The sequence below is a fragment of the Sapajus apella genome, unplaced genomic scaffold (genome assembly GCF_009761245.1).
Source record: "Sapajus apella isolate SASKATOON/1434 unplaced genomic scaffold, GSC_monkey_1.0 scaffold105, whole genome shotgun sequence".
NCBI lineage: Eukaryota > Metazoa > Chordata > Mammalia > Primates > Cebidae > Sapajus > Sapajus apella.
The window spans coordinates 5590811-5734989 of record NW_022437045.1 but is presented as its reverse complement, the minus strand read 5'-3'; the positions used below and the strand labels follow the sequence as shown (position 1 = coordinate 5734989).

The following is a 144179-nucleotide window of genomic DNA, read 5'->3' as shown; positions in this document are numbered from 1 at the left end:
AAGCATGTGTTTTGTTTATTAAAATAGATAATAAACATGTTACAATTTATTTGGTTTAAGGAGTCATGAGAACATGAGAACAGTGAATCATGGTATTGTATTACACAGCCTTCATCTTTCATCATTTTTTTAAAAAGACTAGATTAGAAAAAGATTTTAAAAGTGCACATGTTTCAGAGTAACTTTTTATAGGCTTGTTTATACATTTAATTTTTCCTAGGAAAAATCCGATAGAGAACTGGTTTTTAGGCCAGGCGTGGTGGCTCACGCCTGTAATCCCAGCACCTTGGAAGGCTAAGGCAGGTGGATCACTCTGTTCATTAGCTATTTTTGGTCTTAATCTTACACACACACACGCATGCACGCATGCACGCGTGCGCGCGCACGCGCGCGCACGAGTCTTGCTCTTTCACCCAGGCTAGAGTGCAGTCTTGGCTTACTACAACCTCTGCCCTCGGGTTCAAGTACTCCTGCCTCAGCCTCCCTAGTGGCTGGGATTACAGGCACCTGCCACCATGCCCGGCTAATTTTTTAAAAAATGTTTTTAGTAGAGATGGAGTTTCTTTATGTTGGCCAGGCTAGTCTTGAACTCCTGACCTCAGGTAATCCACCCTTCTTGGCCTCCCAAAGTGCTGGGATTACAGGCATGATGCACCACGCCTTGCCTTTATATTATTTTACATCACAGTTTGTTTTTGCTGATAGGTAGGTATTGGAACTTCTGATCTAAAAGCAAAATGGGAGGCCAAGGTGGGTGGATCATCTGAGGTCAGGAGTTTGAGAACAACCTGGCCAACGTGGTAAAACCCTGTCTCTAACTAAAAATACAAAAATTAGCCTGGCATGCTGGTGGGCACCTGTAATCTAAGCTGCTCCGGAGGCTGAGGCAAGAGAATCACTTAAACCCAGGAGGTGGAGGTTGCAGTGAGCAGAGAGTGTGCCATTGTACTCCAGCCTGGGCGACCAGAGTGAAACTCTGACTCAAAAAAAAAAAAAAATCTGAAAAACCCCACATATTTTTAGATTATTATGTTGCAATAAATACAGATTGCTTAATTTATCTGGGGTGGGGCCTGGGTATCAGTTTTTCTTTTGGCAGCTCAGGGAGTGATGATGTCCACTGGTTCAGCAAACAGTTTGCTGAACTAGGATATAGGAAAAAAATGCAGCTTTAAGTTCCAGAAACTAGAATGTTACACAGTCACAGATGTAGAACTCTTCCCAGAGCCATTTCTGTGGCAGATAAAGAACTATCTATACAATGGAGCTAGCACGGAAGTAGTTCTTAAATGTCTAATTTTTCAGGTTCTTGTACAGGGATTCCTATCCTAGGTCAGTGGAACTCCAAACTGACCAACTTTTATAGCAGACATGTTTATGTTGATGTACCATTTTATACAGAAACATGCTTTGATAGTCTGCCAGTCTAAATTAAGATTCAAAGTTTTAGCCATATGTGAAATTTAAACATATTCAGTAAATATACTTCAGATATTGAAAGATGAAAGTACAGAGGAAATACTAGGTTTAAAAAAATTTTTAATAAAATGTAATATACATATAGAAAAATGCACATATGTGTTCAAGAACATACTTGTGTACCCAGTGCTTAGATCAAGAGGCAGAACCCAACTGGGCATTGTGGCTCACGCCTGTAATCCCAGCACTTTGGGAAGCCGAGGCAGGCGGATCACCTGAGTTTGGGAAGTCCAGACCAGCCTGACCAATGTGGAGAATCCCTGTCTCTACTAAAAATACAAAATTAGCCATGCATGGCGGCACATGCCTATAATCCCAGCTACTCAGGAGGCTGAGGCAGGAGAATCGCTTGAACCTGGGAGGCGGAGGTTAGAGTGAGCCAAGATCGAGCCACTGCCCTCCAGCCTGGGCAACAAGAGTGAAACTCCGTCTCAAAACAAAACAAAACAAAAACAAAAACAGAGACAGAACCTTACGGTGCCTGGAAGTCTACTTTGAGTTCCCTTCAAGTCGCTGCCGCCATCATTACCTTTCAAGGATAATTGTTATCCTGACCTGTATTATGTGTTAGTTTTGCCTGTTTTTCAACTTTACTGAAATGAAATGATACAGTACATAGTTTTGTTTCTGGCTTCTTTTACTCATTTTTATGTTTGTGAGACTCATCCATATGTTACAATATAATTATAGATCATTCATTCTCATTGCTTTATAATATTGTGTTATGTGAACATATAACAATCTGTTTACTTCATTGTACTGGATATTTGAGTAGTTTTCAGTTTGGAGTTATTACGAAGAATGCTGCTATAAACATTCTAACACTTTTTTGGTAAACATATGTGTGAATACATCTGTTGGGTATATCCCTAGAAGTGAATCACTGGGTCATAGTATGTGTACATACACAGCTTTAGTAGATTCTAAAATAGCAAACATTCTAAAATGAGAATTTATATATAGCTAATGTACGTTTACTCTCTTAAATGCATGAAATAAGGCTCATTCTTAATATGAGGTGTGACTTTAAACTAATGAATGATTTGTTAGTAAGACATCAGAACATGTGTTATTAGAACTTTTTGTAAAGGGCCAGGTAGTAAATCTTTTAGGCGTGGAGGCCATGTAGTCTCCATTGAAGCTGCTGAACTCTGTGATTGCAGTGTGAAAGCAGCCTTAAATAATATGTATGAACAAGCATGGCTGTGTTCTAAAGAAACTTTATTTAATGGACCGAAATTTGAATTTCATGTGTCACAAAATACTACTTTTCTTTCACTTTGTTTTCAGCCATTCAAAAATATAAAAACCATTCTTGGCATGTGAGTCAGACAAAACAGGTGGTGGCCGGATTGGGTCTGTGCATCCGAATGATTTTTATCCTTTTAAGTCACCTTGAGAGACTGATTGATTTCAACAGTGCTACCATTGCTAAAAACATCTTTGAATTATATGGAACTTCTTTCAGAGCCAGTTTACATGCTTCAGAAAGAAAATTAGTCTTACTGTTTTTTTAGTTACTTGTTTTTGATAAAAAAAGTTTTTATTCAATTTGATCACACATCTCATTCTACTAAAATCACTCCGAGTGACTTTTGGCTGTTTCCAAAAACAAATTGACTAAAAGATAAAGACATGTGATCACTGACAGGAGGTTTAATGATGTGCCACAGGTTCTGAAGAAAATTCCAAAAGAGGAATTCCAAAAGTGCTCTGAGCAATGGCAGTGCCCTTGGAATAAGGGTGTAGCTTCCTGAGGTTACTGACTGGCCGGAAGGAGGCAGCTATCATTCGGATGTTTAAATACTGGTATGTTATTTAAAAAAAAAAAAAAAAAAAATCAAATCAGTCCCATTACATCAGTCTTACATTTTTTTGCCCTAACATGAATGGCCCATGGAAAAAGTAGCTAATTTAGAAGACCCAATACTCTGAATGTCTTTTATATTCAATTCTGTAAAGGTTATTATATTAGTATTTATATTTTCTTAGTTATGATTTTCTTGGACCAATATAATATGATTTAATCTCTTATTGGAAAACATGAAAGTGTAGCCATGGCCCATATATCACCTTTGGTTAAAGTTGCCCCAAAATACCTAAATATTAGTGATCAAAAATTATTCTTTTAAAACTTACAATAGTATTAAGTCTGATTTATCTAAGTACTCATATTTCTAGCATACTCTGTGTTTGATTCTGTCAATGATTGCTGCATTGTATACATATATTGTGTTTATATTCATGAATTTGTTACCAGAACTTTGCCACATTACTAGAACTTGAAAAAAAATGCTGAACTAAAGCAGTTGTCTTGAAATTTATCTTTCTCCTCCTTTTGTCTGGAATCCCTGCTGGGTAAATAATTATGAACATAGTCACTATCATTATTTAATATTTGCAGAAAAACAGTTGATTTCGGGGGAACTTTTGACAATTAAAATGAGTTTGAGAGATTTTTGTGTAATTGATTATTTAGTATTAATCAAGTTTTTCTAGTCAATTAGATAAATGTTACGTCTCGTTTCTATTAGCACTAATTGTTGAGACTGTACGGTGCTATTTTCTTTCAAGAACTGCAGGTATCTAGATGTGCATACTAAAATGTTTCACTTTTGTTTTTCTCCTACTTTAGTCCACCAATCAATTACTTTGATGTATTTAAAGAATCAAAAGAGCAAAATTTCTATGAGTCTCAGGAATCTATCATTGCTCTATGTACTCACCTGCAACAATTGATAACAACTATTGAAGACCTAGATGAAAATCAGCTGAAAGATGAGTTTTTTAAACTTCTGCAGGTAAATGTGATCATTAATCTTCTGAGTGTATTTTATTTAAACAGAAAACAAACTGCTTTACAGTTAACAACAAAACATATAAATATTTCTCATTCCTATAATTGATCATTTTTTATCTAATATAATGGTGTTAAGAGATGAAAATCCATTTAATTTCTAGAAATGGGTTTGAAATCTTTTCTGCTCTGACTGGCCATGATCTTAGTTACAAAGAAGTTAGCTGACTTCCTAGCTTCTTTCATACTTAAGAGAATACTTCACAGTAATTTGCTCAGCTTTCGTCATGCTTGAAAGAATATTTGATAGTAATTTGGTCTCCCAGCTGGCTTGGCTTTGTGTTGGCTCTGTGGCTAATTTGTCTTTGGACCTGAGGCCTGTCACTTAATTTCTCTGGGCCTCAGTTTCCTCCTCTGTTAAATGCGGAGGATAATGTATACTTTGTGATCTGATGTGAGAATTCCACTAGATTCTTGCATGAGAAATGCTGAGCACAGAGACTGGGCTATAGCCTGCTGTTATCATCAGTGGATGATCATACTCGGGTAGTCAGTTGGCCCATTAATACAGTTTCATTACGTTTCTTCGTTTATCTTAGTATTGTTTCGTTTTTAATTCATGCAAACATCCTGAAACTTATAACACATTATTAGAATTAGAACTATTAGGAAACATGTGGTACATAGCAATATCCTTAGCTCTCATATTTTCCAGAAAAAGGAAGACTTTTAAAAAGAAATGTTCGAAAGTGCTATGAAGAGAAATAAAGCAGGAAAAGGGCATCGGGAATGTTGGGGAGGGGGATCAGGGCTGCCAGGGAAGGGGCTGTGGAGGATGAGGCCACAGACCTGAAGTGGGGAAGGAGTAGGTCAGGTGCATGTCTGGGCAGTACGTAGGGAGGTGAGAAAAATCGCAGGGAACCCTGTAGTTGCTGAGAGAGAGGAGGGTGGAAGGCACACAGAGTGGCTTGTGTTAAATAAATTTTTACTAAAATCGAAATAAGCCATCAGAGGGTTTTGAGCAGAGAGGTAATGCTATTTAACTATTTCAAGGAATGTTTCTGAGAATAGACTGCCAGGGGTGAGGGTGGAAATGGGGAAAATGTGTGAAAATAACTTGGGGAGGTAGGTTGGGGCCAAGTTAGTAGCATAAGAGGTAGCGACATCCCCAGAGCCTGAGTGTTCTTTGAACATAGAAGCTACAGAACTTGCTAACAGATTCTAGGTGGCAACAATGTCCTGTTGAGACTTCAAGGGCAAGCAAAGTCACAAAAAAGGCGTATTTTTGGTTCAGAAGAAAAATTGTCAGAATTTTTTTTTTTTTGAGACAGAGCCTTGCTCTGTCGCCCAGGCTGGAGTACAATGGCGTGATCTCAACTCACTGCAGCCTCTATCTCCTGGGTTCAAGCGATTCCCCTGCCTCAGCCTTCTCTTGGTGTCCACAGTGAGCCACAGGTTAACGTCTCAAGGGAAGCTTGAAGACATTCTAGTTTGCAGAGAATGTTGATCTGTTTTCAAAAGTCAGAGCACCCTCCCACTGTCCACGCGCACGTTTCTGGGGATACTGTGTCAGATGCCATTCTGGGTGCTGGGCATGTAGTGGTAAACCAGACTAAACAAAACGGGCTGATCCTCCCTGTCAAGACTTGTAATCTTGAGGGAATATAGACAATCACATAGGTGCACAAAGAACTGTCATTAAACTGGAAGACGGAGTGAAGGGAAAGTGCAGGAGGCTAGCACAGAACCTGCTCTCGGTCGCTGAAGGCCATTATGGCCACCACTGTATGTATTTCTTCAGCAAACTCTAGAAAAGGGTGACCTGGGACACGTTAGTTATTATTTAAGCCTTATTATTTTTTTAAATTTATTCATTTATCTCTTTTAAAAATAATACTATTCAGCGAGGCATGGTGGCTCACGCCTGTAATCCCAGCACTTTGGAAGGCTGAGGCAGGCAGATCACTTGAGGTCAGGAGTTTGAGACTAGCCTGTCCAACATGACAAAACCCTCTCTACTAAAAATACAAAAATTAGCTGGTCGTGGTGGCATATGCTTGTAACCCCGGCTACTCAGGAGGCTGAGGCAGGAGGAGAATTGCTTGAACCTGGATGGCAGAGGTTGCTGTGAGCCAAGATCATGCCACCGCACTCCAGCCTGTGTGACAGAGGGAGACTGTATCTCCAAAAAAAACCCCCAAAAACCAAAAACCTGTTGGTTGGAACATGCATTCTCCTTATTTTAAATCACACATGAGGGCGTGACAAGGTGGCTCATGCTTATAATCTCAGCATTTTGGGAGGCCACAGCAGGAGGATTGCTTGAAGCCAGGAGATGGAAATCAGCTTGCTCAACACAATGAGACTCCATCTTTATTTCAAAAAAAAAAAAAAATCACAAATGAGAGTAGAGTCTGTTTTGGCTAGTGTATATTGAGTATTTCTATATGCAAGGTATTTGGTACATTATTTACATGCATTATATCAATTCTAATAATTCTGTGAGGTAAGTAGTAGTATCTCATTTTTCAGTTGCAGGTCTTGAGCCTTAGAGATCTTAAGTAATTTGTCAATGATCACAAATTGAAGATGCTGGGTTTGAACCTAGATCTGTCTGACTCCAGAGCCTGCAGTCTTAAACGTTTAATTTTATGGCTTAAAAAAATAGGCCTACAGCTGGGCGTAGTGGTTCACGCCTATAATCCCAGCACTTTGGGACGCCAAGGCGGGTAGATCACAAGTTCAGGAGTTTAGGACCAGTCTGTCCAAGAAGGTGAAACCCCATCTCTATTAAAAATACAAAAATTAGCTGGGCCTGGTGGTAGCCACCTGTAATCCCAGCTACTCAGGAGGCTGAGGCAGAGAATTGCTTGAACCCGGCAGGCAGAGGTTGCAGTGAGCCGAGGTCACACCACTGTACTCCAGGCTCGGCAACAGAGCGAGACTTGTCTAAAAAAAAAAAAAAAAAAAAAAAAATGCCTGCATACTATTTTCTGCAAAATATAATTGAGTATTACTTCAGTTTAAAGCTGAATAAGACAATTGATTACAATGGGTGTTTAGTTAACATGACCTTGTTTAAAGAGTAGCATCTTTAGATATTACCTTATACAGTTTTTAAAATTTTACAAATGAGAGAACTAAATCTCAGAGAGAGATCATGTCCTAAGGTTACGCAGTTGGCAGAAGAAACTGGACAGTTCTGTAGGGACCAGGAGGAAAAAATAAACTTTTATTTTTTCTCTTGACTCTGGATTATGTGGTCAGCTTTGAGCCTCTCTTCACAGCATCTGATGATGTTCTAATATCTGCAAGCTGCAAAAACTTTTATTCTCAATAAACAATGTGAGTGTTAAAATAATTAAAACCCGTTTTTTTAAGCTCATTACATACTGATGGCTTAAAAATTTTAGTTTTATCTTGTCAGTCAGCATCATGTGAAACAAAGTCTATGCATTGTTAGAGAAAGTATAGATTTGATGGGCATTTAAAGAGTTTTGTAGATATTTATTATTTTTTTTAACAACACACCCCTCACAGATAATAGAGTTTTGTTAGCTTTTCAGAAGAAGGGTGAATATTTTGTACTTTTTCTTTTTCAGATTTCGCTGTGGGGAAATAAGTGTGATTTGTCTCTCTCAGGTGGAGAAAGTCGTTCTCAGAAGACTGATGTAGTCAATTCATTGGAAAACCTAAAACCTTTCATTTTAGTGAATGATGTGGAACATCTTTGGTCATTGCTTAGGAACTGCAAGAAAACAAGAGAAAAAGCTTCTGTTATTAGTGTGTATATTGTTCTCGATAATTCTGGGTTTGAGCTTGTTACAGATTTAATATTAGCCAACTTCTTGTTGTCCTCTAAACTGGCTACTGAGGTTCATTTTTATGGAAAAATGATTCCATGGTTTGTTTCTGATACTACTATACATGATTTTAATTGGTTAATTGAACAGGTAAAACATGCTAATCATAAATGGATGTCCAAGTGTGGGGCTGACTGGGAAGACTATATTAAAATGGGTAAATGGGTTTACCACGATCATATATTTTGGACTCTGCCTCATGAGTACTGTGCAATGCCTCAGGTTGCTCCCGACTTATATGCTGAACTACAGAAGGCACATTTAATTTTATTCAAGGGCGATTTGAATTACAGGAAGTTGACAGGTGACAGAAAATGGGAGTTTTCTGTTCCATTTCATCAGGCTCTGAATGGCTTCCATCCTGCACCCCTCTGTGCCATAAGAACGTTAAAAGCTGAAACTCAGGTTGGTCTGCAGCCTGGGCAAGGGGAGCAGCTTATGGCCTCTGAGCCCAGCTGGTGGACCACTGGGAAATACGGAATATTTCAGTACGATGGTCCCCTTTGACTTGATTTAGGAGCTCTCCGTTGTGTAGAAAGATCTGCCAAATACGCAATCTCAGTTGTGTATTTGTCAGATCTTTTCATCCCCAGAAAAGGAGCGTGTGAATTCAGTCGCTTGGCAGCTCTGATGTGCTCTGGGAAGCTTAGCTTCTTGGTGCCCATCTACATACACTGGATGATTTTTGTTTTGCACATTTTGCCCCACCACACTGTTTTGGGGGTAGATGGGTTAAGCTAGTTACAGATATTTACATTTATATTGGAATTTTAGCAACTTTTTTTTTTTTTTGGTTAAATGCATAATTTCAAGTGCTTTTAATTAACTTATTTTTAATTGGCTAGAAAGCAAAAAATAAGTGAGTTGTGCTTTTAGTTAGTTAACCCTCTTCTTTTCTTAAATAATACACTACATGCTATTTAATATTCCAGGAAGCATGGCATTTTATTTTGACTTTGGGCTCGTGAAACAATGGCTCTGTGAAAATACACATCTTAATGACTTTGTAAAGAGAGGCATTTCTTACAACTGTGATGTTTGCGCACATAAAAGTTACCTCATAAGTTTATTCTAACTTTTATTCTTGAATTTTATTTCATTTCAATAGCTTGTTTCATTTGCACGCCTTTGTATTTTGATTGACCTGTAGAATGAATGTTAGAAAACTCAAAATTGAATGCAGTGAAACAAACAGTATTTGAAGAAATACAGTATCTTTTATATTCTATTTATGATATCCATAATCAAATCAGATTATTTTACCACGTAAGTGTTTGAAATAGACAGATTTTTAGTTTGCAGTTTTAGGAAAATGCTTTAGATAGAAAAGGTTCTTTTCTTATGCATTGAATTTAGAGTATATACCAACAATGAATGAATTTATTTTTTATATTCTCGCACATTTTATTGGTCATTGTCACAGATATTAAATACTAAAAATTTCACGTCAGTTTGTTTTGAAACTGAAATTGGGAATAAATCTGGAAATGTTTTGTTGCACTAAAATAATAAAATGAATTATATTGAAAATCTCATTGGTTTTATTTTCCAGTGGTGAAAAGTCAAGAAAGAAAGATTAAAAAAGAGATTTATATAATAAGAAACTTATAATGTGTATTATAGATGTTACCAAAAGCAGTTATTAAATATTATCATTTATAAATGAGGTTATTAGTCTGTGCTCTTTCTAAGTATTAAAAATTTTTTTTGCAAAACGTTTATATAAAGCTGTACATTTATATACATGTGTGTTTATCCACATGTGTGCCTGATTTATTTATTTAGTTATTTATTTATTTAGAGACAGAATCTCGCTTTGTCGCCCATGCTGGAGTGCAGTGGTGTGATCTTGGCTCACTGCAACCTCCACCTCTCGGGTTCAAGTGATTCTTCTGCCTCAGCCTCCCAAGTATCTGGGACTACAGGCAAGTGCCACCATGCCCAGCTAATTGTTTTTGCATTTTTACTAGAGACGGGGCTTCACTGTATTGGCCAGGCTGGTCTCGGAGTCCTGAACTTGTGATCTGCCTACCTCGGCCTCCCAAAGTGCTGGGATTATAGGCATGAGCCACTGCGCCCGCCCTCATGTGCCTGTTTTAGAGTATGTTTGTAAAATGCTTCCGTATTAGAATTATGTATAGGCATTTGATAATTTAGAACACAGTTGTATATTTAGGTTGACTTCATAGCCACCGTGTGAGCTCCAGCACTGGAAGTAGCTCGGTACCTCCCTTCTCCCATGAGAAAGAGCAAGGAAGCAAACTAGTGCAAGAAAGGTGGCACTGAGGAAGAGGAAGTCAGGTCAGGGTGGAATTTTTTTTAGTGCTTAGCAGGAGGAAGGGCCTACCAGTGTTTTTACCAGTTGATTTTAAAATTTTAAAGTTTAGTGTTGTTCTGAAGACACAGTCTTGCCCTATTTTCCAGGCTGGAGTGCAGTGGCATGATCATAGCTTACTGCAGTCTTGACCTCCCAGGCTTAGGTGATCTTCTCACCTCAGCCTCAGTAGCTGGAAATATAGGTGTGTACCACCATGCCCAGCTAATTTTTTTTTATTTTTTGTAGAGATGAGGTATCAGTATGTTGCCCAGGGCTGGTCTCAAACTCTTGGCTTCAGCTTTCCAGAGTGTTAGGATTATAGGCAAGGCCACTGTGCCCAGCCTCACCTGTTGAGTTTTTAAAACAGTTTTATTGAGATATAAATATAATTCATCCATTTAAAGGCTACAGTATTTTAGTACATTCACAGGGTTGTTTTTGTCACCACTGAAACAAACTAGTATCCATTAATAGTCATTCCCCATTCCTTTATCCTTAGCACTTGGCAACCACTAATCTTTCTGTATATAAATTTAAATATTCTGGGCATTACATATAAATAGAATCAAAATAGGTGGTCTTTTGTGACTAGCTTATTTTCAAGTTTCGTCAGTTGTATGTGTCAATCCCAACTCTATGTAGGACTCAAGTGCTTCATCTTTTTTGATGGCTGAATACTTTGTTGTTGTTGTTGTTGTTATGAGATGGGATTTTGCCATGTTGCCCAGCCTGCTCTCCAACTCCTGGGCTCAAGGAATCCACTCCGCCTCCCAAAGTGCTGTGATTACAGTTGTGATCTGCACCTGGCCCAAATACTATTCCATTGTATGGACATACCACATTTTATTCATTTGTCAATCGATGGGCATTTGGGTTGTTTTCGTTTTTTGACTATTATGAATAATGCTGCTATGAACATTCATGTGCAAGATTTGTATATGTTTTCATTTCTTTTGGGTATATACCTAGGAGTTAAAGTGCTTAGCAGGAGAAAGCACTTCACATTCGATCACATGGTAACTGTGTAATGTTTTGAGTGTCTGTCATATACTTTCCCCAAAGTGTCTGCACCATTTCACATTCCTTCCAACAATGCATGAGGGCTTCAGTTCCTCCATATTTTTGTCAGCACTTGTTTTTTTATGTTTTGAGATAGACTCTTGCTCTGTTGCCCAGGCTGGAATGCAGTAGTGTGATCTAGGCTCACTGCAACCTTGCCTCCTGTGTTCAAGTGATTCTCTTGCCTCAATTTTCCAAGTAACTGGGATTACAGGAATGCATCACCATGCCCAGCTAATTTTTGTATTTTTTTTTTTTTAAGTAGAGATGGGGTTTCACCATGTTGGTCAGGCTGGTCTTGAACTCCTGACCTCAAGTGATCCACCCACCTCGGCCTCTCAAAGTGCACTGGGATTACAGGCGTGAGCCACTGCGCCTGGTGTGTTATTACCTGTTTTTTATTAGAGCTGAACTGTTGCATGCAAAATAGGAATCTCATGCTTTTGACTGGCTTTTCCCTACTGAATAATGATGTTGAGCATATTTTCATGTGCTTATTGGCCATTTGTGTACCTTCTTTAGAAAGATGTCTTCAATTCCTTTGCCCATTTAAACATTATCTTCTTATTCAGTTACAAGATTTAAAAAATATATTCTGGATACAGATCTCTTACTGGACATACAACTTACAAATATTTTCTCCAATTCTATGGAGAAAATATTTTTCTTATCACTATCAGTTTGCAGCACAGAAGTTTTAAATTTGGATAAATACTTTTATTGCAAAAGATTGGTTTTGGAGCTGCTTAAAATCCTCTTAAGGGTCTCTACAGTGAGGGACTGAGAAACCAAATGGACAGGGCTCTGCCAACCTTTCAGCCCCCCTCAACACTCCCCCATATTGCTTCCAATACACTTGTTTCCACCTGAACAAACATTACCTACACGTTCGGCATGGTTGCAGAGGAGCACAGCGGGAAAGCTGAGGTTTTGGGGTGTGGTTGGGTTTTCCACTGAAGATTGAGCAGCCTTGGAAAACTTTCCCAAAACAGCATCTTCAATTGTTTCTAAACTGCTACCACACCTACATATGAAGTCAGTGCAGCTTATAAATTTAATGCAATACATTTTGATCAAGACATAGTATTGTAGGTATATTAGGATGAAAATGTAGATGAAGGGCACGTAAATAATTATGCAGAGGATGGTTTTTATTAAACAGCAAATGGACAAGATTTGTTGGCATGATTCAGCTTTTCTTACTAATTCGAGGCAGTGTTTGTGTTTGATAAAATGCAGTCATGTTTTTGAACATTTATAAAGCCAGAATCAGAGTTGCTTATTCTCAAGGTCATGCTTCTATAAAAGAAAAATGCACCAGCCACAAAAAGCAACACAGTTTAAACCTGTATTTGCATTAAAAAAAAAAACAAAAAAAACCCAGAGTGGATTGATAACACAGGTCAAAGTTCTTATTAAAATTTCCACTGCCACTCATTTTTGTAACACAGCCCTCTCTGCCCAAATGCCAAGCCTCGTCCGCCACAAAACGTATTTTTTCCTCTTTTTCTCTCTACCCTCTTTTATTTTTGCTAGATCGGGAGTGGAGAAGACTTTGAACACTTCTATGCAGTCATGTCATTACCTAGATAAAGTGCTCATGCAGTGTCTGACATTCATGGTAAGCATTAAGCGATATCTTGAAATTGCAGCAAATGAATATGGCAGAGGGAAAAAAACTCAGAAAAACAACAGTGTAATATCTCCAAATACCCCTGTTAGGATTTGATGTATATATTTCTAAGTTTTTCTTTATGTATAGACTTTTTTTACATTTCTAAGATAAAAAAGCAGAATCATACCATATGTGTTTTTGGATATTCTTTTGTTTTGAGACAGGGTCTTGCTCTGTCGCCCAGGCTGGGGTGCAGTGGTGCACTCAACAGCAGCCTCAACCTCTTAGGGTCAAATGATCTTCCCACCTCAGCCTCCTAAGCAGCTGAGACTATAGGCGTGCACCACCACGCCTGGCTAATTTTATCTTTTATTTATTTATTTTTTGACACGGAGTCTTGCTTTGTTGCCCAGGCTGGAGTGCAGTCGCACAATCTTGGCTCACTGCAACCTCCGCCTTCCGGGTTCAAGCGATTCTCCTGCCTCAGCCTCCCGAGTAGTTGGGACCACAGGCGTGCACCACCACGCCCAGCTAATTTTTGTATTTTTTAGTAGAGACGGAGTTTCACCATGTTGGCCAGGATGGTCTTTATCTCTTGACCTCGTGATCTGCCCGCCTCGGCCTCCCAAAGTGCTGGGATTACAGGCATGAGCCCACCGCGCCCGGCCAAGGCCCCTCCTCTTAATACCACCCTATTGGCCACCAGTTTCAGCACATGAATTTCAGAGGGGATAGATTCAAATCATAGCACCAGTCTCCAATGAACCATGTGACCTGAGTCACAATCTTACGATTTTGCTGGAAAAAGAAAAGTTAATTCTGGTCAATTGGAATTACATTCAATCCCAAACACAGGTTAACCGGGGGAAACTGCAGACTTGCTGAAAGGTACTAACATTCTGGCATCCCCTAGTGGCCACCTGAATATTCCGTAAAACCTGAACTTTTCTTTTTTGCTTTTCTTTGGGGTGGCACATTTTCTGCTTTCAGTTTATTTACTATTACTTCACCCAATTTTTAAACATTTTAGAAAATAAAAGGGAACATCAGAGTTCATACAGAAGACACCTCTAGCTTGTCGATTTTCACTCGTCTTATATTTCTTGTGTCTTCTGTGTATTTGTCCTGCACACAATTGAACACAGTAGTTGTTCAATGAATGATTGATTGATAGGTAATGCATTACAATGTTTGAAATATTTTCTTGTTTTGTTTTTTCTTTTGAGATGGAATCTTGCTCTGTTGCCCAGGCAGGAGTGTAATGGTGCCATTTTGGCTCACTGCAACCTTCGCCTCCCAGGTTCAAGTGATATTCCTGCCTCAGCCCCCCAGCAGCTGGGATTACAGGCACATGCCACCACACCTGGCAAATTTTTGTGTGTGTGTATTTTTAGTAGAGACAGGGTTTCACCATGTTGGTGAGGCTGGTCTCAAACCCCTGACCTTAAGTGATCCTCCCACCTTGGCCTCCCAAAGTGCTGGGATTACAGGCATGAGACACTACGCCTGGCCTTGAAATATTTTTGTTTTCTTTTCCTTTCTTTTTTTGAGATGGAGTCCTGCTCTGTCACCAGGCTGGAGTGCAGTGGTGGGATCTCGGCTCATTGCAACCTTCACCTCCTATGTTCAAGCCATTCCCCTGTCTCAGCCTCCCTAATAGCTGGAACTATAGGCATGTGCCACCACGCCTAGCTAATTTTTTTTGTATTTTAGTAGAGATGGGGTTTCACCATGTTGGCCAGGATGGTCTCAATCTCCAGACCTAATGATTCACCCACCTTGGCCTCCCAAAATGCTGGGATTACAGGCGTGAACCACTGTGCCGGCCCATTTATTTATTTTTTTTGAAGCAAAGAGGAGATGCATTATAGTGTACTTTTTCCTCCCATCTCGAATCACACTTAATGCTAAGCCTTTCCTGTCCAGCTCCGTGCCTTCAAAAGATCTTTAAAAGAAACAGAAGATTTCACATGTGTAAGGATAATTTAATCATCCTTAACCTTATTATTAGGAGTTTTTTGTACAATTGAAAAGGATGTTTCAGGCCACCAAGCAGCTGGCAGCCAGCGGGTAAGATTTTCAAGAGAAATTCTTTTTATGAACAGATGGAAATGATTTGACCAGGACACACTGGCTCGCTCTTCTAACTAAATGGATGATAGAAAAGCTGTGTTTTGCTCTCAACTTGAAATCCAAAATTCTACTTGTATAAATTAATCTAATTCCTGCCTGATCTTTGATAACATTACTGATAAACTAAAATTAAAGGAGGTACAACTTTACATTAATCTGTAAAAGCATGTATTAATTTTCTATTTTTATTTTTTTTTTGTTATCATTTTTCAAATGGAATGTGATTTGAACCACTGAAACCCAAATAACTGTGGTCTTGGAGAAGACTCATCAGCTACTTCCATTATTGAGATGGGTTCAAAGAGTCAGTAACTCGGACAAGGGTCCTTTCAGTCCCAGCTCTGTTACTAAATAAGTATGTCATTGGAAGATAGGTCACAAACTCTGGCTAGCTTTTCATTCATTTTGCTACTTAATGTCCTTATATATAAGCAGAAACTCACTTTTAGCTCTGTGTGTGACTTTAAGATCTAACTGCTTATGCTTTTTTGCTGTGTATCAAGCAATCCTATTTGATCTTGCACAAAAGATGGCTCTTTATCTTTGTAGAAAATTCGACTTTCTTCTTCCTGCTTGGCTTATGTCATTGTTTTCTTCATGGAAAACTCTTTTTCTCTCTGCCAATCTGTTTAACTCATTGAAGTATTGGCTAAGTCCCATCTTGACTTCCATCCATAAGATGATGACTGCCACCTCCGCACTGAGCAGGTTGGTGGTGTCTCTTATACAATGACATACTTTTGCAAGCTTACTCCTTTTATGAAAAGTTTAAAATGGTTTCTATAAGACAAATCATGAAGGTATAATTAAATGCATTAGTAATGAAGAACCAGAGGCCAGAACGTCTTGTCAGGTGAAAGAATCCATTGGCGGGGTGCAGTGGCTCATGCCTGTAACCCCAACACTTTGGGAGGCCGAGGCAGGTGGACCACCCGAGGTCAGGAGTTTGAGACCAGCCTGACTAACATGGTGAAACCCCGTCTCTATTAAAAATACAAAAATTAGCTGGGCATGGAGGTGGATGTCTGTAATGCCAGCTACTCAGGAGAATAACCTGCATCTGGGAGGCAGAGGATGCAGTGAGCCAAGATTGTGCCATTGCACTCCAGCCTGGGCAATGGAGTGACTCTGTCTCAAAAAAATAAATAATAATAATCCATTGATGCAATTTCACATTGTAAACTGTTGACACTATATATAGAAATTCTTCATGGAATGGAGGAATATTTTGTAACATGGAGGGGTTTAGCCTAGCAGCAGGACTCCAAGGGTAGAAATTGAAGCCAGCATTGTTGAATGACTATACAAAAGTCTTTTTCTTTGCCTTTTGCTGGTACAGACACCATCTTGTCTGAGCATCCTTTGACATGTTGGTACCACTCCCGCTTCCTAATGATTGCTTTGTGGGTGGATGCAGTTCTAGCCAAGGCAAGCTCACTGGAAGCTTCTGGGAAACACTATATATATATATATATATATGTGTGTGTGTGTGTGTGAGTGTGTGTGTGTGTATATATTTTTTTTTTTTGAGATGGAGTTTTGCTCTTATTGTCCAGGCTGGAGTTCAATGGCGCCATCTCAGCTCACTGCAACCTCTGCCTTCCAGGTTCAAGTGATTCTCCTGCCTCAGCCTCCTCAATTACAGGGAAGCACCACCATGCCCCACTAATTTTGTGTTTTTAGTAGAGACAGGGTTTCTCCATGTTGGTCAAACTCCCGACCTCAGGTGATCCACCTGCCTGGGCCTCCCAAAGTGCTGGGATTACAGGTGTGAGCCACTGCACCCAGCTGAAACATCATCTTGCTCTTACCAAAAAGCTTATGAAAAGAGGTATCCCTCTTCTTCCTCTGGAGGTTTTCTTTCTTTTCTTTTTTTTAAAACAGTGTAAAGAAGGCTTTTTTTTTTTTAATTGTGTATATGTAACATTAGCCAAATTATTTAAAGTCAGTAAATTTTTATTGGAGGAATTCCACGTTGTCATTTCTTCCACTGTCCATCAAGGTCACTTTGGATTCTCTAAAGAGCTGGAGTGAAAAGATTTATCTTGCAATGCTCTATTTACTGCATTTTACACATGAAATAACATGATGCAGAGAGAATAAAACACTTGCCAGTGGTAACAAATGGCAGAACCTGTATTTGAACAAGGTCAAGGGGTCCCAGCCTATCATTTTACCCACCACCTACATCGCCTCCCATAAAAATAGTATTCTATCACATGTTTTGCAAAGTATGTCATACTTTATCAAAGAATTAATACATTATGCAAACCACAAGAGCACTATGACATATATGTTATTACACTTACTTGATCCGTGAGGCAATAGAGCTTCAATAAGTTCCACACAGGTAGTAAGTGGCTGACTTGGCCCTTGAACCCAATGACTTGCAAGTCTTCTGCCTTTTCTGTGGTCCCAGAAATTACTATTTAAGGACAAATAGTAAGATCTCCCAGAGATCAGAAATGCAACTCTGGAAACACACTTTGTCCTATTGGTCACTCGTTTTCAACCTGTCCTTTTCTGAGCACCCGGGGTTCCACGGAGGTTCTTGGGAGATGCTGGGTGGCATGAGCAATGGAGGTCATGGAGAGGCATGTTAGTGGGACTCTAAAGCCTCACCCTTTGTTACCAAGGTCAACAGAGGGATCTCCAAATTGATTTGTTCCAAATACCGGGGTTCTTAAAAAGACTCCAATTGAACAAAGATTCATTGGCTTTAAAAGGAGAAAGGGCTAGGCTGGGCACAGTGGCTAATGCCAGCACTTTGGGAGGCCAAGGTGGGAAGATTGCTTAGGGCCAGAAGTTTGAGACTAGCCTGGGCAACATAGTGAGATCCTGTCTCTACAAAAAATTAAAAAGTCAGCTGGGTGAGGTGGCTCATGCCTGTAATCCCAGCACTTTGAGAGGCCAAGGTGGGAGGATTTTGTTTTTTCCTTTTTACAGATCTTATCGTTCCTTGTTAATCTGAACATCCTTGAAGACAGAGTTCAGTACCTTTTACTGTCTTTTTAACTCACCGTATACTCTGATCAGTGCTCTGTATTCAGCAGGCTGATTTATCAGATGATATAGAAGCAGTTGATGCTCTTAAATCAGCATTTTGTATCTAGTGATAACCCTTTTAGGAGCTATCTCAAGGGACGTCTGTGTCTGGGAAGGCTGAGGTGTGCATTTTTTAAAAAACCATTAGCTGATTGCTCAGCTTTCTGTGTCTTGCTTCCTTCTCTTTCTCTTTTCTAAGAGGAAGTTTTACAGACCAAATAAATTTATGGCCAGTAATGCAAGTTTATAAATAGGGTATTTTAACTGAGGTTAAATCTGTGAAATCAGCAGAAGATAAAGCCTCTTTCCAAAAATTAGACTAATTTAGGACGATGATGTTTCTGAGGGGGGAAGATGAGAATCACTATATATATATATATATATATATATATATATATATATATATATATATGGAGAGAGAGAGAGAGAGAGAGAGAGAGAGGGAGTGATTGGCTAAACCTTAACTGGTAATAAAAATCTAGCCTGGTCTGAATCAGAAAACTTACTGAAATGTTTTTGAATGCTTTTGTGAAACCTCAGCAGGAAGTTAGAATCAACACTGAGAATCCAGGGCAGTTAAGTACATATGAGAAACAGTCGTCGCTCTCAGCTTTTAAAAACAAGAAATATTTGTTGCTTTTTGAAAGAAAGTTGGCGCAATTTTAAAAGAAACCTAACACATGTCTAAAATGGGGTCAGGAAAATCCCACACTAAACCCACCACCACCCAAAGCCATAAGATTTTCCAAAATAATAAGGGTATTTTAAAGATCCAGAAGAAGCTGTCTTTTTCCTTCATTTAGAAACCACATTTGCTTTTGCAGTTGATTTTAGCGGAATTTTAGGCAAATTATGATTTTTGTTGAGGAATTTTTAACACTAGTTTTTCTAGAACTTCAACTTGTGGGAGCAATATCATTTTTTCATTACTACCTTAGAATAATCCTGACTAATCTTGCTTTGGTCGTTGTATTAGGGTTCTTTAGAGGGATAGAACTAATAGGATATATGTGTGTGTGTGTGTGTGTGTGTGTGTGTGTGTGTGTGTGCGCGCGCGCGCGCACGCGCATGTGTGTGTACATAAATTTAGATGAGAAACTAAGCTATCAAATGGACAAGACATTGACATTTGAGGTCCACTGTCTTCTCAGTCTCCCCTCCTCAACCAGCTTCCATTGTGGAATAATCTGTCTTGTGATTATCATATATATGTGTGAAGTTATTAAGGAGTATTAACTCACACGATTACAAGGTCCCACAATAGGGCATCTGCAAGCTGAGGAGCAAGGAAGCCAGTCCGAGTCTCAAGGCTGAAGAACTTGGAGTCTGATGTTTGAGGACAGGGAGCATCCAGCACGGGAGAAAGATGTAGGCTGGGAGGCTAGGCCAGTCTAGGCTTTTCACATTTTTTTGCCTGTTTTATATTTGCTGGCAGCTGATTAGATGGTGTCTACCCAGGTTAAAGGTGGGTCTGCCTTCCCCAGCCCACTGACTCAAATGTTAATCTTCTTTGGCAACACCCTCACAGGCACACCCAGTATCTATACTTTGCGTTCTTCAACCCCATCAAGTTGGCACTCAGTATTAACCATCACAATGGTTGTAATGGCGACCTTAATATCTGGTTCTGTGGACTCCTGGGCACATCCTGTGACTGGACAGGGAGCCTGAGGGAAGAGGAGTCCTGGGGAGGGCTTTGTAGCCACAGGCTTGCAGGCTGGAGGGTGAAATCTTGATTTTTATTAATTTTGGTGAGAAACTAAGCTATCAAATGGACAAGACATTGGCATTTGAGGTCGACTGTCTTCTCAACCTCCCCATCCCCAGCCAGCTTCCATTGTGGAATAATCTGTCTTGTGATTATCAAATTCTTTTCTTATACGTGTTAATATAGTTAGTTAAATTCCTGTCTTGGTGGGGGAGATAGCATGTCTTTATAAGATGTTTGGCATATATCTGCTTTGGTTTAACCATATGAGGCCAATTGATTGATTGATTGACTTATTTATTTATTTATTTATTGAGACAGGGTCTCACTCTGTCGCCGAGGCTGGAGTGCCATGGCCTGATCATAGTTCACTCTGCTCAAAGTGCTAGGATTTCAGGCATGAGCCATCATGCCTGGCCCAGAGGCCAATTGACTGATTGATTTAACTTAATTTAATTTAATTTGATGTTTCTTTGAGACAGAGTCTCACTCTGTCACTGAGGCTGGAGTGCACTGGCCTGATCGTAATTCACTGCAGCCTCAAACTCCTGGACTCAAGTGATCCTCCCACTTTGGCCTGTCAAAGTGCTGGGATTTCAGGAGTGAGCCATCACACCCTCCCGGAGGCTGGTTGATTTCTGAGCTCCTGGAGGCAAGGCACCGCTTTGTTTCTCCAACCCCTTTCTAAAATTCCTATTTTCTAAAAGTAAAGAAAATGCTTTAAAAATTTGTTCTTACATACTGAGTACTTAAAAGAAAGTTAAGCCAATGATCTTCCCAAGTGTGGAGTAAGTTAGAGTAAGAGTAAACACTTTGCTTTTCTTGTCCTTTGTAGTGTCTTTTGGGAGAATTCTCCACTCTGTTTTAGAAGAGTAATGCTAATAGCTCATACTTACTTTGTACTTTGTCGTAGGTTCCAGACTAAGCGTTTTACATATATTAAATAACTTAATCTTCAAAGCAACAGTATGGATTGCTATTACTTCTGTATTACAGATGAGGGATAGACCCTAGGAGGTTGAGAAACTTGCCCAAGATCAGGGAATTGAGAAATGGCAAAGACAGGATTTGAACCAGGCACCCATACTCCAGGGTGTGTCTACTTAACTACTGTTAGAGGGCCTTCAAGTCCAGGGGTAAAGCCAAGGACTTTCAGTTTTTTTTTTTTTTTTTTGAGATGGAGTCACACTGTGGCCCAGGCTGGAGCGCAGTGGCTCAATTTCAGCTCACTGCAACGTCTGCCTCTGGGTTCAAGCGATTCTCCTGCCTCAACTTCCCAAGTAGCTGGGATTACAGGCGCATGCCACTACACCCTGCTATTTTTTTTTGTATTTTCAGTAGAGACAGGTTTTCATTGTGTTAGCCACGATGGTCTTGATCTCCCGACCTCGTGATCCTCCCACCTCAGCCTCCCAAAGTGCTGGGATTACAAACATGAGCTACTACGCCTGGCCTCACTTTCGGTTTTTTAATTTTAATTTTTAGAGACAGAGTTTCCCTATGTCGCCTAGGCTGGAATGCAGAGGCACGATCTTAGCTCACTGTAACGTTGAATTCCTGGGCTCGAGCCACCCTCCCACCTCAGCCTCTCAAAGCCCTGGGATTACAGGTGTGAGAAACCACACCTTGCCAACTTTCAGTATTTTTTAAAAAGGACATTGTAGTTCTTGAGCAAAACAAAACAAAACAAAAAAAAACGGAAACAAGATCTCTCGTATACTTCATGTATTTCTGGTTTTTGTTTTCATATATATGAAACAAGATCTCATTTATAATCCATTTTAAATTAAGGGTGTGATTGACAACTTGGTTAAAGCAGGGAAAATGTTTTACAGCACGACAATTTCCCTGGGCAATCTGTTATTTTCAGCTACCAAAAAGGAGGGCTAGTTTTTGTGTGGGAAAAAGCTGCCAACTCCGTGGATCAGTTTTAATTTTTTTTTTTTTTTTTTTTAGACGGAGTTTTGCTTTTGTCACCCAGGCTGGAGTGCAATGGCACAATCTTGGCTCACTGCAAACTCTGCCTCTTGGGTTCAAGTGATTCTCCTGCCTCAGCTTCCCAAGTAGCTGGGAATACAGGCACCTGCCACCAGACCAGGCTAATTTTTTTTGTATTTTTAGTAGAGATGGGGTTTCACCATGTGTGCCAGGCTGGTCTCAAACTCCTGACCTCAGGTGATCCGCCTGCCTCAGCCTCCCAAAGTACTGAGATTACAGGTTCAAGCCACCTCGGTCAGCCTTAATTTTTAAGTACTACATCTGTTGAAGATTTTTGCTCTTAGCTGTCTTCCTCTGTCAACATCTTTGGTGACATCGATGTCCAACTATGTGACCCATCCAAAGTCTTCACCATTCAGTTCATTGATGACATGCCTCAAAATCAATGATTTTTTTTGCCATATTTCAACGGAGCCACCTGTTCCCATGGTTACAGCCTAGACCAGGAACTGCACTACCTCTGGTTTTAAGCATCCTACTCTGACCACCACCTACCGTCTTTTCAATTCACTTCACTGGAATAGCCCCATGGCAACAACGTTCTGACCTCATCAGGACCTCTCAGTCATTGATCCTATTCTATTTTTTCAAACTCCTATATTCCTTTATTTTCTCCCTATCTTCATTTTCTTTACTATCCAGCTTAAATTCCATGAGCCATCATTATAATGACTCCCTTGTAAATCAATTACCTTGTTCCTCTCTCTTACTTGCCTGGCGTAACCTTGACCTTGGTTGAAGGTAACTATGTTCCATTTTCTCAAACAATTGAAACATATAGGAGAAAAATCATACAATTGAGCTGACTGATTTCATTTTAAAATCATGGCTATAAACCTCAAGGGCTCACTCAGCAGTGCAGGGTAATTCCACTCTGTTTCCCTGTATAGTGTTCTCTAAATGTTAGTTATTCCTCTATCGCCTGTACAGCTGTTGCTGTATCTGAATACTACCCATGCCATCATTTACTAAATAATTTATCTTAAGTTGATTCCAATGGAAAAATGTACCCATATCCTAAACTTTGCCCTAGACCAGGGGTTGGCAAACTATGGCCCATAGACCAAATCCAGCCTGTTGCCTGTTTTTATATGGCCCAGAAACGAAGAGTCAGTTTTAGATTTTTGGTTGTTTTTTTTTTAAAAAAGAATAATAATATTTTGTGACACATGATGTGATATAAAATTCAGATTTTGGGGTCCATAGGTAGTTTTATAGGAACGCAGTCTCGCTTGTTTATGTTTCGTCTCTGGTTGCTTTCACACTCAAATAGCAGGATTGAGGGGCTGCAAAAGAGACTACATGTGGTGCCCTTATCATGTTGCCCTGCTCATCTGCAAACCACAAATAATAGGGGTACAGCCATACTCTACGGTGTTTGGTGGAGTACCGTATGTATTGTGCTGTGGTGACATTTACTTTACTTTTAAAATTACCAGAGCTTGGCCGGGCATGGTGGCTCACCCCTGTAATCCCAGCACTTTTGGGAGGCCAAGGTGGGCGGATCACAAGGTCAGGAGTTCAAGACCAGCTTGGCCAACATATTGAAACCCTGTCTCTACTAAAAAATACAAAAAAATTAGCCAGGCAAGGTGCCACATGCCTGTAGTCCCAGCTACTTGGGAGGCTGAGGCAGGAGGATCACTTGAACCCAGGAGGTGGAGGTTGCAGTGAGCCGAGATCGTGCCACTGCACTCCAGCTTGGGCAACAGAGTGAAACTTGGTCTAAAAAAAAAAATTACCAGAGCTTACACATCATGTTAATACAAGAAACATGGATTTTGGATGTCATGCTTTTAAGACAGTAAATAGATAATTTTTTTGTAGAATTAGATGCCAAAGTATTATGTTTACTATGCAGATGACGCTATCTATGTGCTAAAAGAATATATAACTAGTTATTGACATAACTAGACTAAGCACTCATTACAATACCCTTATCTCATAGGAAAGTAACAGAAAAATTAGAAAATTTAAAATGGAATATCTGATCACAGCAGAATTGTCTCACAAAAATAAAAGATGAGTCTGCAACCAAAGTCAGTTTCTGGCTGGTTAATTTATTAAGCAGGCAGAGAGCCATTTACCAATGTTGAGTTCATTAAATCATGTTTAATTGCCGCAGCCAAAGAAATGTGCTCTTAGAGAAGATAAACTTGCCTTTCAGTGAGACCAGTTGTTCACAGAGTTGAGGATGTTGGGAGCAACATGAACATGTTTTGCCTTAAAAACAGGGCAAATGGGCTGGGCGCGGTGGCTCAAGCCTGTAATCCCAGCACTTTAGGAGGCTGACGTGGGCAGATCACGAGGTCAAGAGATTGAGACCATCCTGGCCAACATGGTGAAACCCCGTCTCTACTAAAAATGCAAAAATTAGCTGGGCATGGTCGTGCGTGCCTGTAGTCCCAGCTACTTGGGAGGCTGAGGCAGGAGAATTGCTTGAACCCAGGAGGTGGAGGTTGCAGTGGGCCAAGATTGTGCCACTGCACTCCAGCCTGGCGCCTGGCCACAGTATGAGACTCTGTCTCAAAAAATAAAACAAAACAAAAAAAAACAAGGCAAATGATTTTCTTTGGCTCTTGATAAGTTGACAGATGTTAACGATACCGAACAATTGTTATTGGAGATATCAGTGACCCCAAAAAAGCCTGTGTGGAGAGAATACAGGTGAGAATATTTTAAGAGAAAAAGAAAACACAAACTCATTACAATCTGAAGTAGAATCCAATGTGTTACAACTGATGATGGTAAAAATATGTGTTGATGGTAAAAATATGTGTTTCTGGGTTTAATCGAATACATTTACAAAGGGTTTAATCGAATACATTTACAAAGCTTTTGAAAATGAAAAACCTATGGTTACTCATTATATTATTCATCAGCAAACACATCACAGAAAATATTTGTATTTATCAGGCATTATTAAACCAGCAGTGTAAATGTTGAACTTTATTGCGCTTGTGGACTTAACCATTGTCACTTTTATAAGTTTTTTTGCCAGAAATAGAAACTGTATATCCTGACTTGCTCTGATGCACAGAAATTTAATGGATCAGTGGTGACAATGTTTTATTTCAATTTTTTGAACTCAGGGCTAGATTGAAAGTTTTCCAAATAAGAAACACAGCTTTCAATCAGTATTATCGAATACTGAACGGTTTTGGAAATTAGCTTTTGGTGTAGAGCTGGTAATATTTGTTAATCAATTCAAGGTAGAATTACAAGGTAAGACAGTGCTATATACAATAACTGCTAATATTGTTCAGAGGACAAGCTGTCAAGCTGCTCTATATGCTTTCTGTGCTGCTGAAATTTAAAACAAGATGTGAAATCTTCATTCTCACACAATATTCAGCCCTCAATGCATATGCAAAGGAAATTCCCATATTTCAAAAATATATTAGCATTCAACTGCAGTTGAAGAGCTTCCATCTAAACTTCAACTGGAAGCTTTTAATCTGCAGCATAATGACATGCTCAAAGATAAATATCAACAGAATAATCTAAGGTAAATTTATAGATGCCTTCTGAGTGATTAATATGCTCAACTTGAATCACATGCTTATGAACTGAAATCAATAGTTAGCAGTACCCATCTGTGGAAATGACATTTTCAAACTTAAAACATATAAATTTTCATTCCAGATAAGCATTAAGAAGTGGAAATTTGGCCAGGTGAGGTGGTTCATGCCTGAAATCCCAGCACTTTGGGAGGCCGAGGCGGGTGGATCACCTGAGGTCAGAAGTTTGAGACCAGGCTCACCAACATGGAGAAACCCCATCTCTACTAAAAATACAAAGTTAGCCAGATGTGGTGGCACATGCCTGTAATCCCAGCTACTTGGGAGGATGAGGCAGGAAAATTGCTTAAACCTGGGAGATGGAGGTTGCAGTGAGCCAAGATCATGCCACTGCACTCCAGCCTGGGTAACAAGAGCGAAACTCTGTCTCAAAAAAAAAAAAATACATATATATATATATATATGTATGTGTGTATATATATATATATATATATGTATGTGTGTGTATATATATATATATATATGTATATATATAACTTAAAGTCAAATAAACATCATATAGGGCCAGAAAATATATATTTATTATAGGTGTTTTTTAGAACCTTATATTTACCCAACTACAATGTCTTGAAATGTACTTTAAATTTTTGATAAGAAAGATTCTGCTTTTTAAAATAACAATTATGATTTACCTTAATAATGAAATAGAAGGTCTTTAAATTATTTTTCATAAAGTGAGCTCTCAATGATTCTGTAAGCTTAGCTTATAGTAAAGTTATAAGATGGATCACATTTGTTTTAGGTGTAGAAATATATTGGAAACAGTCATATGTATCTTCTATCTTTTCATTTGGGGAAAAGATAGAAAATGGACCTTAAAATAAATGAAATGAAAATGTGTCAAAATCTTTGGAAATGACACTGACAAATTGTTTGACAACCAGCTGTATGTCACAATAGAACAAATAAGGGACAGGGGATCTGTTTTAGGATGAACTGATCAAAGTAAAGTCATTGCTGAAGAGTGTTCATTTATTAGATATTCAAGTAAGGATCAGCAAGCAAGTGAAACAAGTCTAGGAAAGCACCGACTTTGGCCTCCCAAAGTGCTGAGATTACTATGCCCGGCTGGTCTTGCTATATCCTCACATGGAAGAAGACGCAAGAGAGCTCACTCAAGCCACTTTTTTAAAGTTTAAAAATGTTAAAATAATAATAATAAAAAATAAACAACTCAAAGACCTTCTGTTTCATTATTAAGGTAAATAATAACATACATATATACATATGTCTTTTTAAAGAAATAATTTTGCTTTTGAAAATTTTTTCATTTAAAAATTTTAATGTTTTTTAAATTGACATATAATTATATAATGTATGGGATCCATACTGAAGTTTTGATACAAATAATGAATAATGATCAGGATAATTAGCAGAGCCATCATCTCAAACATTTTATATTTTTTTGTGTTAGGAACATTCAATATCCTCCTTCTAGCTATTTGAAACTATGTAATATATTATAGTTAACAGTAGTCATCATATGGTGGTATGGAACACTAAACCTCCTGTTTAGCTGTCATTTTGTATCCTTTAACAAATCTGAACCACTTTTATAAGGGCTAATCTCATTCATGATGGTGCATCCCCCATGACTTAATCATTTCTCAAAGATCCCACTTCTTGTTTTTCTTTTTTTTAAATGGAGTTTCGCTTGTCAGCCAGGCTAGAGTGCAATGGCACAACCTCAGCTTACTGCAACCTCTGCCTCCTGGGTTTAAGCAATTCTTCCGCCTCAGCCTCCTGAGTAGCTGGGATTACAGGTGCACCACCATGTCCAGCTAATTTTTGTAATTTTAGTAGAGATGGGGTTTTGCCCTGTTGGCCAGGCTGGTCTCGAACTCCTGACCTCAGGTGATCTACCAGCCTCAGCCTCCCAAAGTGCTGGGAGTACAGGCGTGAGCCACCGTGCCCGGCTGGGCTGCACTTCTTAACACTATCACAATGGGTATTAGGTTCCAACAAATGAATTTGGGGAGGGGAGTACCAACATTTAGATCATAGCAAGTGTTTAGGAAAATACTTAAATGAAGCCCACTCTTAAACAACCTTTAGACAATTAAAATGTCACAGGAGTGATTTCAGTGGCAAGTTTTTAAACGGAAGTCAAAAAGCTCCAAAAGTTATCATATTACAAATTTTCCTATGAGAAACATGTACATCTGTAAAACAAACAAGCAAACAAGTAAAAGGAGGAAACCAGAGTTCTAAACTTATGACACCACAAGAAAACTCCAAGCCAGAGGTCTGCACTGAGGTACTGTGGACCACATGTGCTGCCCACACACTGGGTTTTGTGAGAGGTCTGGACTGGAATTTATTTGTACATATTTTTCTTCCCTCCTTTGCTTAAACTATTATCAGACCTAGAAACCCACATCCCCAACTCCCAGCCTGAAATGTTCTAGCACCTTGGTCCCAGCTGGTCCAAATCATCATCTTCTCCAAGGTCCAGCCCTCAGGGTCCCCCCAACTCAACTTCTTTGACGTCATCACGTCATCAAATGCTGCTTGAAAAGGCACTTGGCTTGTATCTTGACATCCCAGAAATCTCAAAGGCATCTGGGGAGGGCTGAGCCAAGTACTTTTTCTGCCTCCAGTTCCCACAAAATCACATTGTTTTATACACAGAAAAATCTGTGTCATGCTGATTTTTAAAGACTGTGCAAATTTATATCTTCTATTCTCATGAATAAGAGATACGAGGTTGACCCAAGTGACCAGAATTAGACTTTATGACATGGGATTCTAAAACAATTGGGTTAGAGTTAATGGAGAAGGATTTCCACCTGGTTCTCTTCCAGGTGTCTTGAGTTTTTATCAATTTTGTTTCCTCTGGCAGGGTTGGTTCATTGAAAATTTAACAAGTTTGTAGTGGTTCTACTGCATGGAAAAACTGCAACTTGAAAATGTGTTCACTCCAAAATTATACTATTAATAGGAGATTTCTGAAAGCCTAAGTTTTTATTAAGAATGATTTCTTTAATGGTGCATTAAGTGAAAGCCTTGAGATGATTCTGGATTTCACATACGGCAAAATTACTGTAAGATCAAAATCCATTGTCCAGATGAAGAAATCCTCAGAGATGTTATGAATGCATGTAGGATGATTGATAGAATCCAAGAAAAGCTGCCATAGCTCTGCTTTTGTCTTTTTGTTTTGTCTTTAGAGACAGGGTTTTGCTCTGTCGTCCAGGCTGGAGTGCAGTGGTGCCATGTTGGCTCAGTGCAACCTCCACCTCCCAGGTTCAAGCGATTCTCCTGCCTCAACCTCCCAAGTGGCTGGGATTACAGGTGTGTACCACCACGCCTGCCTAATTTTTGTATTTTTAATGGAGATGGGGTTTCGCTATGTTGGCCAAGCTGGTCTTGAACTCCTGACCTCAGGTGTTCCACCTGCCTAGGCCTCCCAAAGTGCTGGGATTACAGGTGTAAGCCACCTTTCCAGGCCCCACCTTAGCCTTCTGAGTAGCAAGATTACAGGTGTGCACCACCATGTCTGGCTAATTTTCTTTTTAAAACATTTTGTAGGGATAGGGTCTTGCAGGTTGGGTGTGGTGCCACTGCACTCCAGCCTGGGTGACAGAGTGAGACTCCATCTTAAATAATAATAATAATAATAAACTTGTTTCATTTAAGGAGATTATTCGCGGAAAGCACTTAGAGCATGGAAGAGCACATGTATTTCATAACGAGAAGCCGTGGCTGTTACTAACACTGCTATTACTAGTACCCATATATCCTGGCAGGGTTGTTGAGAAGGTGAAATGAAAAAACGCACACCAGGGCAGGCTACATAATTTGCGGAGCCCGGTACAGAATGAAAATGCAGGACCCCTTGTTCAAAACTTCCTAAAAACGTCAAGACTGGGACAGCAGAATATTAAACCAAGCGCAGGACCTGGACCTACACAGGTTGCACGCTCCACTGGCAGACGTATTTGCATACAGTGGGTGCTAAATAAATGCTCCGTTCACCCTTGTGGAGGCGCCTAAGCCTCACTCGCTCCAGCACCGTTTACACTGACCACTGGCTGCATTTATCCCTGACTTAAGGATGAGGCTTGGAATTGCGCTCACCGCGGAGTCCCACCGGGAGGACCGACTCCCATCCCCTCCGACTGCCCAAGGTCGCCCTGGCAGCGTCGGCCGCTCAGCTGCAGGCCCTCGCCACGGAGAACAGGCTCGTGGGGCTCGGGGTCCACTCTGGCCTCCAGAGGCTGGGCCACCCTATTGGCGCGCATCCAGGCGCCGCCGCGTCCCCGCGGTGTTTACCGGTTGCCCGAGGAGACGCCCGCGCCACCCGCCGGCTCCCTGCACTGCCACCTCGCTCATGGCCGGGTCCGGGTCCGAGCGCGCCCCAGGGCTCCTGCCAGCATGAGCCGCGGCCGCTCCTCCGGCTCCAGGAGGCTGGACTCCACCAGCCACACCGCGCTGGGTGCCGCTTCGCCCGCGCCCGAGGTACGGTTCCAGCCGCCGGCCGCGCACGGGGATGGCCCCGGGGATAGACGACCCCAGAGGGGCCGAGGCGCCCCTGATTTGTACCCTTTTCCTCCCGGAGGCTTGGGCAGAATAGGAGCAGCTCTGTGCCCGCGTGGCGGTGGCCTGGGACTGCCAGGGCGCTGATTTCAGGAGGGGATGGGCAGGACCGGAGTTTGCGGAGTGCGTCTGAATTTTAAGTTGCGCCACGCTGCTTCTCTGACCATGGAAACTGGTGAAATTCGAAAGACATTGTGGCCGGGCAGTTCCTCCCCGCGACCCCTAGGAGCAAAGAATTCCTTCATTTAACTTTCCCTGCTTAGCTATTGAGGTGTGCTTCGGAGCAATTTCTGGAAAATCTGTTATGGTAGGAAGAGGGCCAGCCCGGAGCAGAGTCGCTGGCCCTTTCGTTGCGAACTAATCCAGAAACATCGATTATTCGGTTGTGGCTGGATGCACCTACTCATTCACTCCCGGGAGTTACTTAGGCATTGGGGACTTTCAGGTATTAGATGTGCCAGCGGGCGCGCGCACACACACACACGAACATGCGCGCACACACAGATGCGCGTGCACACACGCGAACGCGGACACACACACGAACACGGGCACATGCACACTCGGGCGCACAAGAAGATCTGGCTGGCTGAGCCTGGTTTAGGTATCCCCCTTTGGCTCTGGCCTCAGGGCCCACCAGGCATCCTGTGTGTCGGGAGTAGTTGCCAAAGCTGCGGAAATTGTGTTCAGCTCAACTGCTAACAGCAAATAGTTCACCCAATTAGCAAATGATGGAGCAGGGACCTAACATCGTCTTTCCAAAGTTTTGGAAACTTTTCCTACCATGCTGTGTATTGACCGTAAGATATCCCTGGGGGATGCAGTGGATTCAAAACACGGTTTGGATTCTCCAACGTGCTATTCGAATGCTTCTAATATTCAGCTGCTTTGATTGTTGCCTTACATCTAATCTGTATTTAGATTTCTCTGATTCCTGGCATATTTTTGGAAAATTAGTACCACTATGTGCAAATAAGACAATTTTTTCTTTCTAAGTCAGAGGTCAGTTACTAGATGTTTTTGCTTTCATCTGACATTTTCATATTTGGCTTTAATTTTTATCCCAATGTGGTGTCTTAGCCCATACATATATAGTATTTTTATATTATTTATATTTTTTTTGGTGAGCCCATTGAGGGTACATTACAGCCATCATGACCCTTCCTTCCTTCCTCCCTCCCTCTCTCCCTCCCCTCCTTCTTCCCTTTCTTCCTTTTCTTTCTTTCCCTCTCTGTCTCTCTCCTTTTTTTTCTCCCTCTTTCTCTCCCTCCCTCCTTTTCTTTCTTTCTTCTTTTTTTGAGACAGGGTCTTACTCTGTCATCCAGGTTGGAGTGTAGTGGCACGATCTTGGCTCGCCACAGCCTATTGACTCCCCCCAGCTCAAACGATCCTCTCACCTCAATCTCCTGAGTAGCTGGGACTACAGGCATGCCACCATGCCTGGATAATTTTTGTATTCTTTGCAGAGGTGGAATTTTATTGTGTTGCTCAGGCTGGTCTCAAACTCCTGAGCTCAAGCGATCCACCTGCCTCAGTCTCCCAAAGTGCTGGGATTACAGAGGTGCACTACCATGCCTGGTCCACTGTGACCTTTCATCTGTAAATTCTCTGGTGTGTTATCTCCTAAGAATAAGGGCATCCTCTAACCAGCATACAGTGATCAAAATCAAGATATTTAGCATTGTGACAATAATATTATTTAATGTACACAGTCTACTAAAATTCTGCCAGTTGTCCCAATTATGCCATTTATGGTAAATTTTTTTCCCATTCCAGGATCACACATTGTATTTAGTTATGTCTCCAGTCTCTTCAAACCTGGAAAGTTCTTCGCCTTTTTGTTTGCTTGTTTTTGTCTTTGATAATACTGCATTTTTGCAGAGTCCAGGTCATTTGTTTTATAGAATAAGTTTCTCTGATTGTTCTTCATGATTAGATTTTGGAGTAATGACACAAGAGATGTTATGTCTCAGTGTATCACATCAGGAGAGGCATGTCAGCTTGTCCCATTATTGGTGATGTCCCCAACTGGTGGCATCTGCCAGGTTTTTCCCGTTTAGCAATAAATAAGTAATCATATTAGTTGAGTAATACTGATTCAGATAGAGTATTTTTTAGCATTATTTCTGTAAGCACTACCTACAGAAGGAAAATATCCATCAAGCTTGAGATTTTAAATGGCTCAAAAGAACTAAATTTTATTAAGAACAAAAGTAGCTGCAGAAAAGGCAGCATTTATTAGCATGAAATGTTCAGTTTACAAAATACTTCATCTGTGAGATTCTTATTTATATTAGTAGGGCAGAAGTTTCTCACTATATAAGATGAGGAAATAGCTTACTTGATTAGAAATGATGGAGCAGGGACTTGTATCTTTCTTTCAAAAGCTTTGCGCTTTTCCTACCATGCTGCACTGAAAAACATTAAATTACAAAGCAGTGATAGTCTGCAGCTTTCTGGAAAAGTAGAATATTGTAGAGATGGAGAGACTAGCTTTAGACTCAAAACTAGATTCAAACAATCCTGATTATACCACTAATCTGTGACACTTTGGTCAAAACAATTAATGTATCGGAATTTTCGTTTTTTCATCTAAAACATGGAATCATAAAACTTTTCACATAATGTTGTTTCAGCATTTCATAGTTAATTAATAAAATGCACCCAAGAGAGTGTCTGACAGAATAAGAGCATCTCAATATTAGCTATTGTTATTCTTTGCGACTTTTGAAATTTGCTTTGGTATCAACACCACTGCACCTACGCCTACCATCATCACCAATGCTTCCATCAATACTTCAGCCACCATCTCAATAATCAGATTTTTGAGAATCTATAGGAGGGACAGAGGATACAAAAAAGAATTGGAGACTGACCTGACTCATAATGAAGAATTGACAGTTTACAATGCACTTTGGGAGGCAGAGGTGGGTGGATTGCTTGAGCCCAAGAGTTCAAGACCAGGCTGGGCAACACGGCAAAATCCCGTCTCTACAAAAAACACAAAAAGTACCCAGGCATGGACTGTAGTCCTAACTACTTGGGAGGCTGAGGTGGGAGGATCACTTGAGCCCAGGAAGTTGAGGCTGCTGTGAGCCTTGATTGCACCACTGCACTCCAGCCTGGGCAGCAGAACAAGGCCCTGTCTCAAAAATAAAAAATAAAAATAAAGAAAGAGTTTACAATCAAGAGAAACAGACACATAGAAAAATTACTCTTTCTTTTCTTTTTTTTTTTTTCACTTGGGTGCGGGTGGGCTAAGGCCAAAAAGGGCGTTAGCTGAAAGATTACTCTTTCATTGGCACTCAGATTTAATGTGGGACTCTTCTCAAGTTGGATTTACCTATAATGAGATCCCCAGCAGAGCCTCACTGGGATGGGAAATGTGACAAATACTAACAGCAAATATTATGAGAGGTGAAGACTGGAGCAGCCCAAACATGAAGGAAAGAGATATGCTTTAGAGGAAATTTACGAACATATCTTTCAGTAAGACTGCATAACTTTGTCATGCATTTAAAATAATGCTACCCAGTGAAAAATGTGCTGGATGCAGTGGCTCATGCCTGTAATCCCAGCACTTTGGGAAGCTGAGGCAGGAGGATTATTTGAGGTCGGGAGTTCAAGACCAGCCTGGCCAACATGGTGAAACCCCGTCTCTACTAAAAATACAAAAGTTAGCCAGGCATGGTGGCAGGTGCCTGTAATACCAGCTACTGGGGAGGCTGAGGCAGGAGAATTGCTTGAACCTGGGAGGCAGAGGTTGGAGTGAGCCGACATCACACCACTGCACTCCAGTCTGGGTGACAGGGTGAGACACTGTCTCCAAAAAAAAAAAAAAAAAAAGGGACCAAATTATAAAATAAGATATCAATCAGCCAAAAGCTATAGCAATAGTTTTGAGGAAGATGCTTGGATTCCAAATCCCCTGACACCAGTCAGAAGCCACAGACATATTACGGCTTACAGGCCATCTTGCAATGTCAGTGTTTTCCCATACCCAGAAAACCTGAATCAAAGTTACAGCTCCAGTAGATACCATTGTGGGGAATTTGAGCGTGTCTTTCTTCTCTGTAAAACAAGGGTTAATTAGAGTAACTGTCTATAGAATTGTTATGAGAAGCAAATGTAAATAGCAACACACTCTATCAGCAGCTAGAGTGCCTCAAAGCAAAGGACTTAGAGCTGGTCATATCTATTTATAAAGGAATTAAAGTCTGTTTTCCTTTTCCATCATTTCTACTTAAGAAAAATCTCATATAAAATACATGTAACACAACCGGGTGCGGTGGCTACGCCTGTAATCCCAGAACTTTGGGAGGCTGAGGTGGGCGGATCACCTGAAATTGGGAGTTCGAGACCAACCTGACCAACATGGAGAAACCCTGTCTCTACTAAAAATACAAAATTAGCCAGGTGTGGTGGTGCACTCCTGTAATCCCGACTACTTGGGAGGCTGAGGCAGGAGAATCGGGAGGCGGAGGTTGCAACAAGCAACTTCTCACCGTTGCACTCCAGCCTGGGCAACAAGATCAAAACTCCATCTCAAAATAAAATAAAATAAAATAAAATACTTGTAACATACACATGCACAGTTTTGTGGCATTAAGTACATTGACATCGTTGTGCAGCCATAGCTGCCATCATCTCCAAAACTTTGCTCATCTTACAAAACTGAAACTGTGTACTCATTAAGCAATAACTTCCCATTCCCTCCTCCCCGCAGCTCCCAACAGCCACCATCCTACTTTCTTTCTCTATGAAGTTGACTATTCCAAGAACTCTGTATAAGCGGAATCATACTGTATTTGTCCTTTAATGACTGGCTTATTTCACTTAGCATAATGTTCTCAACGTGTTCTGGTGTTGTAGCATGTGTCAGAATTTCCTTCCTTTTTAAGCCTGACATGTATTCCATTGTATGCACATACCGTGTTCTGTTCATCCATTCGTCTGTCTCTGCACACTTGTGTTGTTTCTATCTTTTGGCTGTTGTAAATAATGCTCCTATGAACATGAGTGAACCAGTATCTCTTCGAGACCCTGCTTTCAATTTTTGGGGATATATACCCAGAAGTGAAATTGCTAGATCCTATGGTAATTCTACTATTAATTTTTTGAGGAACTGCCATACTGTTTCCATAGTGGCTGCACACATCTTACATTCTCACCAGCAATGCACAGAGGTTTTTATGTCTCCACATTCATTATTTTCTGTGTGTTTCTTTCTTCTATTGTGGCCTTTTATAATGGGTATGAGGTTATGAGGTAGTATCTATTCCCATTTTTAAAAAAACCATTTCTTCCCTCTTCTGGTTTGCTCTGTTTTATTTTTTTTGTTGTTGTTCTCCTTTTTCTCAAAATCAAGTTTAAGAAGAGATCTGACTCTAATCACATGTCTTCATATGAACTTAAGTCAGAAACCTTCTCTAGATAGAAAGAAAACCAACCTCCACCCCCCATCCCCAAAAAGAGAATATAGAGAAAAAGAAACAGAAGGAATAGGGAAAAAAGAAAACACAAATGTTAGCTGAAAGAAATACAAACACATTAGTAATTATGATAAATATATTTGGACAAAATGCTTAGTTAACTAAAAAACAGTCATATTGCATTTAAAAAAATCTAAATATTAAAAAAAGAAAAAAGAAAATGCTATTTATGAAAGACACATCTAAACAAGAAGATATGGGAAGACTGAAAGCGAAAGTGTATAAAAATGTATATCAGGCATATAACAACAAAAGTAAAATTGGTTGGCTATATTAATATCATGCAAAATACTTTAAGGCAAGAAAAGTATTACTAGAGGTAAAGAGAGTCACTAAATAATGATAAAAATTTCATTCATCAGGTAGTTGTAACAATGTAAATGTATATGTTTCTAATAACACAGCATCAAAATAGAAAAACAAAAATAGCCAGAAGCAAAAATCCATAAGGACAAATAGACAAATCCACAACCAAAAAGAACATTTAAACATATCTCTTAGTGTTTGGTAGATCAACCAGACAAAAATTTGGTAAGAGAGTTGCTAAAAGTGCTAAAACGCAAATTCGGTTAAGTCACTATGAAGAATAAAAATACGAAAAGTATTTGGGATATGGCTATAAAAATTGACATGATTTTTTACCCCCAATTACCCAAGGGAATAAATGCCTTTAGTTTATGAAATAGTAAACCAGACAAAAGCTTATTAATTGTATTCTATTTGTAGGAGGTGAATTAGATGAGTAATTAAATGTTTTCCCTTTGTTTTAAGTAAAAAGGCTTTATGCTATTAAAAATGATGACTAATTATGAGCAAATTAGACAAACTAACCTTGAAGAACATTCTACAATATGTTGACCAGGACTCTTCAAAAGTGTCAATGTCAGGATTTGGGGCGGCTAAGGAAAAATGAAAACTAAATGGCTTCTGGGCTAGAAAAAGAACATTTGTGAAAAAAACTGATTACGTTGGAATATTGTCTATTACTTAGTTACTAGTATTGTAACAATGTCAGTTTCTTGGTTTTAATAACTTTACCTCAGTTGTATAAGTCATTACCATTAGAGGAAACAGGCTAGAGGGCATATGGAAGCTGTTTTGTAACTTTTTTGTGATTACAAATTATTTCAGAATAAAAAGTCTTAAAAAATAAATGATAACCAATTAATTCGTTTACACATGCAACTTTATTTTAACTTTAACATTTAGTTTCTCACGATATCTATTCTTTGACCACCTGGCGCTAGTGTGCAGCATGAGATAAAATCTTCAAAGAACAGGTAGGAGAGAGTTTTTGAATGCCAGACAGAGTCACTTTTTTGTGTGCATATTTTAAAGAGACTGCTTGCATATTTACTTACTGTTACCAAATATAATGTGTAGTGTATTTTAAACAATAGTGAATACTCCTTGGTTTGTACTTGAATTAACTAATAATTATAGAGACTTACTTTTTTCCATGTTCAAGGACAACTTAATTTTTTTTTAATTGAAAAAGGGAGTAACATTTGCTGAGCCAGGAATTATTTACTGTATGCTCTTTTACCCAAGGTTTCCTTATTTCTTTGTTTTGCTTCCAACTTTCTTTCTTTTGAAATTGGTGCTTTGGTGGCTTTGATCTGAGGCAGAGAAGTTCAAAGGCATTGCTGAGGCAGACCAGTAGCACCTCACTCTTTTGCTGACACCAGCACAGCTATTGCTGATAGCTTATGTATGTACATGTTTAGCTATTGTTTGAAGAAAATATTTTAAATATTGCTTATAAAAATAACTCTCTAAACGAGGCATGGTGACTCACATCTGTAATCCCAGCAACTCAGGATACTGAAGCTGGAAGACAGTTTGAGCCCAGGAGTTTTGAGACTGCAGTGAGCCATGATTGTGCCACTGCACTCCAGGCTGTGTGAAGAGCAAGACTTTGACTCTAGAAATAATAATGACAATAATAATTAATAAATAATCAACCAATAAATATCTGAGTTCCCTCATTAGTGCCATGGGGAGTGAGTTAGTCTCATAAAAATAAATATCTGCCGGACGGGTGCGGTGGCTCACACCTGTAATCCCAGCACTTTGGTTCGCTGAGAAGGGTGGATCACATGGTCAGGAGTTCAAGACCAGCCTGGCCAAACCCGGTCTCTACTAAAAATACTGGGCGTGGTTGCACGTGCCTGTAATCCCAGCTACTTGGGAGGCTGAGGCAGAGAATTGCTTGAACCTGGGAGGCGGAGGTTGCAGTGAGCCAAGATTGTGCCACAGCACTTCAGCCTGGGTGACAGAGCCAGACTCCATCTCAAAAAATAATAATAGAAGAAATAGAAAATAATAAAAAATAAATATCTGAATTATATTTCTGAGTAACTGAAATGACTTCCTTTTCATTGACTGAATTTCCTTACACTTTTCCTCTTGACCCTTCTTTATTAGCTTCACGTAAAAATGCATTTTTCAGCATATTACGGCCATCATAGTCTAACCTCAATGCCTGTGCAAGAAGGAGCAATTTTAAGACTTGACTATAATTGTCACATTTCCCTAAGTCTCTTCTACTTCAGACCAAAAGAAATGGATAGTTGAATACTGAAAAGGAACTCTTGTTGTTGAAATCTTATGAATGTTTGGAGTAAGCACAAATGAAAACGCAGGAAGGAATGGGAATCATAAACATTCTGCTTAATGAATCACACAGTGTATAAGTCACCCATTTGACAAACATTTATTGAGTCTTAGGCACTCTGATAGGCACTGAAGATAAAGAACTTTTTTCTTGACCAACTCTAAAGTAAGTGGGCATTTTCAAGCAGGTGCTATTTTAGATATGGTCCCTCTCATCACAGTTATATTCTAGTAGGAGAAATAGATTTTACAAAAGTAAACAAATAGATAGACAAGGTAATTTTAGACAGTGTTAAGCACTTTGAAAAGAAAATAAAGCAGACTGACAGGGTGGAGATGGAATGGGGTGAAGGGTGATGTCTAGTCTGGTTAAGGGGGTAGGGTTGGCTCCCCAAGAAGATAATATGATGAAATGGAATAGTCTTAGAAACAGCAAGAGCAGTGCCAGGCCCTTGGGTGGGAATGAGCTTGATAAGTTTATTTGATTTTTATTTATTTATTTATTTTGAGACAGAGTCTTGCTCTTGTTGTCCAGGCTGGAGTGCAGTGGTGCGATCTTGGCTCACTGCAACCTCTGCCTCCTGGGTTCAAGCGATTCTGCCTCAGCCTCCCAAGTACCTGGGATTACAGGCATGTGCCACGATGCCCAGAAAATTTTTGTATTTTTAGCAGAAATGGGGTTTCACCATGTCATTCAGGCAGGTCTTGAACTCCTGATCTCAGATGATCCACCTGCCTCAGCCTCCCAAAGGGCTGAGATTACAGGCATGAGCCACCACGCCAGGCGATGTGTTTAAAAAGAGGGCAGTTTGTGGAATGCTACAAAATACCATAGACTGGGTGGCTTAACGGGACATTTATTTTGTTGTAATAGCCTGAGCTAATACTCAGCTTTTGCTAGAGTTAGCATACCCACTCATGGACTCAGAACACACACCCAACCCTCCCCATTTAGGGCAAAGGCCTTCAAGACAAATATAAAGTGTTATTATGCCCAGTCAGGTGGCTCATGCCTGAAATCCTAACATTTTAAGAGGCTAAGGCGGAAGGATTGCTGGAGGTCAGGAGTTCAAGACCAGCCCAGGCATCAAGGCAAGACAATAATTAGTCAGGTGTGGTGGCATGTACCTGTAGTCCTAGCTGGTTGGGAGTCTGAGGTGGGAGGATTGCTTGAGCCCAGGAGTCTGAGACTGCAGTGAGCTGTGATTGCACCACTGCATGCCAGCCTGGGTGACAGAGTGAGTCCTGTCTCTAAAAAAATAAATAAATAGGCTGGGCGTGTTGGCTCATGCCTGTAATCCCAGCACTTTGGGAGGCCAAGATGGGCTGATCACGAGGTCAGGAGATCGAGAGCATCCTGGCCAATAGATGAAACCTCGTCTCTTAAAAAAAAAATTAGCTGGAAGTGGTGGTGCATGCCTGTAATCCCAGCTACTCAGGAAGCTGAGGCATGAGAATCGCTTGAACCTAGGAGGTGGAGGTTGCAGTGAGCTGAGATCATGCCACTGCACTCCAGCCTGGCAACAGAGCAAGACTCTATCTTAAAAATAAATAAATAAATATAAATAAAGCATCATTATTATGTGACATAATGGACAGTATCTTTAATCACCGAATCTTTCTTCATATGAAGATTTCTCATGACGTTTATCCCTAAAGGCAAAAGTATATTAAATTGTACCTTAGAGAGGTCACTCCTCTAGAGGAATAAACTTTCTGATACTCTAAATTGTAGAACCCAAGGCAGTGGCTGCCTAACCTGTTTCTGTTACTTTCTCTCAACCTGACATAACAGTTTCCTTTTTTCTTTCTTTTTTTCCCCCTCTGAGATGGCGTCTTGCTCTGTCACCCAGGCTGCAGTGCAGCTGTGCAATCTCAGCTCACTGCAACCTCCACCTCCCCAGTTCAAGCAATTCTCCTGCCTCAGCCTCCCAAGGAGCTGGGATTACAGGTGTGTGCCACCACTCCTGGCTAATTTTTCTATTTTTAGCAGAGGTGAGGTTTCACCATGTTGGTCAGGCTGGTCTCAAATTTCTGACCTCAGGTGATCCACCCGCCTCACCTCCCAAAGTGCTGGGATTACAGGTGTGAGCCACTGTGCTCCATGGACAGTTTTCTTTAGGTGTTTAGTTGATGATAGATAGATCTTGGTGAATGCCTGAAGCATAGATACTATGTATGTAATGAGTATAAATTTAGAGACTATGTAACTTAGGTGAGCAAAAAGGAAACTTTTGGTAACAACTCAGTTTAGCTCAGGAGAGGCTACTTCCTCTCTACAGCAGAAAAATATCATCTTTCTGCCAGGCAGGATGGCTCACGCCTGTAATCCCAGCACTTTGGGAGGCCAATGTGGGCGGGTCACGAAGTCAAGAGATAGAGACCATCTTGGCCAACATGGTAAAATCGCATCTCTACTAAAAATACAAAAATCAGCTGGGCATGGGGGGGGCGTGTGCCTGTAATCCCAGGTACTCGGGAGGCTGAGGCAGGGCAATGGCTTGAACCAGGGGTCATGGATAGCGGTGAGTTGAGATCATGCCACTGCACTCCAGCCTGAGCTACAGAATGAGATTCTGTCTCAAAAGAAAAAAAAAAAATAAAAAAGAATACATTGATAAATATTAACAATGGAAGAGTTACTACCAGGTGACAAATAATGGAAAATTCAATCTTAAAGTGGTTTTCTCCTTCTCCTATAGGTTGATATGAAACTGCTGAGTATTGAAATGATACCCAGCAGTCTTCGGTCTCCCTAGTTCCACAATGTTGTGGCACTAGAGCATTGCTCTTCTGAAAGATGGGATTAACTATATTTCAAGTCTATTTAAGGGAGATCTTCCTGAGGAACTAATTAAAATCAATAGTTTATTAAGGTTTGAAGGACACCACCCAACATATGAGCTAAAATATTATATCTGCTGGGCCCAGTGGCTCATACCTATAATCCCAGCACTTTGGGAGGCTGAGGTGGGTGGATCACCTGAGATCAGGAGTTTGAGACTAGCCTGGCCAGCATGGTGAAAACCCACCTCTCCTAAAAATACAAAATTAGTCAGGCGTAGTGGCAGGCATTTGTAGTCCCAGCTACTTGGGAGGCTGAGGCAGAAGAATTGCTTGAACCCAGGAGGCAGAGGTTGCAGTGAGCCAAGATCATGCCATTGTATTCCGGCCTGGGTGACAAGAGCGAAACTCTGTCTCAAAAAAACTAAAAAACAAAAAACAAAAATTAGCCAGGCATGGTAGCATGTGCCTGTAATCCCAGCTACTCAGGAGACTAGGCATGAGAATTGCTTGAACTCAGGAGGTGGAGGTTGCAGTGAGCTGAGATTGCACCACTGCACTCTAGCCTGGGTGACAGAGTGAGATTCTGTCTCAAATAAATAAATAAATAAGCCAGGTGAAGTGGCTTACACCTGTAATCCCAGCAGTTTGGGAGGCCGAGGCGGGCCAATCACCTGAAGTCAGGAGTTGGAGACCAGCCTGACCAACATGGAGAAACCCAGTCCCTATTAAAAATACAAAATTAGCTAGGCATGGTGGCACGTGACCATAATCCCAGCTACTAGGGAGGTGGAGGCAGGAGAATCGCTTGAACCTGGGAGGCAGAGGTTGTGGTGAGCTGAGATTGTACTCCAGCCTGGGCAACAAGAGCAAAACTCCATCTCAAAATAAAATAAAATAAAATAAAATAAAATAAAATAAAATAAATATTACATCTTAGAAAATTTTTCACTTTAAAATAAAATACATCAAGTGTTTTATAATAAGTGAAGTGAAAAAAATCCCATTTGAGAAGAGTTCTAAAATCTTGAATGTGTGGAAAGAACTCTCCCTCGTTCTCTCTCTCTATCATATCTATGTATCTGTGTATCTATGTATCTATCTATCTATCTATCTATGAATGAAGGATGATGATGAATAAAGTGTCTCATCTGGTTGTCAACAGGAACTGTTGTTTCCAACATTCCTTTCTCAGTGGCTATTCCATATGTGACATTGTTCCCAAATTTGCATTCATTATTCTTCACAGCTATACCCAATACCTCTCATGGAGATAGATCCTGCATAAATGCTAAAAAACTGTTGGTTGCTTAAAGTGGGATCTGAAGTTAATTAATTTGCCTGTGACTTTCTTTGAGTCCAGCCTAAGAAATTATCTTACTAACTTGGACAGATATGTTCAAGCTTCATAGAATTTTATATTAAATTACAAGCTCTAAAATCAACAAGATCCAATCTGTACATTTATGAATGTGTACAGTTATGAACATAGAAGAATGCATCTTTCCAAAAGTGATTGGAAAGAGATTTATGAGTTATTTAAAATTAAATTAATTATTTGAGCTGAACATTACTCATGGAAATGCAAGTCATTGTTACAACAGTTTTGCAGAGGGTAATATCAAGCATCAGGAAATCATTCAATTTAGGGAAAGGTGATCATTTCAACTTTTAGGTAGGCATATATGGGACAATAACATTGTTAGTAAGAGGCTGCGCACAGCGACTCACCTCGGTAATCCCAGCACTTTGGGAGGCCAAAGTGGGCAGATCATGGGTCAGGAGTTCGAGACCAACCTGGCCAACATAGTGAAACTCTGTCTCTACTAAAAATACAAAAATTAGCCAAGCATGGTGGCATGCACCTGAAGTCTCAGCTACTCGGGAGGCTGAGGCAGGAGAATCACTTGAATCTGGGAGGCGGAGGTTGTGGTGAGCCCTGATAGCACCACGGCACTCTAGCCTGGGCAACAGAGTGAGACTGTATCTAACATAAAAAAAAAAAAAAATTTGTAAGAGCATGGGTTTTGGAGTCAGAAAGTCTTGGTCTGAATTTTCACTACATCATTTTTTTCATTCATTCCTCAAACATTTACTGATACTCAGTCACTGGGGCTATAGTGTTGAACCAGACAGCCATTCTTCTGCCTCTGTGGTAGAGAAAGAGCTTCAGAGAAAAAATTCACATTTATACTAATTCTAGAAATGAATTTATTACAGTAAAAGCTGAAGAAAAAGACAAAAAAAGCATTTTAATGTTTTCTGATTAACAAGTAAATTTAAATGACATATATCAGTGAGGTTACAGAATAAATACTGAAGTCAGAGAGGGTGTGTTAATATAATTTCCCATAATGTATGTCTGGCATGCAAAAAACCCCTTGAGATTAAGGCTAGATATTGCAAAGGGGGCAATAATGAGCTTTTAAAGATAGAATGAGTTAAAGAAATAATTTTCACCACAAGATACAGAAAAATTGTAAATTAGAAAGACTTTCACCCCAACAAAGATTAAGGTTTATAATTTTGGTTCCTTCAAAGTAAGTATTATTTATTTATTTATTTATTTTGAGACAGAGTCTTGCTCTGGAATGCAATGGCACAATCTCAGCTCACTGAGATGCCTCCTGGGTACAAGCTATTCTCCTGCCTCAGCCTTCTGAGTGGCTGGGATTACAAGTGCCTGCTACCATGCCTGGTTAATTTTTGTATTTTTCCTAGAGATGAGGTTTCACTATGTTGGTCAGGCTGGTCTCAAACTCCTGACCTCAGGTGACCCACTGGCCTCAGCCCCCCAAAGTGCTGGGATTATAGGAGTGAGCCATAGCCATCGGCTTCAAGGTTAAGTATTTTACAAATGGTTTATATTCTTTTTTTTTTTTTTTTTTTTTTTGAGACGGAGTTTTGCTCTTGTTACCCAGGCTGGAGTGCAATGGCGCGATCTTGGCTCACCGCAACCTCCGCCTCCTGGGTTCAGGCAATTCTTCTGTCTCAGCCTCCTGAGTAGCTGGGACTACAGACACGCGCCACCATGCCCAGCTAATTTTTTGTAGTTTTTAGTAGAGTCGGGGTTTCACCGTGTTGACCAGGATGGTCTCGATCTCTTGACCTTGTGATCCACCCACCTCGGCCTCCCAAAGTGCTGGGATTACAGGCTTGAGCCACCGCGCCCGGCCAAATGGTTTATATTCTTATCCCTACCTAATAAAACGTGGATGAAGAATTCATGGCTTTGCCTCCCCAGTCTATCTTGGTCAACCGTTTGCTATACTTTCCAGTTCTTCCAAAACTCACCATCTTTGCTTCTAGGTTTTTGTCTAGCCGGGCTAATTTTTAAAATAGTGGGGTTATTATTTCCTAGTTTTACAAGACATAAGTGAAATTCCATCTATACTTGTTCTAGGGGGCTATTGCTTGCAATAGTAAAGTGTTATTACAATTAAGTAAGTTCAGCCAGGTATTTTTATCTTTGACATGCTAACCCTGGAAATTGACCAGAGGGAAGAAGCCTTTCTATGTTTGTCTGTTTATCCTCCCATCCACGCACTCATTCATTTATTCAACAAACATTAAATGTATAGTCATTCACCAGATATTTTTGGGGTGTTCATTATGTGCTAGGACATGTGCTTGGTGCTAAGGAAAAAATAGAATTGATTTCTAGGTTCTGCCTTCAAACACACAACCTTGTAGCTGAGCCATTCTGTAGAAAGTAAAAAGTTCCCCTTCAAAGTTTCCCTTCTTGTTAACGAATAATAAATAATAAGTGTTAGAAATAATAGTTTCTTTTAAAGACTAACTTTCTTCAAAGCTTTCTTGTTTTTGCTAGTAACTCTTTGTTAAGCCCTATCCTATGTAGCTGTTAGATATAAGGGAATAAGTATATTCTATGTCCTTGTACTTTAACCAAGATATTTGTGCTAGACATGCTCACAGGCATGTCCCAGCTTGCAGCCTATGCCCCTTCCTTATTAGGAAATGTTATTACTTTTCTAAAATCTTTTGCAAGCAACTTCCTCTTTTCCTTTGTTCTCCATTGCCTTTACCTATTTAAGAAAGTTTTAAGTTGTTAGCCAATTGGGTTTAGCTTAGACTGTGAGGTCCAGCTCCAACCAATGGAGATAGGACAAAGCAGTAACAACCTAATGCATAAGGAACAAATATTCCTCCCTTTCCTTTGTTCAGTGTGCTCTCATGGCAAGATTGCTGATGAGCAGTACCCTTTCCGCAGAAAGTAAAGTTGCCTTGCTGAGAAAGCTTTTTGTCTGAATGCTAATTTTTCCTTGCGGCACCTAGGAACAAGCATTCTGTCTCTAACATATTCATTCATTTATTAATGTCCAACATATATTTCATGAGTGCATACTGTCTGCCAGGCACTGTTGCAGACATAGTACTGGAAAACAGAGAGCCTGTTTTCATGGAGCTTACATTCTAGTGGGTAAATATAAAACATAAGATGATTTATGAGAGGTCTAAGAAGATAAGATTTGAATTTTTGTTTATTTTAATCTTAACTTACATTTTTGTATATGTTTGGTAATGTGCATAATATGTACAGTAGTGTGTATATATCTTTTTTATTTTTGAGACAGGGTCTCAGTATCTGTCACCCAGACTGGATTGTGGTGGCACAATCATAGCTCATTGCAGCCTCAATTTCCTGGGCTCAAGTCATCCTTTTACCTCAGCCTCTTGAGTAGCTGGGAGTAAAGGCACACTACCATGCTTGGCTAATTTTTAAATTTTTGTAGAGATGGAGGCCTCATTGTGTTGCCCAGGCTAGTCTTAGACTTCTGAGCATAAGCAATCCTCTTGCCTTGACCTCCCAATGTGCTGGGATTACAGGAGTAAGCCACTGTGCTCAGCAGTATATCTTTTTTTTTTTGACACTCTTCACTCTCTCACCCAGGCTGGAGTATAGTGGCATGATCTCAGCTGACTGCAACCTCTGCCTTTTGGGTTCAAGTCATTCTCCTGCCTCAGTCTCCTGAGTAGCTGGGACTACAGACATGAGCCACCACACCTGGGTAATTTTTGTATTTTTAGTAGAGACAAGTTTTTACCATGTTGGCCAGCCTGGTCTCAAACTCCTGATCTCAAGTAATCCACAGGCCTTGGTCTCCCAAACTGCTGGGATTATAGGTGTGAGCAACTGTGCCCAGACCTAGTAGTATATCATTTTTAAATAAACACGTATTTAAATTTGTTCCATGAACCTATACCAATAGCTTGCAGACAAAAATATTTACAAACCCAGGGTAAAAGAATGGGTGTTGTGGAAAGTAGAGAAGTTTCTCTTCAAAGTTTCCTTTCTTGTTAAAGAAGAATAATAATAAATATTAGAAATAACAGTCTCTTTTAAAGACTAACTTTCTTATTTTTGAGACGGAGTCTTGCTCTGTCACCAGGCTGGAGTGCAGTGGCACAATCTCGGCTCACTGCAACCTCCACCTCCTGGGTTCAAGCGGTTCTTCCGCCTCAGCCTCCCGAGTAGCTGGGACCATAGGTGCGTACCACCACTCCCGGCTAATTTTTTTGTATTTTTAGTAGAGATGGGGTTTCACCATGGCCAGGATGGTCTCCATCTCTTGACCTCATGATCCGCCTGCCTTGGCCTCCTAAAGTGCTGAGATTACAGGTGTGAGCCACCATGCCTGGCCAAGACTAACTTTCTTAAACGCCTTTTTGCTTTTTATTAGTGACTCTTTGTTAAGCCCTATCCTATGTGGCTATTAGACATGCTCACAGGCATGTAGTACATTCTGTGTCCTTGTACTTTAACCAAGGTATCTGTGCTGGACATGCTCGCAGGCATGTCCCAGCTTGCAGCCTATGCCCCTTCATTATTTAGACTTCCTTTTTGTTCTCCATTGCTTTTACCTGTTTAGAAAAGTTGTATGTTTTTAGTCAATCAGATTTTAGTTTAGAATGTGAGGTTTGGCTCCAACCAATGGAGATCAGACACAGCAGTAAGGACAACCCCAAATGCATAAGGGATAAATTTGTCTGCTTTTCCTTTGTTTGTTGTACTCTCATGGCAAGATGGCTTATAGGAGCACCCTTTCTGCAGAAAGTAAAGACTGCTTTGCTGAGAGATCCTTTGTCTCAGTGCTGATTTTTCTTTGAGGCACCGAGCATCTGTTTCCAACAGGTGTTAAGATCACATAGACTTGTGGGTTTGAATCCAGGTTTTGCTTTACTCATTGCCTGTGGGTCCTGAGGTAAGCCTGAGTTCCTCATTCTTTCTAAGAATTGTCACAAGGGTTGAGTAAAGTGCTTATGTTGCGTCTTTATATACCAAGTCCTTTGAAAAAGGATGACCAATGTTCCTACTATTATTATTCTTCATGTGATAAATATTATAATACAGGCATCTTTTCAAAGGGATATACAAATATTGAGAAGGGACTGATTAAGCAGTGATCCTTAATGTCATGAAACTTATCGTACATGATTGGTGGGAGTGTAAATTGGTGCTATTTTATATGCAATATGTATCAAAACTCTTAACAATTTTTATTCCCTTTGACTCAGTTGTTTCTTTTCCAGAGAAACAAACTTCCTTATCCTAAGGAAACAGAATTCTAATAGATTTATAATAGTGATAAATTGTGAAGAGAACAAAATATCCAATTGTGGGAGAGTACAGCTTTATGATGGAATATTGTGCAGCTATTAGTTATTAACATTTTAAAAGAACACTTGGGGAAATATTCATATTAAATATAGAAAACAGGTTATAAAATTGTAGTTACAGTATAACCCCAATTATATTTTTTAAAAGCACATGATATATTTGCATAAGAAAAAATATTATAAAGAAATTCATCAGCCAGGCATGGTAGCTTATGCCTGTAATCCCAGCATTTTGGGAAGCCAAGGCAGGTGAATCACTTGAGGTCAGGAGTTCAAGACCAGCCTGGCCAACATGGTGAATGAAACCCTGTCTCTACTGAAAATACAAAAATTAGCTGGGCATGGTGGTATACACCTATAGTTCCACCTACTGGGGTGTGAGGCAGGAGAATCGTTTGAACCCAGGATGCAGAGTTTGCAGTGAGCCAAGATCTCACCACTGTACTCCAGCCTGGGCAATAGAGTGAGAAAGCCTCTGCCTCGGAAAAAAAAAATAGAAAAGCTGGGTGCAGTGGCTCACACCTGTAATCCCAGCACTTTGAGAGGCCAAGATAGGTGAACCATTTGAGGTCAGGAGTTCAAGACCAACCTGGCCAACATGGTGAAAACTTCGTCTCTACTGAAAATACAAAAATTAGTTGGGCAGTAGTGGCATGTGCCTGAAATCCCACCTACTCCAGAGGCTGAGGCAGGAGAACCGCTTGAGCCCGGGAGGCAGAGATTGTGTTGAGCCAAGATCATGCCACTGCATTCCAATCTGGGTAGCAGAGTGAGACCCTGTCTCAAAAAAATAAATGCAACAAAATATAATAGAGTTATCTCTGGTAGGACTGTGGGTGGGGTTCATTTTTTTCATCAATTAGACAATCACAAAAATATTAACAAAGATAAATAAAGTAAGATGAGAATGTGAGCAGGAGTGGTAACTGGGATAAAAAGAAATTTTGACCAGCCTGGACAACATGGTGAAACTCTGTCTCTAAAAAAACAAAAAAATTAACTGGGCATGATGGCACATGCTTGTAGTCCCAGCTACCTGGAGCTGAGGTAGGGCCATTGCTTGAGACTGGGAGGTTAAGGCTGCAGTGAGCCATGATCATGCCACTGCACTCTAGCCTGGATGACAGTGAAATCCTGTGAAAGAAAAGAAAAGAAAAGAAAAGAAAAGAAAAGAAAAGAAAAGAAAAGAAAAGAAAAGAAAGAAGGAAAGAAAGAAAGAAAGAAAGAAAGAAAGAAGAAAGAAAGAAAGAGAGAAGAAGAGAGAGAAAGAAAAGAAAGAAAGAAAGAAAAAGAGAGAAAGAGTAAGAAAGAGAGAGATGAAGGAAGGAAGGAAGGAAGGAAGGAAGGAAGGAAGGAAAGAAGAAAGAGAAAGGAAAGAAGGAAGGAAGTAAGGAAAGAAAGAGAGAAAGAGAGAGAGAAAGAAAGAGAGAGAGAGAAGAAATTTTGCCTGGGGATCCTAGGAAGCCTTCACAAAAACGCCAGTTCCAACTCTTGAGTGAGGCCCAGACTTTTGTCCAGTGGAGAAGCAGCTTGTGCAGGAAGAGGAAGAAACCCAGAATGTGAAACAGCTATGAAAGCTCTGTGGCATGCTGAAACAAATTTAATTTTTCCATGTGACTGGAGGTCGGGGGAGGTATTGGGCACTGGGGCAGAAACCCAGGGAATGTGGGTTTTGGCTGATGGAGAAGAGACTCACATACCTTAAGGAGTTTACTCCTCACTTGTCTATTGTGGGCAGCTTTGCTGGTGGGGAGAGGCGGATCAGGACTTCATTTTAGAGTAGCTACTTTGTGGCAGCACAAAGGTTAGGTCAGCCCACAGTGAGACGGAAGGGAGAACAGTGAGGAGGCTCTTGCTTCAGTCTCCATTCTTTTTGGATGAAGCTTTGGCAGAACCATTCATTTCCATCCTAATATTGAAATGCCTTCACATTATTACATCGGCTTAGGCTATGTGACTCTTGAAAGCTTGGTAAGTTGGTGTCATATAAATGAGGCATTTGCACTCATCTGGTCTCTGCAGGAAACTGGATTAAGGGGATGAGGAATGCACCCTTAACACCTGAACAAGAGGTCTTGGAAATTGTGTTTCTTGTAGTAACTAAATAAGTGTAGTCAAATGCTATTGAAAAGGATTGGCTGAAGTATATGCATTTCATTCATTCTATGTCCTACTTCAGAATTATCCTTGAGATGCAAGAACCTGGGAGAGATGTGTACATAGACTACATTGCTTTGCCCCATTTTAGGGATTGGCATTCCACCACTGGCTCTGTAAATGAAAAAGTGTTTGAGACATGTCTCCATCAGTTTATTTATGTATTTATTGAGACAGAGTCTTGCTCTGTCACTTAGGTTGGAGTGCAGTGGCGTGATCACGGCTCACTGCAACCTCCGCCTCCTGGGTTCAAGTGATTCTACTGTCTCAGCCTCCCAAGTAACTGGGACTACGGGTGTGTGCCACCATGCCCAGCTAATTTTTGTATTTTTAGTAGAGACAGAGTTTCACCATGTTGATCAGTCTGGTCTCGAACTCCTGAACTCAGGTGATCTGACTGCCTTGGCCTCCCAAAGTGCTGAGATTACAGGAGTGAGTCACTGCCCTTCCCTGCCCCCACCCCCCAGCCCTGTGGAAAGCCCAGGTTCTTGTTATGTAGATGATACCTCCAGGTAGTAGCCTTCAGAGACTGTAGATGATAAATGATAAATGTCTTCTTATCAGACCATAAAAGGTGCTAGACTCTCCTGAAAAGACCTAGTAAGGGAAGGAGATTCTCTACAGATGTACATTTCCTCCACAAGAAACAGCTTTGCAGGGTCATTTAAAACTATGACAAAGAAATGTATTCTGAGGTAAAATGCTTTGATTTCTTTCAGGGCTGTTATCTGTCATGTAATGCTATACTAGAGTCAGGTTGGAATTTGGTATCTTATTGCTATAATAGTCTGTTCTGTCTGTCTAAGACCTCTGTTTTAATGTTAATGCTGGTCAGTTGTGTCTGAGTTCCAAAGGGAGGAGGGTCTAATGAAGTAAGTCTGGCCCCCATTTCCCATCAGGCCTGAACTAGTTTCAGGTTTACTTTGGAATGCCCTTGGCTGAGAGGAGGTGTCCATTCAGTCAGCTGGGAGGCTTAGAATGTTATTTTTAGTTTACAGATTGTTTTGTGGGTTTTGAAATTTGTTGTGATTTCTTGTCATGAATGGGTGTGTTGTAATTGAGCAGGCTCTTTGCTTTTCCATGAGGTCCTAGTAAATCATGTTGAAGCAGTGGTGTTGTCTGCAGTAAATATCCAGGGTTTGTCATCTTGCACCGAGAAGATTAAGGCCATGGGCACACACGAGGAGTGAGTTTAGGAGCAGAGGTTTAGCAAGCAGAGGAAAGAGAAAGAAGAACAGCTCTCCCACTTGCAAGAGAGAGGGAAAAACTGGCCAGCCGCAGACTGTACCAGGTTTTATAGGCAGGGTTGAGGAGGCAGTGTCTGATTTACATAGGGCCCACAGACTGGTTCGACCCGGTGCGATGTTTACATAGTGCGTGGAGAAGCTGGGGGTCCCACCCTAATGTTATTGTGCAAATGGGGTCTTTGCCTGGCTGGCGCCCTATTGCCTTCTCCTTTCTGTACACATGGTTTGGTGAAGAGAAGGGAAGGTGAACAAGCCTAGTCCCAGGAAGACTTTTCCTTTTGGTACAACGGCTGGCATTCACCCGTATAAGCTTCCAGCCTGCTTGTCTATGTCTGCAACTTGATTTTATAGGCTGCTCTTTGTTAGAAAAGAAAATGATTTTGGAGCTGCTCTTCATGAAAAGGAAAACCTTACCAAGGACTCCTGTGCTCTTACTATCTGCCTAAATAATTTCATCTCAACTCCTGTATCAATGTGACTCACGTCTGCTTGGAAGGGCCAAGTCAAGTTGTGGTCTACGTACATGTACAATTCGCATAGCACGTATATAATATTGCTATGTTTCCTCTTATTTCTTCCCTCTTTTAATTTTTCTTTACTACTATTTACTTCTTTTTTTCTTTCTTTCTTGTTTTCACACTGGATAAGAAATAGCCCTGGCCAGGCATGGTGGCTCAGGCCTGTAATCCCAGCACTTTGGGAGGCCGAGGCAGATGGATCATGAGGTCAAGAGATCGAGACCACCCTAGCCAACATGGTGAAACCCCGTCTCTACTGGCATGCACCTGTAGTTCCAGCTACTCGAGAGGCTGAGGCAGGAGAATGGCTTGAACCCAGGAGGTAGAGAGGTTGCAGTGAGCCAAGATCACAATGCCACTGCACTCCAGCCTGGTGACAGAGCAGGATTTTGTCAAAAAAAAAAAAAAAAAAGCTCTGAAGGCTTGGATGGAAATTAAAGGTATTCTGTAAAATCCAGGCCTTTTGCAAACAGTAAAGGTTATAGGAAACACTAGCCAGGTGGGGCCTTGACTTCAGTTTATGGTCCTGCCATGGTGCGGGAGAAGCATGCTCCAGAACAGCCACAGAGTCCAGAAGAAGGCAACCTTTCTCCTTTGGACTTGTGGTTATGGGATACATCCATGTTTTTAGTTTGTTAATGCTTCTGGGGAGGACCAGGCTGAGATGGAGTATTGCAAGCTAACTTTCTTAGTGTGGGAAAATCTGTGCAATTTCTAAGCCAGTCCATTTCCAGGGGGTGGCATCTTAGAGAAATCAGCCAGCTCCAGGGGCTGAAGGTATTTGGATTAGCAGATGAGAATGGGATGAGACTGTCAAGTCAATCAAATCGGAGGACTAGAGTGTTAGTAAAAAAAACCATCCATTTGTTACCAGGAAGCAGTCCCAGTCCAGACCCCAAGAGAGCGTTCTTGGATCTTGTGCAAGAAAGAATTCAGGCGAGAATTCACAGAGTAAAGCGAAAGCAAGTTTATTAAGAAAGGAAAGGAATAAAAGAGTGGCTCCTCCATAGGCAGAGCAGCCTTAACGGCTGCTGGCTGGCTATTTTTATAGGTATTTCTTGATTATATATTAAACAAGGGATGCATGATTCATGAGTTTTCTAGGAAAGGGGTGGGGAATTCCAGGACCGGAGGATTTCTCTTCTTTTTAGACCATACAGGGTAACATCCTGATGTTGCCATGACATTTGCAAACTGCCAGTGGTGCTGGTGGGAGTGTCTCTTTTCATATCAATGCATTATAATTAGCATATAATGAGCAGTGAGGAGACCAGAGGTCACTTTCATTGCTATCTTGGTTTTGGTGGGTTTTGGCCGGCTTCTTTATTACATCCTGTTTTATCAGCGGGGTCTTTGTGATTGTACTTTATTATTTTCTGTCTCATCCTGTGATGAAGAATGCCTAACCTCCTGGAGACACAGGTCTCAGCCTCATTTTCCCAGCCCCTATTCCCTCATTTCCCAGCCCCTAAGATGGAGTCACTCTGGTTCAAATTTCTCTGATCACAATCATTCACTTAATTCTATAAATAATTATTGCATGTTTACCTTGTGAAGTCCTGAGTAGGCGAGGGAGGAAGACATTGATTACTTATTAATAATTAAACACACAGCTTATTCCTTCCCTCTGTGCTAAGTGCCAGGAAGGAGAAGCAGGGGTTACTGTGAGAGGAGAGCTGAAAGAGAGGAATGCGGTCCGTGGGAGCTGCAATCGGCAAAGATGTACAGACACACAACCCTGGGCAGACGAATAATGAAACCACCTTTGCAATATTATGACTGAGACAGTGAAAGAGATCTAATCTAACCGACTCCATCTTGCCTCTAACTTTAAGCTGTCCTTGTTCCTTCCTGGGCGTAGGCTGAACTAACTTTGGCAGGAACTTAGTTCATAGTTTAAAACAAAGATGATAACAGCCCTTTCCCAAAACAAACCTCTTTCTTGCCTGGGGACTAGACTGCCTTTGTAGGACTAAGACCTTAGCCACAAGATTAGAAATGATGGTTTAGGAGTTCTGCAGCTGGGGCTACAAGATTCTGACCCTCCCTAAACTTCTCCTAAGATCCATGCTTGAGACATTTTGCAGACCCTGCACTTGATGGATCAGCTGGCATGACCCATATCAATAAACTGGCTCATCTGATCTTGTGGCCCTTACCTAGGAACTGACTCAGCACAAGAGGACAGCTTCAGCTTCCTATGATTTCATCTCCTACCTAACGAATCAGCACTCCTGGCTCATTTGAGTAATAATAATACTCCAGTTTCCCGCACAGCCAGCTCTGCGTGAATTAACTCCTTCTCTGTTGCAATTCCCCTGTCTTGATTAACTGGCTCTTTCTGGGCAGCAGAGTCACCTAGTAGGCAAGGTGAACCCATTGAGTGGTTACCAAAATGGCTTGGGAATAGTTTTACGTTGTAAATGTTAGAAGAATGAGAGGATTACTATGAAGGTGTGCACGCTGTTCATTCACTGATTTTATTCTTTGGCCTCTGATTCCTTCTTACCTTCCCCAGCTGCCTTCTGCTACTCTCTTTAGTAGAGTGAGGGTGAGCTCCAATTATAACGGAGACAGTGGGTTCCATCTTTTGAAAGGATGGGATCCTAAACTGGAGTCTACCTATGCCTATCCTAAAAAAGAGTGTTGACACTCTTGTCATCCTCATGATAAGTAATGAGGGTTGCTAAGTGTGGGTAACACCCCCATGGGCACCAAGGAAGGAGAACTGTCCAGACCACAGGCACAACCAGTGCCTGAAGAATATCAGTATATAGTGTTATTGCTCAGCTGTTTCCTTTATATAATCCTGCATCTATAATTATATATTAGTTTATAGAATTAGTGCCTGAAGTATAACTTACTGCTTACATGTATCTAGTTTATATAATCAATACTTATATCTAGCATACTTAGTTCTATATAGTATTTCTATATAATCATATAGGTATTGTAGTCGGAGCTGTAGTGACACATTTAGTGCTGATTTATATAATCCTTCCATATAACCATATAGTAGTTTGTAGTAGGAGGAATGCCTAGAGCAGTCACAGAACAGAAGCAGTACATGGGAAAACAGCCAGACCAGGACAAGAACCAAAGACCTGGGCGGTGGCGTCCCTGCCTGAAAGGGCATACGCTGTATGGCAGGCTTGGAGCAAGAGGCTCTCCTCCTGATAAAGGAGTTGTGGTACCTTGCCTCCAGTTCCTGTGGAAAGTAGGCCTCAGGCCTGAGACCCTGGAAGTAACCGAGGGAGAAGAAACCCTTTGGTGTGACCAGTCACAGTGGCTGTATACCCTGTCAGTCTTTTCTCACTTCTGTGTTGGCTCAAATCGTCTTCCCATAAATATCCTAAGAGAAGAGCACAAGTCTGTCAGTTCCCACTGCATTGGCTTACAGTATCCTTCTATTAGAAATCCTTTGAAGTCATCAGCCCCCAGATAAGAAGTGTTGCTCATGACACCTGTTGTACACGGCCCACCTCCTTGCCTCAGTGACCTAATGGGGGTGGACCCCTTTTCTGTACACGACCCTCTACTACTGCATACCGCATGGCCCCCTACTGCACACGGCCCACCTCTCTGCCTAAGTGATGTAATGAGGTGGCCCCCTCACTTGTAACTTATGTGATTATGTATGCCCTATTAGCCTATAGATGATGACCTCACTTACAACCCTGCCCCCTACTTATACCTAATAAATATAGATGCTCTTGGGTATTTGGGGGCCATCACTGATCTCCGCTCACAGGTGGCGTGGCTCCCCGAGTCCAGATGCTCTTCACCAGTTCTTCAGTGTCCTGTCTCTTTACTTCTCGGATCCTGCACCTCAGCACAGCATAAGGGACACCCCACAATCCTGTGGGGCCCCTACGGCCCTACAGCTAAGCACTACAGTGTAAGATTTGTAATCTGCCTTTAATACTATTTGTTCTGGAAACAAAATTGTGAAAAAAATGGCAAAAACCTAATTGTGGATCTTTGTCTCATTGCAAGTATCAGAGACATTAAATCAGAGTAACTCTATCTTAGATAGAGGCTGGGTAAAATGAGGCTGAGACCTACTGGGCCACATTCCTAGCAGATTAGGCATTCTTAGTTAACAGGATATTTACAGTTAAGGAAACAAGTTAATAGTGTTTACTGAACAGACCTAGGACTTAACTGACCCAGGAAATAATAGACCAAGGAAATGTCCTGATGTCCCACTGTCTTAAGAACAAAAGCATTTAGTTTAAGAGTAAGTTTCAGGCTGGGCATGGTGTCTCATGCCTGTAATCTCAGCAATTTGGGAGACTGAGGTGAATGCATCACCTGAGGTCAGGAGTTTGAGACCAGCCTGATCAACATGGTGAAACCCCATCTCTACTAAAAATACGGAAAAAATCTGTTGGGCATGTTGGCATGAACCTGTAATCCCAGCTACTTGGGGAGCTGAGGCAGGAGAATTGCTTGAACCTGGGAGGTAGAGGTTGCAGTGAGCTGAGATTGCACCATTGCATTCCAGCCTGGGGGACAAGAGCGAAACTCCATGTCAAAAAAAAAAGTTTCGCTTTAGAGATAATGCTATAGATTCTTATAGAAGACAGTAGTTACGCAAAGATTAACAATCCTTTGTTGATTTTAATATTACAATTATACTCATTTTTCCTTTAAAAATTAGAACCTTACAAATGAAGCTACAGTTTCCTTTGGCAAACAACTCTAATCTCGATCATCTTCTCCCATTGTTCAGAGGTCATTATAAGTTTGGCGACTGTCCTTCAGACCATTAAAAATACTTTTTCATTTCATTTCATTGTGCCTTCACACATATTTTGTTTGGTATGTACTTTTAAAAGATAAACAGTCTCATATTATTAGTTTTGCTCTCTAATTTACCTTATTTAAAAAACAATATGTTTTTGAGACCTATTTATGTTGCTCCAAATAGATTTAATCTGATTCTTTTATCTGCTTTGGAGATTCCCATTTATAGATGTACTATAGTTAACTAATTTCTGTTCTGATGGACACTGATGGAACATAAGCATGCATATAAAGTTAGAAGTAGAACTGTGGGTCACAGGGTATGTGCCAAAGTGTCTCCTGCAGTCGTGAGGACATTTTACATATCCCTTCATTAAGCATATTTTAAATTTGTTGTTATTTACTATACAGCAAAGAAAAGCAATTATTGCTTCCAGATCTGCTACTAGTCCTCCCTTCTTCCTTCCTTCCCTCCCTCCCTCCCTCCCTCCCTCCCTTCCTTCCTTCTCCCTTTTGTTCCTTAGTTCTTTCTGTCTGTCTTCTACTCGTTTTCTATCCAGCAATATAATTCCCATTTTAGGCCCTAATTGCCTGATTTTTAGGTGAGGGAAAAACAGGATTGTTTTGCGAAGAGTGAAAGTTTTTCTAAGTGTAGCCCCTTCCCATCCAATGAAAAGAAGACTCAGGGGAGCAAGCGTGTTAAGAATAGTTTAGAGTGCTGAATTCACTTCAATAAGGATGTTGAGTCAGAAGGATTTTTTTTTTTTCTTGAGACAGGGTTCTCACCCAGGCTGGAGTGCAGTGACACCATCATTGCTTACTGCAATCTCCACCTCCCAGACTCAAGCGATTCTTGTGCCTCAGCCTGCCCAGTAGCTGGGACTACAGGCGGGCACCACCATGCCTAGCTAATTTTTTGCCTTTCCAATAGCGTTTTGCCATGCCAGGCTGGCTATGAACTCCTGGCCTCAAGTGATCCGCCTGCCTCAGCCTCCCAAAGTGCTAGGATTACAGGTGTGAGCTGTTGAGCCTAGCCATATTAGAAGGATTTTTAAGTGAATAAGAGTGACACCCAAGAGAAAAGAGATGGGAAAATAATGTAAAAATAATATAATCAGCATTTTCACCTTACTTGATTTTATGCAGAAATGTCTTCTTCCAAAACATTTCCCACAACTGCTAAGCTATAGATAAGATACTCAGAAATATTTTCTGGATTCCATAGCCATCACACTCTCCCCTGCAGGCTCTAGTGGGCCCCAGAAACCAAGGGCAGGCAGAAGGAAGAAAACCAGGAGGGCCAGGAAAATCCTTCCAAGTAGGGAGAACTGGCGTAGTCAAAAATTGACAGGAGGAATGGTTAGATTGGAGAAATTCAACTTGCAAGTTGATTTATGCACTGTCAATTAGGGAAGAAACTTTACTTAGTAAGAAGAACATGGACAGTAGGGGAAAGCATCTTAGAAAAAGTTGCTTACTGGGCACCACTGGAAGCTTGGTGGTGGTGGCATGGGGAGAAAGAGAGAGAGAGAGAGGGAGAGGGAGAGAGGGAGAGGGAGAGAGGAGCCGGGCACAGGAGGCACTCCATAATGGAAGAGCCTTCCTTAATACAGTTGTGCACTGCAGCATGGGACGTTGCTAGGACAAAGAGGAGACTGGTTATGGGTTAGAACGATAAGAATGGAATGAATTTAGGAGCTTTTGTGTGTCAGGGACAGGCAGTGATTTTGTTCTCATTTTTTTGTCCATGGGATAATAAGACAACTAAATGCCATAGTAGCAAGACTGGCCCAAGACATTGTCCCCAGGTCAGATAATTGGGCACATTGTGTACTAAATTATGAATAAGCTTGTCTTTGCTTTATGCCATTGAGCTCTGAAACCATCTTTTATTCTGAAAAGACTATGAGCCACCCTGTGAGGCAATTTCAATCATTATCATAATAATATCAGTATCAGAATCAAATCATATGTAGTTGGCTCTCTAAAACTAATCTAAAATTGCTTCATGGGTGAGCTGAGAGATACCTAATAACTTAGATTGTCCACAGGTGAGGACAAATGGATGAGTTTTTATTTAATCTTGCCATTTTAAATAGGGTAAAAAAATTTTTAAGTGAAGATTGTTTGATACAGGAAAAGTTGAAGAATTTTCAGAAAATTTTATGAACTCCAGGAGGACTGAATTAAGAGAGAAACCCCCTTGAAATGTCAGCTTTTGTATCTGTTCAAGTCTATGTTACCTATGGTTGTTTCTTTGTTATCACGTTCTTCATAAAGACACAGCATAGCAGGGTTGGTGATTTTTGTCCTTGTCTCTTTTTTTTTTAAATTTAAGAGGGAATCTTGAGTCTAATTGTGAAAGCAATACAGTTATTGTAAAGGATTTGTAAATATAGACGCATAAGCGGGGCGTGGTGGCTCACGCCTGTAATGCCAGCAATTTGGGAGGCCGAGGTGGGCAGATCACTTGAGGTCAGGAGTTCAAGACCAGCCTGGCCAATATGATGAAACCCCCTATTAAAAATACAAAAATTAGCCAGATGTGGTGACACATGCCTGTAATTCCAGCTACTCTGGAGGCTAAGGTAGGAGAATCCCTTGAATCCAGGAGGTGGAGATTGCAGTGAGCCGAGATCATGCTACTGCACTACAGGCTGGAGAGCATCACAAGACTCTCTCTCTCCCTCTCTCTCTCTCTCTCTCTCTCTCTCTGTATATATATATATATATATATATATGTGTGTGTGTGTGTGTGTGTGTGTGTGTGTGTGTGTATGTATGTGTGTGTGTGTGTGAATATATATATAATAAGGAAAAACATAAAATCTGTCCTACAACCAAAAGATAACCATAGTTAACACTTCTTCCCAGTGTTTTTCTTTTCTTTAAATTATATTTAGTTGTACAACGAATGCATAAATACATCCTTACTGAAAAGATCAAGCCACTGCCCCTCTCCCCCTAGCTCCAATTGTGGTGTCACCCTCAGGGGTAAGTACTCTTATCAGGTGATGGGTATTCTGTAAAATTCTTTTTTCTTGTCTCTAAATATATTTATAGACAAAACACAATACTTTTCCTCCCACATGTGTTTTGTGAAAAACAGTAAAGAACAATGGATTTATACTTTCTTATTTTTGTTCAGTGATATGTCTTAAGGATATTACCATGCCCAAGCATACAGATCTATCTCATATTACCTGTTGCTTAGGATAATTGCCTTGTCAACAGGAATTACAGTTTCGACATCCTCATCCTTCTTGCTACTATTACAAATAATGGTATAAGGAATAACTTTATAAATATCTCTATGCACATGTATGAGTATTTTCCCAAGGGAGATAATCGGAGAGTGGAACAGCAGTATCTTAGTCCATTTTCTGTTGCTATAACAGAAAACCACAGACTGAGTAATTTTTTTTTTTTTTAATAAAGACGGGGTTTCACCATGTTGGCCAGGATGGTCTTGATCTTCTGACCTTGTGATCCGCCTGCTTTGGCCTCCCAAAGTGCTGGGATTACAGGCATGAGCCACCGTGCCTGGCCCAGACTGAGTAATTTATGAGGAAAATAAGTTTATTCAGTTCCCATTTCTGGAGACCAGGAAGTCCAAAAGCATGGCATGGTATCTGGTGGGGGTCATCCCACAGTGAAAGGGTAGGCTCTTTGCATATTGAAGTTTTGAATCTTTGCATTATTTCTGGAAATATTTTTCCAGTTTGCTCTTTCACTTTAAATTCTGCTTACACATTTTCAATGTGTAGGAGTCTTAAAATTTTGTTATCATCTGTGCTTTTTTTTTTTTTTTTGAATGTTCTTGCATTACTTTTATGATTAGAAAGTCTGTGTGGTGTTAATATTCATGTTGCTCCCCTAATTCATATGCCAAAATCCTTACCTCCCAGATGGTGGTATTAGGATGTGAGACCTTTGGGAGAAGATGATTATGTTATAAGGGTGGAGGCTTCCTGAATGGGATTAGAAAAAGAATGCTTAGAGCTGTACTACACATTATAAACCAAATAAATTTAAGATACACTTAAAGCACTGAATATAAAAAATGAAATCAGGCCAGGCATGGTGGCTCACACCTGTAATCCCAGCACTTTGGGAGGCCAAGGCAGGCAGATCACTTGAGGCCAGGAGTTCAAGACCAGCCTGGCTGACATGGTGAAATCCTGTCTCTATCAAAAATACAAAAAATTAGCTGGGTGTGGTGGCACATGCTTGTAGTCCTAACTATTTGGGGGACTGAGGTGGGAGGATCACCTGAACCCAGGAGGTCAAGGCTTAAATCTACCATAATGTTTAGTGGGAAAACCCAAATACCTTCCCATGAAATTTAGGAACAAGACAAAATGTTTGTTACTGCTATTATTATTTAACAATGTGGTATTAGTCCATTGTCACGCTGCTAATAAAAACATCTCTGAGACTGGGTCATTTATAAAGGAAAGAGGTGTATTTGACTCACAGTCCAGCATGGCTAGGGAAACCTCAGGAAACTTACAATCATGGTAGAAGGGGAAGCAAACACATCCTTCTTCACATGGTGACAGCAAGAAGAAGTACTGAGCAAAAGGAGGAAAAGCCCCTTATAACATCATCAGATCTCATGGGAACTCACTATCATTAGAACAGCAGCATGGGGGTAACCATCCCTCCATGATTCAATTACCTACCACTGGATCCCTTCCACAACACATGGGATTATGGGAACTACAATTCAAGATGAGATTTGAGTGGGGACATGAGATTTGAGTGGGGACACAGCCAAAATCCTAATGTCCTGGGGGTAATTAATTAATGCAATTCATCAAGAAAAGGAATAGAAGTATAAAAATTAGAAAGAAGGTGAAATTGTCATTATTTACGGATGACTTGCATTTTACAGTGCAAAACCCAGGAGAATCTATTGAAAACTATTCCAAACAGTAAGAAATATGAAAAAGGCATTTAGGCATATATTTAGTATATACCTAATAAGTAGACCCCATTTACAATATGACAAGAAGATAATATTTTAGAGATACACTATAAAATATAGTAAACTTAAATTGCTAATAAGAATTCTTGTCTGGGTGCAGTGGCTCATGCCTATAATCCCAGCACTTTGGGAGGCCGAGGCGGGTCGATTGCTTTGGCCTCCCACAGTGTTGGGATTACAGGTGTGAGCCACTGGTGAAACCCTGTCTCTACTAAAAATACAAAAATTAGCTGGACATTGTGGCACATGCCTGTTATCCCAGCTACTTGGGAGGCTGAGCAGGAGACTTGCTTGAACCTGGGAGGCTGAGGTTGCAGTGAGCTGAGATTGCTCCACCATACTCCAGCCTGGGTGAGAGGGAGACTCCATCTCAAAAGAAAAAACAAAAACAAAAATGAAAAAAGAATAAGACTTCTTGAACAAATGAGAAAAATGGTTTTATTTGGAAGACTCAACATTTAAAACTTATCAATTCTCCATAGTTCATTTAGAAAGTTAACACGACCCCAATAGCAATACAACAGAATTTTTTGGAATTTTCCAAGAAGATTTTGAATTTCAATATGGGAAAATGAACATGTAAGAATAGCCAGGATTATTCTGAAAAAGAAGCCCTACCAGATACAAAATATATTAATGACCTCAGAGCCACCTTTCAAGCCCTGCTGCCGCTATTTTTTGTCTGTGTCTGTCTGCAGGCATTGCTGTTTTCTCTCAGATCCTTGCCTGCACAGGCCAGACCCCTGCCACAGGGCCCTTGCATGGACTTTTTGCTATCTGAGTGATGTGGGTAGCTCCTGCTTCAATACCTCTTGACTATTTCATTCTTATTTAATCGTCACTCCTTTAGGGAACTCTTTCCTTCCAACCTCCTTCATCTTAAGTTATTTCCCTTTGTTAGCTGCCTTTTTGCTTCCCTTGCATTTCTTTCAGTTTGTAATTATACAATCCTAAGTGTGGTTGTTTGATAAATTCTCTTTCCCTCGTTAGACTGTCAGCTCAGTGCCTGATCCAGAGTAGGCCTTCAGTAGATATTGGTTAGTGGATAATCTCCAGTCTGTTGGACTCTGAGGGTAATTTAGATCCAGCAACTATCTTCTAAACTCAGTCATCAAAAGAGCTTTCCTAATGTAGTCCCTACTCCAGTGTGAAGGTAATGATATCTCAATATATAGCTTCTTTTCTTTTCTTTTCTCTTTTCCTTTCTTTTATTTCTATCCTTCCTTTCTTTTCTTTTTTTTTCCTTCCTTCCTTCCTTCCTTCCTTCCTTCCTTCCTTCCTTCCTTCCTTCCTTCCTTCCTTCTTCCCTCCCTCCCTCCCTCTCTCTCTCTCTCTCTCTCTCTCTCTTTCATTTTGAGACAGGGTTTCACTCTGTTGCTTAGGTTGGAGTGCAGTGTTTGTGATCACAGCTCACTGCAGCCTTGACCTCCCGGGCTCAAGTGGTCCTCCCAGCTCAGCCTCCCAAGTAGCTGGGACAGGAACATACCACCATGCCCAGCTAATTTTTTGTAGAGATGGGGTCTCACTGTTGCACAGACTGGTCTGGAACTCCTGGGCTTAAGTGATCCTCCTGCCTCATTCTCCGCAAATACAGGGATTACAGGTATGAGCCACTGCCCTGGCCTAGCTTCTTTTCTTAAAAGAAAAGAAAAAAAGAAAAGAAAAGAAAAGAAAAGAAAAGAAAAGAAAAGAAAAGAAAAGAAAAAGATGTTAGTCACTGCAAGAAATAATCATAGCCATTGGGAAACTTATTTTCCTAATAAATTTTAAAAAATGGTATGTCATACATACTATTGGTGAAATCTCTTATAAGTGACCTGTGTCCTCATGTGGCCTAGTTTAGAAAATATGGCATGGTGGTCAGGGTGGAGAAGACCCCCTGACTGCTAAATGAGTCTGAACAGGATGTGGTTCTTTAATAAGAGACTCAGTTAAACTTTTTATGCTTTTCCCCAGAGTACATATCTAACATCTTCTTGGTTGTGATGTGATTGGCAAACATTTGCTATTACTAAGAGCCCTGAAGGTTTTGTTTGGCATTTTGTGGATTAAATCACACTGGTCATGACGACGCTTGTCTTAAAGTTACGAGCTTTAAGATGACTTTTACGTTCATGACTATTTCAAACCCTAGTTGCTAGCAGTGGACTAGCCTCTGGCAGTCTTAAACGGATTTTGTTGGTGAGCCCCCTGAGGCCACTTAGATATTCCAGGAAATCCTCCTTTATGTGACCTCTTTCACATTTCTTTAAAAAAGAATGGCTTTCTTCTGTGCTTTCACAAAGACCACAGGCCTTGGAAACTCCATAGTGGTGGGTGTAGATATCCAACCTAAGTAATAATTCTCGAAGGAAGCAGGCATATGGCATGAGTCAGATGGGAACAGGACCGGAGGGTGCAGTCTGCAACCCACAGACGAAACCCACCAGATCTGCTCTGCAAGTGTGTTTATTGATTCATATATGTTTCTTTTTTAAACATTTAAATCAGTTGCCAACCTGCAAAAACTGGGAATTTAGACTTCAGTGAGTCTGAATATATGGCTTGCCTTGAAAAACTGGAATGATTTAGAATTGGAAATTCCAAAATTGGAGTGGTTTGGCCAAGCTGGAAATCCTTATTTCTGTATCTGCAACCATCGGTGGAGCTGAGAGCTCTTTCCTTCCAGATGGGCAGGGACTGTTTACGTGTGACCCCACCATCTCTCATCTTACATGTTCATTTTTTTTTTTTTTGAGATGGAGTCTTGCTCTGTTGCCTAGGCTGAAGTGCAGTGGTGCAATCTCAGCTCACTGCAACCTCTGCCTCCTGGGTTCAAGTGATTCTCCTGCCTCAGCCTCCTCGGTAGCTGTGATTACAGGCACACATCACCACCCCTGGCTAATTTTTGTATTTTTAGTAGAGATGGGGTTTCACCATGTTGGTCAGGCTAGTCTCAAACTCCTGACCTCCTGATCCACCCACCTCAGCCTCCCAAAGTGCTGGGATTATAGGCATGAGCCACCGTGCCTGGCCTTCCCATGTTCATTTCAATTGCCTTCATGATTCGTGGGTATGAGATTGATAATATGGTTATTAGACTGAGTATAAAAAGGCATAGTGAATAGTTATGAAGGAGACAGACTTTTACATTTAGATCATATGATCTCTTTGATAAATAAATGAGACACTTTAATCAACAGACAAGAAATGAGTTGGTCATCTTTGTGATCTGGACAAAAAAGAACAATGAAAACTCCCTAGTTACACAGGATGTAGCATCATTCTCTGGTACATTCTTGTTGATTCTATTGATTCTGGGCAGAGGTCAAATAGCATTCGAATTGGGTGGAAGGAAAATCCTTTTTTTTTTAAATTTGTTTTCTTATTTTTAGAGGCAGTCTTTCTCTCTGTTGGCTGGGCTCTGGTGCAGTGGTGCAATTATAGCTCACTGAAACCTCAAATTCCTGGGCTCAAGTGATCCTCCTGCCTCAGCCTCTCAAGTTGATAGGACTACAGGTGTATGACACCATGCCTGGCAAATTAAAAAAAAGTTCTTTTTGTAGAGATAGGGTCTTGCTATGTTGCCCAGGCTGGTCTGGAACTTCTGGCCTCAGGGAATCCTCCTGCCTTGGCCTTCAAAAGTGCTAGGGTTATAGGTGTGAGCCAACACACCATGTCACAGGCCAATTCTTTTTTTTTTTTTTTTGTGCCTGTACATGTCAAGGAAAGGCTAATTCTTAAATGACAAATCTCATCACCATCCTGGAGGAGCATATCATTTGTTCCTGAACTTTCTCCTGCCTCCCTTCGGACTCTGAGAATGAGAACAAAATGGTCTGAATATAACATTTCTCTGGGTAGCATGTTTGACACATATGCAATACAAAGAATGCTTCTGCTTTTAATCTTGCTTTATGTAGCTGTACAGAAAAGATTGTTTAACACTCTTCTTGGTATTTTGTCTTTTGGGGGAATTCTACCAGGAAACTTACAATCACCTTTCGGAAGTCCCGGTCACACGGGAGCAGTTAAACCACTATCGGAATGTGGCTCAAAATGCTCGAAGTGAACTTGCAGCAACTTTGGTCAAATTTGAATGTGCTCAGTCTGAGGTAAGATAATGCATCTCCGTCACTCAGAGATGGGTCTTCTTAGCTTCTTATAAAATGAAATGGAGTATAGGAGTGATTAGAAGTCGGACATTGGGAGGATATACATTTAAAGCTTTTGGTAAAGTTGCAACTTATTTTCTTGTGCCTATCCCCTAGAATTCCTGAAAACATGCATTTTCCAGGCTGTAAAGCAAGGTGGGTTGGGCTGGATTCTGGATCTCAGAGGAGCTATACAGCCTTGAGAGATCTGGAGGCACCTGAAGATGTTCATTAAAAGTCCATGGGCCTCAGAGAGCTTTCAGCATCTCTCAGAATATCTTCCTTTAATGTGGATTGCTTGTAATCTGGAGTTCTTTTTTAAATTTAAATTTAATTTAATTTAAATTTTTTTAGAGACGGGGTTTTACCATGTTGGTCAGGGTGATCTTGAACTCCTGACTTCAGGTGAGCCGCCCGCCTCGGTCTAACCAAAGTACTGGGCTTACAGGCATGAGCCACTGCGCCTGGCCACAATCTGGAGTTCTTAGGAGGGAATTCTGAATCCTTTGCCTGTTGTAGTTCCAACTGGCTGGGGAAATTCTAGGAAGAGGACTGGGATCCATCTGCCCTGTAGGCTAGCTCTGGTCTAGGGTGGAGTTTCTGATGGTCTTCCTAAACTCATTCTGCTTATAGCCTGGTGGCCCTGAGGAGTCCTAGAATGGCCTGTGATTTCTCATTAAGGCTGCCAGGATCCCATAGAAAGATGAGTTGATAACGTGTGTGTGAATAAATGTATGTATGCAAACACAGAGTTCCAAAGAAGTACATGCTTTCATAATGTTTTCTCGTAGGGTAGATCTGACATTTCAACTCAGTAGGGCCATATATTGTTCAGCTTTTTGATGCCACAGAACTCATAAAAGTCAAAATGTTTTCTTTATATAAATCCTATAAGGATTTTTCTTTTTTTCCATGTTTTCCCCCTCAGAAATTGGAATATTATTTTTATTTATCATTCATGGCTAGAGTCCAGAAATAATGTAGTGATATACTGAGTGGTCTGTGTTTATGTGGGAAAGAGTTATGGCTGTGTGATCACAGATCATGTGATTTGTAGGTTACTTGTCTAATTGTTTATCAGCAGCAATAGCAGCAATACAGATTTAGAAAATGCAGACCATTGCAAAATATTTTATTGCTTATGCAGTCAACATTGTAAACATCTCCTGAAAGATTAAAGCAACATAAGACATTGCTCAACTGGTTTTGGAAAATACAGAATATAAAGTCCATTATTTAGGCATAATTTCTCATTTGTTAATATAGACACAGATATTAGAAAAGAAAATAAAGTTAGATTAAGTCATGAATAAAAGAGTGAACATTTAAATTATGGCTTTAGATTTCTTAAAGATACTTCAAAATTATGTTGTTAAGGTTTTTTTCTTTAACTTCTTTTCCATGTTAGCTTCAAGACCTCCGATCCAAGATGCTTTCTAAAGAAGTCTCCTATCAAGAGTTGAGAGCTGAGATAGAGAGCTACAAAGAAAACAATGCCAGAAAATCATCTCTCCTTACTTCTTTGAGAGACAGAGTTCAGGAGCTAGAAGAAGAATCAGCAGCACTTTCCACTTCTAAAATCAGAACTGAAATCACAGCTCACACCGCAATCAAGGAGAATCAGGAATTAAAGAAGAAAGTTGTGGAGTTAGATGAAAAATTACAGTAAGGATACTGCAGTATATTTCTCGCTTTAGCGTTAAAATACTGGCTTCTGATAGCAAGATATGTCTTTGAATGTACTGGTGTTTTGGATTATTTGGTCCTGAAACTCAATTTGAAAAAAAATATTTGAAAAAAAACCTCAAATATTTTTGGAGTCTTGAAAAATTTTTCCCTAGCTCATTTCTAAATGTCATCAAGAATCTTAACAAATATAGCCTTGTTTTAAGCATGTTTATAGCCTACCAATGGTGGCTGCAAATGCTTATTAACACAATTTGGAATATTCCTCTAAGTAGAGTTTAACCCTGATGTGGTGGGGTAGGTAGTACACAGAAGTAGATATTTACTTAGAAGCCAGTTGTAAAAATATCCTAGAAGCTAGACCACTCCAAATCACACTGAATACTCCTCACTAGATTTTATTCCTAGTTTATGCAGAGAAGTCATGAAACCTAGGTTTCCCACACTTCATTCTGACAATAAGTGATTATTGAGACAAAATTGGGAATGAGTTGTTCCTAAAATACATTTTGATGATTTCAAAATTCTTGCTATAAACCTTGGTTCTCTTTTTCTTTCACTCTCCATGTCTGATTGTTAAGCAAATCCCATCATATCTCTCTTCAAGACAAATCAAAATTTTGTCAGCTTTCTATTGTCACCTTTATTGTCACTGACTTGGTCCAAGCAACCATTAACTCTCACCTGGATTATTATAATATGTATCTGTTACAGCAGCATCCCACTCCTGGTACTAATTTCTGTCTTAGTTGGTTTGGGCTGCTATAAGAAAAATACCATATACTGGGTGGCTTAAATGACAGAAATTTATTCCTTGTAGTTGTGGAGTCTGGGAAGTCCAAGATCAAGGTGCTGGCCTATTCAGTTCCTGGTGAGGGTCCTCTTCCTGGTTTGTAGATGAATGCCTTCGTGCTGTAGACTTACATGGCAGAGAGAGAGAGAGAGAGAGAGAGAGAGAGCTATCACCTCTTCATGTTTCTTCTCCTTCTTCTTCTTCTTCTCCATCTTCTCTTTTCTAGAAAGAGTCTTGCTCTGTTGCCCAGGGTGGAATGCAGTGGGTGCAATCTTGGCTCACTGCAACCTCTGCCCCCTGGGTTCAAGCAATTCTTATGACTCAGCCTCCCAAGTAGCTGGTATCTGTCTATCCATCTATCTATCTATCTATCTTTTATTCTTTAATATTTTTTTCCTCTTTATGGGTAAATGATGTTGCTTAATATATATCTTTTTTTTTTTTTTTTTAAGATAGAGTCTTGTTTTGTCACCCAGGCTGGAGTACAGTGGCATGACCTTGGCTCACTGCAGCCTCCACCTCTTAGGTTCAAGCAGTTCTCATGCCTCAGCCTCTTGAGTAGCTGGGATTATGGGCATGTGCTACCACACCCAGCTACTTTTTGTATTTTTAGTAGAGATGGAGTTTTGCCATGTTGACCAGACTGGTCTCAAGCTCCTGACCACAACTGATCTGCCTGCCTCGGCCTTCCAAAGTGTTAGGATTACAGGAGTGAGCCACTGTGTCTGACTATAGGTTGTGAACAGTTTAAAAACTCATTTAGTATATAATTTTATTTATTTACTTATTTGAAACAGGTTTTCACTCTGCCACACAGGTTGGAGTGCAGTGGTGCAATCATGGCTCACTGCAGCCTTTATCTCCTGGCTCAAGCGATCTTCCCACCTCAGCCTCTTTTGTAGCTGGGACCGCAGGTGCATGCCACTACACCCAGCTGATTTTTTTGTTTTTTTTTTTTTTTTTTTTTTTTTTTTTTTTGTAGAGACGGCGTTTTGCCATGTTGCCCGGGTTGGTCCTGAATCCCTGGCTTCAAGCAATCCTCCTATCCTGGCCTCCCAAAATGTTGGGATTACAGGCATGAGCCACTGTGCTGAGCCTAGTATATAATTTTAAATGGCCCATTATGTTCCTTTGCTCGAAATATGATTTACTCAATCAATTCCTTTTGCTATTTCTACAGGCTCTTAGGTTAGTTCCACTAAAAAAAATTGCTACAAACCAAGCTTCAATGAATATCTATGTGATTCATATTTTCACATTTATGTGATTATTTTCTTAGGATAGATTCCTGGAACTTTATTGGGTCAAGTGAATTGCAAATAGAAGTGAAAGTAATTTAGAAACCTTTGGAATGGAGAAGAAAGATCGAAATCTTGGGGTTAATGTATGGAATCATATATGTAAATCGATCAGCACGATGCACTTAATTATGCCTTTCCTGAGTCCAAAAGACTGAAGAGTTTTACCTTTCATATGCTAAAATAAGAACTCAAAGATATAGTGATGTTAGCCTTTTATCGTTACAGAGTTTTCTAAATAGAAATCTGATATGCTTTGAGTATCTGCAATTACATGCTTTGTTAATCTTTGAATAGAGTGAAAGAATTCGCAGTAAACACTCAACATGGTAAAAAGGAAAAGCAATAATCATGTTTATTATCTTGGATATTTAAAAATGACACTAAATTACTGAAATGATTCTAATTTGCCTTTAAAGTATGCCTATTATCGATGATCTCTTAGTTGCTAACATTGAAAGCATTAGAAATAGAACATATTATTTCAACAAGCCTATCTGAGATTTGAAATAATATATTCATAATAGATCATAAATTTCCTTTGTTCCTTGACTAGCCAATTCTAACACTCTTCTAATGCTCTTTTTCTCCTTTTATTTTTAGTTGACTTGTAATAATTGTACATATTTATGGGATATGGAGCGATATATTGATACATGTAAACAATGTATAATGATCAAATCAGGGAAATTAGCAAATTCATCCTCTTGAACATTTATCAGTTATTTGCATTGTGAATATTCAAAATCCTCTCTTCTAGCTATTTGAAAACTAAATTATTGTTAACCATATTCACCCTACTATGCTACAGAACACTATAGCATACACCATGAACTTACTCTTGCCATCTAGCTTTATAAGTTTATAACCATCTTTATAACTTTATAGCCATTGACTAACCTCTCTGTAACCTCTACCATCCACTATCCTTTCCAGCCTTTAATAATCACAATTCTACTCTTTGCTTCTACGAGTTCAATTTTTTCAGCTCCTACATATGAGTGAGACCATGCAGTAATTATTTTTCTGTACTTGACTTATTTTGATTAACATAATATCCTCCTGGTTCATCCATATTGCCACTTCTGACAGGATTTCATTCTTTTAAAAGGCTGAATGGTATTCCAATGTGTATATATATATACACATTGTGATATATATATATATCACATTTTTTTCTCCATTCACCCACTGATGGACACTTGTGTTGATTCTATCTTGGCTATTGTGAATAGAACTGCAATAAACATGGAGGTTCAGATATCTCCTCGATATACTGATTTTCTTTCCTTTCTTCCAATACACTTTAAAGACTGTGGGCATGTGAAAACTGATAATGAACTTTGCTGGTGATTGGACACATCTCTTTGCCAGAGGCGTGAACCTTCTGTGCTTTTGATGTGTTTATTATTACAGTTATGCCTGGCCATGAACCAGGACGCTTATAAACCACTGTATTGTAGAGTTTGAAAATAAAATTGGCTGGGTGTGATGGCTCAGGCCTGTAATCCCAGAACTTTGGGAGGCCAAGGTGGGGGGATCACCTGAGGTCAGGAGTTTGAGACCAGCCTGACCAACATGGTTAAACCCTGTCTCTACTAAAAATACAAAAAATTTGCTGGGTGTGGTAATGGTGAGCACCTGTAATCCCAGCTTTTAGAGAGGCTGAGGCAGGAGAATCGCCTGAACCCAGCTACTAGGGAGGCAGAGGCTGCAGTGAGCCAAGATCACGCCATTGCACTCCAGCCTGGGCAACAAGAGTGGAACCCCCTCTCAAAAAAAAAAAAAAAAAAAAAGAAATAAAATAAAATAAAATGAAGCTTCGTCCTCTGGAACCAATGTGGTAACACCGTCTTTCCCTGTGAGGCCCCAGTGAAGACCCTTGGCTGTGTGGATTGTGAGCACGTGTGTTCTAGACATCTGCCTCCATTTTTGGAGATTCTAAAGGGTTGAGGCTAGGGGAAACCATTTTCTCTCCTGTTACTAAGTCCACAATGCCTTGAAGATTTCCTTGTATTTCTGCAAAGCATAGGTGTCCCAAAATTGCTTCCACTTTTCTCCTTCCTTGATAGGGCTTCTGTGACAATAGTTTGCTCTGTGTCTGGGAAACGGTGTTATCTTGAAAATGACTATTATTTCCCCCAGAGAGCTTACATTCTGACTTAGTTTGATGAACGTTATCTTCCATGGTGTTAAACTCTGACTTATTGGTTATTTGCCTTACAGAAAGTGTTCAAAAGAAAATGAGGAGAATAAGAAAGAGGTTTCCAAGAACTGCAGGAAACATGAGGAATTTCTGACTCAACTTCGTGACTGCTTGGATCCAGACGAGAGGAATGATCAGGCATCAGATGAAGATTTAATTTTAAAGGTGTCTGTATGCAGATTAAAAAGTCTATAAATGTAGTGGTGATTCTGACACGTGGCATGAAAGGAAGTGCTGTGGTTGAGTTTGGGGGTGGCGGGAGAATGGGGACAGTAACCCAGGTGTAGCGTTAATTAACTGTGTGACTTGGGACAAGTCACATCACCTTCCCGAGCCTCAATTCTAAGATCTTTTCTAGCATTATTGGAATTAATTATTCTCCAAAAGAGAGTAATGGCTTTGTCCAAAATATATTTAGGTTGTCAATACCATTAATTACTCATTTTAACCATTTGCTTTAGGGAGTATTTTTCCTTTTAGTTACAGCCAGACACATACTCACACAAAACCAGTTGAGTGTCATTTTTAGGATACTGATTGTGAGTTCTAAAGTACTTAAAAATTTTACATTAAAACCAAATAGTGGCTGGGTGTGGTGGCTCATGCCTGTAATCCTAGCACTTTGAGAGGCCGAGGTGGGCAAATCACCTGAGGTCAGGGGTTCGAGACCAGCCTGGCCAACATGGTGAAACTTTGTCTCTACTAAAATACAAAAATTAGCTAAGCATGGTGGCGGGCACCTGTAATCCCAGCTACTTGGGAGGCTGAGGCAGCATTGCTTGAACCAGGAGGCGGAGGTTGCAGTGAGCCAAGATAGTGCCACTGCACTCCAGCCTGGGCCACACAGTAAGACTCCATCTCAAAAACAAAACAAAACAAAAACAAAAACAAATAGCAAAAATTCTACTTTAATGGTAGACTACCATTAACTCGGAAATAAACAGTATTAACTGAATAATTCACTTGGCCCATAGTGCTTCATTAGCGTACCTGAAAGTATTTGAGTGCTCATGGTTCTCTTTGGCTATTTATAAACCTTTCGTATCCTTGCTTGCTGACAGATTTCCATACAGTCATTTTTTTTTTTTTTTTTCAAATTTAGAGACAAGGTCTTGCTTTGTCACCTAGGCTGGAGTGCAGTGGTATGATCCTAGCTTACTGTGGTCTTGACTTTCTGAACTCAAGGGATCTTCCTGCCTTAGCCTCCTATGTAAGTGGGACTACAGACTTGCACCACTATGTCTGGCTAATTATTTTATTTTATGTAGAGATGGTCTCGCTATGTCATCCAGGCTGGTCTTGAATTCCTGGCCTCAAGCAATGACCCCACTTCTGCCTCCCAAAGTGCTGTGATTACAGTTGTGAGCCACCATGCACAGCACCCATGCAGCTTTTTTTTTTTTTTTCCTTTTTTTCTTTTTTTTTTTAAATGGAGATGAGGTCTCACTAATAGCCCAGGCTGGTCTCTAACTCCTCAACTCAAGCGATTCTGCCACCTTGGCCTCCCAAAGTGCTGGGATTACAGGTATGAGCCATCACATCTGGCCCATCATGCAGCCATTTTTTTTTTTTTTTTTTTTTTTTGAGACAGAGCCTTGCTCTGTTGCCCAGGCTGGAGTGCAGTGGCCCAATCTTGGCTCACTGTGACCTCCACCTCTCAGGTTCAAGCAATTCTCCTGTCTCAGCCTCCTAAGTAGCTAGCATTACAGGTGCATGCCACCACACCTGGCTTTTTTCTTTTGTATTTTTGTATTTTTAGTAAAGAAGGAGTTTCACCATGTTGGTCAGGCTGGTCTTGAACTCTTGACCTCATGATCTGCCTGCCTCAGTCTCCCAAAGTGCCGGGATTACAGGAGTGAGCCACCATGCCTGGTCACGCAGCCACTTTTAAAAGTCACCTCTCAGCTGTCTACTAGTGAGCCTCCCAAATGTCCTCTCTGAAAGCTGCATGATGACTTCATTTGATTTTAGGAAGTATTCCACTTCACGAAGGGGTTTTGATAGCTGGGGACATGGGTCCACGTGATGCTCTCATGGGTGCTGGATGGCTCTCGTCCTGCTCCCTATGGTTAACCTGTGACCAGGAGCTTGGCTGTAAAAGTCCACCTGTAGTTTGAGAATTATCTTTCAAACCAAATGATGGGGAGCAGAAAAGGGAATTCAGAAGCTCCTTCTTCCATGACAGTCTTTTCTCTATCAGAGACAATCTCTAGGTGCTAATCTGGGTGTTTCTATGGCATTAATCATGCCCTTGTCTTTTCTATATTTCTAATGATTTGACTTCCAGGGTCTTGATGTCCCAGGAGAGCCTGCCCTTTCCAGCAGAGCTTTCCATGTGACCAATCCAGAGCCCACTCCCCAGCCATCTCTTACAGCTGGCTCTTACCTGCAGGCTACTGCCCCTGGCCCTAAGGCCCCTAGAGAGCTGAGGACAGTCCCTACACCCCAAGAGCCACTGAAATCATTCAACAGCCAACCCTAATTTGGCTTACTCTGCTTTGCTTATTCCTTCCAGTGGAGGCGATGATACTGCCTCTTGCTCACTTTTCTACCTGCTTCTTCTGCCTCCCGACTGCCCCTGGTGCTTTCCCATAGCCCCGTGTGGCTTGGTGGGTTCCTTCCACTTGGGAACAATGAATAAGAAACTATCTTTTTAATGGCAATTTCTTCCTGGGATTGGTTGGCCTCAACTTACCTGAACAATAATGGAATCTATATTTCATGGCACAGGGTAGGAATCTGGAGCTTCGGCCTCTCGGCCATGTGAGCGGGTGCCTGTCTTAAAAAGAAAAAAAAATAATTGGCCCTGATTGGGAAGTTAGCTATCTTGACCAAGACTGCCGCCTCATTAGGTGTTCCTCAAGAACAAAATGGCTCCAGTTTCAAAACTGTTCCTTCACTTTCACATACCCTCATAAACACACGTGAACATGCATTCCCAAGGAACCATGCATTCCCAATAATTTGTTTGCTATTCATTCCTTCATTTCACAAATATTTAATGAGTGTTTACTATATGCTAGACACTGTTCTGAGTGCTGGAGAGACAGCAGTGAATGAGACAAGACTATGTGCTCTCCTAGAGATTTCACTATCAAGGAGTAAGGATAGTGAAGAAATAAGCAAATAAATATCTTCAGTTGCCCCACATGGTGAAAAAGGTGCAATGCAGAGAAACAAATCAGGATTCAGGGATAGAGAGGGAAGCAAGTCACAGGTGTTGGAGACTGTCTGGTGAGCGCCCCCCTGAGGTGGGGAGTTTTGCTGGCTTTTATTTTTCCCTGGTAAATCTTATAAATGCTCCCAGTTAACAATTCCAGTGCACAACATAGTAAGCAAAAGCCCTGCTAATCTCAGTTCCCTGTGATAAACACTGAGCTGTTATTCACAATTTTCCTATGCTTATTTTAATTAGAATAATACATTTTTTAAAAAAGCATGGCCCTGTGTTCTCTGTGTTTCCTCCAGGGCTACATGGTGTCTTGACTTCATTAAGCCTGAGTAGACAAGGCTGAAGGCAAGTCCCTTGCTTCATTGCCTGTGGCAGCCTCTGTAGAGCTTCACCTGACCTGGAGTATTTAGTAGCCAGAGGTTTGCTGATGTGTGCTCTGTTGGGATGCTTTTGGCTTCATTATCCTTGCCTTGTGGCCACCTTTTGGATAATTTGAATTTGACTGCCAGGTCTTAAACAGAGTTGAGAGGCTGCCTTTGAAAATGTGATCATTAGAGTCCATGTGGGATAGTGCTCTTACATTTTTCATATGATAATGCAGCCTGTAGATTGTGAATTGCTTAGGGAAAATGTACGAAATTGTTAATTTTTATAGGACAGCTGTAATTGCTTTCTCTTCAGCTTAGAGAGCTGTGCAAGGAAAATGAATTCATGAAAGGACAAATTGTGATTCTTGAAGAGACTATAAATGTCCATGAGATGGAGGCAAAAGCTAGCAGAGAAACAATCATGAGGCTGGCTTCAGAAGTCAACAGAGAGCAGAAAAAAACTGCCTCCTGTATTGAAGAGAAAGACAAGCTGAATCAGGTACGATGTATGAAGGATACGGGTGCGTCCAGGACCACGTTGAGGAAGCAGAAATGGAAGAACTGGGTGTCAGATAAGCGCCCTGGAAGTATTGATCACAAGTTATTGTTTATTGATCGCAATTTTGAGAGCCTGCACTCAGCAGAAGGGTTGGGGGTGACATGGGACAAAGTGACTTGAACAGGTCATTGGCTATATATGTATATTTAAACATTTTAATTTTAATTAATTAATTAATTTTTGAGAAGGAGTCTCACTCTGTTTCCCAGACTGGAGTGCAATGGCACAATTTTGGCTCACTGCAACCTCTGCCTCCCGGGTTCAAGCAATTCTTCTGCCTCAGCCTCCAGAGTAGCTGGGATTACAAGCATGTGCCACCGTGCCCAGCTAATTTTTTGTATTTTTAGTAGAGACAGGGTTTCCCCATGTTGGCCAGGTTGGTCTCGTACTCCTGACCTCAGGTGATCTGCCCACCTCGGCCTCCTAAAGTGTTGGGATTACAGGCGTGAGCTACTGTGCGCGGACCTTATTTCTTTTTAACACAAATGTTGACACACTCTGCACAGTATATTTTTCTCTTTTTATTTATTTATTTTTAACACAAATGGCAATATACTATACATTATTATCAATATAGCTATTATGAGTAATCTTATATCATTCTTCATGTGGGAGGATATAGCAGAAAGACAAAATCCAAGAAGTAGACTCACTGGGCCAAAGGACAAGGACCTTGTCATTTTGACAGGTATTGCCAAAGGGAAGTGACTGAATTCTAAACTTTTATTTACATAGTGAATTGGCTGATCTTTTCAAATGATCTGGAACCTGTTTGAGCATGGGACTTAATATTGTGTGTGTGTTTTTTTTTAACACCATATAATCCCTTGATTATATTTTCAAATTTTGTGATAAATTTATTTGGGATTAATAATAATGATTCATTTCCAAAGGCAAAAACGAGCTAGTACAATCTGATAAAGGTGCTGATAAAGGGAACCTCCCTGGGGGTGAAGGCCTACTGGTGGCCCACAGGCTAAGGAGGGGCCTGTGGAATTAGTGGGTGCAGGGGAAGGAGCTGCCTTTTTGGGAATTTCTTTGGGGACTTCCCTGTCTAGTGACATCACAGCCACACTGAGATGGGATAGGAAGTTGAAAAGCACAGTCATTATACTAATTTCTATTTTCAGCCAATTCCCTGCATCAAAAAGCCCTTCATACCACTGGCTTTATTCTCCTGACACATTAGATCTGTGGAAAGTGCAAACTTTATTGTTGTCAGTGCCCTCGTCTTCGTTAGCTTGGGCTGCCGTAACACAGTACCATAGACTGGGTGGCTTAAACAACAGAAATGTATTTTTCACAATTCTGGAGGCTGGGAAATCCAAGATCAGGGTGCCAGCAGCATGGTCAGGTTCTGGTGAGGACTCTCATCCTGCGTGTAGATGGCTGCCTTCTCCCTGTGTCTCCACATGTCAGAGAGAGAGTAAGCAAGCAAGCTAAGTGCCATGATGTCTCTCCTTCTAAGGGCACTAATCCCATCATGAGATCCCCACCCTCAAAACTTCATCAGAACCTTATCAACTCCCAAAGGCGCCACCCATAAATACCATTGCATTGGGGGTTAGGACTTCAAAATATGAGTTTTGGGGAAGACACAAATTGGTCAATAGTATTAGGATGGTGCAAAAGTAATTGCAGTTTTTGCAATGACTTTTAATGGGATCAACGTAATAACTTTCCAGTATTTTTCACCAACATTTTCTTTTGAAAAGTTTCAAAGATACAGAAAGGGTGAAGGAATATGACAATGACCATCCACCCATCCTCCACCCAGATGCAACAATTGTTAGCATTTTCTTTTATTTGCTTTGTTATTTTACATAAATAATATGTATTTGTTATTGTTGCATAAACATATATATATATTTGCAGAGCCACTTGAAAATAAGTTGCAGACATCATATGTATTGCCTCTAACTACATCAGCATATTTATCCTAAGAATAAGGACACTGCTCTATGTAACCATAATACTATTGCTGCATCTGAAAATTATAATACTGTAATGCCATCTGTGGTGGTTTTCAGCACACACATTTTTTTTTTTTTTTCTTAACATTCCTCCTCTTCAACCTGGTCTGGATTTATTGATTCCCTTCTAATGAATAGAATATGTCAGAAATGATGAATACCACTTTTGAGATTAGGTTATAAGAAGGCTGTGGCTTCTGTCTTAGATGAACTCTGTTGCTCTCTCTGGAATCACTTGCTCTTGAGGGGAAGCCAGGGACCACCATGTTGTGATGTAGCTCTGGGGAGAGGGAGGTCAGCTACCATGTGGTGAAGATACTCAGCCACCTCTCGGGAGGCCCATGTGGCAAGAACCTGAGACCTGTCAGCTATCATGTGAGTGAGACCAGCAGGGAATTCTCCTCTGGTCAGTCCTGGGGAGGACTGCAGCCCTGCTTAACAGCTTGACCCTAACCTTATGAGAGCCCCTGAGCCAGAACCATAAGCAAAGTCATGCCCAGATTCCTGACCCATAGAAACTGTGAGATAATCAATGTTTGTTGCTTTAAGCCACTAAGTTTGGCTTAGCTAATAATCATATAGTATCATTCCACATTTAAATTTCACCACCTGATACAAGAATGTCTTTTACAGCTGTTTTCTTCCCCAAATTGCGATCCTGCTTAGGTTAATTAACTGCATTTGTTGATTAGTTTCAGTATTTTTTTTTTTTAAATGGAGTCTCGCTCTCTTGCCCAGGCTGGGGTGCAGGGGCACGATATAAGCTCATTGCCAATTCTGCCTCCCGGGTTCAAGTGATTCTCTTGCCTCAGCTTCTGGAGTAGTTGGGACTCCAGGCATGCACCATCAAGCCCAGCTAATTTTTGTATTTTTAGTAGAGATGGGGTTTCACCATGTTGGCCAGGATGGTCTTGATCCTTGACCATGTAGTCCACCTGCCTCAGCCTCCCAAAGTGCTGGGATTATAGACATGAGCCACCGCACCCAACTAGTTTTTTAATAGCGTTGACATTTTGGAGAGTCCAGAGCAGTGGCTTGATTGTTTCTTCACTGTGTTGTTTAACTTGTTTCTCTATATCTTGTAAACTTAAAAGTTGGATCTAGAGGCTAAACTGGATTTGGTTAAGGCTTTTGGCAAGCATATTTTAAAGGTAAAGCTGTATATTTCAGATTGCATTCTGTTAGAAGGCAAATGATGTTAGAGTGTTGTACTGTTGGTGACCCTATGTTCGACTACCAATGTCTTTGGTGGAAGACTACATTTTTTCTCTTCTGCAGTTACGTTTCTGTGGAGTGATATCAGGTTATTCCTGTTCCCGGTGACTTTACCTAGTGATGTCAGCATCCACCGATTCTTGTCTGGATTAACTATTCCATTATGGGCAGCAAAGTGGTGATACTATAATTTCATTGTTCTTACCATCTATTAGGTGGTTTTCCTCTATAAAGAAAAGCTTTCTTTATTTTCTTTGCTTTTGCTTTCAATTCCACGGACACATGGGTTTTTCTTTATTTACTGTGTTATAATCAATTATTTTCTTTCAGTGCTCCAAATTCTCCAAATTTGTCTGGCAGAAGCTCCTGCAGGATGTCCCCTGCGACCTTGTAGCATGAGTCCTTTAGTCTCTGCAGTCTTCCTTGATCTCTGACTGAAGAAATCATCATAGGCCCTCTTGCAATATTCAGACCACTGAACTAAAACCAGCCAATTCTTTAAAGAGCTTTGGTTCCTAATACTGGGGAATGGTGCTTAGAAAGCAAAATTTATGATTCAGAAGTGCTCATTTATTGAATACTTATCATTAACACAGTCATTGTGCTAAGTGATCAGAGAGGTTATTCACTTTGCTCAAGCTCACACAGTTATTAAATGGCAAAGCTAGGATTTGAACCCAGATCATTACACTACTGTAGCTTCAGCAATAATCCTCTTTCCACATATAGTCACAGCTATATCCTACATACAAGTCTGATGCCAGAAACCATTTATTAGTCAGTGGAACAAAAACAATAAATAGCCATGCAAATGTCCTCAGTAACTTTTAATTCAATTATAGCTACTAGTTATTAAATTATCAAGATTTGAATATTAGGAGGGGAGCGGAGGGGTTAAAAAAGACTTGACTATTAGGAAGAATTTAATATTTATTTATAAAAACACATCTCTAGAGATCAGTAGTAGGAAATAAGTAAGGAAATGTGTTGTAATAGCACATTAAAAAACCAGAACTTATTCCTCTTCTTATGTAAGTGTCTTTACTTATAAATGACTGATGCAATGTTGTTCAGACTTTGGAAACACATTCACTTTGGGATGAACTTACTGCCAAAATAATAAAAATTGTGAAAAAAATTATATGGGCAATAAAAAAACTTGAGATCTTTAATAAAGTACTTTATTCATAGGATTGTGACTCCCAAAGATTTATTACTCAAAAATACTGTCAAGTGGTTTTACTGACACATGAAAAACCTCAGGAAGAGTCTTCATAATGCTTTCTAAAGCTCTGTTTTTGAGGTAGGAAACTTACTTTATTAGCGAAGTCCAGGATTGCAGAAGTAGAAGTAGCCACAGAGCTAGGGTGTGGTTTCTACAGAACTCAGCTTCTCTGAAGACTCTACTTCAGTTCCTTCAAGAAAATCCCACAAATAAAAATGCAGTCATTTGTCATATATATGGGAAATATATTACTTGAAAAGATTTTTGGTAGTTCCTATTGAATGATGTTTTAAAAACTACCAAACGTTCTTTTTCTCTTGGTTATCTTGAAATAACTGACTGTTGAAGAAATTAGTCATTTTGCCTAGGCAAGGCACACACACATTTCCTATGAATTCTAGAAGTTAAAATCAGTGAGATCAGACGCTGACTTTCATGTTGCATTTAATTCTACTAGCAATAATTAAAGCTCAAAAATAAATGGTATTCAAGTCAGGCAGGCCTGGGTTTGCAGTGACGTCCCTTATGCCTTTTGGTTTGTTAGCTTAAAGCACTTTCGGAAGCTAAGGCAAGCAGATAACTTGCGGTCAGGAGTTCGAGACCAGCCTGACCAACACAGTGAAACCCTGTCTCTGCTAAAATACATTTTTTTTTTTTTTTTGAGATAGTTTCACTTTGTTGCCCAGGCTAGAGTGCAGTGGCATGGTCTCAGCTCACTGCAACCTCTGCCTCCCAGATTTAAGCAATTCTTGTGCCTCAGCCTCCCTCTAAGTGGGATTACAGGCACCTGCCACCATGCCTGGATGATATTTTTTTGTATTTTAGTAGAGACGAGGTTTTATCATGTTGCCCAGCCTGGTCTCAAACTCCTGAGCTCAGGCAATCCCCTCGTCTCAGTCTCCCAAAGAGCTAGGATTATAGGCATGAGCCACTGCGTTCAGCCTAAAAATACAAAAATTAGCCAGACGTGTGGTGGGTGCCTATAATTCCAGCTACTCAGGAGGCTGAGGCAGGAGAATCGCTTGAACCTGGGAGGCGGAGGTTGCAGTGAGCTGAGATGGCACCACGGCACTCCAGCCTGGGTGATAAAGCTAGACTCCATCTCAACGTCTCAGAGAGAGAGAGAGAGACTGCACAGAGTAGTTAAGAAGCTGGACTCTTGAATTAGGCGGCTTGGGTTTTTATCCTGGCTCCGGAATCATTTGGCTATGTGATTGCAGGCACGTAGCTTGATCTCTTTGGACCTCAGTTTTTAAAATCTGTAAACAGGAAAATCAGGCTTTCTTACTATTACATTAGAATTAAATGATAAAATATACATAAAATACTTAGGACGTGACTGGCACACTATCGGTGTTCAGTGTTTTCATTTCCCTTTCCTATTCCTGGTTATTTACTTTTACCTAGGGATAAACTAAACATGAGATTAATTAAAAGTATAGACATATGGAAATAGTTCCTGGAAGTGAGAAATGATTAGATGAGATAGATAACTAAAGACATGACAGACCTCTTTATAATTCTGGAATCACGGAGTTGGAAGTGACCTTCAGTTCATTTAGAATCTAGATATATAACTCTCTATGTGAAATAGGAATCACGTTAAAAAAAATTTCCCTGACTAGCTAATGTCCAACCTTTCCTTTGACTCTTCTAGAAATGAGGAACTCACTACTTTATAAGGAGGTCCATCTCATCTTTGTGAAGCTGTACTTGTTTGACAGTTCTGCATTGTGGCAAGTGAGGATTAGAGTTTCTTATAATTCAGCTCCTCATCCTGGTACTAACTGGTGAAACTTCACTGAATAAATGAAAATCCTCGTTTTCATAGCCACCCTTCAAGTGGTTAAGGACATTTATTATGGATTTCTAAGTCTCTTCTTCTGGCTAAACAGCCTTAGATCTTGCAAACTTTTCTTACTTGAAAACTGCTTCTTATTGTCTGTGAGGTTGGAAGAGTTCTAGTCTCTGGGTGAGGAATTAAAATGAAAATAAACACCAAATAATATCTGCTCATGTTATAAAAAATTAAAGCTGGGCTGGGGATGGTGGCTCATGCCTGTAATTTCAACACTTTGGGAGGCTGAGGCTGGAGGCTGTCTTGAGGGCAGGAGTTCAAGGCCAGCCTGTGCAACATAATGAGATCCCCATCTCTACAAAAAAAAAAAACAAAAAAAAAAAAGCTGTTTATAAGACTCCTACAATGACTTGTTTTAACTGTCTCTTTTTTAGTTCTTCTGAAAATTACCATTATACTTTAAAGTGGCCAGCCGTGATGGTGCATGCCTATAATCCCAGCATTTTGGGAGGCTGAGGCAGGCAGATGACTTGAGGCCAGAAGTTCAAGACCAGCCTGGCCAACATGGCAAAACATCGTCTCTACCAAAAGCACAAATATTAGTTGGGCATGGTAGTGCACGCTTGTAATCCCAGCTACTCAGGAAGCAGAGGCACGAGAGTCACTTGAACCTGGGAGGTGAAGGTTATAGTGAACAGAGATCACGCCACTGCACTCCAGCCTGGGTGACAGAGTGAGACCCTGTCTCAAAAACAAAAACAAAAACAAAACCTAAAACTTTCATACAGTTTTATTCCTGATTCATCAATTTGAGGCAGCATTTTAAGACTTTCTGCTATGAAATATGAAGGATTTTATGCCTCCTATTTATTATCGCTGCACAATACTTGTATGTGTTTAAGGGGTACATGTGCTATTTTGTTACATGCATAGAATGTGTAAAGATCAAGTCAAGGTATTTAAGGTCTTCATCACCTCAAGTATTGATCAATTCTATGTGGTGAGAACATTTCAAGTCCTCTCTTCTAGCTATTTCAAAATATACAATACATTGTTAATTACAGTCACCCTACTCTGCTGACAAACATTAAAGCTTATTTCTTCTATCTAACTGTATGCTTGTATCCATTAACCAACTTCTCTTCATCTCCCTCCCACCCACTCACCCTTCCCACACTCTTTAATCTATTTTTCTACTCTCTAATTCTATGAGTCAACTCTCAGTTCCCGCATATGAGTGAGAACATGTGCTATTTGTCTTTCTGGGCCTGGCTAACTTCATTCAACGTAATGACCTCTCATTCCATCCATGTTCCTGCAAATAACATGATTTCATTTTTTATGGCCTAATAGTATTCCATTGTGTATATATACCACATTTAAAAAATCCATTCATCTGTTGGTGGACACTTGGGTGGATTCCATGTATTTGCTATTGTGGCTAGTGCTGCAGTCAGCATGAGTGTGCAGTATCTCTTTGTTATGTTAGTGTCCTTTCCTTTGGATAAATACCCAGCAGTAAGATTGCTGGATGTGTGGTAGTTACATTTTTTGTTTTTTGAGAAATCTCCATACCGTGTTCCGTAGTGGTCATACGAATTTACATTCTCACCAACAGTGTGGAAAAGTTACCTCTTCTCTGTATCCTTGCCGGTATCTGTTATTTTTGTTTGTTTTTGTCTTTTTAATAACAGCCATTCTAACTGGGGTTAGATGATATCTCATTGTGGTTTTGATTTGCATTTCCCTGATGATTAGTGATGTTCAGCATTTTAAAAACAAATCCCAGTACTTTGGGAGGCCAAGGCAGGTGGATCACCTGAGGTCAGGAGTTTGAGATCAGCCTGGCCAATGTGGTAAAATTCCATGTCTACTAAAAACACAAAAAGTCAGCTGGGCCTGGTGGCACACACCTGTACTCCCAGCTACTTGGGAGTCTGAGGCAGGAGAATCACTTGAACTTGGGAGGCGGAGGTTGCCCTGAGCAAAGATTGTGCCACGGCACTCCAGCCTGGGTGACAGAGCGAGACTCCATCTTAAATAAATAAATAAGTCTTTTGGCCATTTGTATGTCTTTTGTGAAATGTCTGTTCATGTCTTTGCCCACTTTTTATTGGGATTAGTTTTTTTTAATTGTTTTTTGTTTTTTTTAACTGTTGAGTTGTTTGAGTTTCTGTGTATTCTGGATATTAATCCCTTGTTGGACAAATGTCTCCAAATATTTTCTCCCATTCGGTAGGTTGTTTCTTCAATCTGTTGACTGTTCCTTGTGCTGTGTAGAGGCTTTTTAGTTTAATATAGTCCTATTTGCCTTTTTTGTTTTTATTCCTGTGCTTTTGAGATCTTATCCATAAAATATTTGCCTAGCCAATGTCTTGAAGTGTTCCCCCTAGACATTTTATTCTAGCAGTTTTATAGTTTTAGGTCTTATGCTTAAATCATTAATCCATTTTGAGTTGATTTTTGTGTATGGTGAGAAAGACAATGACCTAGTTTCATTCTTCTGCATATGGATGTCTAGTTTTCCCAACACCATTTATTAAAGAGGCTCTCTTTTACCCCAATGTATATGCTTGGCACCATTGTTGAAAATCAGATGGCTATAATTATGTGGATTTATTTCTGGGTTCTTTATTCTGTCCCATTTAGTCTGTGTGTCTATTTCATACCAATTCCTTGCTGTTTTGTTTATTATAGTCTTAAAATATATTTTGAAGTCAGGTAGTGTGGTGCCTCCAGCTTTATTCTTTTTGCTTAGGATTGCTTTGGCTACTTTTGGTCTTTTGTGTTTCAATAGAAATTTTATGATTTTTTTCTATTTCTATGAAAAATGACATTGATGTTTTGATACGGATTGCAGTTCATCTGTAGATTCTTTGAGTAATACGGTCATTTAACAACATTAATTATTCTCTCTCTCTCTCTCTTTTTTTTTTTTTTTCATGGAATCTTGCTCTGTCACCCAGGCTGGAGTGCAGTGGTATGATCTCGGCTCACTGCAGCTTCCACCTCCTAGGTTCAAGCTTTTCTCATACTCAGCTTCCTGAGTAGCTGGGAGTACAAGCACATGCCACCATGCCCAGCTAATTTTTGTATTTTTAATAGAGATGGAGTTTTGCCATGTTGGCCAGCCAGGCTGGTCTTGAACTCCTGGCCTCAAGTGATCCACCTGCCCTGACATCCCATAGTGCTTACAGGCATAAGCATAAGGGATTATAGGCATAAGCCACTGTGCCCAGCCAACAACATTAATTGTTCTGATCTGTGAGCATGAGATGTCTTTTCATTTGTATCCTTTTTAATTTCTTTCATCAGTATTTTGTAGTTTTCCTCGTAGAAGTCTTTGATTTCCTTGGTTAAATTTATAAATTATTTTACGTTTTTGTGGCTATTGTAAATGGGATTATCTTCTTGATTTCTTTTTCAGGTAGTTCATTGTTAGTGTATAAAAACACTACTGATTTTTGTATACTTATTTTGTATACTGCATACTAAATTTACTTATTAGTTTTAAGAGATTTTTTTGGAGTCTTTTGGTTTTCCTTTATACAAGATCATGTTGTCTGCAAAGAGTGACATTTTAACTTTCTCTTTTCTAATTTGGATGTCATTCATTTCTTTCTCTTGTCTGATTTCTCTGGCTAGGATTTTTGGATACATAGAGATATTCATAGTCATCTCTGAGGATCTTTTGTATTTCTGTGGTATCAGTTCTAATGTCACCTTCGTCATTTCTGATTGTGCTTATCTGGATCTTCTTTTTTTCTTGGTTAACTTGGTTAGTGGCCTGTCAATTTCGTTTATCCTTTCAAAAAAGAAATTTTTACTTTGTTCATCCTTTTACATTTTTGGGGGTCTGAATTTTATTGAGTTCTGTTCTGCTTTTAGTTCTTTTATTAGCTTTGGATTGAGTTTGTTCTTGTTTTTGTAGTTCCGTTAGGTGGGATGTTAGGTTGTTCATTTGCAATCTTTCTATGTTTTTGATACATGCATTTAGCACTATAAACTTTCCTCTTAACACTACTTTTGCTGTATCCTAGAGGTTTTGATATGCTGTATCTTTATTTTAATTTGATTTAATGAATTTTTAAATCTCTGCTTTAATCTCATTGTTTAAATAAGGAAAGATCTAAAATCGACACCCTATCATCAACATTGAAAGAGCTAGAGGAGCAAGATCAAAAAAACTCAAAAACAAGCGGAAGACAAGAAATAAGATCAGAGCAGAACTGAAGGAGACAGAGACACAAAAAAACCCTTCAAAAAATCAATAAATCCAGGAAATGGTTTTTTGAAAAGATCAACAAAATAGACAGACCACTAGCTAGACTAATAAAAAAGAAAAGAGAGAAGAATCAAACATATGCAATAAAAAATGACAAAGGGGAGATCACCACCGATTCTTCGGAAATGCAAACTACCATCAGAGATTACTACAAACAACTCTATGCACATAAACCAGTAAGTCTGGAAGAAGTGGATAAATTCCTGGACACTTGCATACTCCCAAGACTAAGCCAAGAAGAAGTTGAAACCCTGAATAGACCAATAACAAGGTCTGAAGTCAAGGCACCAATTAATAGCCTACTGGCCAAAAAAAGTCCAGGTCCAGATGGGTTCACAGCTGAATTCTACCAGATATATAAAGAGGAGCTGGTACCATTCCTGTTGAAACTATTCCAAACAATACAGAAAGAGAGAATCCCCCCATGTCTTTCTATGAGACCAACATCATCCTGATACCAAAATCTGGCAGAAACACAACTAAAAAGGAAAACTACAGGCCAATATCCATGATGAACATTGATGCAAAAATCTTCAATAAAATACTGGCAAATCTAATCCAACAGCACATCAGAAAGCTTATCCTCCACGATCAAGTAGGCTTCATCCCAGGGATGCAAGGCTGGTTCAACATATGCAAATCTGTAAACGTAATCCACCACATAAACAGAACCGAAGACAAAAACCACATGATTATCTCAATAGATGCAGAGAAGGCTTTCAAAAAGATTCAACAGCCCTTTATGCTAAAAACCCTCAATAAACTAGGTTTCGATGGAAAGTATCTCAAAATAATAAAAGCTATTTACGAAAAACCCACAGCCAATATCATACTGAATGGGCAAAAATTAGAAGCATTCCCTTTAAAATCTGGCACTAGACAAGGATGCCCTCTCTTAACACTCCTATTCAATATAGTATTGGAAGTTCTAGCCAGAGCAATTAGGCAAGAAAAAGAAATAAAGGGTATTCAATTAGGAAAAGAAGAAGTCAAATTGTCCCTATATGCAGATGACATGATTGTATATTTAGAAGACCCCGTCATCTCAGCCCAAAACCTCCTTAAGCTGATAAGCAGCTTCGGCAAAGTCTCAGGATACAAAATCAATGTGCAGAAATCACAAGCATTCCTATAAACCAATAACAGACAGAGAGCTGAATCATGAGCAAACTCCCATTTACAATTGCTACAAAGAGAATAAAATACATAGGAATACAACTAACAAAGGAGGTAAAAGATCTCTTCAAGGAGAACTACAAACAACTGATCAAGGAAATAAGAGAGGACACAAACAGATGGAAAAATATTCCATGCTCATGGTTAGGAAGAATCAATATTGTGAAAATGGCCATACTCCCCAAAGTAATTTATAGATTCAATGCTATCCCCACCAAGCTACCATTGACCTTCTTCACAGAACTGGAAAAAAGCACTTTAAATTTCATATGGAACCAAAAGAGAGCCCACATAGCCAAGACAATCCTAAGCAAAAAGAACAAAGCTGGAGGCATCACACTACCTGGCTTCAAACTATACTACAAGGCTACAGTAATCAAAACAGCATGGTGCTGGTACCAAAACAGAGATAGAGACCAATGGAACAGAACAGAGGCCTTGGAAGCAATGCCACAAATCTACAACCATCTGATCTTTGATAAACTGGACAAAAACAAGCAATGGGGAAAGGATTCCCTGTTTAGCCAGTTGGGAAAACTGGCTAGCCATATGCAGGAAGCTGAAACTGGACCCCTTCCTTACACCTATACAAAAATTAACTCTAGATGGATTAAAGATTCAAACATAAGAACTAACACCATAAAAACCCTAGAAGAAAACCTACGCAATACCATTTAGGACATAGGCACAGATAGGGACTTCATGACTAAAACACCAAAAGCAATGACAACAAAAGCCAGAATAGACAAATGGGACCTAATTAAAGTTAAGAGCTTCTGCACAGCAAAAGAAACAATCATTAAAGTAGCAACCAACAGAATGGGAAAAAATTTTCGCAATCTACCCATCAGACAAAGGGCTAATATCCAGAATCTACAAAGAACTAAAGCAAATTTACAAGAAAAAAAAAACCCATTCAAAAGTAGGTGAAGGATATGAACAAATGCTTTTCAAAAGAAGACAAATATGCAGCCAACAAACATATGAAAAAATGCTCATCAAAAAAAAAAAACAACAATAAAAACACCTTTGTAAAACATTAAAAAAAAATGCTCATCATCACTTGTCATTAGAGAAATGCAAATCAAAACCACATTGAGATACCATCTCATGCCAGTTAGAATGGTGATCATCTGGAGACAACAGATGCTGGAGAGGATGTGGAGAAAAAGGAACACTTTTACACTGTTGGTGGGAGTGTAAATTAGTTCAACCATTATGGAAGACAGTGTGGTGATTCCTCAAGGATCTAGAAATAGAAATTCCGTTTGACCCAGCAATCCCATTACTGGGTATATATCCAAAGAATTACAAATCGTTCTACTATAAGGACACATGCACACGAATGTTTATTGCAGCACTGTTTACAATAGCAAAGACCTAGAACCAACCCAAATGCCCATCGACGATAGACTGGATAGGGAAAATGTGGCACATATACACCATGGAGTACAATGCAGCATTAAAAAACGATGAGTTCATGTCCTTTGTAGAGACATGGTTGAACCTAAAAACCATCATTCTCAGTAAACTGACAAGAACAGAAAACCAAACACCGCATGTTTTCACTCATAGGTGGGTGATGGACAATGAGAACACTTGGGCACAGGGAAGGGGACATCACTCACAGGGCTAGGTGTGGGAGTGGAGAGGAGGGGAGGGGAGAGACAGTGGGGTTGGCGGGATGGGGAGGATGGGGAGGGTTAACAGGGAGAATTGCCTGACATAGGTGATGGGGGTGGTGGGAATGGAGACAGCAAACCACCATGGCATGTAAGTACCTATGCAACAATCCTGCAGGATGCAGGACGTGCAGATGTACCCCAGGGCTCAAATACAATTAAAAAAAATACACGAAGCATAAGTCCAAATTTTTAAGTATTAGAAGCCACAGACATAAAATTAAATTTCAATAATGAAAATCAGAATAGGCACAAGGAAAAGATAGAATTACCCAAATTTTACACATTTTTCTTTGTGTGTAGGAGATCAGTACAGTGAATCACTAATATCACTATTATACTCAAAGCCTTCCTTTTGTTATTCTTTAGTCATAACTTTTGTTTTTGTTTTTGAGACAGAGTCTTGCTCTGCCACCCAGGCTGGAGTGCAGTGGTGCGATCTTGGCTCACTGCAAACTCTGCCTCCTGGGTTCAAGCAATTCTGCCACCTTAGCTTCCTGAGTAGCTGGGATTACTGGCACCCACCACCACGCCCAGGTAATTTTTGTATTTTTAGTAGAGACGGGGTTTCACCATTTGGTCAGGCTGGTCTCAAACTCCTGACCTCATGATCTGCCAGCCTCAGCCTCCCAAAGTGTTGGGTTTACAGGTGTGAGCCACCGGGCTCAGCCATAAGTTTTATTATGACTAAAATTCCCTGTATTAAAGTTCTACATACACACTTTGAATGAATACTGCTTATGTTAGCATGTAAAGTTTGTGACAATGAGCTAGCTTCTTGCTGGTTCACTTAGGTAATCTTGGTTGGATTGATGACAATGTTTTCTATGGTAAGTATCTGAAAAGCAAAACATAGAAACAATTTCCTGTGCAATAAATCCAACAGAGGTTTGTTGAGAATAGATTTTAAAGCAATTTCAGCAAGCTCAATATCTTTATATGTACCTTGTACCCAAAATTAAACAACTGTATTTTCAGTTTTCTTTTTTTTTTCCTGTTTATTAAAAAATTTTGATAGGATTTCACCATGTTGCCCAGGTTGGTCTCAAACTCCTGAGTTCAAGTGAATGCACCCACCTTGGGCTCCCAAACTGCTGGGATTACAGATGTGAGCCACCATGCCTGTCTGAAACAAATGTGTTTTCAAAATCCATCTTCAATCCTTCATCTGTTGATAGTTCTATTAATTTATTTTGTAAAGGTATAGTTATGTTTAAGTTTGATGAAAGAAATGGGTTCTGGATTTTATATACTTATTTAGATTATAGTTGGCAAACCGGCCTTAAAATATCACAGTTCTAACATGTTCCTTCAGTGTACGACAGATACCCAAGTCTTGCCACTTGCCACTTACCACATCAGCCTAACAAAGCCTGAGTGGGTCCATACTTTGTTCAAAAATGGAGTCCATGGTGTTTGGATGTTGCATCAGTGTCAACTTGCTATAGAAATTGCTAATCTCTTACCCTCAGTTGTTGAAATGATCTTGTTGGGACTGGGAACAGCAGGTGCAGGAGTGGTACCAGATTGTAAATTTGAATAGCACTGTCCTAGGAGTGTTTAATCTGTATTAAAGTTTGAATCCCAGAACTGAATGCCAAACTTCAGGCTTGGTGTAATTCAAAGGAAATATAGCAGGGCATCACCTCCCTCATTCTAAATACTTTACCTTCTGTGTGTGTGTATGTGCAGTGTGTATATTTGTGCTCATATCACTGTTGACTAGACACTTTAAACGGACTGAAATTCCCCAGTGTTTTCATAGTTGCCACTATTCTATCACATCTTTCTTTCATTTCTGAACCCTGGCTATAGTTCTCTTCTCTAGAGATGATGAGAACTGGCATTTGCTTATGCATGTTTCTGGAGATATTCTTTTCATAACGGCACAAATAGTACTATAGTATGTACCATTATTATTTGTATAGATGCACTACCAGACACCTTACTTTCCTTACTATATCTTGGAGAGTCTTTCACGTTGGTCTGTAAAAAACTTTCCATTCTTTTCTTTCTTTCTTTTTTTTTTTTTTCTATTGTACTTTAGGTTCTGAGGTACCTGTGCAGATCATGCAGGATTGTTGCACAGGTACATACATGGCAATGCGGTTTGCTGCCTCCATCCCCCCGTCACCTACATCTGGCATTTCTCCCCGTGTTATCCCTCCCCAACCTCCCCACCCGCTGCTGTTTCTCCCCTAGTCCCCCGCAACAGACCCCAGTGTGTGATGCTCCCCTCCCGGTGTTCATGTGTTCTCATTGTTCAACACCCATCAATGAGTGAGAACATGCGGTGTTTGATTTTCTGTTCTTGTGTCAGATTCAAGATGGTTTCCAGAGTCATCCACATCCCTACAAAGGACACAAACTCATCGTTTTTTATGGCTGCATAGTATTGCGTGGTGTATATGAGCCACATTTTCCCTGTCCAGTCTATCATCGATGGGCATTTGGGTTGGTTCCAGGTCTTTGTTATTGTAAACAGTGCTGCAATGAACATAGACTGCATTTGTCTTTATAATAGAATGATTTATAATCCTTTGGATATATACCCAGTAATGGGATTGCTGGGTCAAATGGAATTTCTATTTCTAGATTCTTCAGGAATCGCCACACTGTTGTCCACAATGGTTGACTCCTTTTCAGGACTACATCATATTCTATAGTATGGATGTCTCATATTTGTTTAAGTAGTTATGTATCAATGAATATTCATGTAGTACCTTGTCTTTTGCTATATTATAATTGATAATTGCATATTCCTCATTTTCTATATTTAGTAGCCTATCTTATGGAATATTCTCAGTACTGGAATTGCTGGGCCAAAAGATATGTGCATGTTACGTTTTGTTATGTATATACCAAAATTATACCTGTTCACACTTCGACCAGCAATGTATCACACTGCGTGTTTGGGAGAATTTCTGAGTTTTTTTGTTAGTCATAACTGCGGTAGGTAGAATTATCCAATTGACTTTTTATTTTATAAAATTGATCTAGAATTGAAGGAATTAAGCTCAAGCCAGGGGTTCTCTGTCCTGATGATAATCAGTCATTGTATTTTTGAGTGGCATTTTGATCTCATGTATATCTAAATCCATAAAATAGCAACAGAACAGGAATCAATTGTGTTCTTAAAGCACAAACCTTTGGATGATTTCACTACTTGATGCAGACTCACACATTTAAACGGGAAGTTAAACTGAATGCCATAATCATATTATTTATAAAAGTTTTTGTTAAAAGTAATTTTGAAGGGATTTTACATTTGTTGCATCAGTCAGACTGAACCAAAAGGTTTGTTAATTATAAAAATTTTTTTAAAGTGATCCCCATCATAGTCTATAGGCCCTTGCCCTCTGCGATTTCCTCTGTGGAGGTCAGTCTTGCTTTTGCTGGCAGGAAGCTACTTGTTTCTCGATCTGTATGTCAGTCTGATCTGACACTAATTCCCAGGTCGTGGCCAGGGGTACTGGCGTCACATTATTTTACACCGCTTGCTTCGGTGTATCCTTGAGGTAGCCATGCAACCAGACTCCACTCTGGTGGCTTTCTCCTGATAGCTGCACAGGTAATTGCATTTGCAGTCTGAGAACATCTATTTCCAGAAGATCAGCCCCGTGCCCTTGAATCCTGCAGCACTTAATCAGAGCACTAAGAGAGCAGCCATCCTCAAGGCCTTGTCACTCTGGCTCTTGAGTCCTGCATTTTATACAAGAAACAGCTTAGTTTTTCCTGAATGTGTCTAGAAAAGAGAAACCCAACCTGCTCATAGACACGACTGTATTCTATGAACACAAGCTAATTTTGTGATTTTCACTAGACGTAAGTGTTGATGCCTAGGTTTAAAAAGAAAACGTACTCTGGATTTGTTAGAGACGATTGTTTTGGCCCTTTTCTCGAAGTCAGTGAAATAATAGTGTGATATTGGGGTAGAAAAATTCCTCATAGTTGAAATATTTTAATTTTGCTGGTGTTAGCTGCCAGTTGATTTGTTTACTCCAAATTGACAGTAACGCCACAGGTCACAAGCATCTGAGATAATTTTTGTGTATTTTGAGGTCTTTAGTCAATAATTGGTTAACAGTATCACTTTAATGGCCATGGAAACTTCCCCCTTTTGCATCACGGGTTGTCTATCAATATAAAAGTGAAGATATGTATGGTTTTAGAATTCTAAAGGGATTAGGATGAATTTTCATCCTGACATTATTGAATTTAGGACCTCAATTCTCTAACCACACGTCAGACTGTGCAGTAGTCCCTCTGCATCCACAAGTTCCACATCTGTGGATTCAACCAACTTTGGGTCAAAAATATTTGGAAAAAATCCAATACAAATTAAAAAAAATAAAAATAATACAAAGAAAAACAACACATGATAACAGTTATTTACCTAGCACTTAAGGTGTATTTGGTATTGAAAGTAATCTAGCGATGATTTAAAGTATACAGAAGAATGCGTGTAGCTCATATGAAAATATTATTCCACTTTATATGGGAGAGAGACGTGAGCATCCTCAGGCTTTGATATCCTCCGGGGTCCTGGAACCAGTTCCCCATGGATACCAAGGAACGACTGTAGTTTCCAAGTAAAATATGCACCCAATTTATTATCACCAGTACTGATACTATAAAATTACTCTAATTGAGCAAGTGAGAAGCGATTGTATTATGATCTGAAGAGCAATCTGTAAACTGCTAAAATATTGAATTTGTGATAAAGTGTCCTCGACTCTGCTTTAAGGACCATCGTTTGATCAGCAGCAGCAGCGGGGCTTCTCTACGGTGACGACAAGTTTAGCAATGCAAAGGGGAAGCCAAGACCTTGAAAAGCAAAAGGCATTTTACAAAATAGATTCCATCGTTAGTTGAGTTATTACATCTCTGAAAAGGGCAGGCTTCTCTAACTACCTATCTACTCCGTGACTTTTTTTCAGATTGTTGCCTGAGACTTCCTTGATTTTAAAAAAGTCACCATAATGATGATAAAAAAAAGATGTTATGTTTTCTATAAAAAATAGGAACTAGTGTTTCAGGCTATCCTTTTTCCTGTTTCCAAGCTGTTAATGGAGAGGAATTTCTTTTAAAGCCCAGTTCTAATGCAAAAGAGATGATTGCATTTTAACTGGCAGCCTGAAATGTTATCAGCTCATTTAGATGTAGAGTCTGTTATTTAAAGCTATTGTGTTTCTTTTTAGTGCTTTTTACCTCTAACATACTATTTTTAATAACCTTTTTTTTTTTTACCAGTTAACTAGGCAGCAATACTATAGCAATGCTGGTTAACACGCTGCTTAATCTTTCTTAATGTGAATTCATGTATTTTGGAAGTTGAAGTTAACAAATAATTTTAAAAAATCAATTTTAAAGATGATCCTTTGGTGCCTCTGTGGGCCATTCTAGATTGTGGTAAATAGAATTCAGTGCACAGGTAATCTTCTTTATATCCTTCATTATTTTTCTGAACCTAATCTCACATGTTATGTTCTTTTGTTGTTGTTTTGAGACAAGGTCATGCTGTGTCACCAAGGTTGGAGTGCATTAATACAAATACTGCTCACTGTAGCCTAGAATTCCTGGGCTCAAGCAATCCTCCTACCTCAGTCTCCCAGGTGGCTGGGACTATAGGCACGTGCTACCATGCATGGCTAATTATTTTATGGAAGATGGGGGTTTCACCACGTTGCCCAGGCTCGTCTCCAAGCCCTGGGCTCAAGCAATCTTTTGCCTCGACCTCCCAAAGAGCTGGGATTATAGGTGTGAGCCACTGTGCCCAGCCCACATTATATTCTTTAAGATTATTCTTCTAAGTATGATACTTTCCCTACCAAATGGCTAGTTGTTTCTGCTTCCTTTCTTCAGGTTCTTCCTGCATTAATTTTGTCTTTATGAGGCAAGGGGATATGTAATATGTAATGTTGAATGTTGGAAGTCAATGAATATCTTTATGCAATGATGTTTTTATGAGAATATTCCTTTGTCATTTAAACTAGTATTAAGGGGGCATCTTTATTTAAATAATTGTTAGTAGCTAGCTAGGACTCTGAGAGCTTACTGTTCATTAAAAATCAATTTCCGTATACACCATGCTTGAAAACGATAGTTCTACAAACATATTCTACATTTGGACTGAATCTACTAATATGTTATCCAGTGATTTGTTTTTATTAACTCTTTCCAGAGTTCCACACAGAAAAGGCTTATGTGTCAAAGTTTCCTTCTTTTTTCTAACCCAGATTTTATATCCCTTCTCTGTGTGTTTTTTTTAGATGGAGTCTCACTCTGCTGCCCAGGCTGGAGTGCAGTGGCATGATCTCAGCTAAGTGCAACTGCCACCTCCCGGGTTCAAGTGATTCTCCTGTTTCAGGTTCCCGAGTAGCTGGGACTACAGGCGAGCGCCACTATGCCCAGCTAATTTTTGTATTTTTTTTTAGTAGAGACGGGGTTTCACCATGTTGACCAGGCTGTTCTCTAACTCCTGACCTCAGGTGATCCACTCGCCTTGGCCTCCCAAAATGCTAGGATTACAGGCGTGAGCCGCTGCGCCTGGCCCCCTTCTCTGTTTTTAAGACACTTAAATTTTCCTGACATACCACTGGGATTTAATAACTTTATGAGGAGGCTATAGGGAACTTGAAGTTAAAAATGGAACGAGTAGTTAACCCAACTCCTTGCAGTCATTAGCAGGCAAAGTCAATAAATTTGTTATAGCAAATGCGGGTGTACCCTGTTGACTACTGATGTTATTGTCTTCATTTTCTATAATCATTTTAGGACCTGGTCAGTGCTATAGAAGCAAAAGAAGCCCTTGAGAGGGAAATTAAGCTCTTCCAAGAAAGGCTGCTTGTTGGCCAGCGGGTCTGGGATGCCTCAAAGGAGGAGCTGAGGCTCCTGAAGAAAAGCTCTTCTGAGTTGGAGAAGAGTTTGAAGGCCAGTCTGGATGCAGTCACAGCCTCACAAAGCCAGAACTCCTCATTTAGGGAGAAAATCGCAGCCCTCCTTAGGGGCAGATTGAGCACAACTGGGTCCACTGAGGACACCATTTTGGAGAAGATTCGAGAAATGGGCAGCCAGGAAGAAAGCAGGGACAGGGTGAGTGGGTCATGACTGTTTACAGACATCTTAAGAACAGTAAACTCATTCACTTAGCATGCTCAGTAAGTGACTGTATTAGTCTGTTCTCACACTGCTATAAGAAATACCTGAGATTGGGTCATTTATAGAGAAGAAGAGGTTTATTCACAGTTCCACATGGCTGGGGAGGATTCACAATCATGGCAGAAGGCAAAGGAGGAGCAAAGGCACATCATACATGGTGGCAGGCAAGAGAGGGGGTGTGCAGGGGAACTGCCATTTGTAAAACCATCAGATCTCCTGAGAGTTATTCTCTATCACAAGAATAGCATGAGAAAAACTGACCCCCATAATTCAATTGCCTCCCACCAGGTCCCTCCCATGACATGTGGGAATTATGGGAGCTACAATTCAAGATAAGATTTGGGTGGGGACACAGCCAAACCATATCAGTGACTTATCTCAATTAGCTAAGAGCATCATTTAAGGCCAGGGGTGGTCTAGGCCTGTAACCCCAGTCCATTTGAAGGCCAAGATAGTCACTTGAGGCCAGGCATTCGAGACCAGCCTGAGCAACATAGCACGGTCCCTCTCTCTACTAAAAATAAAAATTAAGTCCTAACTACTTGGAAGGCTGAAGTGGGAGAATTTCTTGAGCCCATGAGTTCAAAACTGCAATGAGCTATGATTGTGCCTCTGCACTCCAGGCTGGGCAACAAAGCAAACCTTGACTCTAAAAAAAAAAGGTACCATTTAAATATGGTTGTATTACTTTCTGTTTCAATAGTACTTAGAAAGGCATGGGAGTCCCTCAAGCAACATCTAACTAGGATGCAGATTCCGGAGTTGGACCTGCCTGGCGCTGAATCCCGTCTCTGCTGTACATTCACTCACAGGCCGTGTGAGCGCTGGCAGGTTCTTGAGATTATGGTCTCTTTTGTTTCCTTACCTGCAGAAAGGGGCTAGTACAAGGTCCACAACCCCTTATCTGAAAGTCTTGGGGCCCAGTGTGTTTTTGAATTCAGAATTTTTCAGAGCTTAGAAAGGTAATGCAGAGTGCAGCCTTCCACAGTGGTATCTGAAGTTCCCTCCTGTCAATCACAGTCACAGGTCTGCAGCAAAGCCCGTGAGCAGCTCTAAGTGGGATGAATGAAAACCATAAATAGCCTCTTGTCATTTTGGGTCAGGATTTGCTGCCCAGCTGGGTCAGGTCAGGCCAAGCTTTGTCAGTAAATGAGTTATGAAAAATCCTGGATTTTGGAATTACAGATAAAGTTTCCCAGACCTGTAACAGTATCTGCCTGATCAGATTATTGTTTAGTGTATGTACTGAAAGAAAAAAATTGTTATCAAGATCTTAACTCATTGCCTGGCAAGTCACAACAGTAAATATTAACTATTGCTGCTGTTGCCTCTCCTTCTTCCACCTTCTCTCCTCTTTTTCAAAATGTGTTGGTGCTCAGAACAGCCTTTTTGGGGACCTATCTAAGAAATGGAGAAAAATGGTTTTATTCACATATATGATTGATGTTTGCTTAACTCTGTCATCTTGTTTGTACTATCAAGAATTCTCTTTTTCTATAAAGCTTTACCTAGCAGAGTCCATTTCAACCCAGACTTTGGTTAATTTATCATCAAACCCAAATTATAGAAGTCCTAGTTAATGAGGCTTTAAAGTAAATGATCTCCAAAGTCCGTGTATAATTCCATTATGAACTATTTCTTCTATTGATGTCACGCTCACTTGAAAGGAGAACATGTGCTTTGCCTTCTTTTAGTGTTACTGAAATACTCAGAATAATCACTAACTCAAAGTTCAGGGTTGCATTTGTCAATTTCTTTTAGCGACAGTAAATTCCCTTTAAAAACTCTCCGAAATTCACACATGCTCTAGCAGCAACTCTAGCGGCCCCTTCAGCCAAGTGCATTTTCTTTCTCTTTGTGGAGATAAAATGTTGAGTGCTCATTGGCTGTCCTCCATCCTAATGTGTAGAGGTCTCTGCAAGTAACTTAGTTTTTCCTGTCACTCAGTTTACATAGAGGTAGTTGATTGAGAAAGAAAATTATTTATAGGTTTGGAAATAATCTTCATTAAGTCATTTACCTTAAATGCTAATAGTATACAGATGATTTCCAGCTCCTGAGAATTGAATTAATTTTTTTTTTCAACTTGTCAATGGTGTGAAAGTGATACACATCCAGTGGAAACTATACTTTGAGTACCCAAGCAACCATCCTGTTTTTCACTTTCAGTAAAGTATTCAACCAATTACATGAGATTTTCAATACTTTATTATAGAATAGGCTTTGTGTTAGATGATGTTGCCGCAATATAGGCTAATAAGTGTTCTGAGCACTTTTAAGGTAGGGTAGGTGAAGCTGTGATGTTGGGTGGGTTAGGTATATTAAATGCATTTCTGACTTAAGAAACTTTCAACTTACAATGTATTTATTGGAATACAACCTCACCATTAGCCGAGGAACATCTGTACTTCAATAGCTAATTATTTTTTGTTTTGTTTTTGCCATTTCATTTTATTGCTTTCTCCTTCTATATTTTCAAGTATTTTTCTAAAACTATTTTAATTCCTGCATGTGAAGCAAGGCACCCAATTACCAGCATGATGTATATGTTTATTTTCTAAAGCCAAATGATGTAAATTGGTTAAGCTGGGTATGCTTTCTCCCACTCCCCATAAAAATTAAATGATTCAGTCTTTTTAGTGCCTTTGTCTGCCTTTCCTACCCTGTAATTTTTTTCAATAGCTGCTCTCCCTATTTAAAAGCCTGAAATCAAGCATATAGCCGGTGTCTTGTGTGACTCATCTTCAAGTAAAATCAGGAGAAAATGGATTTCGTATATTGTCTTAGAAATGTCTCTAAAGAATGGGAGCTTTACAAATTGATGAATCTGTTTGTTGAGGAGGCTGTGTGTCCCTGCCAGCTGCCATGGCTACGCACACAGTCAGTGGCTGAGTAATACCGATGTGAAGGCTCTGTGGTGGGTTCAGGCTTGGCTTGGCACATTCTCCACTCCAGGCTGGCTCCTGCTTCCCCAGTGTTGCTTGTCTTGTTTACCCCTGTGCCATCCATTTCTCCTCTCCTGTGTTTGCAATTCTCCATAGAATTCAGGACACCACCCACACTTTGACATCACGTCATTTCTACTTGTTCCTTGCAATTTCTGCTTCTGGCAAGGTTTCATCTTCTTTTTAGAACCTTACTCTATAGAGCGAGGATTTTCAGCCTCAGAACTATTGGCATTTTGGACAGGATAATCTTCTGCTGTGGGGGCCTGTCCTGTGCATTGCGGGATTTGGAGCGGCGTCCCTGGCCTCTACCCACTCATAGCACTCCCCTTCCCAGTTTGTGACGACCACAGATGTCTCTAGACACTGCCAAATGTCCCCTGGGGGGTCAAGGTTGCCCCCAGTTGAAAACCGCTGTCTTAGAGGAATGTTCTACTGCCAGGTTCCCACGAATTCTAAATAAGTATTTAGATGTTACTCAGCCTTGGAATTTCAGGACACCATAGCAGATGTTTATGAAATAATGACTTCTTGCACAATGACAGAAAGTTACAACATTTTCAGATTTTACTTCAGAATTTCGAGGCAATTTTGTTGTTTTTCCCTTCCTTCCTTCCTCCCTCCCTTCCTTCCTTCTTCTTTCTTTCCCTTTCTTTTTCTCTCTTTTTCTTTCTTTCTTTCTTTCTTTCTTTCTTTCTTTCTTTCTTTCTTTCTTTCTTTCTTTCTTTCTTTCTTTCTTTCTTTCTTTCTTTCTTTCTTTTCTTTCTTTCCCTTTCTTTCTTTCCATCTTCCTTTCTTTCTTTCCCTCCCTGCCTCCCTCCCTCCCTTCTTTCTTTCTTCCTTCCTTTCCTTTTCTTTCTTTCTTTTCCTTCTCTTCCCTTCCCTCCCTCCCTCCCTTCCTCCTTCCTTCCCTCCCTTCCTTCCTTCCTTCCCTCCCTCCTTTCTTTCTTCCTCTCTCTCTCTCTCTCTCTCTCTCTCTCTCTCTCTCTCTCTCTCTCGTTTCCTAACCGCCTAATCATCTGAATGATACTTGATTAGGTATAGAAATTGACCATGACAATTTCTACATCTTTTCCCAAATTAAAGAAAGATTAATACAAGTTCACAAGCCTTTATCTGGACTGGGCTGTAAAGAACCTGAGATGCTATCATTCTCCTGCTCTGGTTGTTTTTTTTTTTTTTTGCGATGGAGTTTCACTTTTGTTGCCCAGGCTGGGGTGCAATGGCGTGATCTTGGCTCACCGCAACCTCCGCCTCCCGGGTTCAAGTGATTCTCCTGCCTCAGTCTCCCAAGTAGCAAAGGCACCTTCTTGCCTTTGAGTCAAACTCATTTGGTCATTATTTGTGCCACCAGGCCCGGGTAATTTTGTATTTTTAGTAGACAGGGGTTTTTTCCCCGTTGGTCAGGCTGGTCTCAAACTCCTGACCTCAGTTGATTTGCCCACCTTGGCCTCCCAAAGTGCTGGGATTATAGGTGTGAACCACCGTGCCCAGTCTCCTGCTCTATTCTTATTCTGCCACCTACTAAAGTGAGCATCTCCCTGGAAGCAGCAGCACACTTCCATTTGGGACATTTCATTGTCCAAAATTATGTTGCATGGTTGCTCCTGGCTACAAGGGCATCTGAGAGAGTGAACAGATAGAGTTTCCAGCTTTTCCAGCCTCTCCAGTTATAGGAGTTTCCTGGGGCTGCCATGACAAAATACTGCAACTGTGTGGCTTAAAACAGAAAGTTCTAGCCTCACAGTTCTGGAGATGAGAAGTCTGGGATCAAGGCACTGGCCAGGCTGTCTTCTTCTGAGCACAGCGAGGGGGACTCTGTCCACGCCTCATTCCCAGCTTCTGCTGGCCTTGGGCGTTCTTTGTTGCGGGGATAGTGTTCTTCCTGCGTCTTCACATTGCCTTCCTCTATGCATGTTTGTCTTTGTGTCTAGATTTACCCTTTTATAAGGACCCCGGTCATATTGGACTAGGGTCCGCCATAAGAACCTCATTTTAACTTTATCGCCACTGTAAAGACCCGATTTCCAAAGAAGGTTGCATTCTGAGGTAATGGGGGGCTTCAGAATATCTTTGTTTGGGGGGACCTAATTTAACTCAAAACAAAAGCTGAGGTGAATAGAGGAGGGGTAGGTTTAGCCAGTCAACAGTGCTAGCCACACATGTCGACAGAAGGGAAGGAGGATTCAGTCGACACTTTCTAGTACCTGGTAACTTTTTTTTTAAATTGCATTTTAGGCTTTGGGGTACATGTGAAGAACATGCAGGATTGTTGCATAGGTACACACATAGCAGCGTGATTTGCTGCCTCCCTCCCCTTCACCTATATCTGGCGTTTCTCCCCATGCTATCTCTCCCCAACTCCTCTGGTACCTGGTAACTTTCATATTTCCCAAGTGAAAATTACAGCTTGAACAATTGGAAAAGAGTTTATGCCTAAAAGGCACCGGACTTTAAGTGACCCACGTGGCTCTTTCTTCAGGGTAGAACTTTTTTTGCTTCTATTTGGTTTAATTTTAGGACAAAAATGTCTCTCTGGTGAAATCAACACATAGTTGTCCCTGGGTAGTGAATTAACTCTTTTAGGGCATTATGACTGTACTTCTAAAAACCATGGAGCTTATTCTTTAACTATATTGTGCTTTTAGTGCCTTTTCTTGTTTAAAATTATGTATTCTTAAGTCCCCCCTCAGCCCCCACTGCCCACCTCCAGTGTTGGAATATCTGGTGCATTTTGTCCTGTAGAATATCAGGTATATGTTAAGAAATGATCCCCCGCCCCCCAAAAAAAGAAAAGACAGAAAAGAAAGACTTATTTATTGTTTAGACTTTTTGGTGTGAAAAACAACACAAGTTTATAGTTTTGGTGGAGCACACGTGTTCACTCAGGCACTGGCATTTGATGTCCCCAAGAACCAGTCAGATTGGAATGTTAATTTATTTGAATTAACTTATTAATTAATTTATCTAAATTTATCTAAATAAGCTTCTGAAGCCAAATTCTTTGATGTGACAGAGTACAGGAGGGCTCTCTTCTTCTCTCTGGACATCAGAATCATGGCATGGCAGGTATCCCCTACACATTTCAGCCAACCATGTATTATGGTTTTAAAGTCATACTTTGCTGAGTCTCAAGGTTCTGTAGAGCACCCTTGGGTCCAGATAGAGTGACGATGCAAGAGGGATCTTCCTGCCTTTGATTCCAACACATTTGTTCATTATTTGTTCTTCTCAGAAAGACTTCTGGTTGAGAGAAAGACTATGCTGAAAATAGTTTGAGAAACATGACATAGGACAATTCCTGAAGTGTTCTTTAGCTCCTCATGGTGAGAGCATAGGAGTGACAGAACCCATACACTGGAGCAGTAACCCTGATGACAGAAATGGACACAATGTGTTGAATTTCAATACAGTGTGAAATACTAGGCTGCTCAAATTTTCTAAATCAGCTCATTGAGTCATCACAGCAAAGTCTACGAGTTTCAGAGAGGTTAATTACTTGCTTCAGTTAACATGCTGGTAAGTGGTGCAAGGGAACTTGAAACCAGGGCTATCTGACTCCAAAGACCCTGTCCCACACTCTGGTGTACGTCAGATGCTTGCGTCTTCCTTCAGGGTCAGTGTCACTCCCTTAGGCTAACTTACTGCAGTTACTCAGGGCGTCAGTTTCAGAATGGAGACCACACTGATTGATTTCTACAGAAGGCTTGCTTTTTTCTAGTAAGGTCACTGGTGTGCTGACCATGGCTAAGTGATCACACAGTTCTCCCTCTCTCCACTTGAAGTTTATTGAATCAATTTTCTCTTGGTTTCGTTCTCTCCGCTGTGCCATTTGTGGTATAGGAGATGTTGAAGGGTCTTTGGGTAGAAATACTCACTTCCTGCTTTCAGTCCAATGTGAAACCACATCTCCTGACCTGCTATACTTCTAACAAGCGAATCAGTCCCTTGGGAGGCAGCATCTTGTGGCCAGTTTTCTGTAGATTACATTGTTTGCTATGCCAAGATCAACACCGTTTCTCTTGCATTAAGATCAGATTTATGCACTGGCATGAGCGATTAAAAAAAAAGATCAGATTTATCTGCTATATTAGTAAGATATACTTACTAATATCACTATGGATGTATCAGTAGATATTTTTATTATTGGTAATCAGAACAGGTAGAAAATATAAAATGAGGTTTCTCATTTCTCTGGAATGACACTAAAAATTTTCTTGGAAATATAATTCCTTGGATGTGGCTCTGAATAGCTTATCAACAAATATCTAATTTCAAGCACATACACAGAAGTGTAGAGTTAATTGAATTATAGGTCTGGAAACTTGAGAGCCATAAAAGTACAGGATTGGAGCATTCAGAGCTCATGTAGTCTAACCTTCTTCAAGTAGCGCTTCAATCTGCATTGCGACATTCTGAATTGATATAAACATAACTCAGAGACCATTGCAATAAAGCAAATTTCACAATAAAGTGAGTCACACAGTTTTTTATTGTTTCTCAGTGTTTATAAAAGTTATGCTTATACTATATGCTAGTCTATTAAGTGTGCAATAACCGTATACCTAAAAAGCAACATAGAAATGCCAACGATCATCTGAGCCTTCAGCAAGTCATAATCTTTTTGCTGGTGGAGGGTTTTGCTGCAACGTTGATGGTTACTGCTGATCAGAGTGGTGGTTGCTGAAGGTTGGGGTGGCTGTAGCAATTTCTTAAAACAAGGCAACAATGAAGTTGACAACATCGATTGACTCTTTTTTTCTCAAAAAATTTCTCTGTAGTATGTGATGCTATTTGATAGCATTTTACTAAAGGCAGAGCTTCTTTCAAAATTGAGGTCAATCCTCTCAAACCATGCTGCTCCTCTATCAACTAAGTTTATGTAATGTTCTAAACACTTATTGCCATTTTAACAATGTTCACAGCATCTTCACTAGGAGTAAATTCTATCTCAAGAAACATTTTCTTTGCTCATCCATGAGAAGCAACTCTTCATCCATTCAAGTTTGATCATGAGATTGCAACAGTTCAGTCATATCTTTAGGTTCCACTTCTAATTCTAGTTCTCTTGCTATTTTCACCACATCTCCAGTTACTTCCTCCATTGAATTCCTGAACCCTTCAGAGTCATCATCAATGAGATGATTCCTATGATGTTGATATTTTTACCTCTTCTCATGAGTTATGAATGTCCTTAATGGTATCAAGAATAGTGAATCCTTTCCAGAGGTTTTAAATTTGCTTTGCCCAGATACATCAGAGGAATCACTCTCGATGGCAGCTGTAGCCTTATGAAATGTATTTCTTAAATAATAAGACTTTAAAGTCAAAATGACTTCTTGATTCATCAGCTGCAGAATGAATGCTGTGTTAGTAGATGTGAAAGCAACATTCACCTCCTTGTACGTCTTCATCAGAGTTCTTAGGTGACCAGGTACGTTGTCAATGAGCAGTAATATTTTGAAGGAATCTTTTTCTGAGCCACAGGTCTCAACTGCAGGCTTGAAATATTCAGTAAACCATGCTGTGAACAGTTGTGCCATCATCCAGGCTTTGCTGTTTCATTTCTAGAGCACTGTCAGAATACATTTAGCATATTTCTAAAGGGGCCTAGGGTCTTCAGAATGGTAAATGAGCACTGGCCTCAACTTCAAATCACCAGCTGCATTTGCCTCTAACAAGAGAGTCAGCTTGTCCTTCGAAGCTTTGAAGGCAGGCATTGACTTCTCCTCTTTAGCTTTGAAAGTCCTAGATGGCATCTTCTTCCAATGGAAGGCTGTTTTGTCTACACTGAAAGTCTGTTGTTTGGTGCTGCCATCTTCATCAGTGATCTTAGCTAGATCTGTAGATAACTTGCCTCAGCTTCCACATCAGCACTTACTGATTTATCTTGTATTTTTTTTTTTTTTTTTTTGGGACGGAGTTTCGCTCTTGTTACCCAGGCTGGAGTGCAATGGCACGATCTCGGCTCACCGCAACCTCCGCCTCCTGGGTTCAGGCAATTCTCCTGCCTCAGCCTCCTGAGTAGCTGGGATTACAGGCACGCGCCACCATGCCCAGCTAATTTTCTGTATTTTTAGTAGAGATGGGGTTTCACCGTGTTGACCAGGATGGTCTCAATCTCTTGACCTCGTGATCCACCCGCCTCGGCCTCCCAAAGTGCTGGGATTACAGGCTTGAGCCACCGCGCCCGGCCCTATCTTGTATTTTTATGTTATGGAGATGGCTTCTTTCCTTAAGTCTCATGAATCAACCTCTACTAGTTTCAAACTTTTCTTCTGCAGCTTCCTCACCTCTCTTAGGCTTCCTAGATTTAAGGAGAGTTAGGGCCTTGCTCTGGATTAGGCTTTGGCTTAAGGGAATGTTATGACTGGTTTGATGTCTATTCAGGCCACTAAAACTTTTTCCATATCAGCAATAAGGCTGTTTTTTTTTTTCTTATCATTTGTGTGTGTCTTAGTCCATTTGTGTTGCCATAAAAGAATACCTGCGGCTGAGTAATTTATAAAGAAAAGAGGTTTATTTGGCTCACAGTTCTGCAGGCTATACAAGAAGCACAGTGCCATCTACTTCTGGAAATGAACTGCAAGAGGCTTTCACTCATGGCAGAAGAGGAAGGGGAGCAGAAATCACATGGCTAGAGAGAGAGAAAGAAAGAGAGAGGAGGAGGTGTCAGGCTCCTTTCAACAACCAGATCTCATGGGAACTAAGAGTGAACAGTCACTCGATTCTGCAAGAATGACACCAAGTCATTCATGAAGGATCTGCTCCCATGACCCAAGCATCTCCCACTAGGCCCACCTCAAACAGTGAGGATCAAATTTCAACATGCAATTTAGAGGGAACACATATCCAAACTATATCAGTGTGTTTACTGGAGTAGCATTCCTTTTTTCTTTTTTTTTTTTTGACAGAGTCTTGCTCTGTTGCCCAGGCTGGAATGCAATAGTGCAATATCAGCTCACTGCAACCTCTGCCTCTGCAGTTCAAGCAATTCTCCTGTCTCAGCCTCCTGAGAAGCTGGGATTACAGGCACCCGCCACCACACCCACCTAATTTTTGTATTTTAAGCAGAGACAGGGTTTCATTATGTTGGTCAGGCTGGTCTTGAACTCCAGACCTCAGGTGATCCACCCACCTTGGCCTCCCAAAGTGCTGGAATTACAGGCGTGAGCCACTGCGCTCGGCCTGGAGTAGCACTTTTAATTTCCTTCAAGAATGCTTCCTTCTATTCCCAACTTGGCTAATTGTTTGGAGTAAGAGGCCCAATTTTTGGCCTATCTCAAATTTCCATGTGCCTTTCTTACTAAGCTTAGTCATTTCTAGCTTTTGAGTTAAAATGAGAGAAGTGTGACTCTTCCTTTCTTTTTTTTGAGACGGAGTCTTGCTCTGTTGCAGTGGTGCAATCTTGGCTCACTGCAACCTCTGCCTCCCAGGTTCAAGTGATTCTCCTGCCTCAGCCTCCTGAGTAGCTGGGACTACAGGCATGCACCACCACGTCCAGCTACTTTTTATATTTTTAGTAGAGACGAAGTTTCACCATGTTGGCCAGGCTGGCCTCATAACTCCTGAACTCAGGTGATTTACCCACTTTGGCCTCCCAAAGTGCTAGGATTACAGGTGTGAGCCACCGCACTGGCCTGACTCTTCATTTCACTTGAAAACTTAAAGGCCATTGCAAGTTTATTAACTGGCTTAATGTGAATATTGTTGTGTCTCAGGAAATAGGGAGGCCCAAGGAGAGGAAGGGAAAGGTGGGGTCAGCCAGTTGGTGGAAAAGTCAGAACACACACATTTATCATTTATGTTCACTGTCTTATTTGGGAGTGGTTTGTGGCACCCCAAACACTGCAATAGTAACATCAAAGATCTCTGGTCACAGATCACCATAACAGATATCATAGTAATTAAAATGTTTGAATCTTGCTGGAATTGCCAAAATGTAACACAGGGACACAAAGTGAGCATGTGCTGTTGGAAAAATGACGCTGATGGACTTGCTCAATGCAGGGTTGCCATAAATCTGTGAAGAGCAATAAAACAAAGTGCAATAAAGTGAGATGTGCCTGTAGTTAGCCAATTTCCGGCCATCTTCAGTGACTGGGAATCCACTCCCTACTGGACACTGTCTTTAGACAGCTCTAATCATTATCAAGTTTTCCCTTTCTTCTTTATTTCTATTATTTATTATTTTAAATTTTTTTTCTCAGACCTCACAGGGATGATTTTTTTTTTCTTATAAAGGAATGCGTAAGTGAATTATGAAGCATTCTCATGATGAGTTCTTAAATCAGTAGTTAAAATGTTAATTAAGAATTTCGAGTGGCATGGGAAGGTGCTTAAAATACAATTAGGTAAAAATAAAGAAATGAAACTGCATGTATAATATTTCAACTATATTTTAACAATACATAAAAACAAATGATCTAAAAATAATAGTTTGTGCCTCTGGGTGGTGGGATCTTGGGGGATTATTTTTTGCTTGTTTATATTTTTTGTGGTTAAAGGAAATTTTTGGGGGCATCTTTTACTTTATAATTATAGGAACTGGGGAAGACATTTTCCTTTCCTAAAGATGGAATTTCTTCTCTGATTTATACCTATTGGTTCTCAATGTAGGCTCTGAGGATAACTCAGAACAAATACTTTTGTTCTCCCATATAATTGCCTTTCAAAAAGTTTGAAGACAGATTAAGTGTTTAAGCATGGATGTTTATAGATAGGCAAACAGAAATTGTTTTCTTTTTAAAAATTTAGACGGCAAAAATCTGAAACAGTCAGGATGTTTCCATTTCTGTGAGAATGGTACTGTACTCTTATGTAAATACTATGTTTTCCCATTCTCTTCCAAAATAAACCATGGAAAGAAAACAAATGTATCACCCTAGACTTGGTGGTTTTATTGAATTCAACATTTTATGAAACTGGATTTAGTAAAATCAGTTTGAGTTTTCTGAGAGTGTCCCTGAGGTCTTTGGTAAACTTGCACTCTTGGTTTAAGGGGATGAGCAGAACAAAAAGAGGAACTCCTGGGAACAATGGGACCACTGGGGAAATCAGGTGGGTTGTGGAGAGCCTGGAGGGACTTTAACACGGGACAGTACTCAGATCCCCCTGCCCTCTTGTACCATGACACTGACTCTATTTAGAGTCACCATATTAAAGAGATTTTGACCACTCCAAGGCAAAAATGATATTACTCTGTAACTATATAGTGTACAGTCAGTATCCCTGGAATTTAGGGCATAGGCAACTAATCTTCGATAGAAAGTTGAAAAAAGTTTCAAAAAGGATATGTCTATACATGAATTCACCATAATGCCTCAGCGTTACCTACCAAGATTAACTCACTGTCCAGTCTTAAGTCAACTCAAAATGGTGGAAGAGTTTTTCTGGGGCATGACTCTTTGTAGATTTTTTTTTACAGTACTTTTTGTCTTAATTCATTTTCCTACTAAACTTTGAAACTCTTAACAATAGTTTTGGGGTAAGTCAGTGTTATCCATAAATTTTTATTGTTTAACCTGTTAAAAGAATTATATAAAAATTAAAAATACCAATCAAAAATTTTATTCAATAATGAATGTAGATTATTTCAAACAGAGTCAAATACAGCTATCAATTACATATTTTAAATGGGATTTTTAAAGATAATCTAAAGGTTGGTATCACAGAGTTATGCTGCTTAGGCAGAGCAGTAGATGTGAATACTTCCTTGCATCTAAAACAAGGCTTATTCTTGATCTGTTTCTTTGTTTCCAGATGGTCTCCCAGCTTGAAGCTCAAATATCTGAGCTTGTTGAACAGTTGGGAAAGGAGTCTGGGTTTCACCAGAAAGCTCTCCAGAGGGCGCAGAAAGCAGAAACTAAGTTGGAGACTCTTCAGGGTCAGCTGACACACCTGGAGGCAGAGCTCGTTTCTGGAGATGTTTTGCGAGACAACTTGAATTTTGAGAAACAAAAAGTAATGACCTGGGGACATGTCCATGAGTGGAAGCGTCTGGTGTCGTATAATATTTACCTGAAAATATTCTGAATTTTACAGTACTTAGTTTGGTTAAGTCCTGGACCGTGAGTCAATTTCAAGGAAGAATGGGTCTCTTCCTATTGTTTGGAGCTTCCTTGATTCAAATTAATTTAATTAAGCTCAACAAGTATTTATTGAATGCCTATCATATATGAGGCCCTAAAGGTTTGGCAAGCTAAAATAGGAATAATACACAGTTCCTGATCATATAGAGCTCACAATTCAATAGGGGAGACAGATATTCAGATACTTTGCCATATTATAAGATTATAAGTGTTATATATATTGAATTAATAAAGTGCTATAGGAACTTCTAGATAAAGGGAAGATTTTATGGGAGAGGAGATAATTAAGTTTATCTTTGAAAGATAAGTAGGATTATAGTGGCGAGAAGAGACAGATCCCGTAGGGGAAACGGTTTGAACAAAGGCATGAAATCTTGCAAGTGCATAGTATATTCAGAGAATGCTAAATGGTGAATCCTGTATGGCTGGAACATGCTATTCTTGGTGGATCTGTGACGAGAGAAGACTGGAATGGCTTAGATTATGAAGATGGAATATTCTTTACTCTGTAGAATATGAAGTGTGGTAAGTGTGAGCATTGCAGTATTTTAGAAAGATAGTGTGATGTCCCTGTGAAGCTGAGATTGTGGCATGGAGAGTCTCAGAAACCGTGGCGCCAATAACCCAGTGGGAGAGGAGAGTGAAATGAGAAGAGATGGGGTTCGCACTGAGGATTCGAATGTGGGGAGATTGTCAGTGATCTTTGAGAGGCAGTTTTGGTAGAGTGGTGGAGAGCTGAAGCCAGTTTGCTTTGGGCTGAGGGGAGACTAGAGAGGGAATGGGGAGTGACCTCCAAGTAGACCAATGTGAAGCCTGGTGACCAAAGAGAAGAGAGGCATGAGGCAGCAGCTGTGAAAAACAGGATCAAAGAAAGGTTTTTCTGGACAGGATGGGGAGTAAGAGTGGACTGGAAGAGTCCTTAGGAGGGTTCATGGGAAGGGAAAGGGTGGCACATAGCCTCAAGAGCCTCGAAATGCAGCATTTGGCATGAAAAGTACTTTTAAGCTGAAACATCTACACTCAAGTAACATATTCCTTTTCATTCTTCTGTATTTAAAACACGGAGGAATCGTCATGCCTGAATTGAGGTTGAATATGCAAAGATGCGCCAAAGGTGTCTGTGGAAAATCAAGTCTAGTGGATGAGACAGGGAAATTGGGGCTCAATAGTACAATGAGTGCCATGATGGAGGCAGGTATAAAATTTGACAGAAACTTGGGAAAAGGAGCAATGACTTTTTTTTTCTGTACGGGAAGTGAGCTATCTTCACAGAAGAGGTGAACATTGAAGAATGAGTAGGAATTTGTCAGGCAGGAGAGGTGGGAAGGAATTGGAGGCAGAAAGAATAGCAGGAACAAAGAAGAAATGGAGGTGTGTGAAGATGGCTCAGGAAATGAATGAGCTGCAGGGAGCCTGGGACATGATACTTGGTGAAACCAAAGGCATGGGATGGCACTGGAGGCAGGTAGGCAGCATTGAAATGGGTCAGTCTGGGCTGGGCACGGTGGCTCATGCCTGTAATCCCGGCACTTTGGGAGGCTGAGGTGGGTGAATCTTGAGGTCAGGAGATCGAGACCATCCTGGCCAACATGGTGAAACCCTGTCTCTAATAAAATGCAAAAAATTAGCCGAGCGTGGTGGCACATGCCTGTAGTCCCAGCTACCCGGGAGGCTGAGGCAGGAGAATCACTTGAACCCAGAAGGCAGAGGTTTCAGTGAGCCGAGATGGCACCACTGCACTCCAGCCTGGGTGACAGAGCAAGACTCCATCTCAAAAAAAAAAAAGTCAGTCTAATGACTCAAGCTTCATTGCATAGGTAATGGGAAGCCAGAGAAGGTTTTTGAGTAAAAGATTTTGCTCAAGGAGGACTGGCTTAGAGGGTAGCAGGGCTGTCCAATCTTTTGGCTTCTTTGGGCCACATTGAAAGAATTGTCTTGGGCCACACATAAAAGACACTGACACTAATGACAGAGGATGAGCTAAAAAAAAGAAAAATCCATGCATAATTTTTGAGATATCTGCAACCACAGATAAGCAAAAACATCCTCACATTCAAAGGGCTGGACACAGCTGAGGGGAAGTAGGGAGCCCAGCGGGGGATATTTAGACTAGTCCACTTCAGAAGATAATAATGATCTGAACCGTGTAGTGGTTTTGTGAAGGGAAATAGGGGAAAGAGTTGGCTGGGCTTGGTGGCTCATGCCTGTAATCCCAGCACTTTGGGAGGTCAAGGCAGGTGGATTGCATGAGCTCTGGAGTTCAAGACCAGCCTGGCCAACGTGGCGAAACCCAATCTCTACAAAAAAACACAAAAATTAGCTGCTGTGGTGGCACGCACCTGTGATCCCAGCTACTTGGGAGGCTGAGATGGGAGGATAGCTTGAGCCTGGGAGGTGGAGGTTGCGGTGAACTGAGATCACACCACTGAACTTCAGCATTGGTGACAGCGTGAGACCCTGTCTCAAAACCAAACCAAACCAAACTAAAACAAAACAAAAATAGGCCAGGCATGGTGGGAAAAAATAGGCCAGCACTTTGGGAAACTGAGGCAGGTGGATCATTTGAGGTCAGGAGTTCAAGAGCAGCCTGGCCAACATGGCGAAACCCCATCTCTACTAAAATACAAAAATTAGCCAGGTGTGATAGTGTGTGCTTGTAATCCCAGCTACCCAGGAAGCTGGGGCAGGAGATTGCTTGAACCCAATAGGCAGTGAGCCGAGATCGTACCATTGTACTCCAGTCTGGGTGACGGAGACTCCCTCTCAAAGCCCCTCCCTGCAAAAAACTTCAAAAATAAAACAAAAAAACAAAAAACCACAACCAAACAAAAAGAAACATTGCACCTGAGTATAGTAATATAAGTTGGTAGCCACCTAACTGCCTGCTGGACAGCTTCACCTGCATGGTCCGTGAACACCAAAATATATTCAAAACTGAAATGACATCTGCTCAGATGTGTGTTTCTCTCCTGCTTCAGTAACGGTGGTAATCTGCCTCCACTTGCCCAAGCCATCTTCAATGCTTCCCTCTTTTTCATCAATTCCCAAGCACTGTAAATCCTGTCTCCTTATTAGAAGTCCAGTGCCTCCCATCTCTATATCCAGCAGCTGCACTTTGGCTCTGAGAATTGTGTTCATTAACACGGACTAGGGAAAGAAGCTTCTAGCTGAGCTCCCGGCATGTTCTTACTCTCTCCATTGCTGCCAGGGAGGTCTTAATGAAACATGTGCCTAAACTTAATCTTTCTTTATCTTAAAACTGGTCAGTGGCTCTCTGTGGCCTCCAGGATCAGATACAGCTTTCTTCTTTTTCCATGGCATCACATTCTGAGAGCTGGCGAGTTGGCCTCTCCATCTTCCCTCTCTCCTGCAATTTCTCCTGCCAGCAGGGGCAAACTCAGAAGCCTTCTGGGAGTGGCAGGACCCTAGTGGGGTCCGCGGTAAGTGACTGTGAGCCTAAAGACATCACATGCAAATTGGTAGCAACACTCCTCTGCCTTCCTCCGGCTGCCTCCCATATGCCCACAGCTATTCTCACTGAGAGAATGTTCTCCTCACCTCCTTCACCTGGTAACAACAATCTCTTCAAGATCCAGCTCAAATACTGCTTCCTCTGGCAGTCTTCCCTAAGACACTTACTTATCTTTCCTTAGGCTCCCCAAGCAACACGTGCATGCCTCTCTCAGGGTACTTTTTAGCCTTACTGGATTGTTTTAAATTTTTTCTTCCCCAAATATTCCAAGCTTCTTGAGGCCAGAAGAAATTATTTTTTCCTGCATTTCTCCAGGGCTTAGAGAGTCAATAAATATTATTTGAATTATAGAAGAAATATATCCAAGGCAAGAATTTCAGGTGGATTGGTATTTCTTCCCTTACCTCACTATAGATGAATCATTAATTTTAATTGGGATTATGCCTAAATAACTATCAATTATGAAAGCAAATTATGTAAGCTTATTCTGTCCATGGTGAATTTTCTGTTGCTAACTGTGTATGAGATGCATGTTCTGGGAAGGACAGATAGTATGTAAATTGAAAAGCAAAGCTTCACAGAGTTTAAATGGTAAATGAAGGTAATCTAGGCAGACACAAAGAGTAGAATGCAGTTTCTTATTTATGCTGAACTGTGATTAAAATCAACAATATATGCAGTAATCCTTCATTTCTATGAAGTTAAAAGTTTCTAGTAACCTTAATCTTCAGAAGTATAGCCAAGATCCTTGAAATAGAAACTTTCTCGATGGGGTCTCAGCTTGGTCTTGTCTTAATGCCTTTCACCTGTTGTAGTACTGGATTACTAAATGGATGGGTCATATGTAGAAACAGAAAAAAAAGAGGCTTTCATATTGTCATGTAAAAGGTAGTTATCTATTTTACGTAAAATATAAGCAATAGCAGTTACATTACTTTCATAGACACAGATTAAAAAATAAAAATTCCAGATAGACGATACAGCATTAAAAAGTGATAACCTGAGGATGCAGAGACAAAAGCAGTTGATGGTATTGTAACACAATACAATAAGTGATATTTGCAATGACTGTGACTTTTAAAGAAGAGGTAAAATTGTATTCATATGTATGCTATTTGCCAAAATTGGAAAATATATACTTATAAATAATTTCATCCTGATGATTAAAACATAGCTAATTCTTGGCTTTAAGCTGGTGTGCTTCAGTTGGCAGGAAACTGTACCTACTGAAACATTTAATTGCCTGAAAATGCCAGATGGATAAGTTATCGCAATCAGAAGACAATATCAAAGATAAAACCCAAATCATGAAATTAGTATATAGAAAGCTTATTGATTGATTTATTCATCCAGCAAGCACTTAGTAAGCATTATCCTATGTGTGGGCTTGCCAGATAAACCACAAAAATCAAGTAGGGAAAAACCTTTAAATAGCTTTGTAACTTTAGACTGCTAACATATGAATCTTGACTTCCTTCATACAGCTCTATTTTCGGAGGTATTCATTTAATTTGGATGCATTAAACAATTTTAAAGACATTTTCTAAAACATCTTAATAAAAAAGACCCCAAAAATGTTCAAAATTTTGAGTTTGGAGTGCTCTGTAGAGCCTAAGAAAGTCAAGTGGTTACTAAGCTGCCAGTGTCTGCCTTTGAGGCCAGGGCCCAGTTAGGTGGGAAAAATTCCCAAGAAAGGTGCATGGATGGGTGTATTCATCCATTTTTACACTGCAGATAAAGACGTAGGCTGGATACATGGCTCATGACTGTATCCTAGCACTTTGGGAGGCAAAGGCGGGCGGATCACCTGAGGTCAGAAGTTCGAGACCAGCCTGGACAACATGGCGAAACCCTGTCTCTACTAAAAATCCAAAAAAATTAGCCAGGCGTGGTGGTGAGTGCCTGTAATCCCAGCTACCTGGGAGGCTGAAGCAGGAGAATTGCTGGAATCCGGGAGGTGGAGGCTGCAGTGAGCTGAGATAGTGCCACTGCACTGCAGCCTGGGCAACAGAGGGAGACTCTGTCTAAAAAAAAAAAAAAAAGAAAAAAGAAAAAAGACATACCTGAGACTGAGTAATTTATAAAGAAAAACAGGTTTAATGGAGTCACAGTTCCACATGGCTGGGGAGGCTTCACAATCACGGTGGAAGAGTAAGGGATGTCTTACATCGTGGCAGGCAAAGAAAGAATGAAAACCAAGTGAAATGGGCTTCCCTTTATAAAACCATGAGATGTTGTGAGAGGTGTTCACTACCATGAGAACAGTATGGGGGAAACTTCCCCTATGATTCAATTAGCTTCCACCTGGTCCCTCCCATAACGTGGGAATTATGGGAGCTACAATTCAGGATGAGATTTGAGTGCGGACACAGCCAAACCGTGTCAATGGGTGGATCCCAGGGCTGGATTAGCCTGGGAGGGGTACGGTTGCAGCAGCAAGTAGCCAAAGCAGAGACATGAGAATGTAATCAAACAGCCAAATGTGTCATTTGTCATGGTTAAGGAAAGTGTATAATATTTGATTGAACATCAACATCACGGACCAAGAGAATCAAGAGCATTCAGACAAGGGGTAGGCAGGGAACTGGCCAGGTGGTTCTGGAATATATGCTCCACCCCATTCTCTCTGCATTCTACATTGTCTCTGCAAAAGAGAATTATGGACACAGGAGGGGAGCACTACACACTGGGGTCAGTTGGGGGGAAATAGGGGAGGGACGGTGCGGGGTGGGAAGCTGGGGAGAGATAGCAAGGGGAGAAATGCCAGATGTAGGTGATGGGGAGGAAGGCAGCAAATCACACTGCCACGTGTGTTCCTATGCAACAATTTTGCATGTTCTTCACATGTACCCCAAAACCTAAAATGCAATAAAAAAAAAAAAAAAGAGAATTACCTGATTACCTGTAAGCCTGGAAGAAAGAGGAGGAGATTCTGTGAGATCACCCATTAACTTTGACTTTCATGTTCCATTTTCGTTTTTGTTCTTGGGTTTAGTATCTTAAATTTCTGGATCAGCTTTTGGAGAAAATGAAGTTGGACCAGATGGCTGCTGAACTTGGCTTTGACATGCGGCTGGATGTGGTTTTAGCTCGAACAGAGCAGCTGATTCGTCTTGAGAGCAATGCAGTGATCGAGAACAAGACCATTGCCCACAATTTGCAGAGAAAGGTAGGGGATATTGAAACTTGCTAGTATTGACAGAATAAATTTCTGAAAAACCCAAATACTGAAAAATAATGTACAACCACCATATTTACCAGTGTAGCTAGAAAGCATCTTATAAAAATATGTATCTAGAATTGGAGGCTCAACTTTAAGCCTGAAGAGTTGGTAAGTGTATCTGTCACCTAAAGTCAAGGTTGTGTTTCACTGTGTGTAATTGGGACCCACAATGACAGTGACTTAAGCAAGTAGAAGTGTTTTGTTTTTGTTTTTCCATCACACAAATTCCTGGAGACGGGAAGATCGGGGCTGGTGTGGCAACTCTCCTCTGTAAAGTCTTCGAGAAACCAGATCATTTCAGCTGGTTCACTTCCCATTCCTAGGGTGATTCTTATTCTCATGGTTCCAAATCGTGCCTGGAACCATTATATCTGTGTTCAAGGTAGAATAGAAGAAAGGAGTGAGAAAGAGGGCTGCAAAAGAACAAGCAAGAGGCATCTTTTGAAAAAGGCACTCAGAATTTGCTACATGAAATTTTGTTTATATCTCACGGCCAGAATATGTTTTGGTGGCCAAACCTAGCTGCAAGGGAGGCTTGCAAATGTAGACTTTACTATGGGTAACCATTTACCTAGCTAGAAAAAATTCATAGTTTCTATTACTTTGGGAGAAGAGGAGAACTGGGGGAGCATTTAGCAGCCTCTGCATTTATAAGCTCAGTTGCACTAGAAATTCTAGTAGAGAGAGAAGGGCTTCCTTTTCCTAACCCAAAGGAAAAGTTAGAAGCAGTTTAGACTAAATCAATGAATGGATGGATGAAAGGGATAAAATATAATTATTAGTTACATAATTATTGGTATTGGAGAAAGAAATAGGAAAACACAGATGCATTCTTATAATAGTTCTTAGGAGAAAAATGCTGTGATACAATTCCAGTGTAGATGCTGAATAATGAGTCACATCTGGGCTCCCAATTTGGCTCCATCAAGCTGTGTGACCTTGGACAAATTATATACCTCTCTGTCTCTGTTTCCTCATATTTAAGATGCGGATGCTATATACCTCAAAGAGTTGTTAACTTTTAATAAATAACATTTTCAAACCCTTGGCTCACAGAAGATGCTCTATTCATGTTTGGCTTCTTCTCCACCACCATATCTTGAGAAACATTTTATAAAAGATAGCAGATGAACCCTATTACTGTTCCAGATATTAAATTAATCTACCATTCTTTCAAAAATTCTGCTCAGGTAATTGATTCTTTTTCTCAACATCCAACACCATTACTTCTTAATAATTATATAATCATTAAACTTACATCAAGTGCACAGAACTTGCCAGTGTAAAATTGCAATGGAGTGGAATTTTTCTTTTCTTTTTTTTTTTGAGACAGAGTTTCACTCTTGTTGCCCAGGCTGGAGTGCAATGGCTCAATCTCGGATCACTGCAACCTCTTCCTCCCAAGTTCAAGTGATTCTCCTGTCTCAATTTCTCGAGCAGCTGGGATTATAGGAACCTGCCACCAGGCCTGACTAATTTTTGTATTTTTAGTAGAGACAGGGTTTCACTATGTTGGCCAGGCTGGTCTCAAACTCCTGACCTCAGGTGATCCACCTTCCTTGGCCTCCCAAAGTGCTGCAATTACAGGCGTGAGCCACCGTTCCTGACCTGGAGTAGAATTTGACATGAAGAAGCTTAAGAAAGGGAATTTGGTTAGAGAAATATTAAAAAGGCTTTGTTCAAAAGTGATCTAGGTAGGGACACAGCTGTCACTGTTAGGCAGGATACTCAAAGCAGCATTTCAGTAAGTCCACCTTCTACTACTTTATAAGTGCAGAGTAGATAATTAGGGGAATTTGATGGTCTTCAGCTTGAACACTTGATAATTCCACATGATTCTGATTCTGATGTTTGTTGTAGATGACAAAGGTTTCTGTACTTAATATTCCATCCACTAATTGTGACATGTGGCACCCAGGAAGATTCTTTCCCTTCTGGAGCCCATAGTCACTTTCTCAAATATCACTCTAATTTCCTTTTTTTAAGTTTGATTACCAATGATAAATGATGTTTGAGGACCTGTCCTCTGCTTAGTTTGTGGATCTTACAGGCAAGGCATATAACAAAGACCAAGAAACCTTTCTACAGCCCCTTTTATTCCTAAGATTTTATATGTATAAGCAAAGCTTTCTTAAAAATCTCCTTGATATACCTTACTTTAAAAATATATCAACTCTCAGCTGGGTCCGGTGGCTTACACCTGTAATCCCAGCACTTTTGGAGGCTGAGGCGGGTGGATCTTTTGAACCCAAGAGTTCCTCACCAGCCTGGGCAACACGGTGAAACCCTGTCTTTACAAAAGATACAAAAATTAGCTGGGTGTGGTGGCATGCACCTGTAGTCCCAGCTACTTGGGAGGCTGAGAGGTGGAAGGATTGCTTGAGCCTGGGAGGTAGAACCCGCAGTGAGCTATGATCATGTCATTACACCCCAGTCTGCACAACAGAATAAGACGCTATCTAAAAAAAAAGTTGATATATATATCAACTCTCATGTCGGGGTCCAACTACTCCAGTTCTAAAGGATTGAAATGAGCCAGTCTAGGTTTGTGGTACACACTTGCATTGTATCTTATTTCAGAAAACGCCAGTTCAGGTACTGTGGCCGTTAGATGTTGGACGGGACTTTGTCTCTCTGATTATATTCTGCTTTTGATAAACCCATCTGAGGAGTTTTTTAAAAGCAATTTACATTTTTATGATGATGCCCATAATGTTAGCATCAGATGTGGAAAGCCGACGCCTCCACACATTTTCTCGGTCTCTTTTGTCTGAGATTTTAGCTATGCAATTCTTGGAAAGGGTATGAATAAAAAATGCAATCAGGAAAAGGAATCCAATGACCTTTTTTGATGGTTTACAAATTAGTCTTATTGAAGTGTAGATAAAGATCAACATTATCTGGGTAACTCATTTATATTTACTATTGTTCCATTATTAAAAAAAAAAAAAATCCCTGCTGGCATCAAACCAGCTAAAGACACAGAAAGAAAGACTGGAGAGCAAAGAACTACACATGAGCCTCCTCCGGCAGAAAATCGCCCAGCTGGAGGAGGAGCGGCAGGCACGCACGGCCTTGGTGGTTGAGAGAGACAGCGCGCATGTCACCATCAGGAACTTGCAGAAGAAGGTGGAGAGGATGCAGACGGAGCTGAGCACGTGTCGAGACTTGAACACCGAGCTCAAAACCAAACTGGCCGACACCAATGAACTGAAGGCAAGTGCTCGGCTCCATTTCCTTGTTGCTTTTTGCTGGTTACTGTCAGTGTTTATGCAAAGGAATGACAGTCTTATCAGGACACACCAGAAAAAGAAAGATGAAAACTTCCTCTGATTTTCTAGAGTTGTGGGAAAAATGCCAAAATGACACAAATCAGAGTACATATCCATTTAGTGTCTCTTCAATATCTGAAGTGAAGTCATCACTGGGTGAAAAGTCAGTCAAAAAGCAATGTTTTATTTATTTATTTATTTATTTAGAGGCAGAGTTTTACTCTTGTCACCCAGGCTGGAGTGCAATGGTGCGATCTTGGCTCACTGCAACCTCTGCCTCCCAGGCTCAAGCGATTCTGCTGCCTCAGCCTCCCTAACAGCTGGGATTACAGGCACATGCCACAATGCCTGACTAACTTGCTATATTTAGTAGAGATGGAGTTCTTCCATGTTGGTCAGGCTGGTCTTGAACTCCCAACCTCAGGTGATCTGCATGTCTCAGTCTCCCAAAGTGCTGGGATTACAGGCGCGAGCTACTGCACCTGGCCAAAAAGTGGTGAAGTTTTAAGTACAGGAAAGAAACACATTTCTCCAAAGTGTATTTGACTGCTATTAAGGATGAGGCAGGGATTTATCACATTGGAATTCGCTTAGGAAGAAATAAGAAAACAGGCACAACTGTTTGCTGAGAAAAGCCAGGCAGGCAAGGGTATTTATGTTGTGCTTTGTAGGATATGTCATTACCAAGTCCAGCGGAGAGGGTCAACAGACTGGGAGAATAGTTCCCTGTATTCAAGGTGTTCAACTTCTAACAAAGGCAGAACAAAAAGAAATGAAAACTTACAAGAATGTAATCAAAAGATTTATGTGTCATGCATGTGTGTCAATGGCAATAATATGTAACTTAATATGCACACATCCTCCCAGCAGGTGTGCAAATCACAAGTATAATGGACAATAACGTCCTGGCTTTTTGCAGACAATGCTCTGAAACTGCTTTTTGGAAGGTTTCTGAATCTGGAAACAGACATGCAGGGAAAAAGAATTTGGAATGAAGCCAGCCCTTGAACATGTGTTGTGGGGACAATGTTTCAGAAAATGTTTTCTACTGTATTTTCCCTCCTGAGTAATTTGCTTTTCCTTGCTGAAGTTCTGCCATTGGGACGAAATGACCAAGTTGAAGCATGCTTCCCTGGAGAAGTGGAGAACAAGCACCCATCAGAGAAGGGGACATGCTAGAATACAAGGAAACAGGGAAGCAAGGGGAAGCATCTGAGGTAGTGGCATGGGTGGGGAGGAAATATCAGAGGTAAGTCCCCTCAACAGTCCCTTTACAGCTTGAGACTGACCTTTGGGGGGATTTGGGGTGGGGTGGGATAGCATCAGGTGCTCCATCCCTGACTGGAAGGGGCTGCAAAAGATGATGAATCTGGGGGCCTAGTTTGCACCCCGATTCCCTGGAGCCTGGAGTTTCATTTTCACTAGTGAGGGATATGGACGACAGCTGAAGACACATGCTGGTGAGCTCATTACCGGAGGAGATGGGGGTGTTCCCTTCAACTGAGGGACAAAGTGACCCTCCATCGAAGGCCCTGGGGTAATCACCTAGGCTATGGCACAATAGCAGCTACAGCCAAGTCTTGAATTAGCCAAGACCAGTGATGGGAACTTGACTCTGGTGAGTGACCCTCACAAACTCTGTGAGTCAAATAATAGATACAGGAGAGATTCAAGGCAGTATGAGGGCCTGAATCACTTCTAATATCACAAGGACTTTCCTCCACTTAGTGATCATCTCAGAAAGAAGAAGGGAGAGAAGAATCCCCTAAAGATGGCATTGCATGAACAAAAACAAATTTTAAACCCAAAGAGCTGCAGTTAGTTACAAATGCCATCTGCTTGAATCATTTGGAGTGATGGTGGTGGGGAGTTTGTTTTTTATATCCAAAGGACTATGCAGATTATCCCAAAGTTAATATGGCTGGGACACTGCATCAGGTGCTCCTGATTGTAGGTTGTGCAGGTGTTCATCCCTGGGCCCCTCTGACATCCTTGCTTATAAGGATACAGGAGTATTACTTTGTTAGAGAGAATAAAGGGCCTTTGAACACTTCCAAAGAAGCCAGAAGAAAAGTTAAAAAAAAAAAAAAGTGAAAACCAGTGGTAAGACAGCTAATAGTGGGAGAATGTAATTCTCCAAAATAGGAAAAGAAACCTCACCATTATAGGCAACGTGTGATGCAGACCTTTGAAAAGGAAACAAAACTCTGGGCCTCAGAGAACAATAAGGAGAATTTGCAGACCTGATCTAACACTTTTGAAGACTTTCTCTTACCCATAGGGAGATGGTTTCATGTAATAAGGATATGGTTAATTCAGAGGTGTATAGCGTTTCACAAACTCAGACTAAAAAATCAGTCTCCTGCCTTTGCCAAGACTTTATAAATGTAGATTACTTCCCAGTGCTGTCATGATATTTGGTACAACATTGCTTCTGATTAAACAACAGTTGGTTGTAGTAGAGGATGAGGATGGGTGACAACGTAATAATAGGTGAATAGGAGGTCTGGTTGGCTGCTGATGACACCTTGACAGTGTCTGGCAGTTAGGGGGTGGTGGAAGAAGCTGAGCAGTGGACAGGGGCCTGATCACATGGAGCCTTATGTGTCACGCTAAGATGTTTGGACTTATCCTCTGGATCCTGTGAAGTCATTGAAAGATAATATTGTCAGGAAAAGGACTGAGAAGAAACAGAGAGAGACAGGGAGAGAGCAGAATGAGGCTGTGGTCAACTGTATCAAGTGCAGCAGGGACATAATGATGAAGGAGTATCCACTGCACTTGGCTTTGGAAAATCTGTGATTCAGGCATGTACAGATCATGGTGGTAGTGGGTGAGGGTTTTGAGAATAAGCTAAATTTCAGGGATGAAAGAGAAATGAAAACAGAGACAGTGCAATACCCTTCTGGGATACTTGGATGAAAAGAAGAGAGTTGGGAAAGTAAACAAAGTTGGCTTGTGTGTTTACTTGGTGGCTTTATTTTGCATAGACAGAGCCACATTCTTTTACAGATAAGATATAGGAAAGGTGGCCAGGCACAGTGGCTCATGCCTGTAATCCCAGTACCTTGGGAAGCTGAGGTGGGTGGATCACTTGAGGTCAGGAGTTCGAGACCAGCCTAGCCAACATGGTGAAACCCTGTCTCTACTAAAAATACAAAAATAGCTGGACGTGGTAGTGTGCACCTGTAGTCCCAGCTACTCGGGAGGCTGAAGCAGGAGAATCACTTGAACCCAGGAGGCAGAGGTTGCCGTGAGTGGAGACTGTACCACTATACTCCAGCCTGGGCGACAGAGTGACACTGTCTCAGAAAAAAAAATATATATAGGAAAGGCATAGGAGAGACGTGGTTAGACTAACTCAAGAGTTACTCAGGCCCCTACCTATGTCAAAGGAATGTTAAGTCTGCCTTCCAGTGGAGAATAGCAATCTATTGCTAACTTGCTAACACAGTAAATGCCAACTTCATGCATTAATGAGATATCAAATGCAGGATAGATTTTTATTTTGTATTTGATACACATCCCAAATATCAGACTTCTGATATCAATGTCCAAGACAGACTACTGATAGTAACTATCCACCATTGTACATTGGCTAAGCTGGTCCCTGTATTAATTTCACTATCATAAAGTAATATTTCTAGACATTAGCAAAAACAGCTTTACTTTATTAATGTCTTAGGGCTACCCAATTGCCACAAAGCGGGTGGCTTAATACTCAATACTGCTAACAGTCATTGGTTTATAGCTGCATAATTTCAACCTCTGCCTCCCCTTCACATCACCTCCCCTGTGTGTCTCTCCTTTTCTATCTCTTATAAGGACATCCATTGTTGGAGTTAGGGCCCATCCTAATTTGAAATTATCTTATCATGAGACTCTTACCTTAATCATTACCTGCAAAGGCCCTTAGCTAAATAAGGTCCCATTCTGAGGTTCTGGGTGGATGCAGCTTTTGGGAAGGCACTATTCACCCCACTACACTTATTAAATTAACAATTTTACCGCTCTTTTAGGGACAAATAAAATAATTTGAATTGTATTTCTATGTTTTATTAAATGAGAAATATTTACAAGTCATAAAGTTTATTTTTAAAGTATATAATTTAATGGTTTTTAGTATATTGACAAGGTTGTTCAAACATTACCACTATCTAATTCTAGGACTTTCTATCAATCCTCCCACATTCTGCCCCAGAATCCTACACCCATCCACAACCATTCTTCATTTATCCTTTCTTCAACCTCTGGTAACCAGTAATCTTTCTGTCTTTATTAATTTGTCCATTCTATAAATTATATATAAATGGAATCATATTATGTGATTTTTTTCTGTTTTCCTGCTGCTGATAAAGACATATCTGAGACTGGGCAATTTCCAAAAGAAAGAGGTTTAATGGACTTCCAGTTCCACATGGCTGGGGAGGCCTCACAATCATGAAGATGAAAGGCACTTCTTACATGGCGGCAGCAAGAGACAATGAGAGCCAAGTGACAGGGGTTTTCCCTTATAAAACCATCAGATCTCATGAGACTTACTCACTATCATGAGAAAAGCATGAGAAGGACACCACCATGATTCAATTATCTCCCACTAGGTCCCTCCCACAACATATGGAAATTATGGGCACTACAATTCAAGATGATATTTGGGTGGTGACACAGCCAAACCATATAATTTCTTCTACTTAGCATGAGTATACTTAGTGTTTTTAAGGTTCATCTCATGTTGTATCATGGATTAGTATTTCATTCCTGTATTAGGGTCCTCCAGAGAAACAGAAGCATTAGGAGGTGTATGTGTGTGTATGTGTGTTTGTGTGTATATACAGACAGATATATGTAGATATAAATATATAATATAAATATCTACATCTATTCATCAATCATCTATCAATCATCTATCCATCTATCAATCATCTATCTATCCATCTATCAATCATCTATCAATCAATCATCTATCTATCTATCTATCTATCTATCTATCTCTCTATCTAGAGAGATTTACTTTAAAGAATTGGCTCACACAATGATGGAGACTAGCAGGATGGGCTGACAGACTGGAGACCTAGGTAGAGCTGATGCTGTAGTAAAAGTCTGAAGGCTGGCAGATTTTCCTTGTGTTCAGGGAAGCTCACTGTCTTGTTCTGCTTATGCCTTCAACTAACTGGATGAAGCTTACCCACATTATGGAGGGCACTCTGTTTTATGCAAAGTCTACCCATGTAAATACTTGACCAAATATCTGGGCCTGATTGCCCAGCCAAATTGACACATAAAGTTAACCATCGTAATTCCTTTTTATGGATGAGGAATATTTCATTGTATGGATATTCCACATTTTGATTGTCCATTCAGTATTTGATGAACATTTAGATTGTTTCCACTTTTGGCTATTCTGAACAAGGCTGCTATGAACACTTGGGTGAAAGCTTTCTCTATGTCTCTTTCAAAACCATGATTGAAGACCTCAATGCCTTGGTTATACACATCTTCTGTTTTAAGACCCATGCTGTAAATTTACTCCTGAATTCTACACCAAGAAAAAGTAGACCTTTCCAGATAAACCATTAAATTTTAATTTGGCAGGCAAACAAGTATTATAGAAATACTTTTTGAAAGAAATGTGTTGTTTCATGCATTCCTCTACCTATGTTGAGTTAAAATAATTTATTATAATATTACTTACATATGCACCAACTAAAGCTATATAGAAATTTCTTAATCTTATTATATTTCTTAATGTTATAAAATCCATATCAGTTTAGAAATCAAAACAAAGGATAAAAGTAGAATTTTAAAAATTAGGGATATTAATTCAATGCAATAGATAATGTCATTTTACTAAAATCACCATTGATATGGTTTGGCTCTGTGTCCCCAACCCAAATATCATCTCGAATTGTAATCCTCAAGTGTTGAGGGAGGGAGATGATTGGATCATGAGAGCAGTTTCCCCTATGCTGTTCTCATGATAGTGAGTTCTCATGAGATCTGCTGGTTTTATAAGTGTTTGACAGCTCCTCCTTCACATGCTCTTATTCTTGCCTGCTGCCATGTAAGACATGCCTACTTCACCTTCCACCATGATTGTCAGTTTCCTGAGGTCTGACCAGTGATGCAGAACTGATAGTCAATTAAACTTATTTCCTTTATAAAGTTACCCAGTCTTGGGTATTTCTTTATAGCACGTGAAAATGGACTAATACCACTATTAATAAGAATGTGTGGTACCAACTGCTCATGATGCAAGTTCTTTTGAGTCTGGCATGTCTAAAGTTTATTTTCCCTAAGGGTATAGGAGTTATTATACTATGTGTTTTATTTTAATACTGCAGATACTTTATTTGTACCTATGCCATGACATAGTTTGGCCTTCACTCTGCATGAACACATTATTTATGTATTAACTCTGCCTTTACTATTTTCTCATTAGCCCAGGATAACTACTCATTGGCACAAACATAGCCTTATACACAAATGCAAATGTAAGTACTGAAATCATGTGGCAGAATGGCAGAGGATGAAGAAAGTGCTTTGTGTAATTCATATCATGCTAGATGCTTTATGGTCTGCATCAGTTATTAGTTTCAGCTCAATACATTGAGACACCCCAGAATATCAGTGGCTTAGAGAGGAGAGGCATTTATTCCCTTCTCACTGGAAAGAAGCATGGAAGTAGACCCTGGCAACCTCAGTTTTCAACCTTCTGCTTCAGTATCCTAGCAATATAGTCCTCAGTGCCATCTTCTAGTCCAAGCTAGCTGCTGGGGCTCCAGCTTCATTCTAGTCATCTGGAAGGAGGCACGGTGGAAGGACACCCTGTGTGCTGCCTTCCAGGAATGATACAACACTTCTTATGTTTCCATTGGCCAGAGCTTAGTCCCTGGACCTCATCTAAGTGAAGTCTGTCTGAGAAATGTCTTTATTCTGTGTAGTAAGAAAGGAAGAACAACTATTTGGTGTAGAGCCATCAGCTATCATCCTGTATCATGTGGCCCAACCTCAGTAGGAAGCTGTGGCCAAATATCAGCAATCAGACAACCGAAAATTAGTGGAAAGCTCATTATCTTCATTGTACTCTTTCAAGGAAACACCAAAAGGGATTAACATTCTTCAGCCACCTGTGAAGTTCTCTCCCACTTTTTAACTCTCTTTATATCTCCCACACAAGACAGCCCCTCCCCACATTCCTTCCCCACTGCGGAACTTTCTCTAACCCAATGAGTGTAGCCTTTCTGAATTTTTTTTCCCCTGACCTCCCGTTTCAGACTCAGCTCTGATGATGTAGATTCACTGGATTTCTGGGACTGCTTTTAGCTCTTCCCACTTCTGAATGTGTACAGCAAGCAGATCTCCAGTAAGAGGCATGCTCCTGGGGTCAGATAGTGAAGGAGTGGAGGGGTATGTCCTTAGTAGGAGCTAAGAAAGGTGTGTTGGTTAACGGCTACAAAATTACAGCTGGATTGGAGGAATATGTTTTAGTGTTCTATAACACTATAGGATGACTATAGCTAACAATAATTTATTGTATATCTTCAAATAGCTAGAAAAGAGGATTTTGAATGTTTCCAACACAAAAAATGGTACATGTTTTGAGGTGATAGATAATGCTAATTACTCTGGTTTCGACATGTGTTCCTGTGGTGGGGAAGGAGGGGAAGTGAGCCCAGACTCCAAAGCTGAGCATTCATCTTTGATTTCTGCTACATTTCTACTTAGTCACACCCTTTTCTTTCTTTTATTTTTAGTTGACACATAATAGCTGTACATATTATTGGGATACAGAGTGATATTTTGATGCATGTATACAATGTGTAATGAACAAATCAAGGTAACTAGTGTATCCATCATCTCAAATATTTATCATTTATTTTTGTTGGAAACATTCTAAATCTTCTAGTTATTGGAAAATATACAATAAATTGTTAACAGAATCACCCTATAGTGCTTTAGAACACTAAAACTTATTCCTTCTATCCAGCTGTAATTCTGTATCCATTAACCAACCTTTTCCTTTGCCCTTTCCTGATCCTTCCCAGCCTCTAATAACCACAGTTCTACTCTCTGCATCTATGCACTCAACTTTTTCAGCTTTTGCATGTAAGTGAGGATATGTGGTATTTCTCTTTCTGTGCCTGGCTTATTTCACTTTGCATAATGCCCTCTAGACTCATCCATGTTGCTGTGAATAACAAGATTTCATTCTTTATTATGGTAGAATACTACTGATGTATAGATTGATGATGCCTCAAGCCTGTGTTTGCCTCAGCTCTATTAAGTGGTTGGAGCATTGCCTATTCCAAATGGGAAATGTCTCAAAAGGGATATTCTGGCAGTGTGGGAGGCTAGCTAGAATTCATGCCCAGGAGATGTATGGAACATACCTCCTACAGTGTGGTCCTGCTGAACAGATGCCATTCTGATTTGGCATTTCCTTTGGTCAAGTTATGTTCCTTGTCAAGAGCTGTCTCCCTGTTTGGCTCTGGCTGTCCTCAGAGATATTTTTTCCCTTAAGGCACTCATGATGCTTTCTGTGGGTTGAGGCAGGAACTGGCCTCTTATCATGGAATTTAAGATGTTGGGGAAGTTGGTTGTTCACCCTGATCTTACTTTTTCCATTGTAGAAATCATGAGCCTGGGAGGTTTTCTGCACCTGTGGTGATGGTAAGATTGTGGGGAGGGGAATCGTGGCTATGGAAGTCTGATTTTCTTACTCTATGCTTAGAGTTTTTTCACTTCTCTGTGGCTGCAGCAACTGTCTCATCCTTATATTTGAGTTCTGGGCTATTGCTGATGATAACCTTGATGCTATATATTTGTTTTTGTGTATCTCAGGGTTCGGGGGGAACACTGCACCAGTTTGCTTCTATGCCACCATTTTTTTTTTTTTTGGGACAGAGACTCACTCTGTTGCCCAGGCTGGAGTGCAGTGGTGCAATCTTGGCTCACTGCAACCTCCGCCCCCTGGGTTCAAGCAATTCTCCTGCCTCAGCTTCCCAAGTCGCTGGGATTACAGGTACGTGCCATCACACCTGGCTAACTTTTGTATTTTTAGTAGAGATGGGGTTTTGGCATTTTGATCAGGCTGGTCTCAAACTCCTGCCCTCAGGTGATCCATTTACCTCTGCCTACCAAGGTGCTGGGATTACAGGCATGAGCCACTGCTCCCAGCCTATGCCACCATTTTGAAACCAAAAATCTTTCTACCTTTATGAGGTAGGCATTTATTGCTATAAACTTTTCTCTTAGTACTGCTTTTGCTGTATTTCATGGGTTTTAGTATGTTGTGCTTCTATTTCTGTTTCAAGAAATTTTTGGATTTCCTTCTTAATTTCTTCCATGACCCCATTGGTCACTCAGGTGCCTGTTGTTTAATTTCCCTGTATTTGTACAATTTCCAAAGTTTCTCTTGTGATTGATTTCTAGTTTTAGTCCACTGTGGTCTAAAAAGATACTTGACATGATTTACGTTTAAAAACTTTGTTGAGACTTGTTTTGTGGTCTAACGTATGGTCTATCCTGGAGAATGCTCCATGTGCTGATGAGAAGAGCATGTATTCTGCAGTGGTTGAATGAAATATTCTGTATACGTCTATTAGGTCAAATTGTTCCATAGTATAGTTTATGTCCAAGCCTTCTTTGCTGATTTTCTGTCTACAGGATCTGTCCAATGCTGAGTGTGAGGTGTTGAAGTCCTCAACTATTGTTATAATGGAATTTATCTCTTGTTATGTCTAACAATATTTGCTTTATGTATCTGGGTGTGTTGGATACATATATATTTACAACTGTTATATATTCTTGTTGAATTGATCTTTTAATCATTATATAATCACTGTTTTTGGTCTTTTTCTTACTTAAAATTCAGCTTGTTTTCTATAAGTATAGCTAGTCCTGCTTGATTTTGGCTTTTGTTTGCTTAAAATACCTTTTTCCATCTCTTCACATTTAGTCTACGTGTGTCTTTACAGGTGAGGTGAATTTCTTATAGGCAACATGTAGCTGAGTTAAAAAAAAATTTAGCCACTCATTGGAGAGCTTAGACCATTTACATTCAATGTTATTACTGATAAGTAAGAACTTGTTATTGCCGTTCTACAGTTTGTTTGTGATGGCATCAGCAGAGCAGGCGCTTGAGACAGAAAAATGCCACCCACTAAGTGTGGGTCTACAGGGGTTGACCTTGGAGATAAATGTATTTTCAGGCTATAGTTTTTAATCGAGGAATTTAAACCATTTACATTCAAGGTTGTTATTCATAGCTGAGGACTTACTCCTTTCATTTTGGTAATTGTTTTCTGGTTGTTTTATATATCATGTGTTCTTTCTTTCCTCTCTTATTGTTTATCTTCACAGCTTGCAGTTTGGTGATTTCTGTAGTGATAACATTTGATTCCTTTCTCTTTCCCATTTGTGTATCTGTGTTAGTAGTGAGTTTTAACTTTCATGTGTTCTCATTCTGGTAAACATCATCTTTTTGCTTCTAGATATAGGACTCTTAAACATTTCTTCTTGGGCTTGTCTAGTGTTGATGAGTTCCCTCAGTTTTTGCTTGCCTGGGAAAAACTTATTTCTCTTTCTTTTTTGAAGAATAACTTTGTTGGCTGTGTATTGTTGACAGGCATTTTTTTTCATTTTCACTTTGAATCCCATTATCTCCTAACCCATAAGGTTTCTTTTGGGAAATCCACTGTTAATCTGATGGAAGTTCACTTATATGTGACTTTATGCTTTTCTTTTGCTGTTTTTAGAATTCTCTTTTTGTCTTTGACTTTTGACTTTAGACTATAATGTATCTGAGAGAGGACTTTTTTGGGTAGAACCTATTTGGGGATCTTTGAGCTTCCTGTATCTGTCTGACCATATCTCTCACAAGATTTGAGACATTTTCAACTAGCATTTCGTTAAATAGGTTTTTAATGCCTTTTCTGTCTCCTTTCCTTCCGTATCATCCAATATTGCAAATCGTTCACTTAATGGTGTCTCTATGCCACATAGACTTTCTTCATTAGTTTTTCCTTTTTTGACTGGGTTATTTTAAGAGACCTGTTTTCAGGTTTAGAAATTATTTCTTCTGCATGATCTAGTCTACTGTTGAAGCTCTCAATAATGTTTTTAATTTTATTAATTGAATTCTTCAGTTGCAAGATTTAACCATGGTTTCTTTATATCTATGTCTTCACTGACTTTCTTATTCAGATCATAATTTTTTTCTTATTTCATTGAATTATCTATCTGTGTTCCCTTTTATTTTGTTGGGTTTCCCTAAGACCATTATTTAAATTCTTTGTCAAGCATTTCATAGAGGTCCTTTTTTTTGGGATTTGTTACTGAAGATTTATTGTGTTCTTGTAGAGGTGTACTTGCTTTTTTCATGTGTCTCGTGCCCCTATGTTTGTACCTGTACATTTGTTGAAACAAGCACTTCTTCCAATTTTATGGAGCCACTTTTGTAGGGAAAGAATTTTTCCTGTAGATATGACCTATATTGTTGATTAGGTAGGGTGTTTTGGCTTTCGTTCTGGGATGGTACTGTTGTGTAGTCTCTGTATGATTTCTTTAGCTGTAATCAATGTTAGCAGCATCTGTGAGTACTTCAGTGGCCTAGGGTGTGGTGTGTTGTAGAGGCTGTGGTGTGGCTTTGCTAGGGATGGAGATGCTTGGCAGGCTGGTCCTTGGACCTCGGGTGACACATGCAGGGATGAGGGGATCCCACCACTGGAAGTGGGGCATAGATTGCCAGTGGTTATGGTAGAAGGCCATGAGTAGGTGGCTGTCAGGCTCTGGGGAGCATGCACTTTGGGTCTCAGGAAGTGAGTTTGGCTCGGCATAAATTTCCTCTTGGGTATAATGAGGTCACCTAGACTCCACGCAGCTCCTCCTACTGGGCTTGTGCCCTGTAAGGGCTGTGGTCTCCTGTCGTTAAGTTTGCAGGTGTCTATGGTGTGCATATGGACTGCTAGGGAATTTCCCACTTACCTTTTTCCTATAATGGGAAGTCTCTCTTGGCTCCATGAGGATCCTGGCTGACTGCTTTGCTTTCCTTTCTATGCTGCCCTCCTGAGTTTTTGCATCTCAGAAGGTCTTTGCCACTTGCTTGCTGAATTCCAGTGTTCCTCCTTAGACACTCTATGTGAGATGTGGTTATCTGTTTGTTGTTTTGGTCCTTCTTTGTGGTGGAGATGAGTGTTGGTTGCCTTTAGTCAGCCATCTTGATGATGTTTCCTACTTAGTTAAATTTTTGTGTCCTCTTCAAAGAGGGACACAGCATCTATTTGGGCCATCAAAAGACTCTCCCACTTTGCTGTCCTATCCCATCCAGAGAGCCTGTGCTCATTTCCTGGCTCCTACTGGGTGGTGTTTTCAATGCAGCTTCCTGAAACCTTCCAGCTGGAGAATGTAGATCCTCTCAGGGAGCCAACACATCACATTTTTAAATTTAATCATCTTCCCTTTTTGGGCCTTTGGCCCTTATAACATGAGAGAATTTTTCACTGGATTTTGAAATTCTTTTTTTTAAGGAAGCAGACAGTAGTTACAGTGTTTATGACAACAAAACACATTTGGAACCTTCTCTGCCCTTGCTAGAGTCTGAATAGCACATCAGTCTTGTTTATATCCAGTTCTGTCCCACTGGATGAAAATTAGGGGCAGTTTCTTGCTGAACTCTGAGCTGGGTCTCAGAAGTTCCCTTAGGAAGATTAAGAAACCAGCTCAGTCCCACTCCACTCTCAGGAATCTGCTGTTGGGTTTGAGGCTTTCTTCACCACTGTTGACTCCCTGTTCTGTGCTGGTGGCCTGGCTCAGAGCTCCATTACTTGTTCTTGCTTCTGGGAACAAAGATTCAGGCAGCCCTGAGGATTCTGATAAAGTCTCATATTTTTCAGAGATTCTTGGCAACAAATTCTTCTCATTAGGACTTGATTCATGAGCTTCTAGACCTCCAAGCTGTGTTCTATCACCTTTGGTAGATAGCCCACTGTAAATGTTTTCCCAATCTGAGCGGACAGGATGAATGTATCCCTTTTTTTTTATAAATACGAAGTTTAAAATTCAACATACCAATCCCAGCAATTTACCATTTGCCACATATTGTCTTTGTAGCAGTGACTTAGTTTGTATGTGAAGGGAATCTCTTTGTTTTAAAGGAAGATCATTTTGTTTTAAAAATTGATATTTAATCAATTTAACATCCCCATTTTGTAAAATGTTTGATAGACTACAGAATATTTTATTTTGAGCAGTATGTTTATTTATAACTTATAAATACATATACATTTGTAACATAGGTACATATACATATATATTAAAAAACTTCTACTAGTAGGATCCATGATCAATATATTCCCTTTCCCAACATCTTGTTTTGAAAATATTCAATTGTTTTGAAAAATTTCTTATCTGTAGAAAATGGCAGGAATAGTGTAATGGATACTCTTTTACCCTTCACATAGATTGTTAATATTTTACTGATTACTATATTTTGCCTGGAGAGAGAGAGAGAGATGTTTTATTTTTTCCAAAGCCTGTGAAAATAAATAGGAAACATCATGACACTTCACCCCCAAATATTTTCCTACATATCACTTATGAACAGGGCGTTCTTCGACATGACCACAATACAATCGGCACATGCTGACATTAACATGGAGACGATACCCTGATATATTGGCATCTGCTATGAAGTTTATAATCCAATAAGGGTTTTGATAACTTGGGATCCATAAATGGTCTGCAAGGTCTGCCCCTGTAGACCTGCACTTAAAGGGTGACATTGCCCTGTCTCAGGTGCCTGCTCTACTGGTGACATTTTTCATTGGCTCCATTGCTCACTTAGAATTTTTTTCCCCAGCTGTTGACATTTTATTTTCTGCATATCTCTGAAGCTGCAGCAGTTGTTCTTATGCCTTTTTGATTATAAGTTTCATAGAAGCTGTCAGTTTCCAAAGGATTTCATCTCCTTTGGATGGAACCAGGTCAATAGCTACAAACCTATCTGAGAATGTCTGCCATCGATCTCCTCTCTGTCTAGAAGGGTATCTTAGTCTATTAAGGGTACTATAACAAAATACCACAAACAGTGTGGCTTATAAACAACAAAAATTTCTTACAGTTCTAGAGGCTGGGAAGTGAAAAATCAAGGTGCCAGCAGATTTGATGTCTGATGAGAGCATGTTTCCTTGTTCATAGATGATGCCTTCTGGCTGTGTTTTCACATGGTGGAAGGGGTGAGGCAGCTCTCTGGGGCTTCTTCTATAAGAGCACTAATCCCATTCATGATGGCTCTGCCTTCATAATCTAATCACTGTCCAGAGGTCCCATTTCTTAATATCATTACTGTGGGGGTTAGAATTTCAACATATGAATTTAGGAGGACACAAACATTCAGATGATAGTAAAATAAACTTTGTGTCTTAATAAGTTGTATGGGTTATAGTAGGTAAAAACTGGTTTCTAGTTTATGAGTTCAGCAGGTATTTGACACAGGATTCCTCAATTTAGTGAAGTCACACAAAATGGTATAAATCTGATTTTTTTATCTGGACATCTATATCCCAAGCAGTCACATCTCCTCTAGATCATGTCCTAATCTTACAACAGTTGCTCTCATTCCTCAGACTTTCCAGTGGGATAGTGAGAGCCTTCAGAGTGTAGAACAGGCTTACTTGTGCCATGATTCAGATACTCAGCCACAATAAAGATGTACTCTAAGCCCAACCGTAGGGAGAGATTTCAATCTTTGATTGTAGTCTCCAAATGTTATCAGTGTAAGTCACAGTCATCTAAAGCCCTTCAGCAATACAAAATCAGGAGTTCAGCAACTAAATGGGAGTTGCCAGTTTTATTATCATCAGTAAAAAAATACAGAGATTTCATTCATCAGAGGCAGTAACATTCTCATCCCTCTTTCTGTCTTATTCACTGCTGCACAACACCAATGCTGTCTCACAGTTCCCTCTGGCGTGATTCTAGGTTTCTTCAAGAAGGCTTTCCTGCAGCCTAGTTAGCATAGACTTTCTCCTCTCCTCTCCTCCCCTCCCCTCCCCTCCCCTCCCCTCCCCTCCGATCTTCTCCCCTCCCGTTCTCTTTTTATTGATGGAGCCTGGCTCTCTCGACCAGGCTGGAGTGTAGTGGTGCAATCTTGGCTCACTGCAACCTCCTCCTCCCAGGTTCAAGCAATTCTCCTGCCTCAGCCTCCTGGGTAGCTGGGATTACAGGCATGTGCCACCATGCCTGGCTAATTTTTGTATTTTTGGTAGAGATGGGATTTCACCATGCTGGCCAGGCTGGTCTTGAACTCCTGGCCTTGTGATCCACCCTTCTCAGCCTCCCAAAGTTCTGGGATTACAGGAGTGAGCCACCGTACCCTGCCAGACTTCTTCATCTTTCTCCCCACTTGTTTCTCAACTCTTTACCATGTAGATCAATTTAGCCTCCCGGGCTTGCTTTCTTCCTGACAATCTCCGCATTTACCCAAATTCTACCCTAGAAGCAATCAGGTAAAAGCAGATGCATCAAGAAAATACCCTTTCTTCTTAGGAAAGAACGGACAGGCTGAGTGCGGTGGCTCACGCCTGTAATCCCAGCACTTTGTGAGGCCGAGACGGGTGAATCACAAGGTCAGGAGTTCAAGACCAGCCTGGCCAAGTTGGTGAAACCCCATCTCTACTAAAAATACGAAAATTAGTTGGGCATGTTAGCATGTACCTATAATCACAGCTACTCAGGAGGCTGAGGCAGAGAACTGCTTAAACCGGGAGGCAGAGGTTGCAGTGAGCTGAGATCGAGCCACTGCACTCCAGCCTGGGAGACAGAGCAAGACTCCATCTCAAAAAAAAACAAAAAAAAAAAAAACAAAAAAACCAAAGGAAAGAAGGGATGGGAGGGAAGGGAGAATACAGCAAATACTTATTATTCGGTATGTGTTATTCTGTTACTTTCTTATGTATTTTTTTAAAATGATTTAACCACAAAACCAAAACACAAAATAATGCTTTTTCTTTGAAAATATACTTGAACACTTTATCTCAATTGTCAGGAAGCTCAGAACTAAATTCAGAGCTATACTGGTCATTGTGTATGTTAATTTATTTCAAGGTAATTAATTTTGATACTTTTCAAGAGATTGTAAATGTACTTTCAAATAACAGCTTTATCAAGATATAGTTGATATACCATACAATTTACTTTTTAATAGTGTACGATTTAGGCTGGATGCAGTGGCTTATGCCTATATTCTCAGCAGCTTTGGAGGCTGAAGTGAGAGGATCACTTGAGTCCAGGAGTTCAAGACCAGCCTGGCCAGCATGGCAAAACCACGTCTCTACAAAAAATACAAAAATTAGCTGGGCATTGTGGTGCACACCTGTAATCCCAGCTACTGGGGAAGCCTTGGCACAAGAATTGCTTGAAAGCAGAAAGCAGAGTTTGCCATGAGCTGACATCATGCCACTGCACTCCAGTCTGGGTGACAGAGCAAGACCTAGTCTCGAAAAAAAGTGTAAAATTTCATGATTTTTAGTATATGCACATACAGGAAAGGCACCACTATCATATTTCAGAACATTTTCATCACCTCTAAGAGAAACCCTGTACCCATAACTGGTGGCTCTGCATTCTGCTCTCCCATTAGCCGTTGGCCTTTTCTGGATCTTTCATATAAATGGGATAATAGAATATGTGTTTTTTTTTTTTTTTTTGCAATTGGCTTCTTTCGTTAGCATGATGTTTTCAAGGTTCACCCATGTGGTAGAATGTCACAGTGCTCTATTCTTTTTTACTGATGAATTATATTCCATCGTATAGCTATACCACATTTCGTTTTTCCATTCATCAGCTGATGGCATTTAGGTTGTTTCTACTTTTTGGTGATTATGAATAATGCTCCAATGAACATTTGTGTACAATTTTTGTGTGGGCATAAGTTTTCAATTCTCTTGCCCATATGCCTAGGAATGGAATTGCTGGGTCATATGGCAGTTCTATATTTAATATTTTTGAAACTGGCAAGCTCTTTTCCACAGCAGCCACAACATTTTACATTCCCATCAGTGGTGTATGAGAGTTCTAGTTTCCTCACATCCTTGCTGACAGTTGTTATTGTCTGTCTTTTTTATTTTAGCCATCCTGGTAGATACTAAATGGTAGTTCATTTGTATTATATTTAATGATTAGTCAAAACAATTTATGTTTGTATAAAGTTGCTTCAAATCCTTTTTTTTATTGTGGTAAAATAAAAATAACATAATATGTATCATTTTAACCATTATTAAGTGTGCGATTCAGTGGTGTTAAGTATATTCACAATGTTGTACAACCATGATCACTATCCACTTCCAGAATTTTTCCATCATCTCAAACGGAAACTTTGTGCCCATCAGACAATAACTCTCATTTCTCTTCTTCCCCAGCCCCTGGTGACTTCTACTTTACATACAATTTCTATGAATTAGCCTATTCTATGTACTTCATATAAGTGGAATTAGTCCTTTTGTGTCTGGCTTATTTCATTTAGCATGTTTTCAAGGCTCATCCATGTTGTAGTTGAAGTATGTGTCAGAATTTCATTCACCTTTTTTTTTTTTTTTTTTTTGATATGGAGTCTTGCTCTGTGGTCCAGGCTGTAATGCAATGGCATGATCTTGGCTCACTGCAACCTTCGTCTGCCAGGTTCAAGTGATTCTCCTGCCTCAGCCTCCCAAGTAGCTGGGACTATAGGTTCCTGCCACCATGCCTGGCTAATTTTTGTAATTTTCTTTTCTTTCCTTTTCTTCTTCTTCTTTTTTTTTTTTTTTTAAGTAAAGATGAGGTTCACCATGTTGCCCAGGCTGATATTGAGTTCCTGACCTCAGGTGATCCAGCCACCTCAGTCCCCCAAAGTGCTGGGATTACAGTCGTGAGCCACCATACTCAGCCTTAAATTCTTTTTGTAAGCAGCTCTGGCCTAATCTTAAATAATAAGCTAATACAGAGAATGTGCCTCACACTCCGGCATACCGTGTGTTTTGGCTTTAAGATCTTGGGACAGCTTCTCTGAAGAAGACATCACTCTGCCCCACAGTTGCAGCTGTTTACCTCCCAGACTCACTGGTAAAGTTAGAAGATGCTTCTAACAGAAAAAGCGCCCATCTATGTTTTCCTCACAGCAGTTGTGAAGACTTGCTGAGATGGATCTGAGGTGGGGTCCTCAAGGGATACAGGATTAGAAGAGGAGACATTTTGCTCTTCCTACTGTTAATATACCAGCAAAGTCCCGTTGGTTGGGACAGAAAGTTGAAGTTGCTTTTGCTTTTGGAGCTCATAGAGTGTGTGTGCACATATCAGCAGGATTAATTTAAAAATCTGACCCCAGAATCATGCTGTCTACAGTTTCGTCTCATTGATTTTTTTCAAGTCCAGGAACTCTAATATGTTTATATTATAACTGTCTTAAGACATGTTCGTGCAGTACATATGCTTAGCAAGATCTGTAACTGTTTGGGATGAATTCCATTCTTTATTCATAAAAAAGGTATGAAGCAAATTGACTTCTGATTTGTCATGTTTATAAAGTTTTCCTAAGTAAATACAACAGTAGTTATCAGCATTCTCTTGACTTCCTAGATTAAAACTTTGGAACAGACTAAAGCCATTGAAGATCTAAACAAATCCAGAGAACAGCTGGAGAAGATGAAGGAGAAAGCTGAGAAAAAGCTCATGTCTGTCAAGTCAGAACTGGATACCACAGAACATGAGGCTAAGGAGAATAAAGAAAGGGCCAGAAACGTGATAGAAGTGGTAACCAGTGAAATGAAGACACTGAAAAAATCTCTGGAAGAGGCAGAAAAGAGAGAAAAGCAGGTGGGTCTAAATCTGGTGATGAAACCAGATTTAGGAAGATTTTCTTCTTGTTTAGGAAATGACAGGACAATTCAAGAACTTGATATTAATAATTATTCATTTAAAAAAATGGACTGTTTTCATGAATTTGTGTTTCATCCTTTCACGAGGCACATGCTAATCTTCTCTAACGTTCCAATGTTAACACGTGCTCCCAAAGTGAGAACTATTCACATATTTATTCAAAAGCAATTAACAGAGCTTTCGTATCTTTTCAACATATCCACCTTCCCCTCCAGCATCTTTTTGACATTCAAGTAACCATTCTGATTCACCCCTCTAAGAAAAATTATTCACATTTTCATGGCACAAACTGCAGGAAAGGAAAAGACGTTCTTATTCAAGCAACGGAAGGGTTCTGGTGAAAAAACAGGTTCTGGTTCTCGGGAGGTTTTTTTAAGTTAAGTGATCGCCTCAGAAGTTTGCATCATTGCAGAGCTCTTAACGTTAACCAGGGCTCTGGCCTCAGGAGGGAAGCCTTATCTGCAGCAGAGATCAGTTGCAGGAAACAGCCCCAAGTCTCAAACAGTGGCACCCAGACTTGATGGCCAACCAGGCACAGATGTAAGCCATAAAAAAGTACTCATTTGCTTGCTGGCTACAAGGAGGAGCATTTTATCTAGTGAGTCCATCAGGAGGTCAGGCATAAAGAAACGTGTACCGGGCAGCTTGACCTCCATTGCTTTTTGGCTTTTGTCTCTTTCTCCTTTTGAAGCTCAAAAGGGCATAGAATGGACTCTGATCCTAGGATTTTTTCCCCCGCTTTGGCCGCCTCTGTTTTGGTTCATGTGTCAGGCCGAGGTGAGGAAAGCCAAATGACACAATGAACGTTCTCAGAAAGGAAACCGCTTCGGAATTGAGAGCTTTGGCCACACTGGAAAGGGTGGAAGTCTGAGAGAAACTTTGCTCTTTCATCAGGGAGACTAGGTTGGTGTCTTAGTCCTTTCGGGCTGCTATAACAAAGTACCATCTACTGGGTGGCTTATAAATAATAGAAATCTCTTTCTCACAGTTCTGGAGGCTGAGAAGTCCAAGATCAAGGTGTCTGGTGAGCACAGTTTCCTGGTTCAGAGCCGGCCCCTTCTCACTGTGTCCTCATGTGGTAGAAGGAGCAAAGTGGCTTTCTGGGGCCTCTTTTATAAAGGCGCTAATCTTATTCATGAGGGCTCCACCCTCATGATCTAATCACCCACCAAAGGCCCCACATCCTAATATCCTCACATGGGTCATTAGATTTCAACATAAGAATTTTGAGGGGTCATAAAATTCAAATCATAACATCTGGAGAAAATGTCACCATTCCCAAATTGGACCCTGCAAGAGAAGGAGGTTGCAGAGCCAATGAGCCTGGGGTGGGACTGTTTGGGTGGCATTCTCTTGGATGTTGGAGCAACCCTTTTCTAAAATGGAGGACTCCTTTAATGAGGTGTTGGCCAGATGCCCTGATTTATCTGATTTTGCATTAACCTAGAACCACAGAGACCAGCCTATGAGAATTTGAAGGGGTATGAGGCATATTTCAACCATTGTTCCCAGCCCCCCACTTTTCTTTCTTCAAGGGACAAATGGAAGTCCCAGAGCAGTCCCATGGAATGGCTTGTGAAGTGGCAATCTGTGTGATATGACTTGATAGTAATTTAGAAGCCCTCCTGTTTTCATTAGCATATAATTTTTTGCTATTTGTTCTTTTTTTTTTTTTAGTTTAAGAGGTTATCAGCCAGCTAAAAATCCCAAAGCATGTTTACCATCCTTTGACACAACCCCACCAACATTTGCTTAGTTCTTCCTAGTTTGCAGAGCACACACAGAGTCACCATTTCATTTGATCTGAATTTCAGAACAGCCTTCTGAGCTAGGTGTATGGCTAATCCCACCCTGGAGTTGGGAAAATGAAATCTTAGTGATGTCAGGGTTTCATTCATGGTTACTTATCTGAGATTCTTGACTCAATAGCCAATACCACATCAGCTGGCTTATCAGAAAAGTGGTTGTGAAATCTCTGAAGGTTGGAAATTGATGGGACTTATCTGGAATCTGGTATTTTATCAGTGAGAGAACTATGAAGAGGGTAGATAATTTCCCTACCTCATGCAAACCTGAGTTTTCTACAGGCTTTTTTTTGTCTGTTTGTTGCATTTGGCTCAGCAGTAGTTGATACGTTTTGTTTTCCCAGTTAATGAATTTCTGTTTGATATTACAGCTAGCAGACTTCAGGGAGGTGGTGTCCCAGATGCTAGGCTTGAACGTGACCAGCCTTGCTCTTCCTGACTATGAAATCATCAAGTGTCTTGAAAGACTGATTCATTCACATCGGCATCGGTTTGTTACCTGTGCCTACCTCAAAGACGTGACTACCAGGCAAGATAGGCAGCCACAAGGCCATTTACAGCTTCTTCATTGAACACTGTATCTCTTGAGAGAAATGGCCAAAAGACATGGGACACAATTCCCAAATTCACAAATTCGTCATGTCTCTGAGATTTGATTAGTTTGTGAATATTGTATGCTTTGATGATATAGTGATAATGCATCACTCACAAAAAGAATCTCAAAGGTGTTAGCCTTAGATAAACGTTCTGCATGAAAAACACCTATTATTTCATTTACCGGCATTTTAGGACCCAGAAGAATTCCACCAGATTACATGAGTTAGATTGGGAAATGAGAGTAGGGAATTAACATTGTGGGGTATCTATTTTAAGTCAGGGGCTTTACTAGCCAATTTTGTTCTCATAATAACCATGTAGAAAAGCTGTGACAAGTATTTTATTTTCCAACCTTTCTGGAGCTCAGACATGGAGTTACCTATCCAAGGTTGTAGTTGGGTACTGGTGAAACCAGGATGGACAACTCATTGGTCCTGCCTCAAACGCCGTTACTTTTCTGCTGCACAGACTCGGTTTCTCCTGAATCTCTAGGATGCTGGTAGGAATTGTTTGCACATTGAAAGGAAAATACCCCTGTCATCAAGAGTTAATGTCTGGTCTGGGCTGGGCATGTTGGGTTATGCCTGCAATCCCAGCAATTTGGGAGGCTGAGACAGGCATATCATTTGAGGTCAGGAGTTTGAGACCAGCCTGGCCAACATGGTGAGACCCCATCTCTACTAAAAGTACAATAATTAGCTGGGCATGGTGGCGTGCACCTGTAATCCCAGCTACTTGGGAGGCTGAGGCAGGAGAATTGCTTGAACCTGGGAGGTGGAGGTTGCAGGGAGCCAAGATTGTGCCACTGCATTCCAGCCTGGGTGACAGATTAAGACTACGTCTCAAAAAAAAAAAAAAGTTAACGTCCAAAAGTGGCAGATTTATAAGTGTAAGCTATATGATTTCTTCAAAAAGCAATCCACTTAATTCATTTGGATAAAATATGCATAGGTCTCAGGTCCCGCAAGAAACTTGCCTGTTGCAAATGTTGCTACGAGATTACAGCTGGTGGTAATTATTAATGTTTTAGCAAGGCTGATCTCAGTCCTTTAAAATGGAAAGCTTTAACATGAGCCCAACCCTATAAGATGAAGAAATCCTATACAGTCATTCACCAATACATCCAATGCACCCAGAGCAATGGTACCTTTTCAAGATCAGGATTTTATTATGAATTCATGTCACTTCTGTTTTCAATTTAAATTTCTATTTTAAAAATATTTTTCAGGGAATCCTATTTCTAACTTCACTGGGAAAAATGTGGTACTCTTTTGGACAATTTATCTTATTTCTAATATAAGATATATTTTATTGTCCTTAAAAGAAGCTCTAGCATGAAATTAAAGGAAAGGGAAAAAATAGATCTGGTGCACCCAAACATTAGGAGAAAATGAAAAATACACAACCAACCGTTTACGAGTCATCAAAAAGTCAAAGTCAGCCTGCCTAACTAATGTGGCAAAATCCTGTCTGTACAAAAAATACAAAAACAAGCCCAGTGTGATGGCACACACCTGTAATCCCAGCTACTCGGGAGGCTGAGACACGAGAATTGCTTGAACCCAGGAGAGGGAGGCTGCAGTGAACTAAGATCATGCCACTGCACTCCAGCCTGTGCAACAGATCGAGACACTGTCTCAAAGAAAAAAAAAAGTCAAAATCATAAACAAATTATTGGCTTCTTTCTTCCAGACTAAAAGAAATTAAATAGATGAAACAATCAATTGCAAGGGTCAAAAATAGATTGGATCTTGATTCTTGCAATACTTGTGAAAATTTGAATGAGGACTAAGTACTAGATTATATTAAAGTATTTTAAATTTTTTAATCTCCACAAACGCACTGATTGTTATACTTTAAATAAGTAAAAAGCCAAGAATCCACAGTGCTGCAGAAAATAAGTGATAAAATGGGAAAAAACAAATGGGAAAAAACAGTGAAGATCTTCTTTTAGGAAAACTATCAATAAACCCAGAATGAATGATGCGCACACACACAAAAAAAAGGAGTAAAGGAAATACCTAAGATAAACCAAATGAGTTTGACACCTACTGATTGGATGACAGACCACACAGAGGTAGAGTGACCCAGCTTTGCTTGCAGGGTGGGCATCCCTGCCTGGCTTTCTTCTTTCTGTGCAAGGGCAGTATGAGTAGCATTTTGCATATGTATGAACACACCTGCGCAGCCCTGGTTGAGGTCGCTAGGCTGGCCAGGGGCAGGAGAGAGAGTCTTGAATTTTCTCCAGAGGAGGCCTGCAGCTTCCCCCACCAACCCTTTTTCACATGCTCTAAAGATGTAGTAATGGCTGCTGTTTTGGATCCAAAATCCCCTTGAGTGGAGGAAGTGACTTCACTGGGTTTCTGGAGGCTCTTGGAATCTGGGTGGCTCTGCTCCGCCCTGAATCATGCACCCATAAATGTGCTCATGGGTGGGTGTGGGTGTATGAGAGTAGAGGCTGTTTTTTGTACATTTTCTTTGTTTTCTTGTTCTAAATATAATCTTTAATAAACTTGATTTAGTTTCTTGGGAAATTCATTTTCTACACCATTCAAAGATATTTTAAATATTTTAAAAACATTAAATATATATTTTTATTATTGATTTTGTATCATTAATTATGTATCAGGATTCATGTAAGAGACTAAAAATAATCCATAGTGGTTAGTACTGTACTTTCTGTTTATTAAATGAAATTATATTCCATTTATCCAAATATATGTTTATATAATATTTCCACTGTGTGACTCGTGTATATACAACGATCTTTAACATACACAGAAATATGAAAAATGTTTGAATATGATCTTTAGGGGCTTCTAGTGAAAAGGGCATATGATATGGGAAAAATAAATTCTGTACATGTATACATTCCATATACACATTAAGTGTTTGTCACTTGGACAAATTGAAAAATCTTTTAATAAAGCCATTTTCTTCCTTGTTAAAATGTCAATTGGTTGTTGAATTTTCCTTTGTGGCAATCATTGCAGAGTTGGCAGGCCAGCTTTGAATTTTTAGGTTACATTTTGTTCTTCTATAATATTCATGTATGTTTTATGTTGTCCAATAAAATGGACTAGGTTGATATGATTTTTACATAAGGCTTTAAAATATTTAATATTAACTCTTCTATCAAATTCACTTGAGTGATATTTGCTACTGTGGTTATTATTCTGGTCACTGTCTGAGACATCTAAATATACGCATAAACATATCTCAGAGAAAACAATTTAAACTTCACCCGTCTAAAATTTCCAGTTTACCTTATGGTCTATTTTACAGATGAACAGCAAGTGATTCACTGTCCAGGGGTGGCAGCTGAAGCTGTTAAAGAAGTCTACATGATTGATATTGTCATAATACTTAGGACTCAGAATTGGAGTATCATTTTCATTGGGGAAACATTTCATGTTTATGTTACCTTTGGCTTGGAATGTCTCAGCCAGTTGATGCAGTAGTGATTGTACCCACATTATTATACACTTAACTTAGCTTCTCATTAGCAAGTGGAGTCTGTATGCTTCTCTTTCCAGTGTGTGTTTTCATACCGTAGTCCTTTGCCTTTGTATAAAAACATGGTTCTTTCGAGGCTCCTGCTAGCGGATATATGGCTAACTTTCTTCTAGACCTCATTGTGGTTACCTACTAAAAGCCTATCTATTCTCCTTGCTTAAGCCTTTTGCAAATGGTTCATAGATGTCTTCGCTACCCCCACCGGGTACTGCCTTCATCTTTGGTAGCTTTAATGCCTGTAAGGCCAACTTGTGGAGCGTCCTGTCTTCAGTTCCTTGGCCTTCTCATTGCTCATA

At 40.3% G+C, this 144179-nt stretch overlaps 2 protein-coding genes and 1 non-coding gene across 6 annotated transcripts in view; 2 read left to right on the top strand and 1 right to left on the bottom strand.

Annotated features, from left to right (window-relative positions):
* ARMT1 (acidic residue methyltransferase 1) overlaps positions 1 to 9669 on the top strand; it is a 17327-nt gene extending 7658 nt beyond the window's left edge. For both annotated transcript variants that reach the window (XM_032258822.1, XM_032258823.1), the window contains exons 4-5: positions 4115 to 4280; positions 7879 to 9669. In XM_032258822.1, the coding sequence (XP_032114713.1) occupies positions 4115 to 4280; positions 7879 to 8646 (934 nt within the window). In that variant the 3' untranslated portion in view covers positions 8647 to 9669. The remainder of the gene's footprint in view (positions 1 to 4114; positions 4281 to 7878) is intronic.
* Positions 9670 to 29707: 20038 nt separating this feature from the next.
* Positions 29708 to 143323, top strand: CCDC170 (coiled-coil domain containing 170). Of its 3 annotated transcripts, XM_032258814.1 has the most exons (11): positions 29708 to 30056; positions 65289 to 65417; positions 66865 to 67121; positions 71460 to 71604; positions 75293 to 75478; positions 95670 to 95987; positions 108761 to 108961; positions 115557 to 115730; positions 118758 to 119000; positions 137666 to 137902; positions 140142 to 143323. In XM_032258814.1, the coding sequence occupies exons 1-11, from the start codon at positions 29973 to 29975 to the stop codon at positions 140340 to 140342; spliced, it is 2175 nt and encodes a 724-aa protein (XP_032114705.1). In that variant the 5' UTR covers positions 29708 to 29972; the 3' UTR covers positions 140343 to 143323. The 3 variants fall into 3 exon arrangements, with proteins under 3 accessions (XP_032114705.1, XP_032114706.1, XP_032114707.1); XM_032258815.1 differs by lacking the exon at positions 75293 to 75478 and having other exon boundaries at positions 140142 to 140523; XM_032258816.1 differs by lacking the exon at positions 66865 to 67121 and having other exon boundaries at positions 29998 to 30056; positions 140142 to 140523.
* Positions 138006 to 138108, bottom strand: LOC116536949. The gene has a single exon (XR_004262897.1). It is a non-coding gene; the product is annotated as a U6 spliceosomal RNA (small nuclear RNA).
* Positions 143324 to 144179: the final 856 nt, after the last annotated feature.

Bases quoted from the DNA above. Each gene is read 5' to 3' on its own strand.
- CCDC170 (XM_032258814.1), top strand. From the start codon at position 29,973: ATGAGCCGCGGCCGCTCCTCCGGCTCCAGGAGGCTGGACTCCACCAGC. The intron at 95,988-108,760 runs GTGAGTGGGTCA...CTTTGTTTCCAG, and splicing joins AGGAAGAAAGCAGGGACAGG to ATGGTCTCCCAGCTTGAAGC. The intron at 119,001-137,665 runs GCAAGTGCTCGG...TTGACTTCCTAG, and splicing joins CCGACACCAATGAACTGAAG to ATTAAAACTTTGGAACAGAC.